This window comes from Phoca vitulina, unplaced genomic scaffold, assembly GCF_004348235.1.
Source record: "Phoca vitulina isolate PV1807 unplaced genomic scaffold, GSC_HSeal_1.0 scaffold33, whole genome shotgun sequence".
NCBI lineage: Eukaryota > Metazoa > Chordata > Mammalia > Carnivora > Phocidae > Phoca > Phoca vitulina.
Genome location: NW_022589736.1, coordinates 16,287,225 through 16,430,991, shown reverse-complemented (window position 1 = coordinate 16,430,991; position 143,767 = coordinate 16,287,225). Strand labels below are relative to the sequence as shown.

General features: G+C 43.5%; 3 protein-coding genes and 1 pseudogene across 8 annotated transcripts; 2 read left to right on the top strand and 2 right to left on the bottom strand.

The window, feature by feature from the left end:
- Positions 1–36,402: 36,402 nt before the first annotated feature.
- NMT2 (N-myristoyltransferase 2) lies at positions 36,403–99,809 on the top strand. 4 transcript variants are annotated; one of them, XM_032425612.1, is made up of 12 exons: positions 36,403–36,590; positions 68,676–68,811; positions 73,004–73,148; positions 76,321–76,439; positions 76,540–76,631; positions 76,752–76,868; positions 78,221–78,391; positions 79,555–79,663; positions 87,279–87,449; positions 98,012–98,179; positions 99,400–99,537; positions 99,718–99,809. In XM_032425612.1, the coding sequence occupies exons 1-12, from the start codon at positions 36,481–36,483 to the stop codon at positions 99,736–99,738; spliced, it is 1,497 nt and encodes a 498-aa protein (XP_032281503.1). In that variant the 5' UTR covers positions 36,403–36,480; the 3' UTR covers positions 99,739–99,809. The 4 variants fall into 4 exon arrangements, with proteins under 4 accessions (XP_032281503.1, XP_032281504.1, XP_032281505.1 ...); XM_032425613.1 differs by lacking the exon at positions 87,279–87,449; XM_032425614.1 differs by lacking the exon at positions 99,718–99,809 and having other exon boundaries at positions 98,067–98,179; positions 99,400–99,488.
- A 3,082-nt stretch (positions 99,810–102,891) lies between these two features.
- RPP38 (ribonuclease P/MRP subunit p38) lies at positions 102,892–107,426 on the bottom strand. 3 transcript variants are annotated; one of them, XM_032425617.1, is made up of 3 exons: positions 107,219–107,241; positions 104,935–105,040; positions 102,892–103,829 (listed from the first exon to the last, which is right to left on the bottom strand). In XM_032425617.1, the coding sequence occupies exon 3, from the start codon at positions 103,813–103,815 to the stop codon at positions 102,970–102,972; it is 846 nt and encodes a 281-aa protein (XP_032281508.1). In that variant the 5' UTR covers positions 103,816–103,829; positions 104,935–105,040; positions 107,219–107,241; the 3' UTR covers positions 102,892–102,969. The 3 variants fall into 3 exon arrangements, with proteins under 3 accessions (XP_032281508.1, XP_032281507.1, XP_032281509.1); XM_032425616.1 differs by lacking the exons at positions 104,935–105,040; positions 107,219–107,241 and adding an exon at positions 107,325–107,426; XM_032425618.1 differs by lacking the exon at positions 104,935–105,040 and having other exon boundaries at positions 107,219–107,251.
- Positions 107,427–115,303: 7,877 nt separating this feature from the next.
- Positions 115,304–126,022, top strand: ACBD7 (acyl-CoA binding domain containing 7). Its single transcript, XM_032425730.1, has 4 exons — positions 115,304–115,379; positions 124,121–124,238; positions 124,419–124,481; positions 124,567–126,022. The coding sequence occupies exons 1-4, from the start codon at positions 115,365–115,367 to the stop codon at positions 124,638–124,640; spliced, it is 270 nt and encodes an 89-aa protein (XP_032281621.1). The 5' UTR covers positions 115,304–115,364; the 3' UTR covers positions 124,641–126,022.
- LOC116645365 lies at positions 121,792–123,280 on the bottom strand (annotated as a pseudogene).
- Positions 126,023–143,767: the final 17,745 nt, after the last annotated feature.

The window sequence follows — 143,767 nt, the reverse complement described above, 5'->3', positions numbered from 1 at the left end:
GAGACATCAGAGCATAGAACACAGTAAGCTAACTATGTGTACAGGAACAACTTCATTACAAAATCTTTACTCACGAATTCCATGTGGACAGAAAACCAATTAAGTTGATTTTTATTACTTTAATTCTCAAAGGTTGATGTATTTTGCTTTTCAGGGGGAAAGCATTTGAGATTCCCCGACAGTGCTGGGGCATCTAAATGGATGGGAGTCTTTGGTTTAACAAGTAAGGGACTTTTGGGGGGTGAACATTCTCACCAATAGGTGGCAGGTGAGCCCATGTAGACTTCACTCACAAAGACTACTTGTCACTTCCCAAGAAAAAGTGGCCTCTCCCAAGAATACCCAGGGCCAGACATAGATGACTGGGAAAATGCTGGGAGACTCTGAGCCCTTTCTAGCCCTGCCGAAGTTTGCTGCCAATGCAATCATCTCCTTATTAAAGCATCGGTTTCCAGAAAAGCCTCATTTACAATGCATGTTACCTGTGAAAAGTAGGTACCACGTTGCCTGTCGAAACTGATTATGGGAGATTTGGTGGGAAGTTTGGAATAACAGGGGCTTTCCTGACCCCTCCTCATTAGACAGGACATACCTGGTTTGGGTACAGTTATGCCAAGTATGGAGCAGCTAGCAGTGGCCATGAGACATTGTGTGCCTAGGAAGACGAGGCAGTGGGTTTGCCGAAAGAAAACCGTTCTGCCAAAGGTGAAGCTTAACTCGTTTTACATTTGTCCAAAAAGAGGCTCAGGATTACATGTTTGCTCAGGGTGCCAACACCAATCACCAGACTAGAGCTGTCTAGACAGAGCACTGTGACTGTGGACTGTGACTGTGGACTTGACACATTTCATTTATTTTCTTTCTAGCCTGGTAAGGGTAAAATACCTCTCATTATTACGAATCAATTATATTGTCGGAAGAACGACAGCCATCAAAGGCGTGTTGCCCTGCCACCTAGTGGTGAGTTTTCACCAGCCTGCTACGGAGACAGATGGCTGGCTGGCCAGGGCCAGCTCCAGGAACACTGCGCAGGTGTGTGCACGGGGATGGCTCGGACACTGGTTCTGTCCTCCAGACAAGGTGAGCAAGGAGATGGGGCGGACGTTTGTTGAGTCACTACCCCAGCAACCGTATATCGGAAACCATCACGCATTCAATTCTCAAAAGCTTGTGAGGAAGTTATATGTTCATTCTTTGTTTTACCTCCAAATAAATGGAGGCTTGGGGGTTAAGTACTTGAGGCCACTCAGCTAGAATCAGTAGTACGTTGCATAAGCCACCAGCCCTTGGGAAATGAATGCATTTAAAGTCGTAAATGTTCCTGATAAAGGATGTATAGGACACGACTTGCAAATGGTCATAAAATACATAATTGTCAATTCCATTTGACACTTGATTCCCATAGAACGCTTTCATTGATTTTTGTCATAGCCAGCCTGTTGCAGTTGACAAAAGGATGTTCTGACATGCACATCTGTTGATTTTTTTTTTACATTAATGATTAACACAGAACTGAAACAAGGGAGACACATGTCAGAATTTCATTCACTCATCAATCACTGAGTGATTTCTTTGTTGAAGCAGATAAAAGTGTTTGAATACTAGAAAAGTATTTCCTCAATTTTTGTGCTATTCTCAACGTAATGGTTCCAGACATGGTACCCTTACAAGTTTAATCTGCATTATTAACATTTTCTCCATCTCTTTCTTAAATTCGGACAATCAGCAGGTCAAGCCTCTTTTTGGAGCATTTGCCGGTTTCTATGGTGTAAATGCTCCCATGTAGCCAATTTCAAACAATAGGGTGACATCACTGCACACAAGAGTTGGGAAGAGATGCACAGTAGTACGGGGTTATATTTCCACCAAAAAGATACAATAAAGGGAAATAACCCCAAAAGCATAGTCAGATGTACAGTTGATCTTCATCATTTGGGGATTCCATATTTGCAAACATGCCCACTTGCTAAAATTTATTTGTAACCCCGAAATCAAGCCACACTGTGCTCTCATGGTCACTCACAGACATGCAGAGCGATGAGAAGTTTGAGAATACATGTATTAGATGAGTGTTGTTCACGCATGAGTCATAGGGCTGTTGGCTGTGAGTTCAACATTAATGTATCAATAATATGTATTAAATAAGATGTCTCCAAAGAGAAACATACATCAAAGAAGATGATGTTTTGATCGGTGGATGAAAATGTGACCAGAGACTCAGGATCCTAACCCTGCTTTTGCCCTGATTACTATGGTTCTAACATTATACTCACAAATTCGGTGTTCAGGATAACTTTACAGAACCTGACTACCACTAATAATAGGAATGGACTGTAGTAAATAATTAGGACATGATACGCTTTAAGTAATTAGTACCTTTGTTTTTTTATATCATTTTTCATTATTTTATATTTTTTAAATTAAATTATTTGTAAATTGAGTATAGTTTTTAAGAATGGCTTTATCTAGGGATGCCTGGGTGGCTCAGTGGGTTAGGCATCTGCCTTTGGCTCAGGTCATGATCCCGGGGTCCTGGGATCGAGCCCCATGTCAGGCTCTTGGTCAGCGGGGAGTCTGCTTCTCCCTCTGCCTGGTGCTCCCCCTGCTTGTGCTCTCTCTCTCTCTTTCTCTGACAAATAAAATCTTAAAAAAAAAAAAAAAAAAGAATGGCTTTGTCTAACAACTGGCTTGCAAAATTCCTGACATTTCAAGTTCTCTCTGGAAAGTGTGCCCCAGCATGCCACTAGCTAGAAGGTGGCACATATGAACAAAGTCTGTCTGACTCCATCACCTAGTCTCTTGCTTTTTCAAAGCTCACATGGAAACCCCTACTTAGGATTAAAAAAAAAAAAAATAGGTGCATTGCTTTCCAGGCTTTAGTCTAATTTAATGCAAGATGGGTAGCATTCACTGGGAAAAGGACCACATTCCTTGTCCTGGGGCAGGTCCCTGCAGGACTTGGGAGGAATTTATGAAAGAGTGTGCTCTAATCCATGCCAGGAGATACACAACACCATTTAAATAACACCCCTGTGCCTTTGGAACCTTACTTAGTATAAACTAGCACAGATAAACGCTAAAACCGTGAGGCAAAGCACCCAAAAAATACACCAGAACCAGAAAGGAAATAGACCACAAAACCTAAAAATAATCAGGCCAACAAGTCTGATTATATGATTTCTTGTGTTTATCTTATTTAAAAAAAAAAAAAGATTTATTTATTTGAGAGAGAGAGAGCAGGGGGTGGGGCAGAGTGAGAGGGAGAGAGAGAATCCCAAGCAGACTACCTGCTGAGCATGCTGGATCCCACGACCCTGAGATCATGACCTGAGCCGAAATCAAGAGTGGGAGGCTTAACTGACTGAGCCATCCAGGCGCCCCTATCCTCTTTTAAATTTAGGTCTTGCTGACCTCTGTATTTGGAGGATGAGGGGATTAAAAATGAGTATAGCTATAGATAGAAATGTGTGATGAGTTTTCAACTATTTTGAAATTGCACAATTTCTTTTTAGATTTTTTTTTTTTTGAGGTATAACTGACATAGAACATTAGGTGCACAGCATGATTCAGTATTTGTATCTGTTGTGAAATGATCACATTAATCTAGTTAACATCCATCACCACACATAGTTACAGAATATTTTTTCTTGTGATGAGAACTTTTAAGATCTACTCTCTTAGCGACTTTCAGATACACTGTACGGTATTAGCTGTCCTCACCATGCTGTACATTACATCCCCAGGACTTACTTAATTTTTTCACTGGAAGTTTGTGTCTTTTCTGTGACTTCTTGTTGGCTATTTTGACACTGTAATTGAAGCAAGTTGCAGTTATGTTTTGGGACTCTTGACATCACGGAGAACCCGTTGAAGTAGGCATGATGGTTTTCAGGATCCATGGAATTGGAGAAGGTAAGCAGTGGAGAGGAAGCAGTTGGCATAACAGACGTGGGAGAGATCCAGCTAAGCTCTTTAGGTGAAGTAGAAATCGCAAGCCTTTTTTTACGCCCCTGAAAACTGTATTTTCAATGCTGTGGGTATAAGTACCCAAATCCCTGGTTAATGTTTTTGTCATTCTTCACAGTGATTGTGACGTGTTTGACGCTGATGTTCTGGTACCCGCTAGCTGGCTCCTAATTCCTGTAAGACCTTTTACACTTCGGCAGAATGAACAGGAATGAGGGCACCGGAGGACGTGGAACATGAAAGAGGCTTGATAATCTCACACGGGAGGAATTGGAGCCCAACGTGTTGAGATGGTCGCTCCACACAGTGAGTGACCACATGGCGCGTCTCAGTCCATTCGCGTTGCTATCATAAAATGCCATAGACTGGGGGGCTTATAAACAGCCATCATTTCTTTCCTGCAGTTTGGAGGCCAGAAGTCTGCGATCAGGGCACCAGCAGGGTCAGGTGAGGGCCCTTTTCCTGGCTCACAGCTGACACCTGTTGTGCTCACGTTGTGAAGGGGGTAGGGAGCCCCATGGGGCCCCTTTTATAAAGGAACTAACCCCATTCATGAGGGCTCTACTCTCATGACCTAAGCACCTCCCGAGGCTCCACCTCCTGATGCCACCACCTTGGACATGAGGATTCCAGCCTATGACTTTGGAGAGGACACAAACACTCAGGCCAGAGCAGAGGACAGGCTCCCATCTCCAGATCCCGGGCCCTGAGTGCCTCCACCCCCTCGGCCACTTCTCCATCCCCTGCTCTTTCTGGCTAGCTCTCCCACACTCTCTGCTATCTGTTCACATTCCGTGTACAATATATATTTAATTATCACAGTAAAAGGCATTGTAAGCCATGATAATTATTAAAATTTTAGGGCTGTGGGAGAAACCCTGACTTGGACTCAGTGCCCCTGGGCATCAGACCTGACCCTGAGACCAGACAGGTGACTGACTTCTATGGCTGTAGAAGGGGGACAGTGTCATCTGCTCTGCTTACCTCTCAGGGTGGGTTGTGTTCAAATGAGACAATAAATATTAAAATTCCTTGTAAACTGTAAATTGCGGTAAAATAGAAGTTGTTACTCTTCTTTTTTTTTTAAAGTAGAACGTGGGGCTTGAACTCACAACCCTGAGATCAAGACCTGAGCTAAGATCCAGAGTTGGCTGCTTCACCGACTGAGCCACCCTGCCACCCCAGAAGTTGTTGTTCCTCTTAATCATTCTTTGAATCTTCTAGTTCCCTAATCCTGTTGTTATCGTGTAACAGTGACCATTTTTTTGTCATACCAGCTTCTTCTCAGTTGCTTTTTAGGAAAATGGTAGACAAACCAGCAAAATCTCTTCTTTCCCATGCTGACCACTTTCTGCAAGGTTCAGCTGAGTGATCTCTCCCTTTGTGCAAGTAGGATGATTTTCCAGGTATCTGACGTTAACCAGGGGGCTCAGTGAAGGTGCCACCTCCTTACGTATTGGTCTGGAAATATGTATGAGCACACTGCTTACAAGGCAGTAAGGTTGAGACAGATGCCCCATAACCATGATTTATTTTCTACATGCCACAAAGATAAATTCCCTTGTAATACAGGGCAGTAGCCTCTCTGGTCCTTAATTAAGTGGCTCTTGTAGGAAGATCATGTGCTTGTAACTCCAGGACGCTGGTACTCGAATCTAGAGACACAGTAGCATCACCTACGAGCCGGAAAAACTGACGTAGTCAGGCCCCGCCCCAGACCTATCAGACTCAGAATCTCTGCAGGGAAAACCTGGTACTGGAGTTGCTTTAAACACACTTGCCCCAGCTAATGCTGACAACATAGGCTTGTAAACCATTGCTTTGGCAATTCTGAAGATACTTCACAGTTTGCTAGCAGCTTCCGTTAGGTACCCTGGGGAATGATGGATTTTCCCTTCATTTCTAGGGTAGGTTAGCTGCACCGCCCCAGATTTGCAGCTGGGGTGGGCACACATGTTCAATAACAGCCCCCACGCTGAGCAGCATGTGCCCAACAGATGTGGCCAGTGTGCACACTGCTTGTTGAAACCCGGATGTTGACCAACCCTGGGTTCTGTCCTCCATCCTGCACGCATACTACACGTTGCCCTTGCAATCAGACCCACAGCCATCTCACAGCACTGCCTATGAAGGAACCCCACCACCGTATCTGCAGCCCAGATCTGCTGTTGAAATTCAGCCCAGCTGCTGGCCAGGCATCTCCATCCACATGACCCTCAAGCATCTCAGACTCAACTTGCCCCATGATGGAGTCATAGGTTCACCCCATGAACCTCCCTGCCTAGCCCCAAAACAGCCTCGTTCTCCTCATTTCCTCCATATCTGCTACCCCAGTAAAGAGCTTCCCCATACAGCTTCCCAAGCCAGAAACGTCAGGGTCAACCTCACCACCCAAATTCAGGCACCAAGTCCTATCAATTCCACCTGCTACTGGAAACAATGTGAATATTTCATGTTTCCAGCTGGCCAGGGCTTTCTGAGCAAAATTTACTGGCATCCTAGGTTTCAAGATGAGTGAATTACTTCAGAGAGATTTACAGGTTTATCTCCCCTCGAGCCATTCATTTATCTTCATTTACATGTGTTGTAATACATAGGGACCTTCTTCCCCTTCTCTCCCCAGAGAGGATTTGTTTCCTTTAAGAAGTTAGTTTCACTCCCTCTCTCAACAGGAGGGAGCAGCTATGCAGTAGATCCCATAAAGCACCAAAATTTATAATTTGTGGGTTCCTCTCCTATAGTACGGATCCCCTTTAAAGATTGATTGATTTATTCTTGGGGGCAGAGGGAGAGGAAGAGAGAGAATCTCAAGCAGACTCCCTGATGAGTGCGGAGCCCAAAGTGGGGCTCAATTCCATAACCCTAAGATCATGACCTGAGCTGAAATCAAGAGTCGGACGCCCAACTGACTGAGCCACCCAGGCATCCCCAGATCCCCTTTATATGTGCAAAGTGACACATGTCCTACTGCACTGGGGTAAAATGGGGCAGAGGGTACAGATATTTTTTAAGTAAACAGTCAGTCTGCCTCTGATCCAGAAACCTTCTTTCTGCTGTCAGGATGAAATAAATAATATGTCTATGAAAGCTTGTATGTTAAGTATCTCCCAGACCTGTTCTTGTGGTTGCAAATGACAGAAACCAAACTCAAACTAGCACAAATTAAATGAGGAACTTCATCATTAAGGGAGATTTGGGAGCCAGATGACGGGGTGTGATATTGTGATTTAAAGCAAGAGATATATATTTGGTCTTTGTCCTTCTTCCTGGTAGAGCTCCTAAAACCCTTGTTATTTCTTAAGAGATAAGAGCGATAAAGGTTGTCTTGTTATTCATAACAAATCCTTCCAACCACACCTAAGTGTGTTCTAGAGGTGACTTTTAGGCTGCACGTAAGGATGGGGCCTGGTTTCCAGGAAAACCAACCATGTGACTCAAGAGGGTAGGAACTTTCAGTCCCATGCCCTTGACCTCGGAGGAAGGGAGAGGGGCTGGAAGTTGAATTGTTTGCCGTTAGTCAATGATTTAATTAATCCTGCCTATGTAATGAAGGCTCTGTAAAAACCCAAAAGGATGGGGTTCAGAGAGCTTCTGGGTAGGGAAATGTGGAGATTCGGGGAGAGCGGTACGCTCAGAGAGCATGGAAGGCCCGCACCCTTCCCTGCCCCTATTCTTTGCACTCCACATCTCTTCCATCTGGCACTTCTGAGTTATATCCTTTTATAGTAAACCAGTGATCTAGTAAGTAAAATGTTTCTCTGAGATCTGTGAACCACTCTAGCAAATTCATGGAATGTGAGGTAGGGGTCATGGAAACTTCTAATTTATAGCCAGTGGATCAGAAGCCCAGGGAACAACCCGGTCTTGTGATTGGCATCCGACATGGGGGCAGCGGAGGGGGTGTGGGGGGACAACAGTCATGTGGGACTGAGCCCTTCACGACGCCATCTCCCGATAGATAGTGTCAGAATCGAGTCAACTGTAGGACCCCCAGCTGGTGTTGGAGAATTTCTTGGTGGTAATGGAAAACCCACGCACATCAGAATCGGTGTCAGAATTGTACGAGGGAACCAAATCACAGAAGACGAGGAGTAATAATAAGGGCTTCGTGTTTATAGACTACTTTCGTAATGCATTATCTTGTTTTCTCTCACAACTCCCCTGTCGTACAGCTAGAGAAGGTGATGTTAATCCACTTCTGTATCCAAAGATACTGAAATTAAGTGTGTGATTTGAACAGAAACCCAGAGGGTTTGCCCAGAAGCCCAGTATTCTCCCCATGGCACCCAGCTGCCTCACAGAGATTAATTCCTCGGATAGTAACAGCACTAACACTGAGTACTTCCTATGTTCCCAGCAGGTTCCAAGCCCCCTTCTGTGGATCAGCTCACTTAATCCTAACCACCATAGCCTGTGAGATCAGGACTTCTGTTGTGTCACAGACAAGGAAACTAGAGAAGCAGAGTAACTTGCCTTATGGACCTATGCTCTCTGCCATTCTGGGATGCTTATGAAAAAGGGTTACTTTCTTATGGAAAGTTAAGCATTATGTTTCCCAGCACGCTAACAATTTGATAAAGAGTTAAAACAACTATAAATTCTTTCAAGGATCGTGGTGGTGGTTACTGAGGTCCTAAGTGATCCCGTGTACTCCTTAGAAAGATAACTTGATCCCTATTCCCCAAGATGGGAAATTTTGGAGTCCTGTGATGATAGTCACTCCTTAAAGGCCAGGCGAGGTAGGAAAGTCGGTGAAGCGAGATCAAGTGCCCTGGGGTAGAAAATTTCATGTTTGATATCAGAAGACACACAAAAGGGACAGAAGGATGACAAATATATATATTTTAAAAAACCACTTGGAATTAGAGAATAGCTCAAATTGCATTGGAAATCAGTTACATTTTTCCTTATAAGAGGCCAGAAAAATAGATTTTCCTTTTCCTGAGTGAGAGAGGAGGGATGTACACTGTTTCTAGGGGAGGAGGTTGGCCTTTTTCTGGGTTGGAGGGTGAAAGAAAGCTGGAGAGGGGCATCTTCAGAGAAGCACCACAGAGCAGAGAGCATTTTTGGCCAGAGACACTTGCAGAGTCTCGCATGAAAGATGGTTGTTTCTTTAAGAGGTTGTTATTCTATAATACTGAAGCTAGCTCCTTTTGAATCAGTATTGGAATGGGACAGTATCAACCAATAAATAGGTGAGAGTGTCATCTTGAACTGCAATAAAAGATTTTTTGTTTGTTTTCGAGAGAGAGAGTACATGAAAGGCAGGGAGGGGCAGAGGGAGAGGGAGAGAGAGAATCTTAAGCAGGCTCCACGCCCAGTGCAGAGCCCGATGGAAGGCTCGATCCCAAGACCCTGAGATCATGACCTGAGCCGAGGGCAGACACTTACCCAACTAAGCCACCCAGGCGCCTCTGCAGTGAAATGTTTTATGTGAGCATCTGCTGTTCCTTTAATGTGGTGAGAGCTATTGTTGTTCCTTGTACTCTATTAAGAATACAGTACACTGTTTAAACTTAACTTTTTTTTTTAAGATTATATTTATTTATTTGACACAGAGAGAGCGAGAGAGGGAACACAAGCAAGGGGAGTGGGAGAGGGAGAAGCAGGCTTCCCGCGGAGCAGGGAGCCCGATGCGGGGCTCGATCCCAGGACCCTGGGATCATGAGCTGAGCCGAAGGCAGACGCTTAACGACTGAGCTACCCAGGCACCCCTAAACTTAACTTTTTCACTGGGCCAATAGAATAACACTTGGACCTTCAGGAAAACCTTATGGTGGGAAAAAACAAGTGTACATGCAGAGACACACATAACTGCATTAACAATATGGGCTGTTCAACTAGAATTTTCACACACTGAAAGTGGACATCAAGAGGGAAAGAGGAAACATAATTGCTTCTCAGAACAGAAACCTCATCTTTTATTTTGTGTCCTGAGATTTGCACAGTGGTGTGTGTGAGTGTGTGTGAGAGTGTGAAGGAGAAGAGAAGCAGTGTATGTAAGAGCTGAGAAGAAACACTAGCCACCAGAAGAATTTACTTAAAAATTATAAAAACAATGTTACTAGGGATGCCTGGGTGGCCCAATGTGTTAAGCATCTGCCTTTGGCTCAGGTCATGATCCGGGAGTCCCAGGCTCCACATCCGGCTCCCTGCTCAGTGGGGAGTCTGCTTCTCGCTCTCCTTCTGTCCCTGCTTGTGCTCTCTCTCTCTTTCTCTCAAAAAAATTAATTAATTAATTAGTTAATTAATTAAATTTAAGAAAACAAAAAACAATGTTACTGAACCATGTAGTGACTTTTGGTGTTTCCTGTCTTTATAAAACAAGTTATTACGTAGATGGAAAGTTGTTTGCTAAGTTTTCGCAATATCCTTTTTCCTTTACATTCTTAGACATAGAAACCAATGACATTTCTTCTCATGTGTTTAGAGGTATTTTCTATGCCTCTTTCTGGCTAATAATTCCTTCTTCTCTGGAAATGATGCCCAATAGACAGGCTGGAACCCAACGCCCTCCCTCTACTATGGGAGTATAGTGATTGGTCCACATCCACAGTGATTGATCGAGATAGGGGCCAATCAGAATTCTTCTCTGTGCCCTTTTTTTTTTTTTTTTAAACTAGAGCTACGAAAGGTGGGGCTAGTGGTAGAGCTACATATATGAATCCCAAAAGTTGTTAATGGTTATATTCCTTTAACTCTCTGAGTAGGGAGCCCGATGTGGGGCTCGATCCCAGGACCCTAGGATCATGACCTGAGCTGAAGGCAGACGCCCAACGACTGAGCCACCCAAGTGGCCCTGAAATCAATTTCATTCCTTTAATTTTATTATTCGTCCCCCTCCTTCCCTTATTTAAAATATTCCAATACTCTTCCAATAAATTCCCCTTTGTTTTCAGCTAGCTCAAGTTTGTTTGTCACAAGTATCTAACACAGCCCAGAAATAAAACATCCTACTAGCCAGACCTAATCAAACAGGAGTCCCACTGCTGTGTAAAACCTATGTGTGATTTTTTTTTCAGCTCCAACCAAAGGCATTTACAAAGTTTTGCCTGACCGCTGCCTTCCCACAAAAGACTTGCTGTGAGCCCAGTGCACCTGCAATCTCTGAGGGGCCTTGCAGCCAAGGACTCAGGCACCACCTGCCCTGGCCCTCGTGAAATGGCAGGAGCTTATGGTTCAGGCCCCCTCTGCAGTAAGATGACCCCCTCTCCTGCTGATCCACTGACCCTCGGCTGGCACTCTCCTGTGGGGAAAGAAGCACTGGGGGAGCAGACGCCTTCTCGTGTTTAAGCTCTTGCTTATACTATCACAGTAAGTAAGTAAAGACTTGACTGCTACTATCACTTTGGCAAACACACTACAACTTAGAAATTAGAAGACATGCTTGTGCTTGAGAAGATCAATAAGCTGGAATATATACTTCTGGAATTCTTTAACCTGGCTTCTATGAAAGTACAGTTGACGCTTGAACAACACAGGTTAGGGGCACTAAGCTCCAGACAGTGGAAAATCCGCATTTAACTTTTGACTCCGCACAAATGAACTACTAATAGCCTACTGTTGACCGAAAGTCTTACCAATAAGATAAACAGTTGGTTAACATGTATTTTATATGTTACATGTATTGTATGCTATCTTCTTACAATAAAGTAAGCTAGAGAAAAAAAATAATGAAGAGAAAATACATTTACAGTCCTGGGTTTATCAAAAAAAAAGAGATGCATATAAGTGGACCCACGCATTTCAAACCTATGTTGCCCAAAGGTCAACTGTGTATGAAAATTCTTATCATAAAATCCTAGATAACTCCCACCACCCAATCACTGGACTCATAAGTCACCACGATAGGAATTATAAGTCGCCATGACAAAACAACAAATTCTCATTTTGTTGCGTTTTAGATGCTCTTCATTCTTTCAATGAGAACTACAGCATTCTTAATTCTCCCTGCCTCTGCATTATAGAATCTTCCCATTAGAGATATGAAGGTAGGTAAGAATCATGACTTTTGTGAATGGTAATCAAAATCATTCTGTTGGCAGTCTCTGCCTTTGATCTTAAGGAAGGAGTGAGAGCAAAGATTGTCATCAGAGCTGAGATTCAGAAATTGTCTGACAGAGAATGGATTTTTAAATAGACTTGTCTTTTAAATCCCATTTTTGTGTTGATATAACTGTTTTTAATTCATTTAAAAAATCTTCTCTACCTCCTTTTTTTTTTTGGACTAACTCAGCATCTTTCTTTTAAGCCCTACATCAAACCTTCCACCACCTAGGCAGGCACAAGGACAAATCACCTTGAGATTGACCTTATGATTGTGTTGTCTTAACACGCACCCGTTCTATAAGCCCAGAGCGCATGAAATAAACACATGCCCAACTCACCTGAGGCTCTTACGTCAGATGTCAACTTAGAAATAGATGCGTGTTCTGCTGAGACAAGCCCAGAATGACAACCAAAATTCAAAGGTAAAATAGGTAAGTGTTAAGAGGATACAGAGAGCCTGGAGGGCTAGCCTGGCAAGGTCCAAGGAGGAGGCAAGACTTGCACTCAGTTTAGAGAGTCAAGTGAAAGAGTCTTTCAAGAAAGGAGGAGAGGAGGCAGCAGGAACCAAGGGTAGGGGGAGGTCGGCTTACAATCTTATTTACCAGGACTCGGCTCTCCAGCTCCCAAGTTGCATTTCTCTGCATGTTTATTCTTTGTGCCGAAATAGTCATACCCAGAAGATGTAGAGCTGAACTGACTACCCATAACATCTTGATTTTTCTCAACTGTAGCTCAATTATTTATTTTAATTGAATAAAAAAATGTTTTTAATCCTGCCATTTGCGGCATACAGATGGACCTTGAGGGCATTATGCTAAGTGAAGTACCCAGGCAGAGACAAATGCCGCGTGGCATCACTTATATGTGGAATCTAATTTTTAAGAAAGTCAAACTAATAAAAACAGAGTAAAACAGTGGTTGGAACCCTGGGGTGGAGGGTGTGGGGGGATATGGGAGAGGGTGGTAAAAGGGTACAAGCTGTCAGCTGTAAGATGAATAAGGTCTGAGGACCTTAGTTACCACAGGGTGAGTATAGTTGATAACACTATGTTATATAATCGAAATTTGCTAACAGAGTAGAACCTAAATGTTCTCATACACAGAGATAAACATGCGAGTTGATGGATGTGTTAATTAAGCAAGTGGTAGGAATTCTTTCACAAAAATATTTCTTTATCTTTATCCTTGGGGACATTAGCTGTCAGATGATGGCATCTATTGTGAGTCAGAATCTATCGGTTTTCTGGAATACCATAGTAACAATGTTCTTTATTTTTTTTTCCATTTGAGAATAACCTTCGGGATAATTAGAAAAATGCCTTCGTATGACTCAATATTTTTTCTCCCTGTTTCCTCTGAGGCCTGTAACACCGACCTGCCCTAGGAATTCTGGATTCCGGAAACCCTTGGTGAATGAAGTCAGCACATGGTTGATGAGATGACTCACTAGTGTGATTATCCATTATCTGTTTCCTTTAAGAAAGTCACTCTCAATTGTTTCAACGCGTGGGTCTACTGATAAAACCATTACGCTTCTGTCATCTGCGTTCATAGCCTAGTGTGCTGATCGCCGGGATAACAGAGTGGCACCTCTACCTGACTCACTCCTTCCAAGTGTCAGCAGCCCCAGGGTAAACACTTTTAGACTGTTTAAAATGGGCACGAACGGGAAATGCACATTTTTGCTTCAGGCTGTGGAACTCCTGAGCCGTCCGAGGCCCCCAAGCCCCATCGCCTCAGTGGTTGCTTCCAGAGGAGAAGGGGCTCCAGCCACTTTATCTGTGAGACTGCCATCATCCCAGAGGAGGAGGTCCTTCCCCGCGGAGTGGGGGGCTGTCACCCTTGCTTCTCCTCATAAACTTAGGATTTTGCCGAGGAAACAAATACACATACTTGAGAAATTAACAGTGCAAGTAGACAGGATTTAAGACTTCGACGTCTACTTATGAAACTCTCCCACCGGAGAATGGCTGAGTTAGGCTAATTCACCCAGGAAAACGGGAAAGGGCAAGAATTATATGTGTTCCCCGCAGGACGGAGGCCCTGGAGCCCTAGAAGATCATGGGAATAGTTCATAGGTTAATAGGTATAGTCACCAGTCACATGCCTCTCCCTTAAAACTGTTGGGGATGTTAAAGTTGCGATCAGAGCCAGCATCTTTTTTTTTCTTTTTTAAGATTTTATTTATTTATTTGGGAGAGAGAGCGCACACAAGCAGGGGGAGCAGCAGAGGAGGGGGAGAAGCAGGCAACCCACTGAGCAAGGAGCCCGATACGGGACTCGATCCCAGGATTCTGGGATCATGACCTGAGCTGAAGGCAGACGTTTAACCTACTGAGCCACCCAGGCGCCCCTTTCAGCATCTTTGAAAGACAAATTCTGACAGGGAAATGAAGCCGTGGAATTATTTGAAGAGGAACATGAGCTGCCCCATGTGGAAGTGACCACACAGCAGAGTAGGGACCCCTTTAGCTACATAGTGTAGCCACACATGGCCGAGTGCAGACTTCAGGGAGGTCAGGCACGATTACGCCACAGGGGCGCCGGGGTGGCTCAGTTGTTAGGCGTCCGCCTTTGGCTCGGGTCATGGTCCCAGGCTCCTGGGACGAGCCCCACATCGGGCTCCCCACTCGGCAGGGAGTCTGCTTCTCCCTCTGCTTCTGTCTCATGCTCCCCCCCATTGTGCTCTCTCTCTCTGTCAAATAAATAAATAAAATCTTAAAAAAACAAAAAACAATTACACCACAAAGTCCAGCCTTCCTTATAAGAATGAGTTCCTCTTGCAAAGAATGCATTGAGCGCATCAGTAAGAGAAAGGACTTCGCCAGAAGTTGCGGCTAGGGTAGCAGAGAGTCACGGGCAGAACTTAAAAAGGAAATGTCTGGGAACTGGTCCCACGACACTTAGCCCACTTACAACAGGGTCAGAGAGAGAGAGTGGGAGCATTTGGGAAAATTTCTTTAGACAGAACAGTGCTGTGAACTCCAGACACAGGGCCAGACCCCGGGGAGGGGGCAGAAACTTCTGTGGGCAAAGAGGCTAGAGTCACAGAAGGAGGGGCGCTGACCACAAGCTGCCTCTCTTCCCTGGCCACGTGTTCTGCGTTACGGCCAGCCCCATTGGGGCAGAAAAGACAAGACCGAATGCCAAAACAAGCAGAGGTTTTGCTTATTTACAGGACTGAGCATTCTGATGAATAAATCGAGGCACATTTCATCACCCAGTGGTCTGTAAGACTGTTGTTCCTCGAGAGTGACCAGAAATGTCACCAACTTGACACGTTTTTTTTAAGATTTTATTTATTTATTTGAGAGAGAGGGAACACAAGCAGGGAGAGTGGGAGAGGGGGAAGCAGGCTCCCCGCCGAGCAGGGAGCCCGATGCGGGACTCGATCCCAGGACCCCGGGATCATGACCTGAGCCAAAGGCAGACACTTAACCGACTGAGCCACCCAGGTGCCCCTCAACTTGACAGTTTTTTAATGGACAGAAGAAACTTCCCCCTGCTCCCATCAAAGGGCAGTGGGACAGAAAACCAGGTTTAAGTTGTGTTTGATTATGTAACAAGTTTAAGGAACTTAAACCTGGTTTTCTCCTATAATTTCTCCTCCATTCTCCTCTAAGCATGTAGCAGAATCTATTCCATTTCTTTAGAGCACCCGGCTTCATATCTTGTGTAAAGGCATCAGCTAATTTAAAGAGATTGTGTTAAGGGGCCCCTGGGTGGCTCAGTTGATTGATTTTGGCTCAGGTCCTGATCTCAGGGTCACGGGATTGACCCCCACATTGGGCTCCACACTCAGCCCCGAGTCTGCTTGAGGATTCCTGCTCTCTCCCTCTCCCCCTTCCCCCGCTAAATAATAAATAAATCTTTAAGGAGATTGTGTTAAGAGTGCTTTTGGCAGTTATAAGGAGGAACAATTATATTTTTAGGGACTCAAAGATCGACAGTAGAGAGAAGGGCTGAAAGAAGCTGAAAATGCCTAGTGAGACAGGGATGGCTGATGGGATGTGGAAGGATGCTGGGCCCTGGGCACCAAGTAGCCAGTCTTGCCCAAGATGCCGCTATCCTGACAAGACTTAGGGGCAGTAGAACTGCTGGACAGAGAGGAGCCATATAGACCTGGATCACAGCTGTCCAGCAGAAGCCACAAGGAAAGACACGTCCAAGTTCACTGGGGCCAGTAAGACCCATGGGCATCTTTGTACAACCTTGAGGGAGAGGCAGTGGTCCAAAAATGCTGAAGATTGAATTTCCCACTGATCCAGGTGCCTGAGGTCTCAGACTCAGATCTCAAAAATAAAGAAATGGATGTTCCTTCTATAAGTTTGTAGCCTGAGATCCACACCCATCACAATAGAAAGGAAATAGTTGGCATTAAGATGTGATGAGCAACCGAAGAAATAATCAGCTGTCAGGCAACAGACTGACATTTTCACCAACTTAGGATTTCCCAAATTCCAAGATTTAGTTTTTTACACTATTTAACAAATTTTTTCTTCCCAGAAAGTATTTTTCTGCAGTAATAAGTACTTAAGTGAATTGGCAGACAAGGCATTTTAAGGTGTGCTTTAGGAAAAGAGGGAGAATTGTGGGGTTTTTTCTTGGTGTAGTGGACACCCCTGGGTTTGCCTGCCAGGCCCCCATCTCTGAAACTGCCCTTCCATTCCACCCTGTATTAGTGGGCTACTGGCAGACATGTTTCCCGGAGTTGATTAATTCACAGGTTCTCCAAAGGGTATGGTGCCCATGGCTGGTGGCCTTTGAGCTCCCATTCCTCCCCGATACTATCACATAGTCATCACATAGCAGCCGCGCAGCTTCGGTGGACTTGACTGTGGACATGAGCCCTAATTTGGCCAAAGAGGGTGAGCATAAACACATCCTCCTTGCCCAGTGATTGGTTGAGGAATGAGCACATGGTCTAAGTCTAATTAAAGTGAAATTGAAGACTCTCTTGTTCACCCATTGGAGGAAAAAGAAATACTCTCTGTACAGTGAAAGCTGAAACTGCTAGAGTCATTCTGCTATCAGGAAGTCAGGGGATGCAACTGATAGAAAGCAGGAAAGCAAGCCAAAAGAATCACAGAGAAACTGAACGGGAGCTCTGATCAAACCAAACCTGAAGCTTGCCAATGCCATTGGGCGTTTGAAATGTGATTTAATAAATTCACTTCATCATTTAAGTCTGTTTGAATTGTGTTTTCTGTTGCATCCTGATATGTAAAATTTGTTTCCATCAAGAGGGGAATTACAAGTAACAGACCCTAAAATGTGAAATTGACTAAGTGAAGTATGTGGAAAATAGTGAGACAACTCTATTTTATGTAGTGGCAATGATAAATTGGGATTCAGAAGATGTGCCTACCACGATCTTAACACGAGATTTGGTAGAAACATTCAAGATACTGGAGTGTATTGATTGCTTATTGCAGCTTTCCAGAAGATTCCATAAGAAAGAGCTTAGGCTTTAGAGAGAGAAGACATTATTTTGCACATGTCTTAGTAAAGCCTGTGATTCAAGACATCTGAGGGTATCAAAATCTGGAGTCTGATATGGTTGAAAAAGCCAGACTCTTTACTTCAAGTCAGCAGAAGAAGATCTTGCAGGGGAGACGAGCAGGGTTCGAGGGAGGCATCATTCTCTCTGCCAAACATAGAGACAATGACTCTAGTTGCACAGATGGGTTGCACCACAGTGGCAGGGGACAGAGTAACTGTCCCTCTCCATCCTAAGTTGTTATTCTGAATTTTCCTGGGGCAGAAAGAAGCCTAGACAGAGCAGGGTCATTAACCAAAGGCTAAGAACGGGTAAAGTAGAGCTAGCAAAGACAGTTCCAGATCTAAAGGCTATTACAAACCCATGACGTTGACTATATTCTTGTTATACTTTAATAGAGTTTCCCTAACTGCAACCTCGTTCTATGATGTTGAAAATTTCCTGTTCATCGTTCTTTTAATTGGCTGTAGTTCTGGTAAAGAGACAGTTCTGTGTGACTCACAGTCTTTGGCTTCCTGCTCCCAATATATTTTTTTCTTTATTTGGTTGACCTGGGTCATAATGCCTCCTAATATGAATGGGAAAATGAATGATCCCCCAAAAAAGCTCTCTTAAAAGTTGGCCTAATTTGGTCTTATTTCTCTTTGCTGTACATTTGTAACAGCTAAGGAAGCAGGTGGAATGTTTTTACTGATGCTTATTTTTTTCCCATAATTTTGGTCTCTTCAGTATTCCAAGCAGTTGCGTTTTTTTTTTTTTACTTTAGTAGATTTTATTTATTATTTCATACAGTGATGCTAAGAGAATTTCTATTTTTTTTTATTTAAAATATTTTTTATTGGGACACCTGGGTGGCTCAGTCGGTTAAGCGTCTGCCTTCAGCTCAGGTCATGATCCCAGGGTCCTGGGATGGAGCCCCGCATCGGGCTCCCTGCTCAGCAGGAAGCCTGCTTCTCCCTCTGCATGCCACTCCCCCTGCTTGTGCTTTTTCTCTCTCTCTGAAAACAAATATATAAAGTCTTTTAAAAAATAAATACATAAATAAAATATTTTTATTTAAATTCAATTAGCTAAGATATAGTGTATTATTAGTTTCAGATGTAGAGTTCAGTAACTCATAAGTTGCATATAACACCCAGTTCTTAATACATGACATCCCCTCCTTAATGCCCCATCACCCAGTTACCCCATCCCCCTACTCACCTCCCCACCAGCAACCCTCAGTTTGTTCCCTAGAGTTAAGAGTCTCTTATGGTTTGTCTCCCTCTCTGATTTTGTCTTGTGTTATTTTTCCCTCCCTCCCCTATGATCCTCTGTTTTGTTTCTTAAATTCCACATATGAGTGAAATCATATGGTAATTGTCTTTCTCTGATTGGCTTATTTCACTTAGCACAATATCCTCCCGTTCCATCCATGTCGTTGCAAATGGCAAGAGTTCATTTTATTGATGGCTGAGTAATATTCCATTGTGTGTATAAATACCACATCTTCTTTATCCATTCATTGGTCGATGGACATCTGGGCTTTTTCCATAGTTTGGCTATTGTGGACAGTGTTGCTATAAACATTGGGGTGCAGATGCCCGTTCGGATCACTATGTTTGTATCCTTTGGGTAAATACCCAGTAGTGCAACTGGGGGGTCATACTTTTTGAGGAACTCAGACTTTTTGAGGAACCTCCATACTGTTTTCCATACTGTGGCTGTACCAGCTTGCATTCCCACCAACAGTGTAGGAGGGTTCCCCTTTCTCCCTAAGCAATTGGTTTTTAGATTATTCTAAAGTGTACCAGGGACACATGAGGTAGGAAGCCTAGACAGGCTCTTCCAGTCTTTGCTGATTTATATATTATGGGTCTAGTGTAATTACTTTTTCTACACTTGATCTTAGCTGAAAGGCCGAGAAGCTATGTAATTACTTTTTCTAAGATGATTTCACTTTTATTTTAAGATTTTATTTATTTATTTTTGCAAGCGAGAGAGAGAGATTGTGGGGGGGAGAGGCAGAGGGAGAAGCAGACTCCCCGCTGAGCAAGGATGCTGGGTGGGGGACTGGATCCCAGGACCCTGGGATCATGACCTGAGCCGAAGGCAGACGCTTAACTGACTGTGAGCCTCTCAGGTGCCCGAAGATGATTTCACTTAAAAAAAAAAAAAATAATAATAATGTTTGAGAACTGTTGTCCCAGGCACTGGCCACAAAGATCTGTTCTTAGCTAGTCGTTGTGCTGTTATGCTTTAAAAATACATAAATAAATAACAGAAGGAGAGAAATGGGTGGAAGGAGGAAATGGGGGCGTCAAAACAGAGGAGGGTGTATCCCTGCATGTAGAGGGGGGCTCACACCCAGAAGAAAAGTAAACTTCGTGGACTCCGCATCTTCTGGGGTAGCAGCAAGATGTCTACACTGGCTCTCAAGGTAAGGATTAGGGAGAGCAGAGGTGGTAAAATTGAGCCCATTTAAGAGATTTAAAAGATTAACCTCACAACTGACCTCAATGCTGTAACTCAGAGGAATAGGAGAAAAACATGCAGAGAGAGAGGGTCGCCGCTTCCGGAGCTCGTCAGATGGTTTGATGTCATCACGGAACAAGGAGCAGAAGTCCCTCAGAGGTCCCCTGGAGGTCACGTGGTCCAGTCTCCTCATTGGCAGATTTCATGAAAGACTGGACTGAGGGAGGTTTCAATGTCCATGCACAGGTGACCTGCAGCTGTAAAAGGCGGTGGTGGCCATACGGCCCTTTACACATGGCTCTCCCTATTCTAAAGAGCGAATTATTTGAGGACCTTCAAAGACAACACATCAGGAACTTGATATAACTGGTGCGTTTCTTCCCGTGCTCTCCGCCCTGCATGTGGGTTCCTGGGCACCACCTAGCCGAAGCACTCAGCAGCACAGATATTTGGGGGAGTGATGGCTGAAAAATATCTAGGCACAAATTACCCGTTGCTATTTTTAAAGTGAATTTGCATTAACTACTCCCCGTTCCCTGCTTTATTGGAGAAGGTGGGTGAATTCCATTAAGCCATACCTTCCTGTTGGGTCAGAGTTAGATAGAGTCGTCTTTATCTTTCCAGCTTTTCTAATGATTCCTCTTGCCTAGACCCACATCCTTAAAGGCTACAGTTTTGGAGGAGAGACTCTCTAATAATTGTGTATCGTGGTTCAGTTCACATGCTGTCCTTCAATATTTAGCGTCATTTCTCAAGTACCAGCTATGCCACGGGCACTAAACAAAGTCCTATGGAAACAGAATCATTGCAACAGGGTTCCATCCGCAAAGTTTGCTCACACCAGTGGTCATAGTGGCAAAGCGTAACGGGTTGTTTGGGAGTTCTGTCTGTGATCAGCTCACCTCTGCAGAACCATGAGAGGTGAAGCAACTTTCCTGTGGGTTGGGGCTTTCCCTGCTGTACCCGTCACAGCCATGCTGACGTTCAGGGCTCGGAAACAGATGTTTTAAGGCATTCCATGGAGTAGACTGGTCAGCCTAAGACGTCCAGAGAAATGGATTGGGGTATGGTATCCCTCGGGATTGTGCTCCTACGTAAAAATCATCGGGGCAATCAAAGACAAGCCATCCCGGTCTGCTGTAACAGCCTTGGGGATGGAGGACCGAAGGGATGCTCCGAAGGACCTGGGCTGAGGGCAGAGGCCTGTAAGAGGGCTGAGCCCACGCAGGGGCTGCTACGGGGATGTCTGGCTTACTCAGATGAAATCTTGACCTTCCGTAAGAACAAAAAATGCCACTGAGTGGGGGCCCAGGGCCAGCCAGATCCTGGCTGAAGAATCACTGGTGTATTTGCATCCCCATCTCGCCAAATCTCTCTTGAGGGAAAATGTCCAGCCTTTGAGGACACCTTGGTGGGACCAAGGGTTATGAAATTAGAATCGGGCCCATGTTTTCATTTGCAATCTTTATCTTGTCCTTTTGTTCATATGTGCATCAACAGGGTTTTTCTGTTTCTAAAGCCTGGTGCCGAAGGACGCTTCATTTGATTCGGTCGCTTGGTGTACGAAGGAGGACTGAAATTGGATGTCTGTCAGTGATTCACGTGAGGCGCCAGAAGTCACCCCCCGATGCGTCGCGAATCTGAGAGATGCCACAGCAGAGGCACAGAACGAGGAGCAGAACGGGCTGTGCTGTGGGTCACACCATCGCAGGGGCTGAGCCAGAAGCTGGGCTGGGGTTGAAGCTAGCAGTCCAACAGGTAATTCAGGACATTTTGATGAAAGTAGACCTCCTTCCCTCATCTCTAACCACTGCACAAAGGATTTATCCTCAGAGGCAGACCTGAGGATGACTCTCTAGCTCGTAAAAGAGAGAGGAATTGAAAATAAGATGTAGGAATATAGAGCTCATGGACGCTAGAGATGGGACTGACAGCCCTTGCCTGGTAATTGGCAGAAGGAAAGGCATCATCTATCCCCGGATGTTGCTGGAGGAGGAACCTGCCACTTACATGTCCTACTTACTTGCAATGAGTCAAGGTAGAGACCCGGCTAGATGTTTGTTTGGGTTTGTTTTAAGATTTTATTTATTTGAGAGGGAGAGAGAGCGTGCACAAGCAGGGACAGAGGCAGAGGGAGAAGCAGACTCCCGGCTGAGCAGGGAGCCCGATGCGGAGCTCCATCCCAGGACCCCGGGATCACGACCTGAGCCAAAGGCAGACGCTTAACGACTGAGCCACCCAGGCGCCCCCAGCTAGATGTTTTTAATTCTTAGAAGAATCATTTAAGTTGCATCAGTGTAAGGCAAGCAGCATCCACTGACTTGGGAAAAAGGTCTAGTAGGACCTTACATCTTTGGCTTGGCGACATTGTCTCCCTGGGGAATGGTCCCGTGTACTTAAGGTGTTAAGGCTGTTTGGGAGTGAAGACTCACATCCCTTCGCAGTATTTAAAGTTAGGGAAACCGGCAGAGGGCTCTGTTAGCTATGGGGGGAGAAAAACACATAGCAATAAAGGTCTAGGAGATCTCTGAAATAAAATGACCGTGGAGATTGGAAGAAACAAGACCAGTGAGTAGGACACTGCTTTGAGTCAGGAGAGGGGACATCAAGGCAGGAGTGGTTCTGTCCGTGAGGAGGCAGAACCTCTTGTGGGGGCAGGCTGACCTTCCAGGGGAGTGGTTGACTGAGAGAATCCCAGGTGTAGACCCTTCCTGTCCTCAGCAGCAGCGAGAGCAGAGAAGCACGTTCTAAAGTAACCAACTTCCGGGAGGGGTTGGAACCTTCTCCAGCTCCATCTTTGAACATCCCTGAGGCATGATGGGGTTGGGCAGGCAAGTCAGGCCCTGACATTCCCAGCTACAATGAATCATAGAAGGGCCTAGAGGGCAGGACAGGTTAAACTTTGTCCTGCTTTTCATGTCACGTGGGGGTGGAGATGGACCGTGGGGACTCCAGGCAGCGGGAGGGCATTATTTTGTAAATCTGAGCTGAAATAAACAGCTTCTGGGACTCTTGAGATTTGGCGGGGTGCGGGGGTTGGTATACTGTCTCTAATGGAACCCAAAGATGGAAATCTAGGATGCCAAGGGTGGGAAGGGGCCAAGGCAAGCTCAAGGGGGTCCCTTCTTCACATAAATGTAAGACCAGAGGGCACAAGCAAGGAGAACCATTGTTTACAATGCTTGATGCCAACCTGAGAGCAGAAAGACGGCCTTCACAGCTGATGCCACCAGGCAAGCTGCGGGCATCCTACCACCTCCTTGACACTTGCCCTCTGTCCGGGCTTCTGCAGATAATGATGGGCCTTTAAATCCCCACCAAGATGGGGCGCCTAGCTGCCTTAGTCGGTGGAGCATGCATCTCTTGATCTCGGGGTTGTAATTTCGAGCCCCACATTGAGTGTAGAGATTACTTAAAATCTTTAAAATGTAATAACTAACTAAGTTAATTGATTAAATATAATATAATATAATAAAAATTAAATAAATCCCCACCGAGGGCGCATTTGAGACCTTGTACATACAGCCTGTGACCAAGCACAGCCACTCGTGGGGTAACTCACCCAGAGGACCCAAGGAGACTGGCATCTAAGAGTCGAACTGCATTTGCTTGGACATGTCCCAGAGCTGGTTGCACAGCAAGCTGAGAACCCCGCCATGTTCCCCAGCCCCATCCTGTGAGAAACCAGCGTGGACAATGCAGAACAGCACGGGGGGCTACATCTAGGCGAGAAGAGCAGAAACAAGGAAGTAGGGTCAGGTTCTGAAATCCAGGATCAAAGCCAGATGCAAGACGCCTGGCAAGGATACACTAAGAAGCCAGCTGTTCAGAGCCAGGAATTAAATGCACTTGACTTACCAGTCCGGATGCAAGGTGTCGTCGAGTCAGAGGCAGGCCCGGGGGAGGAAGCTAGAGCTCAGGCAGGACTCAGGGGTCCCACGGGAGCCACTACTTTCATCTGCCCTCCCCTGCTCAAGCTCCTTACACTTACTTACCCAAGAATGAAGGATGGGGTAACCGGAAGTTCGAAAGGGAACTAGAAATTCTGCTCTCCTGAAACCCACACAGGCTCTGCTTCGTCCCTTCCACCGGGCGAGTCTGTGCTGAAAGCAGCAGAAGGACTTGGAAGTACCAGCCTGTTCCTCCTCTGCTAAAAGTCGGAGCCACCCCAGGCTCCAGGCCACAGCTGGAGAACCCACAGCAGAGCCAAACAAAAGGCTGAGCTTCACCACAGTCAACTTGACCTTTACTTTCTCTTATACCGCCTTTGCCCTCCAGGGAGGTCTGGTTCCTGAAAAATCTCCAACAAGTAGAATGACACCTGTCATCTTTTCTTTTTAACGTTGCCCAAGGAGGAGGCTAAGGGCGGAAGGTGGCAGGGCAACCAGATGCTGATTTGCAGAAGAGCGAAAGCCAGAAAGGGCTTGATGTGAAATAGTGGGCTGTAGAACATTCGATCCAAAATTGACTGTTAAACTTAACATTGAGGGGGAGGGAACTTGACTCTTATGGTCTCAATAGTTATTCTCCTAAGCCCCAAATAGGCTCACACAAAGTTGGGGTGATGTGTGCATTCAAATGTTGAAAGAATAAATAGAAGAACGAAGGTACCAACCAATTCACGAAATATGGAAGTTGTGTGACATCATCCAAAGGGATGATCTTAAAGCAACGTAAAATTAAAAAGCTGACTTCTCTTAATACCACTGAAAAGAGTCACAGACATACACATACCCGTATAGGAAGGAGCTTTCTCAAATGACCACACTTCCCAAAAGCTTTCGGCTTCCTTAAATTTGTATTAAAGACTCTAAATGTCTCCGCGATCATTTTCAAACGTCACTGTCCACATAGACCGACCCAAGGAGGGGTGTCTGGGGACAGATATGATGACACATTGTAGATAGTGGAGGATGGGAGTGTTGTGGCCTTCAAGCTGTGAATGTCTTATCATTTAGAGAACCGTTCATTTTATCACACTATCTGAATATTTTCCCAAGAGTTGGTGTGGAGTTGCATGCGGCTGAACTGCCACGGAGTTGCATGCGGTTGAACATGAACCTGGCATGTTGTTCTGTTTTGAAAAATAGAGAATATTTAGAGTTTTCTTCCGAAAACTCTGAAAAATAAATATACGAAAATTCTGGAGTTGGGCTTGATCTCCAAAATATTTCCGTGAGTTCACTTGTACCAGACAATAAATAATTTTAGAAAAACAAAGGACGAGTTAAAGCATGAAGTATGACTTGCAGGTGTTATACAATCTGATATACTAGTTGAAAAAAATATATGAAAAGATATACTTAGTTGTATAAAGAGTTCACTTAAAATTTCATCATGAATATTGGATGCACTTCTAACTTTAAAACGGTATGTTCTGCACAACCACGTCAATAATCCATATGGTAGGGGCGCCTGGGTGGCTCAGTCGTTAAGCGTCTGCCTTCAGCTCAGGTCGTGATCCCAGGGTCCTGGGATCGAGCCCCGCATCGGGCTCCCTGCTTGGCAGGAAGCCTGCTTCTCCCTCTCCTGCCCCCCCTGCTTCTGTTCCCTCTCTCGCTGTGTCTCTCTCTATCAAATAAATAAATAAAATCTTTAAAAAAAAAAACTAATCCATATGGTAAAATATATTTTCTAAACTATTCACTGTTAATTATCATAGCCATAAAATAATTCTTTTTGCTGAGGAAAGGGTTACATTTTCCAGTAACTTATTTTTTTAAAGATTTTATTTTTAGATAATCTCTACACCTAATGTGGGGCTCAAACTCACAACCCTGAGATCAAGAGTCATGGGCTCTATTAACTGAGCCAGCCAGGGACCCCTTTCTAGTAACTTTCAAATGCTTGGTTAAAATGTCAGAACTAATGTTCTAAGTGGAGTGGTTACTTTAGACTTTGAGATGTCATCCTCTCATTCAGAATCTTCCATCATCCTGTTTTCTGGTCTCCCCTGCACTTCTATTCAAACCCAACTGGTCTCCTCACTGCATCCTGGACCATCCTGCTGACTCTCAGGCCAAGATTTTCTGGCTGGAGAGCCCTTCCTTTCCCTGCCCTCTACTCCCCAAAGTCCCAAAGCAGACCAGCCTCTTAGGACAACTCGTGTTCCTCCCCTTCTGGAGCCCCTTCCCTTCCCAACCAGCCCACCCACCATGACATGGTGCTCTACCATATCATTTATTTAAGTTGTATGGCTTGCCACCATGACAAGATCAAGCTCCCAGAGGGCCAGCCAAGTCTTATTTTTCCTTTAACGCCTATGGATGTCCAGCTGTGAAGCCCAGCATTTGATTTGGTGCTGAGAAGGCCTGAGTTGAAATCCCATCCCTGTCATCTCATTCATGACTCCCCTGAACTAGCAATTACTGACCCTGTGCTATGTCAGCACTGTGTTCTGCTGGGGGACAAAAAGCTGAATCAGGCATGGCTACCACTTTCAAGGCCCTCAGGACTGAGATGTGTCCTCCCCCACCCCCACCACCAAATTCATATACTGAAGGCTTTATGTCCCATAGGGCAATATATGGAGCTCTAAGGAAGTAATCAAGGTTAAATGAGGTCTTCAGGGTGGGGTGAGGAAAGGGCATGGTCCTGTTACTGGAGGGGAAGGCCAAGGCTGCTCTGAGTTCCCTGAATCCCTGGCCTGGGGTGGTATGGACCTCAGCATCAAGCGGATCTCAGGGGTTTTCCTAGAATCCAACGTCTGCTTTCCTAAACTCTTCAATGCTTAGGGAGCAAATAGCAGAGCTAACCTATGTAAACAGTACTCTTAGCATAGGCTCCCATAGCCTCCTCCCCGCTCAACCAATTCTCCCCAGAAACTAAAACTGAAATGGAGAACAGAGGATGATTAAGCAGTAGGGTTCAGCTGAGGCAGGCCTGAGGCCTCAAGCTGATTCCATAGAGCATGGAGCCAACAAGGACAGCTGGCCCGCCATGACCTCTCACCTCCGGCTACCCTCCCCTCTACTAGGCACCGGGAATTTATGGACGGGTATTCGCCAGACTATACTGCCCCGCCTTGATGTGACTCAGCTTTTCTCTTAGCCTCCAGGGTTTTTTTCCTTGTCTTGTCTTGTCTTGTCTTGTCTTTTCTTTTCTTTTTTCTTTTCTTTTCCTTTTCTTTTCTTTTCTTTCTTTCTTTCTTTTTCTTTCTTTCTTTCTTTCTTTCTTTCTTTCTTTCTTTCTTTCTTTCTTTCTTTCTTTCTTTCTTCTTTTTCTTTCTTTCTCTTTCTTTCTTTCTTTCTTTTTTTCTTAAAAATTTTCCACCCTCTGCTAAATGAAAAACCATCTTCCTAAATCTCCAGTTCAAATTCCCAAAAGAGAGAATCTAATTTGATTTTCAAACCCCCTTTTGAAGGATGCTTTAATACAGGGTGTCTTGATGGTCCTGCCTACTGTCTCATCTCCCTGGCCGTGACCTGTGGGCGGGGCCCTCTCCCACAAAGCGGGTGGTGAGCATCCAGGCATATGGGGGCGAGCCTGCCCTGCCTATATGGGTTGGGATGCTCTCAGCTGCGAGTCACAGAATATCCAAATACAAGGAACCTAAATACTAAGAGATTATTTTTCTCCCCTAACAAGAAGCCTTCGGGTGGTGGTCCTAGAGCTCAGAGGCTCGCTGACCGCATGGACGACCAGGCTCTTCCCATCTTTCCCCTCTGCGAGGTGGCTGGACAGTAGTTGAATCAGTTCAATGAATACAGGAGACGTGAAGATGCCCCAGGGGCCCCCAGGGGGCATCTTGCGCCACCTCTAGCTTCGAGACAGGCAGCAAGAGTGAGCATCTGTCATTTACCGTGTCGTCCGCAGGGGCCAGTGGATGCCGATGACACATAGAGGGCGGCACATTGCGTAGGCAAGTATCTGCTCTCACAAGCAAACAGGCAACTGCGACAGGGCTGTAAGTGCGAGAAGAATTTGCTAAGACACTATTTTGGATGAGTTACATAACCTCTTTGAGGCTCGGATTCCTAAATGGAAAACGAGAATAATATCTACAGCACAGAGCTGTTGTAGAGATTAATGGGAAATAAGTCACATTATTGTCATGTGTAAGAGCGTCCCTGCCTCTATCCCTGGCATGCAGCAAATCCACATTTGCTTCATCTTCTCCCGTCACCGACAGAGGAAATACTCCGTAAATACTTGTTAACCAGATACAGCACCGCTTACCTGGAATGTTATCCTCTTGAATTTTGTTCGCTATTTGTTGTAAAAAAAAAAAAAAAATCAATTTGACATGCAAAGTAAAAGTAAACATCAAAAAATGCAAAGACTGGCATGCTAGGAATTAATTTAAAATGCAATCATGCCTCATTGTATTTACCAGAAAGCTCAGTAACTCCATTTAAGCATCTAACACATTTCCCCTAGATCATCTGATTATCCATTGTCACTCTCCCTCCCTCAGGCACAGAACCTCTGAATAATCTTCCATTCCTTCCCGCAGTTGGCTCATGGCTGAGGTGTTGGGGGATTTTTGTTGTTGTTGTTGTTTTAAAATTTTGTGTATGTTTAGTGTGGGGTTTTTTTTTCTTTCTAGTGTAGAGTCTACGGGACAGACTGGGGTTGTTTCTCATCTGAAATAAATCAAAGTAACTGGCAGTTTTGCCTCCAGATGCTGTTCCTTATAAGAGGTTCAAGACACTGTGGTTAAATCCATTTCTCCCACCTGTACCTTTGACAACATAATCGGTGGATGCTTCTGCAGGGGATTCAATTTATTCACATTTGATTTCAAGACTCTTTATCAAATTATCCTAATTATATCACTTCCCAGATCCTTTCCCTGCCAATTATGCAAAAGGCATGTGGTTTCCTTCTTTCCCTTTCAACATGTCATCAGAGGCTCCTGCTGTCTACCCAAGATTCAAGCATTCTTCCTTTTATTCAAAATTCATCTCGGGGCGCCTGGGTGGTGCAGTCGGTTAAGCATCCGACTCTTGATTTCGGCTCAGGTCACGGTCTCAAGGGCGTGAGATCGAGCCCCGAGTCAGGGTCCACACTCAGCGGGGACTCTGCTTCCTCTCTCTCTCCCTTTGCCCACCCCCACCCCTGCCCAAAACATCACCTTAAAGCCCATCTCCTCCGGGACACTCATACCTGCTAAGTGTGATGTCGTATTTGTTTCTTAGGGATGCTGTAACAAATGACTACAAACATCCTTGGTAGCTTAGAACAACACAAGTTTATTCTCTCACAGTGCTAGAAGGCAGCAATCCCAAATCAAGGTGTCATCAGAGCAAGACTCCTTCTGAAGGCTTGAGGGGAGAATCCTTCCTAGCCTCTTCCAGCTTCTGGTGTTTCCATGCCATGGCATTCGTCTGCGTGGGAATGTGTAATCCCAGTCTCTGCCCCCGTCTTCCCTCTGGTGCGCCCGTCTCCTCCTCTTCTGTCGAATCTCCCTCTGCTTCGCCCTCAGAAGGACCTGCCACTGGACTTAGGGCCCACCTGGGTAATCCGGGGTGATCTCACCTTGAGATCCGTAAATTAATTACATCTGCAAAGACCCTTTTTCCAAATAAGGGTACAGTCACAGGTTCGGGGCAAATTTTATCTCATGTACATTTTACCACAGTTACAATTTTTTAATAAAAAAAATAGAAAGACAACTGGTTCCCTAAGGTCGAGCTTCATCGCCTGAGAAGTATACTCCTGAGAGTGTAGCCATTCGCTTGCATCACCCCTGTGGGACTCAGGGTCAAGGGGGACTGACACAAATACACTCCTCTCCTGCTTCTTACCATGCTGTGAGACAAAATCCTTTGTCTCTGAACGAGGAAGCTCATGTCTTCTAGTAGCAATAAAACTGTAACAAGCACACTTGTTAGCTTGCAAGCCAGGGAATATCACAGACTGCTCGCAGTTCTAGACACATACTGTTGCACATCACTGTTACCAAGTGGACACAAAACCAAGTGTGCTGAGCCACAGAGCCCATGCTCCAGCTCTGGAACATTCTGCTCCCTAGTCCTTGCACACAGCTCTCAGAAAATTGTGCCCATGATTCCTGGGGAAGACCACAGTGGAGGAAGGAAGCTAAAGTTAAATTCAACTCAACAAAATTTCATTATGTGCCTGCTGTCTGCCAGGCCCCCTATAAGACTGATAACGGATCTCATTCTCAAGGAGCCTGTTATCCAGGGGAGATGCAGACGTGTGTCAATAATAAAGTACAATAATCACCACATAGACCAAGTGCAGAGGCAGCATGGTAGAGAGCGACAGGTCTGGGCCAGAATCGACCGCAGACTCGTGCTCTCCGTCATTACCTTATATACGTTTCCTGAGAAAGGCATTGTCTATTTTGACATATGATTTCTAAAATATGAACACAAAAATGTATCATCTTTATTACTAAAAGAAAAATGAACTTTGGCCGTACACGATCCAGTGATGCCCTGGTGGACAAAAGCTTGGATATATTCAAGGAATGTGGCAAGCAGCATGGTTTCAAGAGAGTTCAGGCACCCTGCATCTCGGGCTTTAGCACCATCTCGGCAGCCTCTGGCACTGTCATTGCCCTCAAGTCCCACCTCGTCCTCCAGGGGCAAGACGGACTCACCAGCCGTGACGTTCCATAAGGCAGCCGGTCTGCCGATTCTCTGCGGTTCGGCCCCACTGGCTTGAGCAAGGCTGAAGTCTTTGCAGCAGAACACTAAGCCGCTCGAGTGTGCGATGTTCACACTCAGAATGCCCATCAGAAGTGCTTCTCAAATGCAGTTTCCAGAGGTACAGCACATTCATAGGTTCCTACACGATTAGTAATGGAGTCACTTAAAAAAAAAAAAAAAAGATGAAGCCCAACAGGAGCCTGAAGCCGACCAGCTATCAGGAACAGAGGGTACAATGCAGACGTACCGGGCAGGGCTTGGGGCGCATAGAGTGGAAAGTGTTAAACTACGGATCTGGCAAGAGTCTTTTTCAAACATAACCTGATATACAGACAGTAACCACAACTGATTAGAAGAAATGAGTCAGTCTTTAAGATTGCAAGTCCTGGGGGCGCCTGGGTGGCTCAGTTGGTTAAGCGTCTGCCTTCCGCTCAGGTCATGATCCAGGGGTCCTGGGATTGAGCCCCATGTTGGGCTCCCTGCTCAGCGGGGAGTCTGCTTCTCCCTCTCTCTCTGCCCCTCCCCCCCCACTTGTGCACTCTCTCTCTCTCTCTCTGTCTCAAATAAGTAAAATCTTTAAAAAAAAAAGATTGCAAGTTTTCGTCCCTGTATATTCCTTCCAATTCTGCTTGCAAATGGGCCGCTTCTTTCCTTAGCTCATCTCTTTCTTGCTGAACCCCATCACATGCAGTTAGGAGTAACCGACAGTTTGAATATTCTGCCTTGAAATGATCTTTCTTGAGTCTAAGGTATATTAGATATATTTTCTCTCTCATAAGTTGCTAAGGACAAGAATTTTACCCAAATGTTTGGATACTGAGTAACATGGGACACCATATTTTTTTAGCCTTTTATGGTTTCATTACCACTTTGCCAATCTCTGCCTGCTGCCTAATTGTAAACCTAATAGCACACATAGATTGTGGCCACATCCCGTGTTTACATTCCAATTTCTGAATCAGTTACCAATTGTCGCATAACAGAACACCACAAAATTTAGCATCTGGAAACAACATCACTTATTATTTCTCACAAATCTACAGGTCTGCTGGGTGATTCTGCTCATCTATGCTGAGCTCAGCTGATCTTTGCTGGGATCATGAGTGTATCTACAGTCAGAGGGCAGGTGAGCTGGAGGTTGGCTGGTCCTAGGACGGCCTTGTCTGGAAGACCCCTAATCAGTAGAGTCTCTTATCCTTCTAGGAGGCTGTGTAGGCTTGTCTTTGTTGCAGTAGCAGGATTCTGGGGGAAAGACTGAGAGAGAGAGAGGGGAATCACACAAAGCGTTTTGAGGCTGGTCTTGGATCTGACACACCATCTCTTCCATCACATTCAAATGGCCAAAGCAGGTCAAGCCAACCTAAATTCGAGGGCTCTTGCTGGAAAGAGATGCAAAGTCAGTTGCAAAGAATATGAATACAGGGAGAGGTCAAGAATTGGGTCTACTTTCTTTCTTTCTTTTTTCTTTTAAGATTTATTTATTTATTTGAGACAGAGAGAGAGGGCACAGGGGGAGGGGCAGAGGGAGAGGGAGAGAGAAACCCAAGCCAACTCCCTGCTGAGCATGGAACCGGACACAGGGCTTAATCCCATGACCCTGAGATCATGACCTGAGTCAAAACCAAGAGTCAGACACTTAACCGACTGTGCCATCCAGCCACCCCTTGGGTCCATTTTCTTAACCAATCTAACACAATGTGCTTACATTAAAAAATCTTGCCAGTAACTGGGTATACATAAATCCAAAGGCTCATGTTTTTCTTTAATCATGGAAAATACACTTCCATTACCTCCTCAAATATCGTGTTCCCCATTATCTCCCTCTGGAGCTCATCCTTTCCTCCTGGAACTTTTGTCAGATGAATGCTAAACCTTTTTGTTCTATCACCTATGTTTCTTAACTTCTCTAAATTTTTCATCTTTTTATTTCTCTGAACTGCTTTTTGGGTTATTTCTCAGGTCTATATTCCCATTCATTAAATCTCTTTTCAGCTGTATCAATAATTTACTATCCTCTGAAGAAATGGAAAACAGTAGGGTGGGTCTTCCATGTACTATCCTTCCAAAATGAACCTTTAGATTTCAAGTATAAAAATTTATTTTTTATTTTAGAGAGAGAGTGAGCAAGAGAGTAGGGGGAGGGGCAAAAGGACAGAGCTCTTTGAACCTGCAGAACTGAAACTGTACCCATTAAAAAACTTCCCATTTCTGGGGCAGAGAGAGAATCTCAAGCAGACTCCATGCTAAGTACAGAACCCAAATCGGAGCTTGATCTCACAACCCTGAGATCATGACCTGACCTGAAATCAAGAGTCGGATGCTTAACCAACTGAACCACCCAGGTGCCCCTAGATTTTGAGTATAAATAACATGAGCTTCTTGGACTTTTCCTTTAAAATCCTATTGTCAAATTCTCTTAATTGCCTCTTTCTGTAATCTTATCATCCCCCTCCCCACTTCTTCACATTATAGTATTTAGAAATGAAAGTAAGAGACAATATTCAAATCAATCTTGAGGTTAAGTACTATGTAGTATTACTTCACAGCTAATGTGTAATACTCTTCCAACAATTGACTTATGTAAGAATTTTTTCATTGTAATTAAGGCATCTCTACGGTTGTCACCTCATGCTATGTAATGGACAACAATAACTACATGTCATCTATCCTTGTATTAGATGTGGCTTAAAATTTTTTTATTATTGTTTTGTACTTAAGAACTGTAGTTTAGCAGAAACACGGATTATATATAAGTCTCTGGTTATATCCAGAAGTTAAAGCACCTCACACCCATAGGATGGCTCACATCAAAAACCAGAAAATAGCAAGTGTTGGTGAGGACATAGAGAAATCCCAACCCTTGTGTGCTGTTGGTAGGAATGTAAAATGGCACAACTACTATGGAATATGCTATGACAGTTCCTCAAGAAAAATTAAAAATGGAATTACCATATGATTTGGTAATTCTACATTTGGGTATATTATCCAAAAGAATTGAAAGCAGAGATTCAAAATGATGTTTTTCATCCACATTCATAGCAGCATTATTCACAACAGCAAGAAGTGGAACCAACCTAAGTGTCTATGGAAGGATAAATGGATAAACAAAATGTTTATATCCATATAACGGGATATTATTCAGCCTTAAAAAGAAGGAAATTCTGACCCATGCTACAACATAGATGAACCCTGAGGACATTATGCTAAGTGAAGCCACTCTTGAAAAGACAAATACTGCACGACTCCATTTGTATGAGGTACCTGGAGTAGTCAAATTCATAGAGACATGGGCGCCTGGGTGGCTCAGTTGTTAAGCATTTGCCTTCGGCTCAGGTCATGGTCCCAGGGTCCTGGAATGGAGCCCTGCATCGGGCTCCCTGCTCAGCAGGAGGCCTGCTCTCCCTCTCCCTCTGTCCCTGCTGTGTTCCCTCTCTCACTGTCTTTCTTTCTGTCAAATAAATAAATAAAATCTTAAAGCAGACTCCCCACTGAGCGCAGAGCCCGCCTCGGGCTCCATCTCAGGACCCTGAGATCATGACTGGAGCCGAATCAAGAGTCGGATGCTTCACCCACTGAGCCACCCAGGTGCCCCAGAAATGGGGAGTTTTTTAATGGGTACAGTTTCAGTTCTGCAGGTTGAAAGAGCTCTGGAGATTGGTTGCACAACAATATGATTATACTTAACACTATGGAACTATAAACTTAGAAATGGCAAAAATGGTCTATTTTTTATTATGTGTATTTTACCACAATTTTTAAAAACGAAAAAGTTATAATAGTTCAAATAAAATAAAACCAATTATACAATTATGGTATTACACCTATAATAGGAGATGAGTTAGAAGGATAGAAAATTCTCCAGGGCCTCTTTTAACACACTGGTAGATACTCTATAGTACTCTCTTTCTCCACATCAGTCTTGGATCTGAGATTCTAGAAGATGCCACTTGGTTCCAATTCCTCAAACTCTAGGATTAAATCAGGGAAAGAAGCAAACATTTTTAAATAGTTTCTGTACATGACAATAGGGTTTAGGAATCTCCAGGGTCATCTGCAAACTTTGCCCTCCTTCAAATGATTAACAATAACAAACACTGTATTATATAAAACCTCAATCCTGTACTGAACAGACGTCTGGGCCAACTTCTTTCCATTCTGGGGAACAGATGTTCCCTGTTTGTCATTGTTTTCCAGTGTTAAACTGATTTTTGATGCCCTCATTTTATTTGTCCAGGATTATTTGTTTTCTTATTCTTTTTTGAGAGGTTTTTAGTCAAAGCTTCTTGCAAATTCAAATAAATAAGTTTCCTTTGCTTTGTATTTTTAAAATCTTTTCAAGAACCCTTCTGATCGGTGAGTGACTGAGCAGATAAACTTGCTCCTGATCATGATCCTGCTGGTTACCCAACTAGGTTACAGTCATCCGACTGTTCATGTTCACAGACAAGAGCTGCAGGAAGCTCTCTGATCTATATTTGCCTTTATTCTGAAGTTTGAAGCCAGAGGCCACAAGTGACTTTCTGCCTCAGAAATAGTTGCAATTGTGAAAGATAGTATTGTATTTCCTTCATGTTTTGGCCCCATTTTGCACTTCTTACAGAGCCTTAGCAGGCTCAACACCCTCAGTCATAAAAGGCTGATGAGCTTTGAAATCGCTCTGCAATTTTTGTCTTTATATACTCTACCTCATTGCATTTGAAGGGCATAGTCTTCCCTTGTGGGGGGGAAAAAAGGCACAAAATGCTCCCAATACTTCTGCAAAAAACGAACCTACACCAAACATTTCAGGTGGCTTTTTAAAGTCTCATTTTGCTCGTTGAGCAGTTCCTGGTAACTATCTTTCCACTGACTTTGTAAACCTTCCCGTGGTCCGGCAGGACTTTTGAACACCAACAGTTAACAGGAAAGCAAAGGAAGGGCTGCTGTGTACAGAATGCAACAGCAAATAAGAGCCTGAACTTGACCTGCCTTTTATTTGGCAATCCATGCAGCGGGTCCTTTCCCTCCTCGGGGCGACACAGAGGGTTTCAGCCAGAAAACCCTATAGTTTCGCTTGGAGGTGTAGGCTATGACTTTGACGGAGCAAAGCCGAAGTGTCCTACCTTGCACTGTCCAATCCCCCAGCGTCATGGACATTACCCCAATTCCCCCTAAGATGGTTCTGCTCTGAGCCGACTGCCTGTGATGTCCACGGAAAACAAGACAGCTCAGAATTTTTCTGTTAAGTTTTCGGGCTGCCAGTCTATTTGGAATGGGGATGTGGGGAGGTGGGAAGCCCTCTGTTTTGACTTTGATTTTATAGTGTATTGGAAAGACAGATACAAGAAATGGAATTTTTAAGGAGTGTATGTGTATGTGTGGGAGGCTTCTAGAAATCATGGGCCTTGGCACGCCTCCTCTTGAGTAAAAGATCCCTGCAATGGTTAAAAGCGCTTCCTAACCTGTAGAGGTGTAAAATCGCCTGGCCTGTGTTCCAAAATGAAGACTCAAGGATTTGGAGACTGTGGCCGCATTCAGAGACCAGCACGGGGCCGAGGCGCGGGGCAGGCTCGGGTGGCAGGGCTCGGCCCCAGCGCCCGCCCCACCGGCTCGCGACCACCCCGCCCCGCCCCTCCCCCTTCCCTCCCCTCCGCTCCCCTCCGCTCCGCTCCCCTCCCCTGCACGGCCCTTCCCCCCAGCCCCCAGGCGCCGCGAGGCGCGCCCACCCCTCCCCGCCCCCGCCCCAGCCGCGGTGGGCGGGCCCAGGCCGGGCGGGGCTGGCGGGCGCTGCGCCCGCGCTCCTGGCTCGGAGGAGACGGCGGGCGGCGCTAGGGGGAGCTGCTCGCGCCACCGCCGCGCTGGTCCCCCACGCCCGCGGCCCCGAGCGCCGCCTCCCCAGCCCGCGCCGCCGCGATGGCGGAGGACAGCGAGTCCGCGGCCAGCCAGCAGAGCCTGGAGCTGGATGACCAGGACACGTGCGGGATAGACGGGGACAATGAGGAGGAGACGGAGCACGCCAAAGGGTAGGCGCGCGGGCGGCACGGGGCGCGGGGACAGCGCGCGGCGCGGGTTGCGCTCGGACGCCGGGGCCGGGGTCGCGGGCGGGGCCGGGGCCGCTCTGAGGGGGCGGGCGGCCCCCAGACCTGCTGAGGTCCGGCTCCCGCGCGGCGCGGCGGAGGCGAGGCCCCTGGTGGGCGGGGAGGCGCGGGGCCCCGGTGCGGGGACCGGCGACGCCGCTGTCACCTGCCGCGCGACCGGCCGGCCCCTGCTCGTCCCCGCCTCCGTCTGCGCCCGGCCCCGGCCCGCGGGTGCGACGCGCCGTCCTGGCCCGCGTGCGACTCGGCGGGACCGAGGGGAGGCGCGGCCCCCGTCCCTTTGTGGCGGCCCCGTTTGTGGGAAGTCGTCCTCCTCGGCTCCTTGTCATCCTCTCCTTAAGTCCTTCCAGACCCTCCCACCCCTCCCCCAGCCGCCACCGCCTCCAGAAAAAAAAAAGAGGAGCTGATGGGGGGAGTGGTTTTAGATTTGCGCGGGGTCTTTTGCGCGCGGGTGGCGGGGAACTGCGGAAAGTTGTGCTTGCCGGCCGCGGCCCCCGGCCCGCCCCGCGCGGAGCGGGGCTGGGGGCGCCGGGGGTCCCGGACCCCGCCGCTCCCGGCGACGCGCGGATTTGCTACTGCCCCGCGTGCCTGCAGAGCTCTCTAAAGCAGGACCGGTCCGCTGGTTTGGGCTCAGGCTTAGGAGATCTGAACAGATCTTGCTTGCAAAACGGGTGTTTGATCTCCAAAGCCAGATGCACCAAGCGTTTTAGCATCTGATCAGGTTTCTTCTTATTCCTTTTCACTGGCTCCCTTTTCTCCCCCGGAGACTTGATTTGCTCTCCCTTTGGAGAAAAGATTGCTTCCGGTTAAGGGTATTGAAGTTCTGTTTTTAGAGTCTGGGAGGGGGCCGGTCATTTTAAATAAGACTGGTGTCCTTAAAGGTGGTGTTTGCACTCCCCTTTTACCCCGTTGGATTCAAACTATTTCGCTGGTCCAGAGCACTTATTGCTGCCCCTTAGATGTGAGATTTTTGCAAACCATGGTGATTGATGAAGAAGTGGGTCAGCTTGAAAACATGATAGGGAGGCCTTCGTCACAGATGGCTTATTTATTCAGTTCATGGAGAGGATTCTTTAAATGATTGATGATTTACAGTGTAAAGCATTTGCATTCTATTTAACGTCTGCTTGAAGATTTGTTTAAGAAAGGAACTTTTACTGAGCTTTCATGTGTTATAAAATATTAAAAGAGATCAAGAAAAGGAAAAGCTGACTAAATGTTTCTTCCATTTGCAAGTTGCTTTTTATATTTTTGCAGTGAATAATACTTTGGTGGCAGCTGCAAGTACCGAATGTTACAATTCAAGTCTAGAATTTTTTTTTTTTTAAGAGGAAAGGAAATTCGACAGAAATCTGAGCCTGAGTTCTGTCTATGCAGGGATAGAAATTTGCCCGTCATAGCCAGCTACATATAAATATGCTTTTGAGACAATCGCATTAGTGCTAGAATGGGCCCAGGTGAAATGTGATGGATTACCCAAATAACTTCCCAAATAACTGTCCATGATCTTTCTGGTGAGACCCTGGACTTCTGTCTTCTCCACTGTAATTTCTGTTTATTATTCATTCTTTTGAAGGCTTGGTTTATACCTCCTTGCTTACACAGTCCAGAACATTCATGCTACAGAGAAGTACTCATTTGTGTTTGCACTGATCTGGGGCCTGGCCCAGGAAGCCTTGCCACACATAGGCTGCTTAAAGTTTCCAGATCAGCACCCAGAGGCATCTCTGTGTCCTCTGCAGAGATTTTCAGTGTTAGACATCCACATATTGTATGTGAGCATGGTTACTCACCATTTAGAGATGCCCAGTGGACTGAAGTGTTTTAACCAAGAGCAGATAATATAACAACTAGTGGGAATAGAGTGATAGGATGGATTTCTTTGTAGTCTGTTAGGAGGAGATCAGTAAAACTTCGAGTTGCTGCTTTTTTGGATTTGAATTTAGATGGCATGTGCCAAGTTTGTGGGTAATTGTGTTTTGTTTTGGCTTGTGTACTGATGATATGGCTCAGTAGAAACCTAGATTTTTTTTCTTGTGTGGCTCCGGTTTGTAGATGTTAAAATTTGAAAGACTCCTCTTTTCTATGCACGGCCTTTTCATTCTCTACTGGTTTAAATTAAGTGACGAATAAAGAGCCTTTGGAGGAGTGCGTAGGTAAACACTTTACCTTTTAATGATGAATTACTGCTTTGAGGCTGCTTGGTATGGATCAGTGCACAAAGCAGTAATTTACTAAATAGTACCCTTGTGGCCTGAAGGAATTAATTTACCCCCACAATTGAGTATGCAGATGACCTTTGAGCAACACTGGCTTGAACTGCATGGGTCTAATTATATGTGACTTTTTTTTCCCATAAATAATGCAGCACAGTACTATAAATGTATTTTCCTTATGATTTTCTTAATATTTTCCTTTCTCTAGGTTACTTTATCCCAAGAATATGGTATATAATATGTATAACATACACAATATTTGTTAGTCAACTCTTTATGTTATTGGTAAGGCTTCTGGTCAACACTGTGCTATTAGTAGTTAAGCTTTGGGGAAATCACAAGTTATACAAAGATTTCTGACTCCATGGGCGGTCAGAGCCCCTAAAACCCACGCTGTTCAGGGGTTAACTGTCATGTATTTACCACTCATTTTAGACATACTAAGTTGCAACTAGAAACTCGGATAAAAGGAAGATACCAAATTAGATTATTTTGCCACCAAAATGTAAACATTATTGCGTAGTATGCTTTTCTTTCATTTTCATAGAATTTGCCTTATGGACTAATTCATTTTTGTGGATAATGCTTCAAGCCCATGAATGAAATATGTTTTACGCTCAGTGAAAAGACTAATAGACAATTACCTAGAAAGGTTGCTTAAACAACTCCCTTAAACACAGGATTTACAATTAGGGCAAGTAACTCGGTCCTTGTAAAGAGTTTGGAGGGAACTTGAAAACTTTCAAGCAAATTCAAAGTTTTAAGGTAATCACGTTTATACTATTATTTTCTTAGCAAGACTTTCTACGTAGATAAAAATGAACTTAAATCCAGCTTTCTGTGTGAATTATTAGAAATAGTCCAGATTGCTGAAGATTTCTGTTCTTTTGGGGGTGGCTCTGGTACTAAAGAGCTTACCTAGAGGGTGACATCCCCTGGAGTTTTCCCAGGTGGGTTCGAGGTTAGGTAAATACTCAAGGATCTTTAATACTTACCTCAGTTTGATGGTGGGTTTCTTTCTTCGAAATGGATTTGGGGAAACAACGAGGATGGGGCAAATTGTTGAAGGATATGCTAAGCTGACCATCTTCTCATTCTAGCCTCCTTTTTATACATCTTTTCTCCATTTGTAAAATACATTGGGTAGTGGTAATTACCTCGTATTCGGCCTACCACCCACATGAAGCATACTTACTGTCCAGTGTTGGAAGCAGGGTCACACTTTCGGCCCCAAATAAAATTAGTGTTCAGGTTGGCACAAAACCAAATCTCTTTCCTGGCTTTACCAACACTGACTTTCAGAATGCAAAAAAAAAAAAAAGAAAGAAAAAAATTTCCTAGGCAGATTGTTGTTTTTCATCTCTTTCCTGCTAAGAGCTTTTTCCTCAGTATTCACTGTGGTGGAATATAGAAGGCAGCTACCAAGAATATTTACTTAGGGGGTAAAGTAAGCATATATGAATATGCTGTTGTTGGCAGATAAATGACCAAATTATTCCCTGGGGTAGATATGAAATAGTTTTAGTATTTGAGGGTTATTGTGAGACATTAAAAAAAATTTTTTTTTCTTAGAAAAATTAAAGATCTGGTATTTGGTAAGGATTAAAATTTTGGAATTCTTTTAACAAAGAACATAACCTCTCTTCTCCCACACCCAGTAAGGGGGGGTGGGGCGCGGATTGAAGTTACTCTCCGTATAGTGTCTTGTTCTTTCTGGCTTTATCTGTGTATTGTTGAGACCGGTTGTGGGAATTTTTCCGGAGGATCATTCAGAGCTGCCCTTTCTGAAATTTGATGTTATCAACTGTGTAAATCTAAATGGAAAGGTGTGTTAACAGCTTATGCCCAAGGAACTCCCTCAATTCAAGAAATACAGTTTGAAATCATCAAATGTCTGCTCAGACTTGCATCTGAAATGTGGTATCACCCTTGGGCCCCAAACAGACTTTTTCCAGAAACTTAGCTAAACTCTGGAAAATTTCTAGGTGTGGGACACACTCTTTGTTGTGTTGAAGTTGTTTATTAACACAAGTGTCCACAGTAAATATGTATGAGTTAAAGTCAGTTGCTCAATTAACTCAGGGATTGGAACCAAATTCTGTACCGAGTAAGTTCAAGAAAATGGTTGGTCAATTGGTTTTTTTTGTTACTGTATTTGAAAATATGTTTCTGACTTTTACTTGTTTTAAGAGTAAAATATGCTTTATTAAAAATTCAAACAATAAAGTGTGTAAGGAGTGGAAGGTCCTGGTCCTGTTATTTGCTAGAGAAACCACTACTGACAGTTTAATCAACTAACATTTTAATATATATTAAAAAGTGCATATTTAATATTAATAAGATCAAACTTTACATGGACTTATTTGTTATCTTGTATTTTTCACTATTAGTGTTGTCTGCTAGAACCTTCTGCAGTGATGGAAATGTCCAATACACAGGTCACTAGCTACATGAAAAGTGGTTAGTGTCACTAAGGAACTGAATCTTAAATCTTATTTCATTTTAATTAATTTAAATGTAACTAGCCCTTTCTGGGTAGTGTGTATCAGATTGGACAGCTCAGATCATATACTGCTTTTGACTTTTAGAAGTTTTTGTGGTACTCAAAATACTTCTTTGTTCTTCTCTTGTCTTCGCAGAATATTTTTCATTTCTTCCCTCTTGCGGTTTAGAAGTTCTATACCCTATTTCTACCCTCTCCCTCCCCCCGCCTGGAATCATCTTTAAATTTTGAACAAGCATGTTTTTATCTGTACTTCTATCAATGTTAAAAATTAACCATTATTCAAAATATTCTACCATTGAACAAAACAAAACATGTAGGATATTTTAACTTCTCCTTCCTTTACGTGTCCTGGGTTTTGTTGGAATAGTCTGGAATTTTAATTCCATGTGGCTTCTTTTATTTTTGCCCTTGTATCCCATTAAAACTTTCTTCTTAACTATTACATTATATTCACAGCCATATTGTCAAAACCTTCTTAGACTCCCCTATTTTTGTTGCTTATCACTATTCCTTGTAAACCATACCTTCTTTTTTGAGTACTTTCTTGCTTAAATTTTTTTTTTTTAAGATTTTATTTATTTATTTGACAGAGAGAAACACAGGGAGAAAGGGAACACAAGCAGGGGGAGTGGGAGAGGGAGAAGCAGGCTTCCTGCCAAGCAGGGAGCCCAATGCGGGGCTCGGTCCCAGGACCCTGGGATCATGACCTGAGCCGAAGGCAGACGCTTAACTACTGAGCCACCCAGGCGCCCCTTGCTTAATTTTTTTTTTATTAGCATATGCAGGTGATCTGTTTTCTGAATTCTTGTATGTCTGAAGATGCCTTTCTTTTGTCCTCATGCATAAACCATAGTCTGGGCATGCGGGTAATTCTGTAATAATCATTTTTCTCCAAACTCCGCAAACGATTTATTATCATCTAGCATTTAGTGGCACAGATGCTCTGCCAATCTGCTTCTCTTTGTTATATAGGAAACCTCACTCACTCTTTTTCTGTGTTTTGACTTGTTTTTAGTCTAGAAGTTTCTAGGATTTTCTTCCTGTCTTTCTATAACCCGAGGGCTTCTGCATCCTTTTACGTTCTACAATCACACTTTTCTTTACTGTCTAACCAGAGTGGCTCAAGCTGAGACATAGGGATGGAGATTTTTTCGGGACTGAGGCTTTCACGGTCCCCCCGCTGCCCGTGTTCCCTCCAGCTTTCCCATGACTAGCTCCGAATGCTTTCAACTCCTTTACCCTTTCTCCTCAGACCTTTGACACCGAGTCGGTTAGTTGTCTGTCATCCCCTGCGCCCCGAGAGTCACTAATGTCAGGCTCCTGTGCACACCACCGACGGAGGGTTTTGTGGATGATGAGGGGAGAGGCTTGATTATTGCAGCTTCCAGCGCAACGTCAGACATTGCTGCCCACCGAAGGGATTTAGTTCGTGTCCGTGCCACTCCAGAGGCCATGGCTTCCCGCATGTTCTTGGGAGTCCACTCTCCCTCCCAGGGTGTTCTCCGAATCTTCCCACCCCTGCCCCTCCTCCAAATTCAAGGTTGGGCCCAAGTGTCCGTTTTTTCATGAAGACTTCCGCCCAAGGTGATCACCCCTGTGAAAGGCCCTATAGCCCTGGCCACCACAGGGGGCGCTGTGGTCCTGTTCAGGGACGGAGGTAGTAGACAAGACTGGCACCTCAAAACATGTCAGCAGGACACCAACGGGTGTCCCCCGTCTGCTTGCAGGCTCTGACCTTTGCCATGTCTGGTGCATGGAACATGGTAGTGGCTTAACAAAGATTTGTTGAATGGATTCCAGTGGCTCTGAATCTCCACTGACAAATTAATTTCTGATTTAGAAAGCTTTCCCCTATGTGCATGAGGAATATGTGAAGGATTTTTTTTTCCTAATTCTAATTGAAAGGACTTGGGCTTAGATTCGCACTTGGTTTCTATGCTGTCTAGACCCCAACGTGGTAAAATAATGGCTAATTTTCTGAACTTCTGGTAGGCTCTTCCTACTTCGTGTATACATTTTTCCTCTTGAACCTTTGCAGCCACAGATGAGGAGACGCGGGCTTTTCCAAGTTTAAAGAACCTGTTCAGGCCGCATCTCAGATTCACACTTAGGTCCTGGGCCTCTTGCCACCTGACTGTAAACTCTCACCCCCCGCACTAAACTGCATGAACCGTAAATCAATAAAGAGTAATTTGATAGTGTTTCAAGCTCCTTGCCCTTTAATGGCCGACTTGAGCACCTCTAGCATCAGAGTTCACCAGTGTAATGAGTACAGGAAATGTCAATGGATTTGAAAATAAATGAATACATTTCCTTGTTTAAAAAAATACTGCAACTTGATTAGAGAGAGCGCTCTTGAATTTCTCTTCGTTTCTGTTCAAGGACTAATTTTAATGATAGCATTGGTATTTTGCAGTGAGATCTTTTTTCTTCCATGCCTGTTTCATAGCAGTCTCGTCTCTGTTCTAGACCAAGTTCTGGAGCGGCCCCACTGTGGCCTCCTTCCCCTGGTGCCGTCCGCCTCCCAGCACTGCCTTCGGTCAAGTCTCCACAGCAGCTTTCCTATAGGAAGCAAAACGGGCTCGGGAATCGGGTGTTGAGCATTTCGGGAGGATAGCACTGCGGGAGGAGTCCACGTGAGCCCACTGGTTCCCCAGCTCCACCGCCCGGCCTGTTTGGCCCTTGAGTGGGTCGTGCTTTTGTGGGTGTTTTGAGTTCCCGTAACTCGCTCCCCAAGCCGCAGGAGAAAATCCAGGGCACAGATCAGCCGGTGGGGGTCCCAGGTGGAGTTGGGATTTGAACTTCACAGTTTCTCTTTTGTTAGCGCATTGCGTTTCTGTTACTGGCTTCAGAACACACACACGCACACACGGGAAATATGGGCTCCTTTATTCCCATGGCTGAGTTCATTCAGTGTTCAAGTTCATGTAGTACGTTCCCAAGAAAGATGGTGATTCACTTAATATAATTTTCCATAGTCTCTTCATTTGTTTGTTGTTTTTTGGGGGGGGGCTGTGGGGGATGGAGGGATACTTGTTCTTTACTATCCTCTGGGTGTTTATTAACATTTTATAGAAACTGAAGAAGGAACCAATGAAAGCAGAGTTCTTTTTTGTTTTTCCAAATGAGGTTTTTTAAAAAAAAATTCTTTTTTGCAAAAGCACATCATTTTTAATGTAGGATGTCAGAATGTAGCAACAAGCAATGCCTTGGTGTATTCATATATACATTTTCATATATATATGTATTTCATATATATAATTCATATGTACATGTGCACATGTTCCTATGCATATATATTTACAAAAATGCAAATATACTCTTCCCATTATCCTTGAAATTCCTGTCATTTGATGTGCCGTGAACATCCTGGCTCTCTCCGAGTCCATCCTACGGCTCTGTGGAGCCTCATCATCTATCTACTCAGTCTGCTGTTGGGCTCTTGTGCCGAGGCTGCAGGTGGGCCCCTTCTTCCAAAGCAATGCCTCTTTTCCTGCCACCTGGGGTGTTTCCATCCCCTCCCGATGGCCGGGGTGTGCACGTGGTATAAAGTTGCCTTGGACCAGCTAAACCCAGCAGACATCCTGGGGATGGCAGCGAACAAAGTAGAGGGAGCCTTCTTCTAGAACTTACCTATGGGGCAAGCTGAGATTCATGAGAGCGAAGGGAGCTCTTGTGTCGGATGCTCTGTTATTTGGGACGTTACCCCCCCCCCACAGCCCAACCTGTATGCTAACTAATATATCATCTGTATATTAGCTTTGGCTTTGTATCCACCTTAGTTTTTTAGATTAAGAAGTATTTTGAATAGGGGCGCCTGGGTGGCTCAGTCAGTTGAGCGTCTGCCTTCGGCTCAGGTCATGATCCCAGGGTCCTGGGATCAAGCCCCGCATCGGGGCTGCAGAAGCCTGCTTCTCCCTCTCTCATTCCCCCCTGCTTGTGTTCCTTCTCTCGCTGTGTCTCTCTCTGTCAAAAGATAAATAAAATCTTAAAAAAATAAATAAATATTTTGAATAGGTAGAATGAGCATATGGTTACAAAATTCACAAGGCGCCAAGGGGTATCCAGTGAGAAGTGACTCTTACTCTCCCAGCACGGAGTATCCCTCTTCAGGAGGAGCCGCTGTTGCCGGGTCGTGACCCGTCCTTCCCGTGGTGAAGGACATGGTGTGCGTGCATGTGCGTGCATGTGCGTGCACGCTTGTGTGTCCTTGTGCTGGTACTGAAATCAGTATGTATATCAGACCACATAGACCAACCTCTTTTTTTTTTAAAGATTTTATTTATTGGAGAGAGAGAGAGAGAGTGAAAGAGCATGAGAGGCAGGCAGAGGGAGAAGCAGGCTCCCCGCTGAGCAGGGAGCCCGATGCGGGGCTCGATCCCAGGACCCTGGGATCATGACCTGAGCCAAAGGCAGACGCTTAACGACTGAGCCACCCAGGTGCCCCAGACCAACCTCATTTTTTAAAAGACTGTGCGTTATGTCATTGACTGGGTGTACCATTATTTCTTTCACTTGTCCCCTGTGAATAGATCCTGAGGTGGTGTCCTGTCTTTTGTGCTAGTAAACAGTGCTGAAATTAGTATCCTTGTATGTATATCACTTCTCCAAAATATTCCTTAACAAATATTTTAGAATCTTTTTCTGCTTAAGTTTCAGGGAGGCCATGCGGTGTATTGAAATTAGTATTAAACCAGGGATCGAGAAACTTCTGTCACTAACCCTCAGTTTAATTTCTTTGAGCTCTAGGGTGTCTCTGTGCTTTTTAAAAAATTTCCTTATTTCTTTCCTCTACCATCCCAAAGTGGACTGTGTTTAGCTGCCTTCTGGGCTGGGGAGGTCCTATCCTTCTGTGTTTGAGAACTTCCAAGTTCACTTTTGGGATTCCAGGTGATGACTGATAACCTGTTGCTATGGCGGCCTCGTCACTCCTCCTATAATGACGTCGTTCCCCCCACACCATACAGATGTTGCCCCTCACTTCTTCATGGGATTTTTCTCAGGGGGGAAAAGCATACTGTTTTGCCACAGTCTGTAACCACAAGGATTTCCTGTACGTATGGAATGTTCCTGTAATGAGAGAGTTGAGGGGCACCTGGGTGGCTCAGCCGTTAAGCGTCTGCCTTCGGCTCAGGTCATGATCTCAGGGTCCTGGGATCGAGCCCCGCATCGGGCTCCCTGCTCGGTGGGAAGCCTGCTTCTCCCTCTCCCACTCCCCCTGCTTGTGTTCCCTCTCTCGCTGTGTCTCTCTCTGTCAAATAAATAAATAAAATCTTTAAAAAAAAAAAAAAGAGAGAGTTGAGTCGGTCCGTGATCAGCATTGGGATATAGAAAAGAGGAAGTAGAAAATGAAACTTTGATACATAAGGGCATTTAGAAATAGGAATATCATTTGAAAAGCATGTCGATGCTTTGCGGACACATTAATATTAAATATAATAATGCTAATCCATTATTGAAATGAATCTCAGCCAGGGAAATTATTTATTTTTGACTTGTTAACTATTTGCCTCTGAAAGGTCAGAAATGAGAAAAATCGTGTAAGTAGGAGCAGGTGTATATCAGTTCTGTCAGAAAAACATCATGGGCATGGGTGAGAGAAGACTATAGGAAACACATGATTTTTCACTAATTTGGACTATCTTGAAAGGTATACTCTGCCAGCTCCCTTAAGCCTTTAAAAAATGTTTTTCCCACTTGTTGTGTTCATCATTTCATCCTTAGGAACAGTTTTGCCTAAGAGGCAAAGAAGTAAGCCTCTAAGAAGTTTGTTTGTTGTATAGCTGAACAATTTGCACTTAGTCTTTTAATTATATATAATGAACTTAAAAATGCATTAAAAATTTTCATTTACATTTTAAATATTTTCTTCTGATCTTGGACTATCTGCCAAGACAAGTCTTAACTTCACAAACTAATTCACACTAGGCTAGTTTCTAGCCAATGCATATTGATAAAATTTTATTATAATTAACATTAACTCTTATCAGAATTGGATTTAATGGGAAGTAGGCCACCAAAATTGTTTGATAATACTGAAGTGATTGTGGAGAGAGAAGACTAAAGAGGTAGGACACATTTTCCCACATTGACTTTACAGTAAGAGTTGAAACAACTGAAAACTTACAAGCAACCAAGTATCTAAAAAAGGGGGATTGGTTAGCAAACTGTTGATCAGAAGCTAGCAGAGGGAGTCATCCAGGTTCTTCTGCTCAGCTAGGTCTGGGCTGAATCTAGGGCTTGCGGAAGCCACGGCCCAGAGCTAGTCACCCTCTGCTTCTGACACCTGTGTAAATATTGAAATTGTTGGCTGGTCCCACCGTGACCTCTACCCAACATTATGGTCTTAGTCACTGTAGCCACCAGCCTCCTTGGCTGGCCTTTATAATGATCTCTGACCTTCACTGGCCATAAACTTGGGGGCATCTTTGAGCTGCGAGCCTTTCACAGGCTTGTGCATGACTTAACTGCTTTGGTCAGAGATCATGTGGCTTTGGAGAACCCCGACCTAGATTTCCTGCGTCAGCCCCACGAGGAGAGGAATGTGCTGGGGAAGGGATGAAGCCACCGAACCGATGAGGTGGCAGAAATCTTACTTTAGGTCAGGCCATCACAAAGCCAGATGGTGACACCTGGGAAGGGTGGCTTCCTGCTCTGGACTGTGGGTTCCACCTGGGGAGAAAAAGGGTGAAGAAGTCATTACTGGAATTGCACTGATGAGCCACTGGCAACAGGCTGCCTCGCGAGCCTGAACTGTAGGTCAAGTCCATTATTGAACTGGGTGGCCGCGTGATCAGCTTACGAGCGATGGGTGCCCGGATCCAGCACGAGGAGAGTGTGCGGCCCACGCCCCCGGAGCACTTGCCTCTGCCGCGGCCGACTTCCCGCAGCTGCCTGTCCGCAGGGCACTGTGAAGCACCTTTGCGTCACCTTTACTGTTGTTCATAAACTGTATTAAAACCTGGGCACAGAGTTTGTCCCTCGTAGTGCCTTTCCGTCTCGTAAAGGGATGTGGCGTCCCAGCCGTAACACACACAGCGCTAAACATCTGTTATGACTCAGATAGGCTGCTAAAAGGTGTCCAAGGATCACGACTGGGCAGTTGACCAGAGAAGAGCTAAATGTTGCCAGCGTCTGTCTCAAAAGACGCCCAGCCCGTGGCGAGGCGCAGACGAGAGGCAGGCTGGTGCAGCAGCTGCTCGCGCTCTGGAGCCTGTCCGGCCGCGCTCGGCTCCTGGCTCGGCCACTCCTTGCCCCGCGACTCTCGGCAAGGGACGGAACCGCTCTGTATTTCCGTTTCCTCGTCCCTAAAACGACAAGAACCGTCACGATAGCACGGGCCTTACCAGCTGTGACCGCGTACAAGGCTGACGTGTGTGAGGGGCTTAGCGCAGCACCTGGCGGGGTCAGGCCACGACGGTGGCTCCTGCCAGATTGTTCTCCGTGTGAGGGTTCCTTTGCCTCGCATTCTTCTGATGTCATCAGACTTACAGATGTTGGACAAACCAGTCGACGAAGGGTAGACTCTGAGGTGGTTTTCTTTTCATATCCCTTCCTGCCGGTGAGGCGGCGCATCTTGCTTGTCACGACTCTTCTGGCTGTTAGAGATTCCGCTTCAAGCCGCGCTCATTCGCAGCCCGTTCTTCTGTCAGCCTTTTGTCTTTTTCTCATTGATTTTTTTTATTGATTTCACATTCACCCAGCAAATATTTATTGAGGACCTTTGGTATGGCAGACACTGTTTGAAATGCTAAGAATACAGAGGAAAATGCTGTTGCGTGGACCTGAGGCCCTGGCTAGAGGAAGAGGAATAAATATATAACTTAGCTACCAGTGGGTTATGAGAAAAGGTGACGCAGGGCAGTCGCATTCAGAGCTGACGTGGGTTGAGTGATTTCTGTGTGCCAGCCGTGCTCCAGGTTCTTACATGTAGTCACTGGCTTTGTCCTCGCGGTTTTTCTAATAGTGTCTGTTGGAAACTCTATCCTTTTACAGCTGTGGACGCTGACGCACAGACAGGTGAAGGTAATACATTCCAGGTCACACAGCTAGGAAGTAGTGGAGCCAGAATTCAGAACCAGACCCTGGGACGCCTGGGTGGCTCAGTTGGTTAAGCGACTGCCTTCGGCTCAGGTCATGATCCTGGAGTCCCGGGATCGAGTCCTGCATCGCGCTCCCTGCTCGGCAGGGAGTCTGCTTCTCCCTCTGACCCTCCTCCCTCTCATGCTCTCTGTCTCTCATTCTCTCTCTCTCAAATAAATAAATAAAAATCTTAAAAAAAAAAAAAAAACAGACCCTGGCTAATGCCTGCATTCCTGGCCGGGATGGTAGGTTATCTCTCTATCCTGTGCTGGAGATACAATGTAAAGGGGGAAAGAGCTTTTTGTGTATTCTGGCTATTAATAGTATTTTATCAGGTGTTTTATGAATATCTTGCCTCAGTCTGTAGCTTAAAATTTTTATAATCGGTTTGCCACAAAATATTTAACTTTGATGGAGTCAGGTTATTGCCTTTTATTTGTGGTTTGTGCTTTTGAGATCACCCCTATTTATTCCTTTTTTTTTTTAAATTGAAGAATAGTTCACATACAACATAATGATTCAGTATTTAATATATATTACAAAATGGTCACTGCGGGACGCCTAAGTGACTCAGTCGGCTAAGCGTCTGCCTTCAGCTCAGGTCCTAATCCCGGGGTCCTGGGATCGAGTCCCGCATCGGGCTCCTTGCTCAGGAGGGTGCCTGCTTCTCCCTCTGCCTGCCATTCCCCCTGCTTGTGCTCATGCTCTCTTGCTTGCTCTCTCTCTCACAAATAAATAAATAAAATCTTTTATTTTTTTATTTTTTTTATTTTTTAAAGATTTTTATTTATTTGTCGAGAGAGCACAAGCAGGGGGAGCAGCAGAGGGAAAGGGAGAAGCAGGCTCCCCACTGAGCAAGGAGCCCGATGTGGGACTCGATCACAGGACCCTGGGATCATGATCTGAGCTGAAGGCAGACGCTTAATGACTGAGCCACCCTGGCGTCCCAATAAATAAAATCTTTTAAAAACAACAACAACCACCACAAAAACCCAAAATGGTCACTGCGATAAATCTAGTTACCATCTATCACCGTACAAAATTGTTATGATGTAATTGACTATGTTCCCTGTGCTAGACATTATATCCCCGTGCCTTATTTATAACTGGAAGATTGTCCATCCTCCCCCCACCCACCCACCTCCTCTCTGGTAACCATTAGTTTATTCTCTGTATCTATAAGTCTGTTTCAGTTTTGTTTTGTTTGTTTTGTTTTTTATGTTCCACATATAAAGCTTACAGTATTTGTCTTTCTCTGATTAATTTCACTTAACATATACCCTCCGGGTCTATCCAGGTTGTCACAAATGGCAAGATTTCATTCTTTTTTATGGCTGAGTAATATTCCATTGAGAAAGCTTAAGATACCTAGGAATAAATTTAACCAAGAAGGTGAAAGATCTGTACTCTGAAAACTGTAAGACATTAATGAAAAAGGTGGAAGAGGACACAAATAAATAAAAAGATATACCATGCTCGTGGATTGGAAGACTTAATATTGTTAAAATGTCCATACTGCCCAAAGCAATCTACAGATTCAACGTAATCCCTATCAAAATACCAATGGCATTTTTACCCTCCAGGGGCATTTTTCACAGAACTAGAACAAATAATCCTAAAATTTGTATGGACCACAAAAGACCCCAGATATTCAAAGCAATCTTGAGCAAAAACAAAGCTGGAAGTTTCACACCCCTGGAAGAATGGGTATTCTGCTGTTTTTGGATGGAATGTTCTGTATATATCCATTAAGTCCATCTGGTCTAACGTGTGGTTTAAGACCACTGTCCTTATTAGTTTTCTGTCTGGATGATCTAAGTGGAATGTTAAAGTTCCCTACTATTATTGTATTACTGGGGCAGTTTCCCCCTTTGTGTCTGTTAATACTTCCTTTGTGTATTTAGGTGCTCCAGTATTGGGTGCATAGGTATTTACAAGTGTTGTATCTTTTTGTTGGATTGATCCTTTGATCATTATGTAATGCCCTTCTTTGTCTCGTGTTACAGACTTTGATTTAAAGTATATTTTGTCTGATATCGGTGTTGCTAGCCCAGCTTTATTTTCATTTCTGTTTGCATGGACTATCTTTTCCCATCCCTTCACTTTCAGTCTGTGTGTGCCTTTAGGTCTGAAGTGAGTCGCTCATAGGCAGCATACAGATGGGTCTATTTTTTATCCATTCAGTCACCCTGTGTCTTTTTTCCTGGAGCATTTAGTCCATTTATATCTTAAGTAGTTATCAATAGGTATGAATTTATTGCTGTTTTGTTTACTGTTTTTTTGTTGTTTTTGTAGTTCTTGTTTGTTTCTTCTCTTGCTCTCTTCTTTGTGATTTTTCTTTAGTGTTGTGGTTGGATTCCTTTCTCTTTATTTTTTGCACTTTTATTAGATAGGTTTTTGGTTTGTGGTTACTGTGAGGTTCATATATAACAACCTATGTACATAGCAGTCTATCTTAAGTTGGTGTTTAAGTTTAGATGCAGTCTACCTTTTAACTCCCATGCCACCCACATTTTATGTTTTTGATGCCATATTTTGCATCTTTTAATTTTGTGAATTCCTTAACTAATCATTGTAGATATACTTAATTTTACTGCTTTTGTCTTTTAATCTTCAGACTAGCTTTGTAAGTGATTGATCCACTACCTTTTGGGTTCTGTATACCACTATATGCATGTCTTTACTATGAGATTTTTTTTTTTCATATATTTTTCTATTTCTAGTTTTGGCTTTTTCTTTTTTACTTTAAGAAGTCCCTTTAATATTTCTTATAAAGCTGTTTAGTGGTGATGAACTCCTTTAGCTTTTCCTTCTCTGGGAAACCCTTTATCTTCCCTTTAATTCTGAATGATGATCTTGCTGGGTAGAGTATTCTTGGTTGTAAATTTTTTCCTTTCAGCCCTTTGAATATATTGTGCCACTCCCTCTGACGTGCAAAGTTTATGTCAAAAAATCACCTTATGGTCTTATGGGGGCTTCCTTCTATGTAACTGTTGACTTGCTCCTTCTGCTTTTAAGATTCTCTCTTTAATTTTTGATGTGTTAAATATAATGTGTCTTATTGTAGATCTCCTTGGGATTACCTTTTTTTGGAACTCTCTGTGCTTCCTGGACCTGGATGTCTGTTTCCGTTGCCAGGTTAGGGAAGTTTTCAGCTGTTACTTTTCAAATAAGTATCTTGCCCCTTTCCCTCTGCCTTCTTCTGGGACCTCTATAATGTGAACGTTAGTATGCCTGATGTTGTCCTAGAGGTCCCTTAAACTATCTTCCTTCTTTAAAATTCTTTTTTCTTTTTGCTGTTCAGTTTGGGTGTTTCCACTACCCTGTCTTCCAGTTCGGAGATCTGTTCTGCATCCTCTCATCTGCTGTTGATTCCCTCTAGTGTGTTTTTCTTTTCAGTTAACTGTATTCTTCAGCTCTGACTGTTGTTTTTTTATTTTGTTTTATAGCTCTTTGTTGAAGTTCTTACTGTGTTCACCCATTGTTTCTCAGGTTCATTGGGCATTGCCCCTGTGTTGTGGCTGGGCTTCCACTGGTGGGGGCTTGCTGCTGGGCAGGGCTGGCCCCCAGCCTGGTGGGCTGTGAGGCCCTGCCCCGACTGCTGTGGGTGTGCTACTGGGCAGGGTTATCAGCCTGTCTGCTGTGGGGTTCAAGGAGGAACAGGGTTGTGCAGGGCTCTTCGCAGAACATGCCTCCTGGCTTTAGCAGTCTAGAGGAACAATTCCAAAATGGTGCCCACTAGTGCCAGGATCAGCATGGCTGAATGAGACAGCAAAAGTGACTGACACCGGTGTCTCGGTCCTTGGGGAGAGGCCCAGCTGCCTCCTGCCTGTCTGAGAGGCACTCCAGATTAGTAAATGGGTCTCCTTTACCTATAATCTATGTACTTTTATATCTGGAGCTTTTGCACTCATTTCCTGATTCAATGAGTCTGTGCACAAGCCCTTTAAGAGTGGGTTTTTCTTTCCCTACAGGTCTGTAATTTTCCTGAAGGGACTCCCTGTTGGTTTTCAAAGGATCTAAGTGTTGGCATGCCTGGTTTGGAGCTCAAATCTCTTGCTCCTTAGGGGAAATTTTCTTATAGCTAGGGCCCCTCCTGACTGGAACTCCATGGCTGGGGTGTGGTACGTTTTTTTTCCTCAGTGAGACCATATCTCTACCTCTTCTGTCCACTCTGGTGCCGTCCCTGTTGTGGTGCCTCTGTTCATCCAGTTTCTAGGTCCCTTTCTGTATATAGATGTAGATGTGTTGTGTCTGTGGAAGGAAGTGAGCTCAGTATCTTTTTATGCCGCCATCTTGAAACCTCTTCCAGAGTCTTTGTTCTTGACCATTTTAGACATCGTAATTATTATAGACACTTTAGAAAAATGCATGAAAATATAACAAAGCTTATCTATAATCCCATCGTTTTCTATGCAGAAATAGTAAATCAAGGGGAAAAATTTATAAAACAATTAAAACATCAAACTATTAGTGATTTTTGCAGGGAGGAACTAAATGATCTCTGGTGGAATCCTGTGAAATCTAAAATTGTTATTTTGGGGATTCACATACCCTAAATTGAATTCTTTTGATGTCACCCTTAATATTAATATATTAGTTATGATAGGCTAAACTGCTATATCAAGTAGACTCTAATGTGTAATTTGCTCAACGCAATGAAAATTTCCTTCATATGACACCTGTGGGAAGGCGTTCAGATGGGTGGCAAGAAGACTTCCTTCATTCTGTCAATCAGAGCCTAGCGTTCTCCCATCGTGTGGCTCTCCCGTTCTCTGTTGTCTCATCCTACGCCTGCATCCCATCAGCACATGGGAAGGAGTGGGGAGAACACCCAGGAGGGTCTCTGGGCCAGCAGGGAGTGGCAGACCTCACTCCTACTCCCATCCCACTGGCTAGAACTTAGTCACATGGCCATACCTGACGGTGATTGAGCTGGAAAACGTGGTCTAGTTGTGAGGCTAGAAAGAAAGGGAAGATGGATTTTGTAGTCAGCTAGCAATCTATGCCCCACTTGTTTATCCTGGAGCATCTGCAGAATGTTTGCATGGCTGTATTCCTTTGTTCATTCCATTAAGTCCTGTCTATAGAATCCTTGAATATTTCTTTGAAGAGATTTGCCGGATATACATATTAAATATTTGCCATTTCCATGGCTGAGAAGTTTATTGGTTAACCTTTTAAGGATAAATGGGGTTTGAATATGCCAAAGATTCTCTGTAGGCACAGACAGAAGTACCTGTCCTTCCTGGGGTAGGAAAACTGAGAGGCTTTCCGCTATGAATCTTTCATATGAATTCTTGGGGAAGTAGGAAGTGCAACTTCTGTTCTTAAAGAACCAAGAGATCTTTATAAAAGGGCTGTGTGATTTCCATGACTAAACTGTGGTTCAGGATTTAGTTTTGAGCCCCGAGAGTCTGACTCAGTTTTTCCTCATTGGATTTCCAAGAAGAGTCTTCATGAGCAGGGATTTTTCTTTATTATCCTGAGGGCCCAGCAGCATCTCTCCTACCCGGGAGGCCGTGACATCTCTGTGTGTCGCACACTCCTCCTGGTCTGCAGGAGGCCGGCTGTAGTTAGGCCGCCATCCCCAGCTCTTGGTCTGCAAAGGCCTTGACATCATCCTACCAGCTCCAGGGACAGGAGTTGCACCTGCCAGTGTTTTAACAGCTTGGTTGACCTACAGTTCACATACCCGACAATTCACCCATTTAAAGTGTACAATTCTGTGGCATGTAGTATTTTCATGGAGTTGTACAAACATCCCCACAGTCAATTTTAGGACATTTTCATCGCCCCAAAAAGAAACCCTGGGTCCCTTAGCTGTCACTCCCCAGTGCTCTTCATCCTCCCAGCGCCTAACAACCACTAGTCTATTTTCTGTCTCCATAGATTTGCCTGCTCTGGATATTTTGTGTAAATGGAATCCTGTAATATGTGGTCTTTAGTGATTGGGTTCTTTTATTTAGCCTGATGGTTTCAGGGTTCATCCATGTTGTAGTGTGGGTCAGGACTTCGTCTTTTGTTGCTGAGTCATATGCCGTGGTATGGATATAACACATCTTCTTTATTCGTGTATCCGTTGGTGGGCATTTGGGTGGCTTCTCTGCTTTTTGGCTATTATAAATGATGCCTCTAGGAACCTATGTGTGCAGGCTTCTGGGTGGATGTATGTGTTCACTTCTCTTGGGTATATAGCTCGGAGTGGAATTGCTGAGTGGCGTGGTAACTCTCCATGGTTAGCATTTCGAGGAGCTGCCCAACTGTTTTCCAAAGGACCTGCACCATTTTGCATTTCTGCCAGCAGTATACGAGGGGTCTGATTTTTCTACACGCTTGCCAACCCTTGTTATTACCTTTTGTGATTACGGTTATCCCTCCGAGTGTGAAGTGGTATGCCTGCCAATTCTCATTTCCAAGTTGTACTCCGTTGGAGGCTTCTGGAAAATGGAAACGTAGTTTGTCCTCACTCAGGGGTGGGGGATTTCTGCTTCTTTCCACTGTGGAAATACTATCAGATGTGTCTGGGAGTTTGGAGGAGGGGATGGTTAATTTAGTGCCCAGGAGAAAAAAGGGGCAAAAAACAAAAACAAAAAAAGCTTGAGCATTAGAGTTAACAAAAATGATTCCAGTTTCTCCATCATAACAAGATAAGATGGTATAATTTTAACAAGACAGTGTTGGGAGGTGGGGGAGTTGGGGTGTGTAATACCAGACCCCAAAATACAACTTAATGGAAGACTTCATTGTACAAATGTCCTAGAAGTTACAGAATCGGTGATGTAAACATATTTAAGGACATTTTGGTGATATAATCTTGTATTTTTATTTATTTTTTTGTCTCTGTATCAACTCCAGTTTCCATGAATTTATCTTTTTTAGAAAAAAATTGATTGACAGACACAGGACCAAAATATCTGGATTCTTCGTTGGTCCTGATTCTTCATTTCTGTCCATTGGGTAGGCATCCATGCCAGTCATAACTTCTCAGCTTGTATCCCTCTAGGTGAAAAAATCTTGGAAATTTGGAGATATTTTAAACTAGGTGTATTGGACAGAAGAGCTGTAAGGTCCTGGGCTCCCAGTGGTTTCTAGAAAAGCCATAACCAGCAGCAGTAAAAGAATTGAGGCAGGACGGGGGTAATTCCTTGGGTTATGAAGCCAAGGGCATGTCCTTGATGACTTTAGTTACCACCACTCCCCTCCCCCAACCCACCCCTGCGCCCAGCACACTATTGAGCACTTGGTAGATGCACAATAAAGACGTGATAATAGGCTGCCTGACAGTAGGTGATTGGAGTCATCTCAAGAGCCAGAATTATTCACTCGTTCATTCAACAAGCGTCTGTCATAAAAAATTTACTAGTGTCAGGCAATAAAGCATTACAGACCTTGGGGGTGCAAATGGGAATAGCTTTTGTCTGCCGCCACACAGTTCAGCAAGCTCACTATTTTACAGTGAGCTCCCAGCCATGGGAGCATTGAGGGAGGAAAGCCTGAAATACTCGGACTCCCAAATCAGAGAATTTACAAAACCATACTTATCCCCGGCATATTTCCAGCTCTGCTGTGTGGCTCTGATGTGTTTGTTTAAGCCCAGTTGCTAGTCAGATATTTATGGTTGTCTTTAGCCACCAGATGATTTTAAATGTAAACATCACAATAGTACAAATTTGATTCTACTCAGATTTGATGAAAATAAACCACTCATTTTGGGGTGGGAATGCATTACTGTTTTTAGACCACTAGGGTACCATTTGGCAGGGTCTTCATGTGTGTCCAAAAATGTGCACTACTTTCTATTTTAGGACCAGGAATAGGCAACTATGAATCTCTATCTCAAGCGCTGTTCTTCAGCAGTTTTTCTCACTATGGAAGACACCTTTCATATTTTGACTTTACAGAGGAGTGAATTATCCATTTTAAAATTGCAAAGTTTATGATTTTAGTACATACTAACCAACAGAAAGAGGAGTCCCTTTATGACCTTGCTGTTGGGTGAGAGGCTAATGCTTTGTATCAGGTAATAGACTTTAAGTGATCATGCGCTGAAAACAAACAAACAGCCTCACAGTTCTGTTGTGTAATTCACCAAAGATCTGTCTCCCATGCACATTGTGTGCATGCAGGCAAGAGCCTCCACTCCTTAGAGGTACCTGGGGACCTAGCTAGGCAGGAGGCTCCATCCCCTCCTGATGGCCATCATCTTGACTCAGGGCTGCAGGGCTTGGCTGGAAGGAGAGGGCAGCAAAGAGGAAGGTATAATGGCTCTCCAGTTTCCACCTGGGAATGACACCTGTCACGTGTCCTGGTCTCCCACTGGCTAAGCAAACTGCCTGCCTGCGCCTCACTTCAAGGGGGCGGGGGATGTATATGCATCATATTTTCTAGCGCCCACAGGAGAGGAGATTCAGAAATATTGGTGAGCATGGATAATGTTTACCACACATCTGAGTAGGAAAAACCCAGCTCTCCCACTGTGTTTCTCCTTTGCCTTCATGCTACTGCCCCATCACAGCACTGGGACACCAGCTGGGTGCCCTACGCATTAACCCGGTTCCCATACTGTCTTCCTGGAGGTAGTCCCATGTGACTGCCTCCTCCCCCCCTGCCCAGATGCCAGTCCTGAGCGCACGTAATCACCCCTGCTTCTGACCGACTACTTATACATTGGGAGGTTGCCATGACCACCTCCTTAGGTTCAATTAATTTGAATTCCCCAAACTCAGGAAAACAGGTGACTTGCTGTTTACCAGTTTATTATTTAAAAATGCGATAAAGGACACAGATGCACATTCAGATGGAAGAGATGCATAGAGCAAGGTATGTGGGAAGAGGCATGGCGCTCCCATGCCCCCCCTCTCCAGGTGCACCACCCTCCCAGCACCCCCGCGTACTCATCAGCCTGGAAGCTCTCTGAATCCTAGACATTTGGGATTTTTATGAAGGCTTTATGAGTAGGCATGATCGATCATGATCAATCATTAACTGCGTTTCCAGCCCCTCTCTGCTCTCTCAAAAATGGGGGGTTGGGGCCAAAAATTCCAAACTTCTAATCATGGCTTGATCTTCCTGATGATTAGAGACCGATATATATTTTTCTACTATTTCATACATTTTATAGAGAAATGAGAGACATTCTGTTCCTAAGGAGCTTACACTGTAGTGAGAAAAGTAGATAAGAACACCAAGTTAGAGTGTGCTGCATAGAACAATGCTCAGATGGCAGGGGAGTCTTTGAGTTAGGGGCACCTGATTCAGATTGGGGGGTGGGGGGAGCAAGAAGCTTTCTCAGAGGAGGTGATTCTTTTTTTTTTTTTTTTTTTAAAGATTTTATTTATTTATTTGAGAGAGAGAATGAGATAGAGAGAGAGCATGAGAAGGGGGAGGGTCAGAGGGAGAAGCAGACTCCCCGACGAGCAGGGAGTCCGATGCGGGACTCGATCCCGGGACTCCAGGATCATGACCTGAGCCGAAGGCAGTCGCTTAACCGACTGAGCCACCCAGGCGCCCTCAGAGGAGGTGATTCTTGGCCTGAATCTTGAGTGACAAGCAATTTGCTGGGCGGTGAAGGAGGGAAGGGTGTCCCGGCAAGGGAAACAACATGCTTAACTATATACTCATAACAGTACCTACTATTTACTGACTGGCTTTCTTTGTGTAAGCCACTAGGCTACACACTTACAGACCCTGTCTCATTTAATTTCCCACGGGTCTCCCATTTGTGTATTATCCATTACATTAGAAATATATGTCTCATAAAACAAGACTTTGCTTTGTTTGTTGTTATATCTTTACATTCCAGTAACTGTTACTCTGTAACAAACAGCAACCATTTTATTAGATCCTGTGGGTTAGGAATTTGGAAAGGGCCCAGTTGGAGGAGCTTCTCACTGGGGGTCTCTCGGCCGGTCACATTTCAGCTGGGACAGCTGTAAGCCGAAGGCTCCACTTGACTCCCCAGGTGGCTCACTCATGTGGCTGGCCGTTAGTGGGAGCTCAGCTTGCTTCTCCCTCGGGGTGCCTACCCATGGCCTCACCAGAAGGACAGGTCTCAACATTGTCCGATGGAGAGTTCCGCAAGAAGTGGGTGGGGGCTGCTTGCTTTTCTCACTAGACTTGGCAGTCACATATGGACACATTTGTTGTGAATGTTGGTTGTAATGAGTCACAAGACTATAAGGGCATACATCCAGGGGGAGGGAACTGTAACCAGGGCCCAGGGTGCAAGAGCACCTGGCTTCAGGGATCCCAAACAGCCCAGGGTCATCCGCTCATCACTGACAGAATCCAAAGGTAGAGAGATGAATGATGGTGGAACAGGAAAGGAATTTACTTCCGTGAGGCCAACACCGGGAAGTCAGCGGACTAGTGTCTCAAAAAACTCTTTCCGAAGTGCTGAAAATACTCTCAGGTTTATATAAGGAACATGTGGACAAAGGTCAGTGGGTACAGGATGGGGGCAGTAAAGGTCAGGTCGATCCTTGCCTTGGACGTCTTGCTGGTGTCTAGGTGGTCCCTATTGCTTGAGGAGGTAGTTTTGGTTCCTGGCATGGGATGGTTTGCCTGGAGGGTCTTTTGCCTGAGTTAAGAGATAAGCTGGAAAGAACTTAATCAGTTAGAAAGTACAGACTGAGGTCAAAATGGAGGTAGTTGGAGCCCTCTTACAAATCCCTGCTGTCAAAACACCATTCCATTTCTATGCAAGGAGAAGGGACGGTGGCCATTTCTTCTGTAGCTACTTCCTGCTGACCAGGGATGATGGAGGGATTTGGGAATGGAAGACTTTGACAGGGTAGGAGAACTTCGTTTCTCTAGTCCCTCCTGAAATACACAGTAAAGGCATCTCCGAGCCTGTGCGAATTAGCACAGGCTCCCGTTTGACAAATACAAAAAGGCAAACAACAACCAAAAAGAACAAGAAATATAGCAGTGCTTAGCAGGGCATATTTCTGTTTAGAAGGAATCGAATTTAGATCATGCTAAAAGGATCTAGAGCTAGAGCATTTATAGCAGTGATGTGTTTGTTTAAATCTTCCGTGGCTTCAGCTACATTTTTTTGAGTAATTCGGAATATAGACACAACATTCTGTTTAACTGAGAGCATAGGTTCCTCTTTGGGCTGCAGTCAAAATATCTTCAAGGGCCATCCAGTGTTGAAGGACTGCTTTTCAAATATATGTGGTTTTAAGGAGGGTGAGTGGGTGCCGGGTTTAATTAAAGACGGCCGCTGTGGGCTTAGCTAAAGCCTCTGCTTGTAATTCTACATCGATAGAGGCAGCTCCTGGAGCCTGCCTAAGATTCTCTCTCCCTCTCCCTCTGCTCCCCACCACTGACACAAGCTCTCTCTCTCTCTCTCAAACAAAACACATCTTACTTTCCCTGCATACAGAGTTGCTTTCCTTGTCATTTCTTAGAAACATCAATTACATTTATCAGAATTTTTCTTTTAGAAACCTTAGTCTCCATTGAAAACTATAAGTAGTAACCACTTGTGAACTGTCTATCACACCATCTTTCATCTTTCTTAAAAATGTTGAGGATAGGGGCGCCTGGGTGGCTCAGTTGTTAAGCATCTGCCTTTGGCTCGGGTCATGATCCCGGCGTCCTGGGATCGAGCCCCGCATCGGGCTCCCTGCTCGGCGGGAAGCCTGCTTCTCCCTCTCCCGCTCCCCTTGCTTGTGTTCCCTCTCTCTCTCTGTCAAATAAATAAATAAAATCTTTTTTAAAAAAAATGTTGAGGATGGGGCGCCTGGGTGGCTCAGTCGTTAAGCGTCTTTTCGGCTCAGGTCATGATCCCAGAGTCCTGGGATCGAGCCCCGCATCGAGCTCCCTGCTCGGTGGGAAGCCTGCTTCTCCCTCTCCCTTTGCCCCTGCTTGTGTTCCCTCTCTCACTGTGTCTCTCTCTGTCAAATAAATAAAATCTTTAAAAAAAAAATGTTGAGGATATGTTGAAAACTACCACAGTCTGTCTTCTGGCCAAAAACTATTTACATTCTCCCACGTGGAGAATACATTTACCCTCCCTAAGACTCTTCCCAAAATCATGTCGTGTTTTGGCTTAGTTATTAGGCTCAGGCTTGAAGTCTGGGATCTCATGTAAACTAAGTTTAGGTGTGACTGAGGGCTCTCGGGGTCAACTGAATGAATACCATGAACTGAGCAGGTACCTTGGCTGCTTCCCCCATACCCCTCATGGGATGGTGGGCAGGTGTAGGAGAGCCCCAAAGGGGGGAAGTAGAGCACAAACCACAGTCAGTGGTCTGTCGCAGTTCTGAAATCCAATCAGGAACGTGTTTCGAGCTCGTTCAGTCCTTCTGGCTTTGCATTCAGTCCTTCTCCTTGGTAGCTGTCCTCTGCGGCTCTGGGCTCTGTCCCTGGGGCTCTTGGTTCTGGCCCTCCAGTCGTCCTTCCAAAGAAAACTGACTTTGCACCTCAGTGAGTAACCTTCTTTGTCTGTTGCCTGCCTATAAAAGACTGAGGGTCCAAAGGCCTCTGTTCACTTTGTTCTGCTCCCTTTCAAGCTGGTGTGATGCTCATAGAAATGTCATGGGCTTTCCTACGTGTCCATTTATAATCCACTCTGTTTGACAAAAGCTACCCTGAAATCTCTTCTGTCAAATAAACTTTTCCCTCTGTTGGGCTCCTGGTGAGAGTGTGGTGGGACAAAGATTCTTAGAAGCTCTGTTGTTTACAGAGGATAGATGAGGCCCATCCTTCAGAAACTTAGAAGGCCTTTTGTCTGTTTGGAATGGTCCAGAGGCACCACCTTAGATCTTCGCAACATCCTAACAAAGGGTCTTACTACTCCACCCTTGCTTTGACTTTCTGTTCTTAGGCCATTTCTTTTTTCTTTTTTCTTTTAAGATTTATTTTATTTACTATTTGAGAGAAAGAGAGAGAAGGGCGGCAGAGGGAGAGAGAGGGAGAGAGAGAGAATCTCAAGCAGACTCCCCCCTGAGCTAGGAGCCTGATGCAGGCTCGATCCCACGACCGTTGAGATCACAACCTGAGCCTGAGCTGAAGGTGCCCCTGAGGCCATTTCTCAATATGCAAACCCTTTGCCTTCTAGAGATGCTGGGATGAGAAACACTTATTTTTTTAACCTGCAAAATACTGGCTGAGTATATATATTCTCTAATTTCTACTCAGAAACTAACTAGCTGATTCTTGAGTTGATCTCTCTCTTGTCTCATTATAGACAGCGGGGCGAAGCAGCACCTTCAACCCTCTGCCCAGCGATCTTCTTAGTTGGAGCATCATCAGCTCATTAGGTACATTTTCTGGCTTCCACATCATCGCTGGCAACAGCTCTTTATAAACGTTCTTCCTCTAGTATGTAGCATGGGTCTCCCTTCCTCATTCAGGTTCCTAGTTGAAAATGAAGCACTCACTGAAATAATCATTATGTGAAACATTGTGTCTATTTTTCTTGGAGCCCCCACCACCCCTACTGGCCTTTTCACCTGGCCTTGGAGCGGTGGCTTGTGTTTTAGGGTTTTATTAGAGTGGCCCTCCATTTTCAGGCACCCAATTTCTGATCCAGTTTTTAGTGCTCTGTAACAAGTCATCACAGAGCTTGTGACCTAAAACAGTGGTCACTTTGTTAACGCTTGCAGATTCTGTGGGTAGGAAGTTGGAAAGGCAGGTACTCCCTTAGGGCCTCTTGTGCAGGTGCAGGCTCCACGGGGCTGGTCGTCCACCCGGGCTGCCTCCCACGGCCCTACCTGGTGCTGCTGTGGAGTTAGGTGCGCCGTCTGCTGGCCCGGAGGTCTCAGGGCACTCAGGCCTCGTCCGTGGCTCCTGGCTGCCCCCAGAATGAGCACCCTGAGGAAGCCAGGTTGGAAACTGCATGGCCTTTTGTGTCCGAGCCTCCCGAATCACATGGGGTCACTTCTGCTGCGCAAAGAGCAGGTGACAAGCCTGCCCAGATTCAAGCGGAGGGGAATAGACCTCACCTCTTGTTGAGAGAAGTATCAAAGAATTTTCAGGGGCGCCTGGGTGGCTCAGTCGTTAAGTGTCTGCCTTCAGCTCAGGTCATGATCCCAGGGTCCTGGGATGGAGCCCCGCATCAGGCTCCCTGCTCAGGGCGAGCCTGCTTCTCCCTCTGCCTGTAGTTCCCCTTGCTTGTGCTCTCTCTCTGTCAAATAAATAAATAAAATCTTTTAAAAAAGAGAGAATTTTCAGATGTGTTTTGATACTGCTTGCACCTGGAACGGTATCCGGCAGCAAGAGAACCTCACTGTGATTGCATCCAGTTAGTAGGCAGATCGGGCTCTCTTACAAAATTTGCTTATCAGTCTTTGAGTGCTACAGTGTGGCCCCAGTCATAACAGGTGATGTTACTTCTTGGATTTAGTAGTATTTTTGAAAAGTAGAGGCATGGGCACTTCACATTGTACACCTCTTATTCCAAGTGAATTAGAAAGCGAAATATTATTTTCCAAAAGTCACACAGTAGAGGAGAAACCTAGAAGGATGTTAATGTAGTTTTACAGTAGGGAAGGTCTTTCTAAGCAAGATTTAAAAGCCCAGAAGCCACCGGGAAAATTTCTTAGACTCCACCAAGATTTTAAATGTCTATATAGGAAAAGATACTGTAAAAAAATAAACCAGGTAAAGTATTTGCAATCTAAGTAATACACAACAGCCTAGGCAACGTACTACAGACATGGAGTAGTATGTCGTAGAGATGTTGCAAGATTGAATGAAATGAAAGTACCCAAAGTAAAAGTACTTAACAACTGGTAAGTTCCATCCATGCTTGTGTAAAGGCCACCGACAAATCAAATTTTTTTAAGAGATGGGTAACAGAAAAAGATATGAATGAGCAATTCATAGAAAAATATAAATGGTCAGTAAACATATGGAAAGATGTATAGCCTTGCTCCTGATTAAATAAAGAAAAATTAAATTTGATGGGGTGCCTGGGTGGCTCAGTCGTTAAGTGTCTGCCTTCGGCTCAGGTCATGGTCCCAGCCTGGGATCGAGCCCCGCGTCGGGCTCCCTGCTCGGTGGGGAGTCTGCTTCTCCCTCTCCCACTCCCCCTGCTTGTGTTCCCTCTCTCACTGTGTCTCTCTCTGTCAAATAAATAAAATCTTTTTAAAAAAAAAGAAAAATTAAATTTGCAATAAGACTTTTCTACCTATAAATGTGTCAAAGATGAAGGGCGCCTGGGTGGCTCAGTCGTTAAGCATCTGCCTTCGGCTCAGGTCATGATCCCAGGGTCCTGGGATCGAGCCCCGCATCGGATTCCCTGCTCCGCAGGAAGCCTGCTTCTCCCTCTTCCACTCCCCCTGCTTGCGTTCCCTCTCTCGCTGTATCTCTCTCTGTCAAATAAATACAATCTTTAAAAAAAATAATAAAAAAATAAAAATTAAAAAAAAGACTGTCCAAGATGAAAAAGAATGTTAATATTTCAGTATTGGCAGAGAAGTTGGGAAATTGACATTCTCGACTTACTGTTCTTTGTTCCTTTATAGGAGAAGCATATTTTGCTTCTGGCTTCTTTCAGGATTTTCTTTTTAATCTTTGGTTTTCTGTAGTTTGAAAAGGATATGCCAATACCGAGGCGTAGTGTTTCTTGGGATGTATCCTGCTTGGTGTTCTCTGAGATTCCTGGATCTGTGGTTTGGTGCCTCACATTCATTGGGGGAAATTCTCGGTTGTGATCATTTCAAATATTTGTTAGGTTCCTCCTTTGCCTTCTGGTATTCCCATTACGCATGTGTTACACCTTTTGTGGGTGTCCCACGGCCTTTGGGTATCCTAATCTGTTTCATCAGTCATTGTTCTCTTAGCTTTTCACTTTCGGAGATTTCTTTTGTTGCTGTTGTATTTTTGTTTTTGTTTTTGAGAGAGTGTGTGCTTGCATACGAGAGTGGGGTTGGGGGCAGCCCAGCGCGGAGCTTGATCCCACAACTCTGAGATCATGACCTGAACCTGAAATCAAGAGACGGACGCTTAGCTGACTGAGCCACCCAGGAACCCCACTTTTGGACGTTTCTGTTAAGGTTTCTGTTGCAACATCTTCAAGCTCAGAGATTCTTTCCTCAGCTCTGTCCAGTCTACTAATAAGCCCATCAAAGGTACTCTTCATTTCTCTTACAGTGTCTTTTATTTCTATCATTTCTTTCTGGTTCTTTCTTAGGTTTTCTGTCTCTCTGTTAATGTTGTCTGTCCTTTCATGCTGTCTGCTTGGTTCCTTTGAGACCTTAGCATATTAATCATAGCTGTTTTGAATTCTTGGTCTGATAATTCCAGCATCCCTGCCCTGTCCGATTCTGGTGCTTGGTCTTTTTTCCAACTGTGTTTTTGGCCTCTCAGTACACCTTACAACTTTTTCTGGATAGCCAGACGTGAGGTACCAGGTAAGAGGGACTGCTATAGGCTGGCCTTCAGTAGCACGGTGGCAAGAGGTGAGGGCGTGGGGGTTCTGCCGTCCTGCACTTGGGCCCCTCCCAGCCCTTGGTGAGCCTGTGCCTCTGGGCTCTGAACTTGCTCCTGTTTCCTCTGTTTTCTTTTCCCCCCTCATGTGGGACAGGATGCTACCGTGGGCTGGGTTTGGCTGTTTCCCCATGTCAGTTAGGCTCTGGTCGACGACTAATTTCTTCTGGGGGCAGGCCTTGTTGAGAACAGAGTGCTCTGGCTCATTTCAGAAGGGTCCCTCTTCCCCTCCCACTGCCGGAAGCATGGGGGGATTTTTGTCTGCTGTTTGTTCTGGGAACCTGACTGCTCCTGGAGGTAAAACTCACCAACGTGTGGGATTCCCCTCGGATTGGACCCCCCCTGGTCCACATATAGGCCCCAGCATTGGGCAGTCATGACTCTGGTTTTCTTACCTGAGCACCGCTGCCGTGGAGGTTTGCATTCCTGAGCCTTTTCTCCAGGAAGCCCTGTATTCACCTGTCTGGCCAGTCTTGGGGCCAGTCTTAGTTTGTCCTGGGTCCTTGCCTTTCCCATGAATCTGAGAGGAATTGTTGACCAGAATTGCTGACCAGAAACTGATTTACTGTTGGTGGAGTGGATATTGGTACAGTATTTAGTGCAGTAATCTTAATTATCTACTAAAAGTAAAAACGTTCGTGCCCTTTGATCTGGCATTTGCACCTTTGGACATACTGGCATGAATGCATAAAGATGTAAGCATTTTTTAAAAAAGATTTTATTTATTTGAGAGAGAGAGTATGAGCGGGGGGTGGGATGGGAGAGAAGCAGACTCCCCACTGAGCAGGGAGCTGGACGTGAGACTCGATCCCAGCACCCCAGGATCGTCACCTGAGCCGAAGGCAGATGCTTAACCGGAAGGCACCCAGGTGCCCCTGCAGCAGCATTTTTTAATATAGGGATGGTTAAATAGGATATATTTACACAATGGAATGCTCTCTAGCTGCTAAAAAGAAATGAGGTAGCTCACTATATCCTGACATGGGAAGAAGTCTAAGACACATTGTTAAGTAAGTGGAAGGAGAAAAAAAGCAAGTTGGCAAATGGTATGTTTAAGATACAGTTTTTGTTTAAAACTTACAGTGAAAATGAAGGCGTGCTTAGAGAAGAAAGAGAATTTTGGAAGAATATGTACCAGAAAAACCACTGGTTGCCTCTGAGGGACAATGTTATGAGGCTGTTAATATATATATATGTTATGTATCAGTGACATTTGTGTCTTGTCTGATGCATACATATCTGATAACTAGGCAGAGAAAGTAGGTAGCAGCAGATACAGTTCATTGAGGGCAATAGAATGGAACTGATTGTTTCCATCACTTTTCCCTACATCCAGGCGGTAATGCAGTAACAGTCTCTGAATTTTAACTTCCCTTCTGGGAATACTGTGGTAGTGTAGACCCAAGTAACTGGAAATTGCAAATCTCCTGGCGTCTCTTTCGCTCTTTCAGGGGGTGACAGCCATAAGATGACAGGAGTTCCAGACAAATGTTTTACCAGTGAACATTTTTTTTCCACGTAGAATTTTTTATTGTTAATTCTTCTTGTTAAATGATTTACCAAGGAAAATTTCCCCTTCTGCAGAGAAGCGGTTTCTTTGGTTCTGTTGTGTTGAGATTTGTGGTTTGTTGTACCCAAGAGATGTTTATAATGGAATTTTTTACAACACGCATCTCTCCCTTAAAAGGCTGCCTAAAAAGTAGGTTAGCGGAGCCGTGGTTAAGGGTGAAAGCTACTTGACTTCCATTATAAAATATGGTTTCTAGCTCTAGTTTTCCTGCTCGAATGCTGTCTAAGCACCTGCAGTGTGACGTCGTGTAGACTAGTCAGTCTTCCGAGTTCCTTGTCCTATTAACTTCTCATCTCACTTTCATTTCCCGCTTTACATGCCATTTTGAGTTTCTGGATCTAATCTCATCATGTGCGTGTGGAGGGCGGGCTTCCCACGCGACACCAGCAGAATTCTCATTTAACTCCATTCTGCTACCGTCCTCCCGGAGGTAGCATCAGATTGCCCGGGGCAGGGGTTCGGTCCTACAGGACTGCTCCCCACCCCACGCCGCCCGCCACTTGAGACACCAGTCGCAAACCCAAGCTGTCCCCTGTACTACTGACCAGCCAGGTGTGTATCAGAGGTTCCCAAGACCCCTTGCTCAGATTCGATTGATTTGCTGGAACAGCTCACAGAAGTACTAGAAACATTTTCTTTACTAGATGACTGGTTTATCATAAAAGGATAGGACTGGGGAACGGCCAGGTGGAAGAGATGCCCAGGGCCAGGTGCTGGGAAAGGGCGTGGAGCATCCATGCTCCACTCTCCCCGAATCTGTACAAGGAAAACTCTGTTTTTCGAGGGTTTTATAGAGGCTTCATTACATAGGCACGACTGATCAAATCACTGGCCATCCTGCTGCCCTCCCCTCCTCCCTGGAAGCTGGGGGCTGGGAATATAAGTTCCAGCCCTCTGGTCACAGGGTTGGCACTACTGGCAACCAACCCCCATCCTTAGGCACTTTCCAGAAGTCACCTCATTAACACAACAGACATTTTTAAGCTCTTGTCACTTAGGAAATATGTATGAGAGCTATATATTAGGTCGTCTGAATGATCACATCTATACGTTTCTTATAAATCACAGTATCAGGCATCCTAACCTAGTTCTTTTTTTTTTCTTCCTGGGTATAATTTGCGTTCTTCTCAATGATTAATTTTATATAATGATTTTTTTTGTTCTTGTTTTACCCTCTGTGAATTTCCTAACAGAAGTCCTGGAGGGGATTTGGGTGCCAAAAAGAAAAAGAAGAAACAGAAGAGAAAAAAGGAGAAACCGAACTCCGGAGGCACCAAGTCAGACTCGGCCTCTGATTCGCAGGAGATTAAAATCCAGCAGCCTTCCAAAGTGAGACCCCTGTTTTATTTTAGCCTCTGTGGTTCCTCCTGCATGTGGGAGCCGGACTGTAGGGCTCAGCGCCCCCGGGGGAGCAGAGGTGTACTTAGGGCTTTGCCGGGACCGTGTGCTGGAAGGCGCTCGTCCCCGGCGGGCATTTACAGCCTTCCTGACGCTGATGTTCGTACCTAAATAACCAAGAGGTGCAGACCGCATTTTTGTGTGTATGTGGATACGACCTGCATTTTTCCTTTTTCTCAAAGAGCGCATTTGTATGTAGATTGTAGTGATAGAAGTCAGTCTCCGCGTGAGCTTGTTAGGTGTGTGTTGTTGTTGTTTTGAAGTTACGCTTAATATTTCATTACTTTTGGTTCAGAAGATATTCACATTTTAATTTTTCTGGGTATCTGTCTAATTACCTGAATAGCACCACATGATCTGGGAGCAGATTCCCACGGGAGCAGCCATGGGTAAGTCTTATGACTTTGAATCCGACCATTCTTACATCCCATTGCCGAGGGTGGGCCGTAGCTCCTGACGTTCCCGCCGGAGAAACAGCCCTCTGAGACCCAGCCAGCAGACGTGGTGGGCGGATGGCCGGCCGCGCGGGGTTCTGGTGGTGCTGATGGCAGCCCACCCCCCCAGCCTTCCGGGGGGCCGACCCCGGTCACCCTGGCGGGGAACACAGGCCTTGTGTGCGGGCCACGGGGGACCACAGGGCCCTCTCCGCGCAGGAAACTCACAGGGCAAAGGGGGTGGCGTTAGAAGTATGACGAAGCCCGGATGATCCTGATGGTTGCAGCTCCACGTCAGTTGTCCCGGGGGTCGTGGTGTGGCCGAGGGGCTCGGTCCCGGCCCTGGCCCCGGCCCACGAGCTGTGTGGGTGCCGCACTCTGCGAGCCTGTTTGCTGTTAGATCCTGTCTGTTAAGTGGTCTTTATAGTCTAAAGCACTGTATATATGGCAAGTTTCGCGGGGTTGAAATTCTTTTTCTTGCACACAGTTGACACTGTATCGTGGGAAGTGGGTCTTGCAGGCAGATTTTGGTGGTGTTACTGTTTTACACGTAAGACCAGGGGTCACTGAGAGGATACTTACTTTGCCCAATTCTCCCTGACTGCCTATGTGGGGTGAGAAGAAAATGGGATGTTCCCCCCTTGCTTTTCAGCTCGTCTCTCAGGTAATAAATACTCTATCCACTGTACCTACTTCCTGAGGTCACTCATATAAGGTACACCATCTACTCGCAAGACGTTTTTCCCATTTCTCAATGTCGCTTCATTGGATAAATGCGGTGCCACTTATATGCGGTTCTGACCCTCCGTATTGCTTCTACCATCACCATCAGCTTGTACCCCTCGCCGCACACCCCAGTGACTTTGAGCCCTTCCCTTACTTCTGGTCACTTATGAGAAACTAGAGCTAGCCAAGGCAGGAGGAATGGCTAGCATGTACGTAGAGAAGTTGTTTTCTTTTTTAATTGAGAATAAATAAGAATTGTGTTAATGTGGGCCTTTGTCCATTGCATTTTTTTAAACTGGAGCTTCTTTCCCTTACACAAGATGCTAGCTCTAAATAACACTGTAAATTACAGTGGCTTGTGTGTAGAAAATATTATTTTCTGCCCTCAGGAACCAGAATAAGATGACATTTGTCTGGATTCTTTAGACTTCTTAGTGGTGGAGGACTTGGACATCTTTCCAAGATACTAAATTTAGAAAGTAAAGGGTAAAGTTACATACAGTTGGAGCTTAGTAGTCCACGGAGGAAAAGAGGTGCGCCTGACTTAGGGATATGGTAGTGGGAAGCTAACATGGGGTTGATCCGCGTTCTCACCTTCCCTAACACTAATTCATTTCTCCCCAGGCGGTGTTGCTGTGGAAAGTAAATGGATAGGTTTAAGAATGTATCATAGCTGAATTTTCCTTGCTGCTTTGTCACCATGGATTTGAAAATTGTGCTTGCTTCTCTCTACTTTAAGAAAGCACTTAAAATAGTGATCATTCAGATATAAATATTTCATGAATGGTCGTTTTATGTAAAGACTGCTAGTCAACCTGATGAGGCTAGTTAGGTAGGGTTGAAACCACTCTGAGGTCTGTCTTCACGGAGTTGGGATATCCTTGGCTCCTTTGGAACAAAGATGCTGATTCATGTTTGCTGCAAACTAGCTAGAGTTTGGTATATTTGTGATCAAGAATTTAACTCCAGAATTAGGAAAGAAAAATTCCCATGACAAATTCAGTGCAGGCTTTGTGGGTTCAAATTTGCCTTTTTAAGGATAAATGGGTACATGTTCAAGCATTATTAAGTTGAAATATGCTATGCTCCGATTTCTCTTTAAGTTGTAGGTCTTCTAGTAGATTGCCTTGTTTAGGGGTTCAAATGGATGTAAATTTCATTTTGCTGGAAATCAGTTACTCTATGTTGGAGGTTCAGAGCAAGAATCTTAAGCAAACACAGGGAGGCCTATATTAAATGAACTCTGTTTTGTAGTGTGTCACATGGGTAAAGCTTCCCAGGTTAAAGGATTGGCTTCAGACCACAGACGTTAGATTCAACGTTGACCAGAAGTCCAGAGCTACTATTAATAAACCAGCGAAGGTCGATAGTAGCTTTTCTTTGCGCCCCCGGTTTGTTGGCACACAGGAAAACCAAAGGGCTCCGAAATTCTTGTTCACCACTTCTGAACTACAGTGAAGAGCATTGTTTGTGTGGCATCAAAATTCTATTTTTTTTTTTTTTTTTAAAGATTTTATTTATTTATTTGACAGAGAGAGACACAGCGAGAGAGGGAACACAAGCAGGGGGAGTGGCAGAGGGAGAAGCAGGCTTCCCGCGGAGCGGGGAGCCCGATGCGGGGCTCGATCCCAGGACGCTGGGATCATGACCTGAGCCGAAGGCAGACGCTTAACGACTGAGCCACCCAGGCGCCCCTGTGTGGCATCAAAATTCTAAAACTAATAATTCTGCGTACTGAAAAAAACTCCGTGATTTTCCTGTTCAGCCCTAAGTGGAAAATAGAGGCTCGCTTTCCATGTGGGATTACATTATCTGAGGGACTTTCCAAAAAAAGAGCTGGGGAATCTTCAGAGATAAGAGGATATTGGCTTCGAGGAAGGAACTTGAGATTGGAAAGGTATTGTCAATTTTCCAGACTGAGAATATGTTTTACTTAAAAAGGTTAGTTTCCAACACTTGGGTTGGGGAAAACAGGCTGTGGTTGCCAAAGATCTAAACTCACAGAAGAAACTGTTCTCGTTGGAAGGTTTGTCTCTGGAGGAACATCAGAGCTGGGAGAGGGCAGGGTGTGGTCCTGGTGGAGGGCATTCTTAGAGATTCCCTTTCTTTTTTTTTTTAAAGATTTTATTTATTTATTTGAGAGAGAGAATGAGATAGAGCATGAGACGGGGGAGGGTCAGAGGGAGAAGCAGACTCCCTGCCGAGCAGGGAGCCCGATGTGGGACTCGATCCTGGGACTCCAGGATCATGACCTGAGCCGAAGGCAGTCGCTTAACCAACTGAGCCACCCAGGCGCCCTAGAGATTCCCTTTCTTGATTAACTTCCTTCCCAGCTCAGCACTCAATTCTCTTTCCTTTTCCTTTTCTTTCCCTTTCCCCTTTCCTTTTTCCTTTTCCTTTCCTGCCCTTCCTTCCTTCCTTCCTTCCTTCCTTCCTTCCTTCCTTCCTTCCTTCCTCTTTCTTCTTCTTTTTTCTTAATGGACTGAAATTTCCCTCATCTGCCCGGTTTCCATTCTAGCAGTTACTTCCTTTGGCCCCACATTGCTACTGCAGGGCATAAACCCCAGCAGTGAACCCGAGGGTATGCCTGACGGGCTGCCGCGTGGTGGTAACGCATTGGCGCGTGTCCCTCCTCTCTGCCGCTCTGCCCAGATGAGTGCGGGTGAGGACCCTCTGCAGATAGGGGGCACCCTGAAGCCAGGGGTGGTCGGCTTTACTTCAGATTTCCCAAAACTATCAAAGCCCCGTTAAAACTACCGAGCTATCGTTACCTTTAACATAATGTGTTTGCTTCTATTTTAATACCTTAGCATCCTTGAGCCCGATCCCTGACCAGGCTTAGAGGAAGCTGGTTGGTTTTTTGGTGTCGTAGGCTCCAAGGCAGATGGCACGTGTGTCTGCTCCAGGTTTGGGAGCGGTGGCCGCTGCCTCATTTTTGTGTGTGTGTGTCTTTGCTGTTCTAGAATCCCAGCATTCCAATGCAGAAGTTGCAGGATATCCAGAGAGCAATGGAGCTGTTGTCCGCGTGCCAGGGCCCCGCCAGGAGCATCGATGAGGCTGCCAAACACAGATACCAGTTTTGGGACACACAGCCGGTACCCAAATTAAGTAAGCTCTTCTGCCTTTCTTTCTCCCCCCCGCCCCCCACACAAAAACAGCTGGGTTAACAACAAACAAAAGAAACTTCCATAATTTCCATAATTTGTTTTTTTATCACAGATTAGCAGTATACACAAAAGTCCTGTTTTTCTTCTTAAAATAGAAATATTGGGTAGTGACACTGGCTTTCAGTAGACACAATTTTAGAGTTTAATTCCTCTTCCTATAGAAAAAATCCAACTTCTCCCACTTGAAACCTTAGTGTATGAAAAACATATATAAAAGACAGAGTCTCAGGACCTTTTTTGGTCCTGAGCTTCATGGAATCGTTTTTCCTCTACATAAATTTTTAGCAGTCTCACATCTCACTTACTCCAGAAGACACAGGATATTTGCCCTACTAGATCTTCTTGAAATGGAAGGTTTTGTGCTGCTCAGCAGTAGGGTCCCTCACACTCACTGCCGGCGTGAGTTACTAGCAGCCGAGAACACCACGGCGCAGTAAGGGGCTCGGGCCCCTTGGGCGCGCTCCGGGGGACACCTGGGGCGCATGGGCATCTCGGCAGCAGGCCTCTCCCCTCAGCGCTGGGCCTGCTCCCTCACGTGCCACTCAGACTGTTCGCCTCATAAGTTTCCATAAACATCATTTAACTCTTCCCCTTTCCACAGTAGAAAAGGTGATGATATAAATGCACTAAAAATGATTATGACTGCATTAAAAGCTAAGCCTGCTGCTTTCTCTTATCCTCCTATGCAAATAGATTATAATTACTTTCTCTGTTCTTCTTTCTTGATTGTTCGAGTTCCAGAATCTGTGTAAGATAAAGGATTGTCATCCAGATCTCTTTGTAGTCCAGTTATGTACAAATTATCCGTTTTATCGCATAAAAATCTGGGAACAGTCCTTGTCTTTGCCCTCAAATAATGTTTTTCAACCTTTTTGAAGTTCCTGCTCCTCTCCCCGCCGTATCCACCCCACGTACCTGGAAAAAGAACGGGCTTGGGAGTGGGAAAGATCGAGGAAAGCGATTCTCCTCACTTGTTTTTTAATTCAGGCTCTAGAAATACACGTGTTTGGTCGTGGAGGAAGACTCCCTAGAGTGAACTTAAAGGATTTTAAATGCCGTTGAATTGAGTGGCCATTAGAGAAAGGGATGTGGGTCTGTTGATCCAGATGTATTGGGTTTAGCTGAATGCTGCTTGGCAAGCTGTTGGTGGCTTTCAGGTCACAGCCCAGGGTCAAGCAAGCCGCCTTGGGCCGCCTCCTAACACCACCACACATCTTTGGGAAGATAGCCGGGGTGCGCCACATTTCCCTGCTGAGCAGAGAGCCTGCTTCTCCCTTTCCCTCTGCCTGCCGCTCTGCCTACTTGTGCTATCTCTCTGTCAAATAAATTTTTAAAAAAATCTTTAAAAAAAAAAGTGATTAAAAAAAATAAATAAATAAAAATAAATAAATAAAAAGGTGAGGCCAAAACCTGTACCTGAGGGTCATTTATTCAGCAAATACCTGTTTTTTTTAAATTCTGCTTCTGTTTATTTATTTATTTCTTCTTTGAGGTGTAACTGACATACAGCACTATATTAGTTTCAGGTGTCGAACATAACGATAGGATGTTTGTGTACCTTGTTAGATGACCCCCACGGTAGGTCTAGTTATCACTCCTCACCACACCGACTTACAGAATTTTTTTTTCTTTTTTTTTCTTAAAGATTTTATTTATTCATTATTCATTTGAGAGAGAGAGAGAGAGAGAGCGCACAAGTGGAGAGGAGAGGCAGAGGGAAAGGGAGAAGCAGACTCCCCACTGAGCAGGGAGCCCGATGCGGGACTCGATCCCAGGACCTGGAGATCATGACCTGAGCCGAAGGCAGACACTTAACCGACTGAGCCACCCAGGCGTCCCCAGAATTTTTTTCTTGTAATAAGGACTTTTAAGATCTGCTGTCTTAGCAACTTGCAAATACGCAATGCAGTATTATTAACTATAATCACCATGCGGTGTGTTATATCCCCAGAGTTTACTTGCTTTATAACTGGAAGTTTGTGCCTTTTGACCCCCTTCACCCATTTCACACTCCCACCCCTGCCAACCACCAGACTGTTCTCTGTGTCTAGGAATTCAGAATTTTTGTTTTTTTTAGATGCCACAAATAAGTGAAATCATACAGTATTTGTCTTTCTCTCTCTGACATGACTCACTTCACATAATGCCTTCAAGGTCACCAACGGCAAGATTTCATTCTTTTTTATGGCTGAGTAATAGATCAATGGTGAATGTGTATTGCTCAGTGCCAGGCGCTGGGGAACATGGCGGGGAAAAAGTGAAGGGAAAGTAGGATACAAATGGTGGCCAGGTGGGGATGGAGGGAGGGCATCCTCCAGGTAGGAAACAGCTTTAGTCAGGGAAAGATGCTGTGGGAAAGTGATGTGTAAGCTTATGTCTGCAAACACGCAAGCAGCTCGCCTACGGAGAGCAGGGGAAGGGCTGTGAGAGCAGAGGGAAACCCCAGACGCCGTGAGCTGGGGCCGGCCTGAGGGAGGTCAGTGTGGATGAAGCTGGAGAGAAAGGCCAGGTGGGCGGCCAGGTGGGCATCAGCCACACGCAGGGGACTGGGTTCTATCCCAGTCACACTGGGAAGCTGTGGAGAAGGAACTGGAAAAGGGCACCTTTGTGGAGATCACTGGAGACGTGGATGACTTCAGCTGCATTGTCAGCAGTCTGGAAATTACTTGTAGGTGTTGCTGGGAGGGGTCAGAGGTCACCGTAGCCCTCCCCCCACCCCCCAGTCCAGGTTTTTGAAATGCAGAATAAGAAGAGACTTCCCCAGGCTGTCATCGGACCTAAGCTGTCCACTGTGGTGTAGTGCAGTGGATCTGTCAAGTAGGGGCTGAGGCTGAGAAGTCACTGTCATGTCCTAATACACACCTTGTCATTGCATGAGAAAGGATTGCTCCTTCTATTTAATTGGTGAGATAGCAGCTCTTCTCCGCCACTTAGCTACCTTGTCTCCCTCCAGAAGTAGCTGAAACGTAGCATATTTTCAAAGATGATATGAAACCCAAGTCCCCTAGAAATGATTTCGTTTTCTGTGACGGACCATTTTGGATCATCAGAATGCTTTGTCCTTGAATATTCTGTCTTTTTGTCTGTCTTTTTTCTCCTCTGCTCCTCCCCAGATGAAGTCATAACCTCTCACGGGGCCATTGAAGCGGATAAAGACAACGTGCGTCAGGAGCCCTATTCCCTGCCGCAGGGTTTTATGTGGGACACCCTGGACTTGGGTAACGCCGATGTGGTGAGTAACACTCTGGGGTTCAACACGTGCCTTCGCACACATTGCTTCTGGGGGGCGGGGTTTGGAGCACCATAGACCGGACACTTGCTTGGTCTTGTAGCTCAAGGAGCTGTACACGCTGTTAAATGAGAATTATGTGGAAGATGAGGAAAGCGTGTTCCGTTTCGACTACTCGCCTGAATTCTTGCTGTGGTGAGTCTGGCCGGCTGCTGGGGGTGCCCCGGGCGTGGGCAGTCGGGGCGGCATGCCTCGGTCTCCCTGGGTTCCTGGACACTAACCGCCGCCTGTTTTCCTTGCCTGCATCCACTTCAGGGCGCTGCGTCCCCCGGGCTGGCTCCTTCAGTGGCACTGTGGGGTCCGAGTGTCTTCGAACAAAAAGCTAGTAGGGTTCATAAGTGCCATCCCAGCAAACATTCGGATTTATGACAGGTACCTATTACAGCTTGTCCATGCTGGCTTTGATGTGTTGTTTTTCCAAGAACTGCAGTTACAATGGGCTTTGAAAAATCACTGATGCAGATTGTTGATCTTAGGGGAGGTTGTGGGTGGGTGGGGGCGGGGGTTTGCAGGAAGGAACTCTACTTTCTGCTCGGTTTTGCTAAATCTAAAACTCTTAAAAATAAAGTTGATTCAGAAACACGGACCAGTGGAAAACTAAAGTTGATTTAATAAAAAAAAAAATTGGACTGCAAACAGCAAAAAAAGGACAGATCTCTCTCAATCTCATCAGTGCACACACACAAATACGACGTATACATGTATATATGTATGTATCAGAATAAAAAAGCTATAAATGGTTATTTCAGATTTATTTCTGGAGAAAAAAATTATCGTAAAAGATCTTGGAGAGATTTTTAAAAAATCTTTTTATCCGTAGGATAACTATGTTGCATTTTTGCTCTGGGTCTCTAGCCCAGAATTTTAGAGATCTTGTGCAGAGTGGGACTGTGTACTTCCCAGTGTATTGGTTAGTTTCTTTGCTACTAAAAGGCATTTGATGTCAGGGAGTCTCTGTGCCACATGGGATGCCTGCATATGTAGAACCGGAGTGGGGAACAGGCTTTGCAGCTCTGGAAGGTTTACTGTAGCTCAGAAGAACACCAGCTCTCGTCTGGTCAAGGCACCTCTCAGGATCCTAGGAATTGCATTATACTCCAAAGCGACATCTTACCAGATTGTGCAGCTGGGTGACCCACTTATTGTCCTAATTGCGTACATGACAGAAAAAAACAGATGTAGAAACTTTGAGGCACATCTTACCCGTTTTTATTTCTTTTATTTTTTTTTAATGATTTTATCTATTTTATTTGAGAGAGAGAGACAGAGATATCGAGAGAGAGCATGAGTGGGGAGGAGAGGGAGAGGCAGACTCCCCACTGAGCAGGGAGCCCGATGCGGGACTCGATCCCAGGACCCTGGGATCATGACCTGAGCCGAAGGCAGAAGCTTAACCGACTGAGCCACCCAGGCTCCCCGTCTTACCCGTTTTCTAAAGTGAAAACTTACTTTAAAAAAAAAGTCTTAAATTTATTTAGGACAAGGGGCTTTGAGTCTCCATGGCCTAGAGTTATGATCATTTTAGCAGGGGATTTGGAGACCAGCATATCCATCTGAACTTGTGAAATGTCTAAATGATGGTCATTTGTTCTTAAATATTGTGTTGAAGGAGGGGGGGATCTTTCGGTTTCATATTCTTTGAAATGTCATGGGTGTTGTCTTTTTTTTTTTAAATGTTTTCGTCTTACGTTCCCTCCGATTTTTGACCTCTTTCTCTTTCTTAGTGTGAAAAAGATGGTAGAAATCAACTTTCTTTGTGTTCATAAGAAATTGAGATCAAAACGGGTAGCTCCAGTGTTAATTCGAGAAATAACCAGAAGAGTGAACCTGGAAGGGATTTTTCAGGCCGTCTATACCGCTGGAGTGGTTCTTCCTAAGCCGGTAGCCACTTGCAGGTAACAACACCACACGCTCACCTCTTGCCCCCTTGCTCTGTTGCTACCAGTTATTCTCACGTGTAACTCAGGGATTTGGGTTTACCTGTTATTACATAGTTTGGTGGCAGAGGGGGGAGACCAGACCCAGGAACCACTGTGTCCAGTGTTCTTTCCAGTTTGCCATAGAACCACTTCGTGATTAAAAAAAAAGCCGGGGGGTGGGGGGACTCTGCTTTTTAACATTTACCTGCTAATGATGCTGGTTCTGTATTCCTGTGTCCTTTCCGTTGGAGAGACCAGCACTGCCTCTCCCTTGGGGAATTCGGGGCATTGTGATCTTGAAACATCCAGCCTGCTAGCATTTTCTTTCCTTCCGAACACTCAGGTTTATACCAGGCCCTGCCCTGGCTGTCAGGGAACTGTCCCAAATGCCTGATAAACACCAGTTGAGAAGCCCAAACAAACCTGTTTGCTGAGAGTAAGAAAAGGCTTAAGCTCTGTTTTTTATGACTTCATCTGTTCTTACCAAGCTTTCAAAGGTTAATCCAGGGCAGATTTGTGCCTGGACTAACCTGTTGTAAAGCCTCAGGGTTTATCTCTCTTGACTATTTTTGCCTCAAATAAGACGAAAACTTATGAAAGGTAAACTGCAAAACGACTCTTTCCGATTAAATTATTCATAAATAACCTGAACAAATAAGACTTCGCAGGTATGTTTTAATACAAATCATCCTAGTACCTAAACTGGAATCACTGAAGAAATTCAAGATAGTTTCTCAAAAAGTTGTTTTCTTTGGTGTGCATTATATAAAAGCGACAGCTACTAATTTAGGGGGGATGTTTTCATGTTTTTAAACTTTTTGGTTTGCTTCCTGTAGAATTAGCAGTGGTCATTAAATACTTGCAGACTGGGCATTTTTTAACTTTATTTACAATTTTGATTGCTCTTTACTAAAAGAGATGAAATGTCACAGACTACAAAGGAACATAAGGAAAGTAAGGATGTATTTTAGATGTAAAAACCAGCTGATAAAATAATTATGCAAGAAGAGGGCTAGCATCCAGCCCTGCACCGGGGGCATCACTAGTGTTCGTTAAATGCTTCTATAACTGGGACAAAGAGTAAAAAAACTGGTAGGGTTAGAAACCAATCAGGTTTTAAAACCTTTATTATATTCCAGATACTGGCATCGATCACTAAATCCCAGAAAACTGGTAGAAGTGAAATTTTCTCACTTGAGTAGAAATATGACTTTACAGAGAACAATGAAGCTCTACAGACTTCCGGATGTAAGTAAGAATGTTCTGCAGTTTTTCAAAGCTGTGACCTTAACTAAAGCTTTTAATGTAGAAAAGAGTTATTTGCAAGAGTCTTAAAAAACCAGCTCATGTGTTTGAGAATGTGAATATGTAGCTTTTTGGAACTCTGGGCTAGGAAAAATAGGGGAGCTCATTTGGAAACACCAGGTTTTTTTTGTTTTTTGTTTTTTAAGACTTTTAAGTCTTTAGTTTATGGTTGGATGGGATTGAACTCAAGATATGTAAGTTTTGAAATTTCGAGTATTTACCATTTGTTACATAAGAAGGAAGAAAACTTGGGGCTTCTGATGCTATTTTAACACAGAGGATCTAAGGAATAAGGCTTACAGTGAGAGACCAAGGAGAGGAAATAATGTTTCATTAAATTACCATCTTTTTAGGGTCGCCTGGGTGGCTCAGTTGGTTAAGCATCTGACTCTTGGTTTCAGCTCAGGTCGTGATCGCAGGGTTGTGGGATCAAGCCCTGCGTTGGGCTCTGTGCTCAGTGGGGAGTCTGCTTGAAAGATTCTTCCTAAGCCTCCCCACCCCCTCTCTTAAATAAATAAATAAATCTTAAAAATATATATATTTTTGAAAGATTTTTATTTATTTATTAGATTGAGAGAGAAAGCATGAGCAGAGGGGAGGGGCAGAGAGAGAGTGCAAAGCAGGCTCCCTGCTGAGCAGGGACCCCCCCCCCCCGCCCCGCCCCTGACGCAGGGCTCCATCCCAGGACCCTGAGATCACGACCAGGGCCAAAGGCAGACACTTAACTGACTGAGCCACCCAGGTGCCCCCTCAAAAAAATATCTTTTTAAGCTAGTAAATTCCCAACATGACAAGTTGTCTCTTAATAGAGGAAAAGTTACATGTGCTTACCATTGTTGCCTTTATTTGAGGCTTGAATGGTGTGTTAGTTGTCTCTTGCTGTTGTGATAGATTCCCACAAATTTAGCAGTTTAAAACACACATTTGTTTTCTCCCAGGTTCTGTGGTTCAGGAATCAAAGCCCAGCTTGCCTGGGGCCTCTGCCCCAGGGTCTCTCATGAAGTTGCCATCAAGGTATCCACTGGGGCTGGGTCTCATCTGAACACTTGACTGGGGGTGGGTCCACCTCACATGGCTGTTAGCAGGCCTGAGTTTTTGCTGGCAGTTGGACCGAGAGTTTTAATTCCTTGCTGGCCATCAGCCTGAGGCCTCCCTCAGGTCTTCGCCAGGTGAGATTCCCCATAGGGTAGCAGCTGTGACAACATGGAGCTTGCTTCATCAAAGCCAGTGAGGGAGTGAGTCTACAGAGAGAGCCGGCTAGCAAGGTGGAAGTTAGAACCTTATGTCATCAGTGCTTGGAGGTGACATCCAGTCACCATCGCTGTGAATGTCACTGGTTAGAAGCAAGTCCCAGGTTCCACATTCAGGAGGAGCGCAAGGCTGTGAGCACCAGGAGGTGGCATCACCGGGGGCCATCTTAGAATCCGTCTGCCACAGATGGGATCTTTCGTTTGAAGTTTTGATTTCACCAGAGCTATTCTTTCTCTTGGGTTGTTAGAAAGTAGTTTCGTGACTATTTTAACTTGATTGAGGGATTCCCGTGGAATGTCACCATGTTCGTCTTGAACACGGGGAGGGCTTCACCTGCAGTGGCCTTTCTCGGTGCAGTGGACTCCACTACCTCCTTTCGTCTTTTGGCCAGTTGTGTGTTTACCAAGTACATGTGAGTAGCTACATCAACGGATGTATTTTTTTCCAGTGATAGACAGGAATCAACTGATTTCTGACCTTAGGCAGAATTTCATGAGGAGAAAAGTGGAGGCGAGGGAAACCAGATGTGCGAGAGATCAGGACCATCATTCTGGAGCTTTGTAACCTGGCAGAAGGATCGGAAGGCCTCGGCTTCCCTTCGGTCTTAACTGTTGTTGCAGATGGTGGGGCTCAGACTAATGAACCCACCTCCTCTGAGGCCAAGGAAGGAGGGGAAATGTGGACCAGAAGAGAAGAAAATAAACACCGCAGACAGCATGAGAGAGTAGGGTCCACAGGACCTGGGGAGGGGGCGCCAGCCCCTCATGCTGGAGTGGCAGAAGGGAAGGTAGGTGTGTGGAGATGTGTGCACGGAAGACGTTCAGAGAAGTCACACTAGCAACGTGACACTGAATACTGACTGGCCAGGGCTTTTTTGATGCTAGGGGCCAAGACCCAGAGTGACCCGAGAGGGACAGGCACGTAGAGGCACAGGACACGGCTACGGCGAAACACGCCCCCTGCAGGCCTGTCCGTTCTCAGCGGCCTCCTTGCGGTTGGAGACTTGGCCATCCAGGAGCGGAAATTTAAAAACTTCAGGCGTGCCCACTTTTTTCACTAGGGGCTAACACTCTTCTGTGGTCTCCCCGAATTTCAGTTTCTTGAGCCTGAAGCCATCCAGCTTGTGTGTAAGGAAGGCGCCCACTTCCATGTAGGTTTCCTAAAATGGGATGAAGGAGGAGTTTTAGTACCTGTCATGGGTTTATTCAGGGTGATCAAACTTTGAGCTAAGAGTATTTTTGACTTTTGTCCCTCATCCTTTGTTTTTACACAAAAATCGATCAACTCAGGTAACAGTGTTAACAAGTTGGTAATAAATCCCTGGTCCGGCACTGGGAGTTTCTTTCCCCCAATAAAGTGAAGTTTACAAAGTGCTCTCACATGTGTATATATATTCATGTTACTCTCATGACAACCTTTCAAAGCTGGTGTGGCCTGTCTGCATTTTTCAGATGAAGAGATCAGGGCTTACGCAGTTTGACACTTAGACACGGGCCTGTCACTAATAAGTGGGGGACTCGGGATGCACGCCCCGAACATCCACGTTCCGCCTGTTAGATCCCTTTGCTCCTGCCATCACCTCTCACACACCCCCAGGGGGCAGCGTGGCCCGGTCCCACCGGATGTCGTGCCACACGGTCACTAGAGCGGAGGTGAACGCAGGAAAGCATAATCGCCAAGGGCCGAATAGCGCTCGTTGGCATGTTCCAGTCTGCCTCCCTGCTTTTAAGTCCTGGGGAAGGAGAGAATAATGAAGAGTAAAACAATGAGGAAAAAGAGAGGGTAGAAGAGATGAGAATACAGATATTAGAAAATCTGGAAGGCACCCACCGAGCCACCTGGGAGTGTACCGTTTGAGTTAGAAGCTGGACGGTTCAGGGGCGCCTGGCCGGCTCAGTCAGTAGAGTGTGCGACTCTTCATGCGACTCTTGATCTCAGGGTTGTGAGTTTGAGCCTCGTGGTGGGTGTAGAGATTACTTAAAAATAAAGTCTTAAAGGGCGCCTGGGTGGCTCAGTCGTTAAGCGTCTGCCTTCGGCTCAGGTCATGATCCCGGGGTCCTGGGATCGAGGCCCGCATCGGGCTCCCTGCTCCGCGGGAAGCCTGCTTCTCCCTCTCCCACTCCCCCGGCTTGTGTTCCCTCTCTCGCTCTCTCTCTCTCTGTCAAATAAATAAATTTAAAAAAAAAAAAAAAATAAAGTCTTAAAAAAAAAAAAAAAAGAAGCTGGACAACGTAGCATGTGCTAGACAATGGCCTGCCTGCATAGGGGCCCAGTCGTGTGATTTAAGAACATTTTTGTACCCTTAAGTGTAAAGAACTTTATTGCGTACAACTTTTGCTCTCTGGATCAGTCTCATCTTCTGATCCATCATTACTGTGTCTGCGTACCGTGCCTGCTGTGGGCCTTGTTTGTGGACTTCTGAATATAAAGCGTTAACATTATTATGGCCAGCGTTGTGCTAGACACCGAACATCCATAGTCTCAACTATTATTCAGAACCGTCCTAGGAGGGCAGGGCATTCTCCCCGTTTTATGGAAGAGAGCAGTGAAATTGCTCTGCCCAGATCGTCATCTTCTTGTTAGGAGAGAACCACCCAGGGCCCACACCCCCAGCCTCTGCTCTCTGCAATGCTGAGGTCTCCCCAAGAGTCATGCCCTCCCCTACCTTGTAAACATTGGTTTGTTTTAGCTTGCTGTTGAGCATTTTCTTTTTCTTTTTTTTCTTTTGAAGATTTTATTAGAGAAAGAGAATGAACAGGGAGGGGAGGGCAGAGGCAGAGGGAGAAGCAGACTCCCCGCTGAGCAGAGAGCCCCACACGGGACTCGATCCCAGGACCTTGGAGATCATGACCTGAGCCGAAGGCAGATGCTTAACCGACTGAGCCACCCAGGCGCCCCACTTTTGAGCATTTTCAAACAAAGTTGGAATTTTTTTTTTTTTTGGTCAGTGCTCTTAAAGGTGAAGGAATTTAAAGTTGGCAAAAAACTGGAGTCAGGTTCATCTCCTGGGGTCCTTCCACAGTGTTGCAGGAAGGACGTGCTTGTGAAGACGTGCAACATTTAGTTGCAGTAGATGCTTTTTTTTAATGATTAGTGTCCTGCGGCTGCTTTTTAAATCAAATCCCCATAATCATTGCTTACATCTCTACTCTGGAATCTTGGCTCTAAGACAGTTTATGCCACATAGTTTGACAGAGAACAAAACGGCTTCTGTTTTTTAATAGATCTCTGAGCCTTTTCCCCATATGCATTGATAAGCAGATTTTACACATATTTCAATGTACAGAGAGTCCCAACGAGTCACGCCTGCTAGCTGGACCCTGGGAAAGTGAGTCTGGCTGAGATAATAGAGTTTGCATATGAAATGTAAGGCTGTCTCAGTCACTGGAAATGTCTTTTTGTTTTTTTGGAATTCTCTGGAAGCCACCTTTCTTTTTTGGGTTATGCCAAAACTTACCATTTTTTAAATCTAGGCTTAACATTTCCCCACCTCTTTTGAAGACCGCAGCTGTAATTGGAGGGTGTATTTTATATTTTAAAATGTATTTTGTGCTTCTGTTAATTTTTTTTTTTTTTTTGGAGAGTGTGAAACTTCATGATACTAGAAAGAAGCACGTTTAGGCCCTGAGACACACATTGTGAGTCAGCAAAAGTAAACATTCTCCTCCTGTTTTCTGGGATCTTGCATTTTTTTTTATAGCTGATATAGTCTGATGTTCTCTTTAAAAAAAAAAGCTTCTGTAAAAAAGCACTTCTAGGGCTTATAAATTGCCCAGTGCGTATACTTTCTGCCTGTTCACCCAAACGTACTGTTCCATGGAGTTTTCCGTCTCCCACTTCGACTACCCGTTATTCTGACTTTTGGAGACCTGACACAGCAGTTCTCAAAGTTGGTCCTGGGACCCCTGAGAAGTCCTGGAGTCAAGCCCGTTTCGGGGGACCGGGGTCTGTGACATCAACACTATTTTTATAATAACAGTGAGACATAAAATGCATTTTTCGCTTTAATTACCCTACAGATGAACTGTGACGTCTACGAGAGGCCTTCTGGAATGTGTGCTCCTGCATTTTTTTTTTTGTTTTAAGATTTTCTCGGTTTTAATTTCTAATACGATACGTGCGGGTGGATATAACCCACCTTTGCAGAACTCGCTGGGAATACTCCGTGTTTAAGAGGGGAAAGGTGTCTTAGACAAAAATATTCAGGAACTGCTGCTTTAAGGGTGTCTGCTGGGCAAAAGATGTTGATTTTAGTGATTTTGCAGGATAAATACTCACTGAGGGAGAATATTGCTGCAGAGGAGTGTTTTGGTCTAGAAAGAAGTTGGCAGGCTTGTTCTTCCTTTCTGAATGTCCGCCTAACACATGCACTATCCTATTGCTTGCACTAATGAATCTAATTGCTTGATATCATTGTTCCTGAACCAGCAACAAAAGAAAAAGCAGTTTACTATTGAGCAAGGCTACTTAAGACTTTATCGAGGTCATCTGCATAGCAGAAAACCATCTTTGTAAATGACTTTTTAAATACGTTCTTTCTGTATATGTAGTTTGGTTTTTCCTGTTAGCATTTAGAAATGTATGTTTGTTACCTTTTCCTGTATTTGGAAATCACCTACGTTCCATCTTGCCATGAATTTGCAGTATAGAAATGCTACCAAACACTAAACTTGGGTCAGGGGAAAGGAAAAAAGAATTTTTGCCTGGCTTACATAAAAGTGCCAGGCCCAAGAAGTGTCATCTTTGAAGAACTCACCCCGACTTTTTTCCCTGTCTGCAGCCTTCACCGTACCTTACTGTGTAAATGTGGTTCAAAACATAGGCATTCATTCATTCATTCATTTCATTTCATTCATTCGCACATATTTGGGCTGTTATTACCCTTCTTGCTTGAAGGGTTAAGCCTTGGATGGAAGCCAGGGCCTGGAGATTTCTCGTGCTTTGGCTTTGTGATCCACAGAAAGGCTAGAAGTACGAGTTCTCTATTAAATGTTCAGGGCTTATCTTCTCTCGATGTGTACTAGTAAACTGTATTTTAGCTGAATTACTACATCTTTATAGATTACATAAGTCATAACAGAAAGGACATTGGGTCTGTAAATACAAAGAACAGATCTCTCAACCCCCCTCCTAGCCCCCACCAGTCAGTGATCAGTCAGCATTCTTTGTCACGGACCCCAAGAGACCTCGGCACAGCCGCTAAGATGGATCAGAGCCAGCACTTAGCATGAAACCTATTTTCCACCTTAGGCTTATCTGCTATGCTCCGAGTCTGGGGGCATGCGGGAGTTGTCATGATCTATTTTTAAAGGCAGTATTTAATTTTAAAGCATTTAAAAATAACTTAGAAAAGGTAGAATAGAACTATTTATATACAGGTTACTTATTGCTTAAAATGTATCCACTATTTCTAGGAAAAAGGAAAAAAATCAAGCTAACTGGAAAGATGAAGTTGTCTTGCTAAGTTTTTAGTATTTTGTACAAACAAGCACTTGTGGTGGGTTTTCTCACTTCTCGGCTCAAGTGTTCTGGTGTTTGGGCAGTTCCCAGGGAGCTAAGTGATGTCTGGAGCTCTTCTGAGGTCACAGTGGAACAAATCCAAATAGGGACCTGTCCTGACCGTTAGGTTAATTCTGTTCCTAATAGAATACCATAGAAATTGTGATGCTCTGGAATGATGAATCCAAATGCCTGTTCTAATCACCTTTTTTAATCAAAAGAGAGCAGGGGAAGCCAGGCCTGGTACTTGGCAGCTAGCCATGCACCTTTAGAAAATACTTGGCTGGTCAAATGCTTGCCCTTCCCCTTCTAACCAATATGATCTACTTTTATTTCATTTTTGTTGCTCACAAGAACAGAAGAGCTACAGCCTCTTCACGAGCCATTCAATAAAATCAGTTTCTGAGCTGTCTTCACCTCAACATGTCAGACAGGGCAGTCTCTAAAGCACATCCTTCCAGAACACATGCTCAGATTGCTCTGCCCCGGGGTGGAGGCTGTTAACATGCTTGGCTTTGGCACGTAGATTGGTGTCCCCTCTGGCTTCGTTGGGGCATCACTGACCCCAGACTGGGCCCACGGATAGAAGGTACAACACATTGTCTAACATACTTTTACGTCGGTGCTTTTCAAGCTTTTGTGTGTAGACCGATCACTGGGGAGTCTTGGTAAACGGCAGATTCCGTAGGGCTGAGGGGGAGCCACGATTCGGCAGCTCTGACGGGCTCCCAGGTGACGCTGACGTACCCGGCCTTCCGTTCCTCTTACAGTTCAACTTCCCACTTTGTTTTGTGTTCACTGCAACAAGGCTACCAAGACGTCAGGCCTGAGACCGATGGAACCGAGAGATATCCGGGCCGTTCGAGACTTGACCAACACTTACCTGAAGCAGTTTCATCTCGCCCCGGTGATGGATGAAGAGGAAGTAGCTCACTGGTTCCTCCCCCAGGAGCACATTATTGATACGTTTGTAGTGGAGGTAAACATAAGGGGGTTAAGACACTACAGACAAGTATGAAAACACCACACAGCTGAGTCTGTTTTCCGGAGGGATCAAAGAGTGCCGCTCTCTCTCCTCTTTCTCCATGACTCACTGCTTCCAAACCAGATTTCTGCTCCCCCCGATAGAACCAGAATTTATTCTTACAGTTTCCGTTCCTAGAGAAGAGCATATTTTTGCTAGTGATTAATAGGAAATCAGGATACGTTTCTGTTGGTACCTGTGTGATTAATTGCTTTATTCAGTTTTGAAAAAGTCGATTTGGATGGCGTTATCTGAGGTACTTTCCAAAGTTTAATATCTTTGGGTTCTGCAAACCTGGTTTGACCTGAACTGCTTTCCGTTGAGATGGCATAACTCAGCCACTTAACCCTTGTTCAAGGGAAGGAAGGAAAAGTAACAGATTTTCTGATTATTGATTGGATGAATTTAACATAGTGCTTTTTAAACCTTTTTTTAGAAAAAAAAAACAAAAAGCTTGGAATTTGTTGTTCAGATGATGTTTTGCATAGAAGCTCTTTCGGTTGAAGTGGGATTGGGTTCAAAAGTTGAGATTTAAGCTGGTAAGTACCTGGAGGAGAGAAAGAATAAGGAGGCCAGGTAGAAGTTCCGACAACAGTCCATTCACCATTCAGGTGTGAGCACTGAGCTGGAATTGTCTTTTCAACATTGTCAGGCATCCGTCTGGATGTAGGATGACAGCCAAGGCAGCGTAGAAATGGTAGAAACAGACAGAGTGAATTCAAAGGACATTTCTGGAGAACAACCGAGCAGTCTTTGTTTTTAAGCTCTTATTTCTAGAACAATGCTAGAGTGCACATCTTTAAGCAGAAATCTTTTTAAATTTAAATTCAGTTAATTAACATATAGTGTATTATCAGTTTCAGAGGTAGAGTTCAGTGATTCATCAGTTGCATATAACACCCAGTGCTCAATACATCATGTGCCCTCCATTTTAATGTCCATCATCTAGTTACCCCATTCCCCCACCCACCTCCCCTCCAGCAACCCTCAGTTTGTTTCCTATGATTAAGAGTCTCTTATGGTTTGTTTCCTTCTCTGATTTCGTCTTGTTTTATTTTTCCCTCCCTTCGCCCTGTGATCCTGTTTTGTTTCTTAAATTCCACATATGAGTGAGATCATATGGTATTTGTCTTTCTCCGACTGTCTTATTTCACTTAGCATAATACCCTGTAGTTCCATCCATGTCATTGCAAATGGCAACATTTCAAATTTTTGATGGCTGAGTAATATTCCCTTGTATATATGAACCACGTCTTCTTTATCCATTCATCTGTCAATGGACATCTTGGCTCGTTCCATAGTTTGGCTATTGTGGACATTGCTGCTATAAACATTGGGGTGCAGGTGCCCCTTTGGATCACTACATTTGTATCTTTGGGGTAAATCCCTCGTAGTGCAGTTGTGGGTCATAGGGTGGCTCTATTTTCAGCTTTTTGAGGAACCTCCATACTGTTTTCCAGAGTGGCTGCACCAGCTTAGACTCCCACCAACAGTGTAAGAGGGTTCCCCTTTCTCCGCATCCTCGCCAACATCTGTCATTTCCTGACTTGCTAATTTTAGCCATTCTGACCCATGTCAGGTAGTATCTCATTGAGGTTTTGATTTGTATTTCCCTGATGCTGAGTGATGTTGAGCACTTTTTCATGTGTCTGTTGGCCATTTGGATGTTTTCTTTGCAGAAAAGTCTTTTCGTGTCTTCTGCCCATTTCTTGATTGGATTATTTGTTCTTTGGGTGTTGAGTTTGATAAGTTCTTTATAGATTTTAGATACTAGCCCTTTATCTGTTATGTCATTTGCAAATATCCTCTCCGATTCTGTCGGTTGTTTTTTGGTTTTCTCGACTATTTCCTTTACTATGCAAAAGTTTAAGCACAAATCTTTATGCATTTGTGGTTAGTTTCTCCAGGACAGCAGTTCTCAAAGTTTTTGATCTCAGGACTCATTCACTCTGAAGAATTATTGAGGACCCCAAAGAGCTTTTATTTTTGTGGATTATATTTACAGGTACTTACTACATTGAAAATTGAAGCAAAAATTTTTAATATTATTATTTTATAAATCAGAGAAAGCCAAATGCTGTATGATCTCACTTATATGTAGAATAAAAAAAAAAAAACAATCCAAAATTCACAGATGGAGAAAACAGGATTGGTGGTTGCCAGACGTAGAGGGTGGGCGAAATGGTTGAAGAGGGTCAAAAGGTACAAGTTTCCAGTTATAAAATAAATAAGTCATGAGGATGTAATGTACAGCATGGTGACTATAGTTAAGACTGTGTCGCATATTTGAAAGTTGCTAAGGGAGCAGACCTTAAAAGTTCTTATCACAAGAAAAAAAGTTGTTACTACATGCGGTGGTAGATTTTAACTAAACTTACTGTGGTGATCATTTTGCAATGTATACAAATATCGAATCATTATCTTGTACACTTGAAAGTAATATAATATTATATGTCAATTATATCTTAGTTTTGAAAGAGAATAAATAATTGAAAAAATATATATTTCATTTAATAACAATAATAAACACGTTACCTAAATAACATATTTTTTATGAAAAATAACTGTTTCCCAAAGCAACAAAATTAAGAATGGTATGTTTTATATTTTTGCATATCTCTTTAATGTCTGATTTACTAGACGACAGCTGGGCTCTCATATCTACTTCTGCATTCTGTCTATTGTGATAAATTATTTTGGCCGACGTGTGTGAAAAAAAATCCTTCACATGAAGTATTGACGATATGGAAAAGAATGAATATTTTAGTAGCCTATTCAGATTGTTTTGAATATTCTCTACCTGAAAGCATATTAATGAACTTTGCATACTCTGTTTGATTAAAATCCATTGGTCTGTCTTGTCCTTTGATCATTCCTTTACCAGTGTACGAGTTTGTAACATCATATATTGATCATTTGGAAAATACCGATTCACTGAGTTAAAAAGATCTTCTAGATGCTAACAGTTCATTATATAATATCAAAAAGTCTCATTCATTGATATCCCCACCATTGTCATCAGAAAAGTATATAATACAGTTCATGGTGGAGGATACAGGTTTTTCCAGACAAAGTTGTACTCTGAAAGCTCAAATTTTATCACTGGCAACAAATCCCACCAGTATTTTCCTTGAAGTGATAGGATCGCATCATTGATTTCCAAGATGTGCCAAATACCCAAGTTTCAATGACCGGAGTTTGTTAGTCCTCTTTTTGAGTGGTGTTCCATGAAAAAAGTGGCTAGTTCAGCTCACACCTCTGTCGCCTACAGGCTTCTCTTTGAGACAGCAAACTCAAGGAAAATGAGAGTTTTCCTAGAAAAATAAAAAGACTGCCCTTTCAGTAGGCAACAGAACTGCTTTGTGTGCTTCATCCCATGCCATCACACAGGATGGGAAAGGATGAGTTGTTAAGTGTCGGGAGTTAATACTGTTAAGAATTCTTATTCAAGGACGTGCTTAAGTGAAACCTTTTTTTTTTTTTTTTTAAACCGTGAGTGTGTGGTGGTGAAGAGTAAGAAGACCACCGGCACGGTTTGGTGCCGAGGCCCGGATGGTGGTGGCACCATCGCTCCTGCATTCTTGGTGCAGATGTCCACACAGTGAACAAGGCAGATAACTTCGTAGTGCTGTTAGGAAAATCGTTTTGATTCCTCGGACTCCTGGAAGGGTCTCAGATACCCACAGGGGTTCACAGACCACATTTTGAGAACTGCTGCCCTCGGGTATATACTCAGAGGTCGAGCTATGTTGTCATACAGCTCATCAGAGTATCTCCTAGCAGTGTTGGGGAGGTCCTGTTTCCACAGATCCTCGCGCACATTTGGTTATTACCAGACTTTAAATTTAGGCCAGTCTGATGGGTATCAAGTGATATCTTGTTTTTAATTTGTATGTTCTTATTACTAATGAATTTGAACATCATCTCATAAATCTGCTAGCCATTTTTATGCCGGGCATATACTTTGCCTCTTTTTACCTGTAATCTTCTTGGTTTCTAAAGGTTTTTCCATATGTTGAATGCTAATATTTGTATTGGGCTCTATTTCTGGGTTCTCTCTTCTGTTCCATTGATCTCTGGTGTCTGTCCCCCCACCAACACCACACTCTCTTGATTACTATAGTTCTGTATAAGTCTTGATAGGTAGAGTGATTCGTCCCACTTCATTCTTTCTGTCAAGATTGTTTTAATCTATTTCTTTCACCCTTCCATATAAATTTCAGAATAAGCTTGTTTTTGTCTATGAAGTACCTTGCTGGGATTTTGATAAGAATGACATTAAATCTTTAGATTAATTTGGGGAGAATTCATGAGTCTTCCAGTCCATGAACACGATATGTCTCTATATTTATTTAGAACTTTTGAATTTTATCAGCATTTAATGATATTCAGCATCCAGATCCTGTATATGTTTTCTTAAGTGTATACCTTACATATTTGATTTTCCTTAGAGCAATTATAAATAGTATTATGTCTTTAATTTTGGTTTCTGCATGTTCATTGTCAGTGCATAGAGTGCAGTTGCTTCTTCTGTGTTGATCTTGTATCCTGCATCCTTGCTGAAATCACTTAATAGGTCCAGGAGTTTATGTGTAGATTTCTTGGGATTTCTACATAGACAGTCATGTCACCTGCAAATAGGGACAATTACATTTCTTCCCTTCCCATCTATTTGTTCTTCTTGCCTTATTGCAGGGGGTAGATCTCCCAGTACTTTGTTGAATAAGAGTGGTAAAGGTCGACATCCTTGTTACTGGTATTAGTGGAAAAGCATTCAGTCTTCTGCCATGAGGCGTGGCATTAGCTGGAGGATTTTTGTAGATGCTTCTTACCAATTTGAGAGAATTTCCCTGATTCCTAACTTGCTGAGTTCTTATCATGAATGGGTGTTGGATTTTGTCCATTGCTATTTCTGCTTCAATTGATATGATCATGTGATTTTTCTTCTTTAGTCTGTTGATGTGGTATATTACAGTGGTTGATTTTCACATGTTTGACTACTCTTGGCATTCCTAGAAAAAACCCATTTGGTTATGGTGTATAAATTTTTTTATACATTGTTGGATTTGGATTGCTAACATTTTGAGTATTTGTTGAGTTCAACAGAGATACTGGTCTGCAGTTTCTCCTTTTTTTTTTAATACTGCTTTTGTCTGGTTTTGGTATCAGGGTAATTCCGGCCTCATAAAATGAGTTGGGAAGTGTTCCCTCCCTTTTCTTCTAGAAGAGATTGTATAGAATTGGTGATAATACTTTAAATATTTGCTAGAATTCTCCACTTGACACCGTCTGACCTTAGAGAATTCTTTTTTGTTAAAGTAAGTTCCATTTCTGTAATGGTATAGGACTATTCAAGTGATCTATTTCATCTTGATTGCATTTTAATAGGCTGTGGTTCTTGAGGAATTGGTCCATTTCTTCTAGATTGTCAAATTTATAAGAGTAAAGTTGCTTAATTATTCTTTTGTCCTTTTACTGGCCAAAGGATTTTTTTTTAATTTTTTTATTAACATGTAATGTATTATTTGTTTCAGGGGTACAGGTCTGTGATTCATCAGTCTTACACAATTCACAGCGCTCACCATAGCACATACCCTCCCCAATGTCCATCACCCACCCACCGCATCTCTCCCACCCCCTCCACTCCAGCAACCCTCAGTTTGTTTCCTGAGATTAAGAGTCTCTTATGGTTTGTCTCCCTCTCTGGTTTGGTCTTGTTTCATTTTTCCCTCCCTTCCCCTATGATCCTCTGTCTTGTTTCTCAAAATCCTCATATCAGTGAGATCATATGATACTTATCTTTCTCTGATTGACTTATTTCACTTAGCATAATACCCTCTAGTTCCATCCACATTGTTGCAAATGGAAAGATTTTATTTTTCGATGGCTGCATAATATTCCATTGTAAATATATACCACATCTTCTTTATCTACTCATCTGTTGATGGATATCTGGGCTCTTTCCATAGTTTGGCTATTCTGGACATTGCTGCTATAAACATTGGAGTGCAGGTGCCCCTTTGGATTACTACATTTGTATCTTTGGGGTAAATACACAGTAGTGCAATTGCTGGGTCGTAGGGTAGTTCTATTTTCAACTTTTTGAGGAACCTCCATACTGTTTTTGAGAGTGGCTGCACCAGCTTGCATTCCCACCAACAGTGTAGGAGGGTTCCTCTTTCTCCACATCCTCACCAACATCTGTCGCTTCCTGACTTGTTAATTTTAGCCATTCTGACTGGTGTGAGGTGGTATCTCATTGAGGTTTTGATTTGGATTTCCCTGATGCTGAGTGATGTTGAGCACTTCTTCATGTGTCTGTTTGGCCAAAGGATTTATAGTGATAATGTTTATTTCATTCCTGATATTGACGATTTGTATCTTTTCTCTTTTTATGTTTGTTGGTCTTGTTAGTGTTATATCAAATCAATTTTGATTCCCCCCCAAAGAACAAGGCTTTTGTTTTATTGATTTTCTGTTTTCCTGTTTTCAGTGTCATTGATTTCTGATCTTATGTTTATTATTTCCTTCCTTCTGCTTGCTTTGGGCTTCTTTTGCTCTTCCTTTTCTTGTCCCTTGAGGGAGGGATTTAGATCATTGAGACCTTTCCCTGTTATAGTGTAAGCATGTAGTTCTATAAATGTCCCTCCCTGCACTGCTCTAGCTTCATCCTACATATTTTGGTATGTCATATTTTCATTTTCATTTGGTTCTATGTATATATGTATTTGTTTATTTTTAAAGATTTTATTTATTTGAGAGACAGACAGAGAGTGCACACGAGCAGGGGGGTGAGGGGCAGAGAGAGAGGGAGAAGCAGGCTTCCCGTGGAGCAGGGAGCCCGATGTAGGGCTCCATCCCAGGACCCTGAGATCATGACCTGAGCCGAAGGCAGATGCTTAACCAAATGGGCCACCCAGGTGCCCCTGTATTTTTTTAAATTTATTTTGAAACTTCCTCTTTGAGCCTTGGATTATTTAGAATTCTGTTGTTCAACTTTGACTTCTGAGAGATTTCCTATTGATTTCTAGTTTCATTCCATTATGTTGGAGAAGACACTCTGTATGATTTCAGCTCTGTTAAGGTTCTTGAGGCTTATTTTAGGCCCAAATGGTCTATCTTGGTGAATGTGTGTGAAGTGTATATTCTACTCTTTTTAGGTGGAGTGTTCTATGTATGTCATTTAGATCCTATTATATTATTCAGATTTTCTACCTCCTTGATGATTTTCTTTCTAGCAGCTCTGTCAGTTGATGAGAGGGTGTGCAAGTCCCCAGCTATATCTTTGGACTTGTCTATTTCTCCTTCCACGTCTATCAGGGTTTTTTTTTTTATGTATTCTGAGGGTCCTGTTTAGTACTTAATACATATAGGACCTTTATGTCTTCTCAGGGGATCAATCTTTTTATCAGAATGTAATACCCCTCTTTGTCTCTAGTAATTTTCTTTGTGTGAACTCTACTTTATTGGATATAAATATAGTCACTCCTACTGTTTTAAAGATTTATTTGAGAGAGAGAGCATGCATGGTGGGGAGGGGCAGAGGGAGAGGGAGAATGAAACTTAAGCAGACTCGGCCCTGAGCGTGGTGCCCAACATGGGGCTGTCTCACAACCCCGAGGTCACAACCTGAGCCAAAATCAAGAGTCGGAGATGCTTAACCAGCTGCGCCACCCAGGCACCCCATCATTCCTACTACTTTAAGATTAAAGTAGTGCATGGTATATCTCTTACAGCCCTTTTACTTTCAGCTTATCTACGTCATTGAACTGAAAGTTTCTTACAAACAGCATGTGGTTGAACCGTGTTTGTTTATCCACTCTGCCAGTCTTTCTTTTGATTGTTATATTTAGACCCTTTATATTTGATAATTACTGATAGGCTAGAGCTTAAGTCTGCCATTTTATTATTTGTTTTCTGTTTGTTTCCTCTGATTCTTATTCCTCTTGTTTCTTTTTCCTTGCCTTCTTAGGGGTTACTTGAATATTTTTTTAGGATTCTGTCTTGATGTATTTATGGTGCGTTTGAGCGTATTTGTGTAGTTTGTATGATGGTTACTCTGAGTATTCCTATATATAGGAATATGGTGACTTATCACAGTTGATTGGTGTCAACATTTTATCACGTCAAGTGACCTTACTTCCATCAGATCCCTTTATCTTCTTGACTTTTTAAATATTGTCTTTGAGTATCAGATGGTGTTACAACTTGTGTTTCAGTCGTCAAGTAGATTTAGAAAACTCATGAGGAGAAGCATAGTTTACAGCATATAACAAGAGTTCTGCTCTGTTGTTCCTTCTTCCTGACACTCTAAGATTTCTTCTGTTATTATTGCATTTCTGTATGGAGAATGTTCTTTGGCCGGTCTTAAAGGTATGTCTGCTAGCAACAAAGTCTTTTAGTTTTCATTTGTCTGAGAATGTCCTTATTTCTTCTTCATTCCTGAAGAATAGTTTCACCAGATGCAGAATTCATGGCTGATCATTCGTTTCTTTCAGCCCTTAAAAATGTTGTGCCACTGGAGGGTGCCTGGGGGGCACAGTCAGTCAAGGTTCAGTTCAGGTCATGATCTCTCAGGGTTGTGAGATTGAGCCCTACATGGGGCTCCACACTCAGCGTGGAGTATGCTCAAGATTCTCTCGCTCTCCCTCTGTTCCTCCACGGACTCGTGTGTGCTTGCGCATGCTCCCTCTCAAATAAATAAATTTTTTAAAAATGTGCCACTGGGGTGCCTGGGTGGCTCAGTCAGTTTATGTGTCCAATTCGATCTCAGCTGGGGTCTTAATCTCAGGATCCTGAGTTCAAGCCCCGCACAGGGCTCCACACTGGGCATGCAGCCTACTTAAAAAAACAAACAAAAAAATGTTCCACTTCCTTCTGGCCTCTGTGGTTTCATATGAGAAATCTGCTGTCATATAAAGTGGTATTCTCTTGTAGGTAATGCCTTTTCTCTGTGACTACTTTCAAGGCTTTTGTCTTTAGTTTTCAGAAATTTAATTAGGATGCATCCTGGAGTAGATTTCTTTGGGTTTTTCCTGTTAAGGTTCACTCAGCTTCTTGATTCTGTTGTGTGTGTTTTGCCAAATCTGGGAAGCTTTCACCCATTTTTTTCACAGCCCCCACATTTTTCTTTCTCTTCTGGGACTCCAGTGATAGGAATGTCGGATCTTTGTTACTGTCCCACGATCCCCAAGACTTAATTCATTTTTTTTTTTCCAGTCTGTTTTCTCTCTCGTGTTCAGACTGGGTAAATTCTACTGAATTCTTCAAGTGCAGTGATTTCTGTCCTCTGTCATCTCTACTCCACTACTGAGCCCATCCAGTGAGTTTTGGTTTTCAGTTTCAATTTTTTGAGCCGAAAATCCTTATTGAAGCTGAAAGTTTAGGTCTTCAATTCATCACGAATACTGAGCTGCTAATACAGAGCAGTAGAGAATTACTTTAGCGAGATGTCTTTAATTTCTTAGTGACTGAAAAACGGTTTCATAAATCAGAAGCATTCAAAAGCCAAATAATGCATCCATATGGAATTTTCTTTTCGGGTGAAAGAAATACTAGCAAGAGCATACATGTGGTATAGCCTGTTCAGCTGTGTAATTCAGGCATAGCATAGTTTGAGTTGTATGCCAACTGTGTAGGCCACCACAGCTAATTAAAGCAATGCAAACAGTACTGGCTCATTTCTTGTATTAACAGGTATCCCAGTGATGATGAAACCAAGACCATCGTTTGCGTCCCTTTTGATTTTTGGTGGCTTCAGATTCACAGGTGCATGTTCGGGTGTGGTACTGATGCCTTTCACAAGTTTCTCAAAACAGCTTCCAGACTCTCTCCACCTTCACTTTACGCTGATACAATTCTTGCTTTGTGCCAAGAAGATGTTAGTATGATACGGTATCTTTGAGTTGGAAAAGGCAGCCTTCCAATCCCTAGAGCTTTTGTTTCTACAAAAACAGTGAATCTACTTTCATCCCTGTTCCCTAGGTCTAGGGAGACTCCGGAGTTGAGCTAGAGGAAACTTTCCTTTTAGAACGTTCTCCTTCTGGGGCGCCTGGGTGGCACAGTCGTTACATGTCTGCCTTCGGCTCAGGTCATGGTCCCAGGGTCCTGGGATCGAGTCCCACATGGGGCTCCCTGCTCCGTGGGAAGCCTGCTTCTCCCTCTCCCGCTCCCCCTGCTTGTGTTCCGTCTCTCACTGTGTCTCTCTCTGTCATATAAATAAATAAAATCTTTAAAAAAATAAATAAAAATAAAAGAACATTCTGCTTCTTAAGAATGTTATGCAGACAGCCAGCTACCAGTAGGCTAAGAAAGGTACAACACCGTGCTCTTCTCAGGTTCTACCCAGCCCACCCTCGGGGCCCCCAAACAGACTGCTGAGAGAGAGGTAGTAGGAGTTGTTGCTTTTTGTTCTAACAGCAAGTTACGGTACACGTCAAAAATCAAAAAGTGAGCTTAAATGCGTGGATGCAGCATGTTCAAGGAGGTATTTACCTGACGTTACCTTTGTCCTTTAGAACTCCAGTGGTAAACTAACTGACTTCCTGAGCTTCTACACACTCCCCTCCACAGTCATGCACCACCCTGCGCACAAGAGCCTCAAGGCCGCCTACTCCTTCTACAACATTCACACGGAGACGCCCCTGCTGGACCTCATGAGTGATGCGCTCATTATAGCCAAATTGGTAAGCGGCCCCCTCCCTTTTTGTCCTGGGTGTTTCTCCAAATATGTGTGCCAAAGTATATAAAACCTCTTACTAGAGCTCCTTCTGCACGGGTGCAATTCATTTGAGATATTTGTTACTGTTGACCGTCCGTCAAAGGGAGAATTTTGATAAGAGTTTTCTTTTAAAACTTCAGAGGCTGTTTGTATCGTTGATTCTATTGCAGCTTAGCCAAAAAGGTATTTTGTGCAAATTAGAAACTCTTAACCCTTATAGAAGAATGCATAAAACCCATAATACAAGGAATATAGGAAAAATACATGGTACCTTGATAAAAGGAATATACATGTTCGTGTTGCAGTGCATAATTAGCAACAGGAGACTTTTTTGAACTTCAACTTAAATAGTCTCTGAATTTTAAAATTAAAGGAATTTTATTTTTAAAATTAAGGAGTTTAGTATTAAAAAGAAAGGCATTTAAAATGAATTAAATTCAAAATGTGCTCTACTATATTTGCAATATTTTTCTATTTCCTTAGTGTGGTAGTTAGGATAATTGTTAAATTCTTGCTACAAATAAACCTTTTTTTTTTAAAGAAGTTGAAATTAGCTGACAGTTATTTCAGTGTAATTACTGGACATGAGAAAATATTATTCATGAGAAATTGAGAACATGTCAAAAGTGTCTTCTTTGATAAACTGAAAACATTTTTTTAACATAGTACTCTTCCATCTCCAAATCAACATTATCCTATGATTCTTTGATCCTGTTGCTCTTTTTCAACTACTTCCCCCCAAAAAAGGCCAATAATAAATGATTTAAGGTAAAACCCCTGAGAAATAGAAATCTATACCACATTTTGCATAGTATTTTTACCTAACATTTTCAAGAAATACAATTTTTACTACTAAAATTTTACTAAATTTATTTCCCAGCATCAGCCCAAGACCAAGTACACATTTAAAGTCTTTAAAGCTTTAGCTCAGTCAGAACTTCAAAAGGCCCATAACTAACAGCTCTGGAGATGGAGCCCCCTGGGCAAATGTTCCTTCTGAAAATATCCTAAGACAGTTTTGAACTGAGTTCTTAACCTATACATAGAATGTAGACATTAAACCTTGTTAAAAATGCATATTCGAGCTATTAGTAGAGGAATAAAACGGTACACTGCAGTACATAATAATAGAAAACACTCTAGTCCTTTGATGTTTAAAATTTGAAATCCTTTTTACATTGGCAGAAAGGATTTGATGTATTCAATGCACTAGATTTGATGGAAAATAAGACCTTCTTGGAAAAACTCAAATTTGGCATAGGAGATGGCAATTTGCAGTATTACTTGTACAACTGGAGATGTCCAGGAACAGATTCTGAAAAGGTACGTGCAATAGCTACACCCTTTATAAACCTAATAAATGTCCCTAGGAAATCCCATACTTGCTGCCCTTAGGATTAAGGCGTTTTTTTAGTAGCTTTTAAAAAATACAGAGCTATTGTACTATAATTTATTTTTTCTCGCTTACCTGTTCTTACCATTCTGTTTCTTCCCTCCCTTTAGGTTGGACTAGTATTACAATAGATGGATATTTCTATTTCTAGAACTCTGACATCATCATTTGTTAATATTCTATTTAATGATTCCTGGAACTGCCATTCCAAAGAAGAATAAAAGCACAACTTAAGTGAAATCGATGTAGTCGGTAACAATCAGAAAAGATGAAAAAAAAACCACCCATATGTGACCAATAGTACATATTTCTAGCTAGAATGTTAACATTCTTTTTTCTCACTGTTTACCCATTTGTAGGAGGGATGAAAGGGTACAGAGAGCACATTCCTCTAATCTTCAGACTTTGGGCTGTCTCTTGATGAAGAGAAGGTATTTTTCCACTAAGTAGAAAAGGGACTGTTTTTCTGTGGACTGAAGGGAAGTCACAGAACTGTGTAAGAAAATCTTTGCTATTGTGTGGAGATAAACTGCTGCATTTCTCTTTATTAAGTGTTGGTCTGTCTGTCCGTGTAACAGAACAAAGGATCCATGTGGAAAATGTGTGCTCCCGTCACCTTACACGGAATCCCTGGGAGCATTTAGGGAATCAGCACCTTCCATAACTCGGTGACGGAGTAGGTGGGTGTTCAAGTATAGAGGGAGATAAAAATGTACTGGGGACTGGGAAGTACATTTATTCCTCCAGAAGCAGAGTTGCCAAATAAACACACAGATGTGTACTTTGATCTCCAGCAGTCAGTGGATTGGTTCAAAAGCAAAGTTTTGTGCAAACACGTGCTGAGAGTACACCCGTGAGTGACTAGACTTCGCTGCTGCCGCACAAACTCATGTCTTCTCAGCAGCAGCAGAGATGTCAGGCAAAGAAAATAAAAGCTCTAAAGTCACAAGAAATGCTCAGTGGAATTTATTAGTGCTATCAGGACATCGATAGTTTGAATGTTTTTTATTACTTATGCAAAATTGCACATATTCCTTTATGCTGAGTTTAATTTATCATGAAAGCTGTCATGCTAATGGAAAATATCTTATATGTAAATAAGTATTCATAATTTTGTTACTGATGGTGTTTTTATCTAGAATTTGAAAACCCCGTTTTCGCAGTGTACATATATATGTATATATCGCCGGTAGTCCAAGGAGGGGCAGGAATATGCCGAACGAAGCCACAGAGCACTGGCTTTGACTCCGATACCACAGAGTAGATCCTTCTTCCCGCCTTTACTGTGCCAGTGCCTAGGCTCTTTGTCCAGAAAAATTTAATTTTAGACAACATGACAGCCTTTCCTTTATGTTCTAAGTGGTCAAATGAAAGCAGTCATCTCTTAGATCAGGTAGGAGCCAGCAACCTCTGGCCCATGAGCTAGATCCAGCCTGTCACCTGTTTCTGTACAGCCTATGAGCTAAGAATGGTTTTCACATCTTTGAATGGTTGCTGGGATGGGGCGGAGAGCGGGGGGGATACGGGAAGGGGGGAATCAAAGGAATAACATTTTGTGACATGTGAAAATTGTAGGACACTCAAATCTCAGCATCCATAAAGTTTTATTGGGACACAGCCACACTCGTTGGCTTACGTATCACCTGTGGCTGCTTCACGCTACAGAGGCAGAGTTGAGTTATTCTGACAGAACTGTATGGCCCAAAAGGCCTCAAATATTTACCAGGGGGGAAAAAAAAAAAATTGTCGTCCCTGACTTACTAGAGCTGAAAGCCACTCTGCACCATCGTCCTAGAGACAAACCCACAGCTGCGACTACCACTAGAGGGGGCTCGGGGACTGCACAGTAGTGCACAGTCAGGCCGGCGGGGTTTACCTCTTTGGAGCCTTAGAGAAGACTTCTCATATAGGACGATTCCGACTCCACTGCATTACCATTCTTTCTTAACAGAAGGAGAGTGGCTTCGGAAGCAAAACTGAACCAGTCCACCAAAACACCAAGAATGAAGTAAATGGGATTTTAATCTGGAGTCAAGTCTCTCATTGGGAATTGTGTTCCATTCATTTTTAAGGCACAGCCTTATATGATGTAGGTTTTCAGGTGATTGCAGACTTGCCAGTCAGTAATTTTATCACAAGCTCACGTCGTGATAAAACTGGCACTTTTCCTTTGTTTACATAATTCCAGTTGTTATAGAATTCAGATGCTTTTAATACAGTAATTAATAAATAGCATATTTTCCTCTTTAAAAGGCCTCTTTATAATTTAGATTACCAATGAACATTTCAAAATTGAAAACTGATAAAACTAGTGTTTATAAAGTAGTTACTAGAATTAAATTTCACTGCATTACACAGTGTCTTAGAGATTCAAAAAAACATTGTCCTTCATCTTTGTCAACAATGGAAATGCTCTATTCCATGAGGTGTCTTTCCCTCCCCATCCCCTCCTTTTTTTTGCCAAGATGGCATTTAGTGAAATTTAAAAGAACAGAGGTGGCATAATCCAAGAGTCAACCAGAATTTAGGCTGAAAATACACTTTAGCAATCCAGTACCTTCCCCCTAAATTACAAAAGGACCTTTTCCAAACACATACTGCAAATGGCAGACACTTTAACACAGACAAAGAGGATTGATTATGCTCCATTTTCTAACATGAAGAACCCCAGTAATTGCACAAACCCATCTCTGAGACCTCAAGCTCCTCACTTTATTTAATTCTCTTCCTGCCTCATTTGACCTAATTATCAGCATACTTTTTACCCATGTTAATTTTCCAAGGAAATAAGCTAACCACGTAAAGGGGTGAATTTCAACCATTCAAAATACCGCATCTGGCTTTTTCCTATAAGCTCATGCATATGCCTACTACAAAGAAAGTCAGATCAACAGGAAGTAAAAAAATAATTTTTTCCTGATATGTTTCTGAAGACAATGTTATTGCTTGGTGTTTAGTATCTTTCTTTTAAAACTGATTGATCTCCAATCCAGTTTCATCTGCATTACTAACTAGAACCTGTTTACTGTGGCACATTTTCCAAGTTTGATAGAAAGATGTCAAGTGTTGTAGGATACAGAATTTCTTGCTTACAAGCACTGTACCAGGCTTTTAAAAAATGAATTTATACAAGTATGGAAATTAGTTTCAATAAACTTTTGTTTTGATATTCATACTTTTGAATATTTTCTGCACTTAAGTGTTTTTAAGTGTCAGCCTATTTATATAGTCTCAAACCTATGAAAGGAATGTTACTAAAAGTACCCCAAGAATATATGTAAAAATAACACATTTTATTAGTTTCAAGGCTTCTTTACGAAGTGTTGTTTTACAACTATACAAAATGACAAGTTTATAGAAGATTACTTTGAAGTCGTTTTTTTACCTTTGGGTGGTTTCCTTATCTTATTGGGGTTTGGAATCACTTTCTTTATTTTAAGGGGCTGTAACACAACAGCCTGCTGACCTTCAACAAGCTTCCTTTTATGTTTAGAGAGGTCTTCAAAGGAAGTTTCCAAAATCTCTTTGTCTTGGCTTTCCAAAGATTCAGTGTCTGATTTTTCCCTGGAGTCTTCCAGTCTGCCTTGAAGCCATGGTACGTGTAAACTGGGTACTCGGGGAATTATGGCTTTGACTTCATCAACAAAGGCAGTGGTGTCCTTTCTGAACCCCAAGGCCAGGATACATTTTAAGCCAATGACAGGTGCGAGTGTCTCGCTGAGACGGGGAACCTGACAAGCAGGAACGGATCTGCTCAAACTTAACTGAATCAGGTGTGAGGTGATGAGCGCAGGCTTGGCTGACTTACACACTAGGACCAGCAGCAGCCCATTCCTTTCCAGAGCTCTGGTAACCTCATTAACGCCAATGGTCAGCTGCTTCCTGATGTGGACAGGAGTCCACCCTGACCCTTGCTCATTATCTCCTGGTTGTTTCTCCTTCTGATCCTCACTCGTATCAACCTCTGTGCTACATTTGTCTGGGCTTTGTTTTTTTAAAAACGGTTTTTTCTTTTTCTTCTTATCCTCAGTCTTCTGAAGCCCAAGCGATTTAAATCTGTCTTCAAGGGTGTGTAATATAAAGTGCATGTCTTCTCTCTCTAGTGCACTCCAGCAGATAGCATATGGGTTGTTCAGCGCTGTCTTTACCGTTAAAGGTCTTGTCTTCCGAACAGAGCCCCTCCCCGGTGCTTGAGGGGCTGCAGCCATTCTGAAAATCTTTCCTAAGAAGCAGACGACAAAGTAAATTCGTGTTATGAGCAGTGCATGTCAGAAGAATATCTTGTTTGTACTCTTTCTGATTCCTGATAGGCTATAGCAAGCCTGACTATACAGAACCAATGACATGACCATACACTAAACCTCTTTTAAGATTAAGGAATTTATGTTCCCCATTTTTTCATGACTTTGTCTTTATTCTTATACAGGTAATATATAAATGTTTTGCATTACTGCAATCACAGTGAAATCCTATTTCATTTATTAAAAATGTTCCATGTTTCTACCTGTTCATGATTATCTTTTTTAATGACTGTGTGGTATTAATCTTACAAATCTGTTACCATTTTCTGAGTTGCTCTCCAGTTAGGCCTCCATCCCACAAAGACTCCCTGAGCACCCCCTGTGTGCAGGCAGCGAACAAGTCCACCTGCACGGAGCCCCCAAGCTGTGTGGGCCCAGAAGCCTCTGCTGTTTATAATCAACCAGGTGTGGGTTTTTAAGAACCAGCATAGTAATCTATGTACACGATTACAAATTCAAATGATACTTTCATTCTATGCCCTTTTGTAAGTCTCCCTCCCTCCCTGAACTCTAGGCTTCTTGTATATCCTTCCTTAAACATCTCCCACATACACAGGTATATATTCCCGCTTCTGGACAGTTATTCCAAGCTGACTGCTTCTGCAGCTGGCAACTTGAGGAAAACTAGGGAAATTTTGTGATGAAACTCAAAAATACGAATCCGTTAAAGAAAAATAAGAAGGATCCTTCCTGGGAAAATGTTATAAACCACTGATGTAGGGAGCATATCTTGGCTCTCCTTCCCAGAGCAAGTGCATTTGTCTTCCCTCAGTTTTATTCCTTGCTTCTTCCTGGTGCTCAGCTAAGAACCGTAGTGACCTACATGGCAAAACTGAAGGAAGTTAAATGAGCCAGCCCGCGAGAAGTCTGGCATCTGGAACTGTCCCTATTTTCAGATGACCAGATTTTCTCCCTCCAGACAGTCCCTCATTCCAGGTGCTCATTTATCCCACTGAGGCTTGCCTTGCCCAAAATGCCCCATGCACAATTAAGAATTAAGTCCTCTCCAATTGAACTTCCACTCACCAGGCTACTGATGGCAAAGAGCAGGTGTCTTTGTGGAGTGTGTCAGAACCTAGAAGGCATTTTCTCCATCTATTACTTGATTGTCACAAAATTCCTATAGAATTGCCTAACGTGTGGGTGAAGAAACAGTCGGGTTAAATGCCTTGCCCAAAGTCACAATTGTTTTTCCAAACCCGAACTTTATGCTTTTTCAATCCTGGCTGCACCTCAAAAATAACCTGTTGCCTTTTAAAACATACAAATGGTTGGTCCTTATCCTGGATGTACTGAATTGGAATCCCTGGGAATAGGACCAGGGCCCCTGTATTTGTAAAAAAAAATAAACTGTCCAGGTGAGTCTGATCCAGAACAGGGTTAGAACAGCTGGAGTAGGACAGGCTCCCTCTTGACCCTGGACAGCCATGAGAAACGGCTTTCTGACCTCCACTGGTCTCCATCCAGTGCACCTGCTAAGTCAACTTCTAACAGAAATCTAAAATTCAGCTCCTCCGGGCAGGGTCAGACTTCGTTCAGGCCAGTGCTGCCAGAGCCTTGGTACCTGCTGCACAGCCCTCCTCATCCCCCATTTTCTCATTGTTCCCCTCCAGCTCGGGGAGTCAGGAAGTAGCTCAGCCAAATCCTTGGTAGAGGACCGGCATCAGGTTGAAGGTGGTCAGGAAGACAAGACAAATAGGACCTAACAGAGCTCTTGCCAAACTGCAAGTCAGCTCATGGGCCTCAGCACTCAAACAGCACAGAATGCGGAAATCCTTAAGTAAATACTTAAGAGTTGTATGCTCTGGAGGGAGAGTAAGCTAGGCACGAACTCCCATCTTCAGAATCTAGCGCGGGGAGACAAGAGCCAAGTAGTTCAGATACGCAGACTCTTACACCATATAATCCAAAAACAAAGTACTGATTGATGAGAAGCCGCAATGGTTTTGGAGGAGAAAAATAGGAAGGCTTTGCTGAGGTGCCTTTTGAGCTAGGTCTTGGAGGCATTCACTACATACAGGATCAAGGGCAAACCCTTTAAGGTGACCTACAAGGCCCTCCACACTCTGGCCCTCATCATCCACCAGCCTCTTCCACCATGCACGATTACACCCCGCCACTGAACCACTTACTGTTGAACGAGGCCACCAGTTTCTAACCACATCCTCATACACATTAGTCCCTTCCACCTTCAGCCCCCACAACCACCTTTCTTCAGCAAGTATTTCTGGATCATCCACAACACACCAAGCCATAAAGTATTAAAGTAAAAACAGTTACTAGCCTCACCGTGCTTAGAATCCATGAAAAAGACATATCAGCAGGTAATAACATACTAAGATGTGCACATTCAAGTCCGGGAACTACAGAATACTAAGGAAACAGCAGAAGCTAACTTAGCTTAAGGAGTCAGAAAAGAGGTCCTGGAGAAATTGACCTTTTAACCTACATCTGAAGAATGCCTGCCAAAGGGAGTATGAAATAAGAGTATCCCAGGGAACATTAAGGATACGAATTAAGTTCAACGTCGCTGAGGCAGAGATGCTAGAGAGGGTGAGGTATTAGGGAAAGGAAGCAAGGACGAGAGGGTGAAGGTCCTTGCAAACCTTATAAATGGGAAGCAACTGTAACGTTTAAACAGAAGAGTGCCATGATTTGAAAGGCACTGCAAAAAGATCTTTGCGGATTCCCGGCCTGGAAGCGTCCTTCGCCAAGAGTGGAAGGAGCAAAGAGGTTCCCAGAGTAGGCACGACGGTGGCCTGCACTAGAGTCGCCGCAGAGGGGATGGGACAGAAATACATAGAGTTGAAATAGTTAAGAGGTAGAATCTACCAGGCTTGGTGCTATCACCCGGGAGTAACGCAGAGGAAGGACTCCGGTCTCTAGATCCGGTAGCGGAGGGGAGGACAGCCCCAGTCCCCGCTGGCTGCATTCCTGTCCCAGAGTCCCTCCCCGTGCATGCTGCCCTGTATCTAGTGCCCTCATTCTTCACTATTTAGATTCGCAAACTCTAGTTATTTTGTGGTCCGTCCCCGGTTCTAGGCTGTGGAGCACTGAAGGACCAGGGTGGGCTTTATCTTACTATTTCCCGTACCCTACAGATGCTCAGCTCCAGACAGAGGAGAGTAAACCAAGGCCCAGGAAAGTACGCCCGTTCACGCGGGGCGGCCCGAGAGACAGCAGTCTCGGGGAAGACCTCGGGACCTCGCGTGCCCGCCGCCCTCCGCACTCTGCCGCCTCCCAGGCCGGATCCCACCCGGGGCGCGCCCCTCCGGTCCCCTTACGTCCCCCGCACCCCGCTCCCACTCACGATGGCAACCGCACCACCTCCACGTGCGACGCGCGTGCGCAGAGCCCTCGCCCTCCCTGGCCCCGCCTTCCAAATGCTCAGAGAGCTTCGCATCTCATCATCTCACCTTGTCACTCACAATCGAGAGTCGGCCCACAGTTTCGCGAAGACCGAACTATAAAAGCCCTGAGTCTGGGAATGTGGCTGGGAGGCTCAGGACGCAGTCCTACGGCGGCAGTGCGCAGGCGCAACGCCGGTCTCGCGAGACCTCACGGTTGCCGTGGTAACCCGCGGCTCACTGGCTGCACAGCTTGGTCTGGGGGCTGTTATAACGCCGGTAGCCGCCGGAAGGCTGGTTCTCTCCTGTGTCCCCCTCTCCCTTCTAATCCAGTTTCTCCCTTTCAGCGCCTGGCAGTCTTGGCTCTCTCTTCTCGCTCTTCTGTATTTGGCTTGCCTAAGGGGACGCAAAACCCTAGTTCCCGTCCAGTGTCCCCATCTCCGTCGACTCTCCGGCATCAGGAAGATAAACGGGGGGATCAGGGGTGGTTTGAGGTAAAAAAAAAAAAAAAAAAAAAGTGCCTACAGGCAACAGTGTAGGCAATCTTGAGCCCCCTGAAAGGAGAGTAAAGGCTTCTTTGCGTTCTGCGACAGCAGCTCTGAAAACTCCAAATGTCTGCTGTAGCTACTCCGACCAGTGGAAACTAAAGGTACGAATGGAGTCGCTGGGAAGTTATGGACAACTGTAATAAAACAGCTGAAGGACATTTGCAAGGTCGGGCATCTGAATCTTGTTTTACCCGTGGCGAGAACTTAGAAGAAAGTACGTTGCTTCTGACCTAAAGAGCCTCCTCCCTCATCACCCCATTCCTTTCTCTTTTCCAGCCTAACTTAGCGCCCCTTACTTTTCCTCTCTCCATTTTTCTCAGAACTTTTCCCTTCGCAATCTGGTTTTCCATTTTTTAATCTGTTTTCTCCATTTTCAGTTCTTATCACCTACGTAGTACCTAACTGGCCATAACAGAAAACAAAACAAAAAACCGTGTTCCTTTTGGTCAAAGATTTCTGCAGGTTACACAGGGTTAAAGTACAATGTGATTTTTTAAAAATCACAATCAAAAAGAATGAAGTTACAACGAGTTTGAGGCTTTTGTTTCGTAAAATGAATCTTACTGATTCATTATGATAAACTGTCTTAGATCTAGCTTAAGCAGTCTTAGATCTAGCTTTCAAGCTGTAAGAGAAACGCTGACACACATATCTAATTGAAATGCTAGAATGATGGGAAGGAATTGTGCACAAGTGTTTGTCCCCCTAAGGTTCCAGAGTGTAGAGTTAGATTTATAGCATCATCTAAGTTGACATTCGCTCTATGAAGATTACCTACCATTACATCCCACAGCTCTGGAGCCAGTTTGCCTACTTGAAATCCTAACTTCATCTCTGGCTGGGCATGTGACCCCTAAGCAAGCTAATTAACTCTTGAAGTGATAAAAATAGTACCTGTTGTGCTTATTAGAAGAAATAATCTATGTAAGATGATTAGCACAGTCCCTGGCATGCAGAAAGTGCTTGATAATTCTGTGATGAATCTGGTGACAACCTGAATGAGGAGTTAATAAAAATTAACAGTAGCCTCTATGACTTTAGTGCTTGTGTTTTATTTTGAGACCACCAATATAATTTCCCCAAGAATTTTGCTAACATGACTACATTTTAAAGGTAACTTCTCTCATTTGGATCATACAAACTTTACAAGAAAAAAAGTAAACGATCCTCCCATGACCCAGATTGCCTCAAAACATATTTCCTTTCTGTGTTCCCTTGTAATTTGTTTCATATTTATACACGCAATTAAATTGTGAAATAATAACACAGATTAAAATTTGTGTTCTGATTTTCTTCCCATATAACACTTTTGTATGTTTCTCACAGTCTTCAAGTTATCACTTTAACTCATATATGTGTTGTATGTGTATATATACATATACATAATATATACATAATATATATACATATACATAATATATATACATATACATAATATATATACATATACATATATATAATGTTTAATGACAGATATTTCAATTATTTTACCCTGTAAAACCTCAATTTTGTTTTTGAATAATCAAGTTTTTTTTTATATTAACTCTAGAATTGGACTATTGTTAGATTTATATGCTTGTCATGATGTAAGAGTGGCTTAAGGGACCTAGTGATAAATCATGTCATTAGAGGCAATGTAAATGTGAGGCATTTCAAGCAGTTAAGGGATCTCTAAGTAACAGCTGGTGGCAGTGCCACACATCTGTAGATAAGGTCAGTAAGGAGAAAAAGATTCTAATTGGATTTAGACCATTTATTATACTTAAAAGACAGCAAAAGCAAGATCAGCAGGATCTTACGCCCATGGGACGATATCCCTAGTCCCAGAGATCAATAACCATAGGTGTCATGAGTGATGCGTCACTCTGCATTAACAAATCAACTTGACACTTCAGCTGAGCAGTTTCATAGACTTACACAGAAGCCCACAGCTGTACCCTAAGGTGGCGAGGTGATGGGGGGAAGGGGAGGGCAACATGAAAAGCATTAGTCTCCACTAAAACTAGAGAAATGGAAGAGAAACATCCTTGGAGTTTCCCACAAGATAGGGACCTAGGGACGCTTGGGTGGCTCCGTCAGTTAGGCATCCAACTCTTGATTTTGGCTCAGGTCATGATCTCAGGGTCGTGAGATTCTCTCTCCCTACCCCCTCACCCCCCTGCACCACTCCCTCTCTCTCTCTCTCTCTAAAACAAACAAACAGAAAAGATTGCGACCTTGCTCCAGGAAGAATCCCAGGCATTCTGCCAAGACTCAGACTGCAGTCAAGCCTTGCCTACATGACTACATGCAAGGTTGTCAGGGGTCTTGGCAGAGAGCTGTCTTTCTATTATAAAGGAGAGATTTGAAAAACCTTACATCAAATGGTCACAAAGCTGGGATTTTTTTTTTAAGATTTTATTTATTCATTTGAGACAGACAGCACAAGCAGGGGAAGAGGCAGAGGGAGAGGGAGAAGCAGACTCCCCACTGAGCAGGGAGCCCGATGTGGGACTCGATCCCAGGACCCTGGGATCATGACCTGAGCCGAAGGCAGACGCTTAACCATCTAAGCCACCCAGGCGCCCCTGCTCCTTTTTTTAAAGTAGACTATTTATTAGAGTTTTGTTTTATTTTTACAGGCAAAAGCCTAATGTGGTATGATGCTAGGCTTTAGATTTTCCATAGGTCCTAAAGAGCCAGCAACAGTAATTTTGGAAATAAGTGTCTATATGATATAAAGTCAGCTGCAGATAACTATTCAAAATATGCCATACATATACATAAACATAAACCTATAATTTTAGAATTATTTAAAGTATAGAAATTTATATGAATTAAATTATCACAGAATTCTTTCTGAAGCAATATGAGAACGAATGATTGAGAAGCACTTTTAATGTAGAAATATGTATATATGTCTATAACTATGTATTAGGTGAAAAATATAAATAGCATTTTACTTTATTCACCGGTTTTTATTGAGCATCTTTTATGTCAAGCAATGTGCCAGATGCTAGATACATAAGAATGTTTCCTTCCTTCCTTTTGTCAACAGATAACAGTATTTATTGAATTCTAAGTTAGGGATAAAGCAGTGAACCAAAGTTCTAATGGAGGAGATGGACAGTAAAACAAAGAAAGTAAAATATATAGTATATTAGGTGATGAAAAGCACTGTGGGAAAAAAGATTCAATGCAATCCCTATTAAAATCCCAATGGCTGTTTTTGTTGAATTAGAAAAACCCACCCTAAAATTCATACTGGATCTCAAGGAACCTCTGAATAGCCAAAACAATCTTGGAAATGGAGAACAAAATTGAAGGACTCACACTTCCTGATATTAAAAACTTACTACAAATCTACAATAATCAAAACAGTGTGGTATTGGCATAAAGACAGACAGTGGAATAGAGAGCCCAGAAATAAACTCTCACATATATGGTCAATTAATTTTTGACAAGGAGACCAAGACAATTTAATGGGGAAGGAGGTTTTTTTCCAAAAAACGGTGCTGGGAAAACTGGATATCCACATGCATATGAATGAAGTTGAACCCTTATTTATATCCCATTCAAAAATTAACTCAAAGTGGGGCACTTGGGTGGCAGTCAGTTAAGCATCCAACTCTCAGTTTTGGCTTAAGTCGTGATCTCAGGGTCATGATCTCAGGGTTGTGAGATCACACCCTGCATCAGGCTCTGTGCTCAGCACAGAATCTGCTTAAGATTCTCTCTCTCCTTCTGCCCCTCCTGCTTTCGTGCTTGCTCTCTCTCTCCAAAATAAATAAATCAATCTTAAAAAAAATTAACTCGAAGTGGATCAAAGATTTAAGCTTAAGGGCTAAAACTGAAACTCTTAAAACGTAGGGGAAAGTCTTCATGACATTGCATTTGGTAATGATATCTTGGACATGACAACAAAAGCACAGACAGCAAGAGAAAAAATAGATAAATTGGATCTGCATCAAAATTAAAACTTTTTGGGGTACCTGGATGGCTCAGTTGGTTGAGCGCCTGGCTCTTGATCTCAGCTCAGGTCTTGATCTCACGGTGGTGAGTTCAAGCCCCATGTTGGGCTCCATGTTGGACATAGAGCCTACTTAAAAAAATTATAAAATAAAATCTTGTGTACATCAAAGGACACTATCAAAAGAGTGAAAAGAAAACCCACAGAATGAGAGAAAATATTTGCAAATCATATCTGATAAGGGATTAATATTCAGAGTATATAAAAACTACAACTCAACAACAAAAAGCAAAAATAAACAAAAAGCCCATGGGGCACCTGGCTGGATCAGTCCATAGAGCATGCAACTCTTGATCTTGGTGTTGTGAGTTTGAACCCCCCAAAAAACAATTCAAGGGGTGCCTGGGTGGCTCATCAGTTGGGTGTCTGCCTTCAGCTCAGGTTGTAGTCCCAGGATCCTGGGATCGAGCCCCGTGTCAGGCTCCCTGCTCAGCAGGGAGTCTGCTTCTCCCTCTCCCTCTATCCACCCCCCACTCATGTTTTCTCTTGCTCATGCTCTCTCTCTCTCTCTCAATTAAATAAATAAAATCTAAAAAAATTAAAATACAAGATTAAAGACACATGTGATCATCCCAATAGATGTTTAAAAAAAGCTTTTGATGAAATTCTACATCCATTCGTGAAAACAAATTTTGCCAAACTACAAATAGGAAGAAACATACTAAACATATATATCCACTGAAATAAGCGAGCTGCAGTGAACATACCACATTTGATGGTGAAACTCTGGAAGCATTACCTTTAAGGAATCATATACTACTTGTCCTATTCATTATTATACTTAGTTCCTGGCTACCGCAGAAAAGCAAAGAAAAGAAAGATCTGAGGATTGGAAAGGACAAAATGAAACTGTCATTACTCATAGACTATTGTTTGCTAAATAGGAAACCCAAAATAATTTACTGAAAAACAAAAGATTTATCAAGACTGCTGGATAAAGAGTCAACATACAAAAATCAATTCCCTTTCTCTGTACCAGTTACAAAAGGACAAACAATGAAATTTTTAAAAACATTTAATCTAACATAATAAAAAATTATAAAGTTCCTTAGAAATAAATCCACATGGGGCGCCTGGGTGGCTCAGTCGTTAAGCGTCTGCCTTCAGCTCAGGTCATGATCCTGGGGTCCTGGGATCGAGCCCCGCATCAAACCCCACATCGGGCTCCCTGCTCACGGGAAGCCTGCTTCTCCCTCTCCCACTCCCCCTGCTTGTGTTCCCTCTCTCGCTGTGTCTCTCTCTGTCAAATAAATAAATACAATCTTAAAAAAAAAAAAAAATAACATTACCTCCTTTTAATAGACTATATAATCTGCTTATTATATGTGTTATTGTCTGTGACCCCCTACCAGAATGTAATGCAAGGATAAGGATCTTGTTTGTTCTGTTGACTAATGTTTTTCAAGAACCTAGAACAGTGCCTTGCTCATATTAGGCCCTCAATAACTATTTGAATGAATGAAAGAATGAATAAGGAGGATAGGATGGAATGGAATCAGGAGAGTCACAAAGGTAAAGGTAATGTTCTATTTCTTAAACTGGTGGTAGGTTCATAAATGTGCCCATTATTTTTAGAATTTTAAATATATGGATGTATGTATATTGGTTTGTAATCAATACTTAATAAATAGTAAAAAAAAAAAAAAAAAAAAAGGGAACTTGATTGTCCAAATTGACTCACTCCCAAAGGAAAGCTGAGTTTTTACTGTACCTGGTATATTATTATCACTGGGCAGAAGACATCAGTATTTCAATTGTCTTTTCTCTCTTTTCGTTCCGCGGAACAAGACACCATGGCTCTAGCCTCTGTTTATGGGAGGGCAACTCAAGAGAAGAACATGCTTTGAAAAGAGTTCTTAGAAGAATATTCTAGACTTAGAGAATAAAACAGAGCACAGCGTACCTTCCCTTTCCCCTTTTCCTGATTTCTTATAATGACTGTAATGCCCAAATGTCTCAGCTCTAAATACACCTCAATGATGGAGTTTGTCCCCAGTATTTCCCTACTGAAACACTGTTAGGGCTTCCTCAGCAGAGAAAGCACTCACTGTTCTGAAGTTGCCATTTGCCTTTGTACCCCACAGTGTATTTCCCATCACCTGCAAATTTGAAAACTAAAAAATCCTGGCCAGTAGATTTTGCTAACATTTGCTTTTTGTCTTTTACTTAAAAATTCATTGATTATACCATGAAAGTATTTTTGAGATTTAAAAACCAAGGGATTTACATGAAAAGGTAAAGCAAATTTTTTTTTTTAAGATTTTATTTATTTATTTGATAGAGACAGACAGAGAGGGAACACAAGCAGGGGGAGTGGGAGAGGGAGAAGCAGGCTTCCCGCTGAGCGGGGCTGGATTCCAGGTTCCTGGGATCATGACCTGAGCCGAAGGCAGACGCTTAACGACTGAGCCACCCAGGCGCCCCGGTAAAGCAAATTTTTTTAAAGATTTTATTTATTTGAGAGAGAGAGACAGAGAGAACACAAGCGGGGGGGAGAGAGAGAGAGGGAGAAACAGACTCCCTGCTGAGCAGGGATTTTCCCCCCTGCCCTCTACGTGGGGCTCCATCCCAGGACCCCGGGATCATGACCTGAGCTGAAGGCAGATGCTTAGCCCACTGAGCCACCCAGGCGCCCCAAGCAAATATTTTTTAAATGTAGTTTTATGCAAAAACAGGCTAAAATGTTTTGGGTCCTTTCATCACCACTTGCATTGTTATGTTAGACGTTTCAGATCGATAACTCTCTAAACCCTGAATTTGTCAGTTCTTCCAGTCATTCCGCTCCACGAAGGTTTCTTCTTAAAAGAGTCGGAAATGAACTCCTCCTATGACCAAGAAATGCTGTTCCAGTTCTTTGAAAACTTAATCAAATGTGAATCACAACCCCATTCTGTGTGTCTGCAGACTTGCAGTGACATTGGATTTGTTGCCCTGGAGAATGGGGTCAAACTGAATGGGTGCGTGCTTCTGTGCCTTTACAATAACCGAGAGCTAGTTAGGGGGGTTGCAGCACGTGTTCAGAATGCGTTTTTGCTTTTTAAAGAGAAGACGCCTTTTTCATTCCTGATGAAGTGTGCCTAGAGATATGAGAGGAGGCTTGAGAGTTCTCAAAAAACTGCCATCCAGGTTTCTAGGAAGTACGAGAGGGCAGAGGGAGATATATACCAAAAGGAATCCCCACTGAGGTCCGTGCCCTAGGGAGATTTCCCGATGTCCTGCAAACAACCTCTTGAGAAAGAATTGGGGAGGGAGCCAAGAGCGGAGAGGAACTCATTTAAATTCCCTGCTCCTCGCCTTTCCAGTTGCAGCCGCGCTGGCGGCTCACAACCCTGACGCGCCGCTTGGGACGCGGCCGGGCGCCGAGGTCAGGGCAGGTGCCACTCACTGCTAGGCCCCGCCCCCTAGTACTGGTGGCCAATGGGAACCGGCCGGGCCCACAGCGCAGCCAATGGGAGCCGGCGGGTGGAGGCGCGCCTCCATTTAAGGAGGCCCGCCGCCCGGGCTCTAGGGACCGGCGCCTCGGGAGTGCGGCAGTAGCTGAGTGCTGTCACCATGTCTTCTTTGCAGGTGAGTCGAAGGGTGCAGAGGCCGCCCAAGAGGGCTTCCTCCTCAGAGGGAAGCGCTCGAGTGGGGCTTGGGGCAGGCGTGACGCCCCTGGGTGGCGGGCGACTCGGAACTGGAGTCTGGGACAGCTGTCGCCCGCAGTCCTCGCGCCCCCAGTCCCACCCCCCCGGAGTTGTCCGGAGTGACCCCGCAGACCCTCCCACCCCCATCGCGAGCACCCGCTTATTGCAGTGGGGACCGCACCGGTGCCATCTGTTGACCGCGAGCCGGGGCTCCCTATGGCAACACTTGTGAACCCCGGGGATTGGTTACTCGCAAAGTAAGCGCTGGCCCGGGGGAGGGCGGACACCGGGCGGCCCTGCTCCGCGCGCTCTTTCCATCTGGGAGACGGAGGCGAGGGCGGCTGGGGTCCCACCCGCGCCCCCTCGCTCCTTGGTAAGGCAAGTGTTTCTCTGAACAGCAGAGATCTGTAAAACTACAAAATAGTAGTTTTGCTGATATGCGGAAAAATATATGTTCAGGGTGGGAACTTTGGGGAAAGAGAACAGATATAAAGTAAGTAAAAACCACTAGGAATTCCTTCACCCAGGTGATAACCACTGCTAACATGAGGGATTACATTCTTGTATGTGTGAAAAATGTGTGTGTATATATGTGCCTGTGTGTGCTTGCACATGCATGTGCATGCATATGTACATGCATGGGCATATGTGTGTATATACACACACTGATTCGATTATACTCTTTTTTTTTTAAGATTTATTTATTTGAGAGAGAGAGAGAGAGCAAGAGCAGGAACACAAGCAGGGGGAGTGGGAGAGGGAGAAGCAGGCTTCCCGCCGAGCAGGGAGCCCGATGTGGGACTCGATCCCAGGACGCTGGGATCATGACCTGAGCCAAAGGCAGATGCTTAACGACTGAGCCACCCAGGCGCCCCTGATTCGATTATACTCTTAAGTATATACAGTTTTGTTCCTGTACCTATCACTATATTAGGAGCATTTTTCATCGTTAAATATTCTTCTAAAATAAAATTTGAAAAAATACCTGCATACAATTTCACAGAATGAGCATGGCTCACTTCTTTAAGGATTCTTTTTTTTTTTTTTTAGATTTATTTTTATTTTGGAGGGAGGGAGGGAGGGAGGGGCAGAGAGAGAATCCTCAAGCAGGCTCTACGCCCAGCGCAGAGCCCCAGGTGGGGCTGGATCCCAGGACCCTGAGATCACTACCTGAGCCAAAATCAAGAGTTGGGCGTCTTAACCCACTGAGCCACCCAGGTGCCCCCCCGTAAGGATTCTTTAAGCAGTATGTTATGGTGACTAAAGGCACATACTCCAGAGTCGGCCAGGTTCAGATCCAAACCTCACCCCTTCTTAGCCTGTGATGTGGTTGCTTAACCTCTCTGTGCCTGTTTTCTCATCCAAAAATGGAGGAGAGGGACTGTCAAGATTAAATGAGCTACATGCATAAAGCAAGTAAAACAGTGCCTGGCATGTAGTAAGTACCCAATAAGGAAAGTGTGTCCTTGCACATTTAGATATTTTTCGCTTATGTAGGACAAATAATTCATATTGAGCTTTCCTCAAAATAATCAAACCTTTCAATATCAAAACTGTATTCCTTTTTAGCTTAGTATTTTCTTTTATTTGGCAAACAAATGGGATTTCTAATTCAGCTATAACCTCCAAACTTTATTTTAAACTTACAATATGTTTACTTCAGTAGCAAAACTTTTAGCAAAGCTGAGAGCCAGGTAAACTAGATGTATTTCTTTTTTAGAAGATGATGCTCAAAGGTGGACTGCTTCTTCAAGAAGCTACATCTTTTTGAGTCTTGGGGATTCACGATTTTACAATGGGCAAATAATTAACCCCTTTCCCTCCATGCATGTTTGTATGACTTAAGAACCATGCAGTGTGAGAATTTATGATCTTCCTAATTCAGCTCCTCAATGGGAAATGATTGCTCAAAAAGGCTTTGTCAGGGCACCTGGGTGGCTCAGTTGGTTGAGCGTCCGACTCTTGGTTTCAGCTCAGGTCATGATCTCAGGGTTGTGAGATCAAGCCTCACATTGGGCTCCGCGCTCACCGTGGAGTCTGCTTGAGATTCTCTCTCTCCCTCTCCTTCTACCCCTCACCCCACTTACACACACTCTCTCTCTAAAATAAATAAATAAATCTTTAAAAAACAAAAAAGGTTTTGTCAACGTCGTATTGTGGGATGACCATGTTCTTTGGCTGCAGAAAGTAAAACTAGATTAGGTGAGAGTCACCTTCAGAGGCTATTTTCAGCTGTGATGAAATTGGAAAGCAAATTTACCCAGAGGCTAGGGTGGTCAGTACTCCTAGGTGGTAAGAGGGTTGAGCGTTCCAGCTCCAGGAAAGCAGGATGCACCCCCTGTGAGTGTTGGTGGGGACACTGGGGTCACTGCTACACCAGGTGTGGTCAGAGGGCCTTATGAAAACATGAACAGGAGAGAGTCTGGGGAGAGGCCTTCTGAGGGAGATGATGTACACATGCATGCAAGCAGGACCCCGAGGCCCCAGTGCTAGAAGAATGAGCTAGCAAAGGCTGAAATTCCTCACCAAAAGCAATGAGCCCAGCTCCACAGTGGCACAGGGATATTACTAAACTCCCCCTTTGACTCAGAATGCTTTGAAATTAAATGTAAACAACTGTACATTTAAAGCTGTTTCTCATCTCTGATAGTTTTCAGACCTGCCTAATATTCACTCACTCATTGATTTATTCACCAAGGACTCAGAGGGGCTGGTACTGCCTACCAGTGCTCTCTGTAAGGCATGAATACTTACGCCTGCCTCTGTTATGCATATATGGGGAACAAATCCAGTCCCACCTGGCTTTCCTGTTGAGCCCTAATACATGCTGTCCGTGCCACCTGGAACACCCTTCCATGCTCCTGTCCATCCAACAGGTGCTGTCCCCTCGGGCTTAGCTAAGCGCCATCTCCGCTGGGAAAGCTGCTTCCCCACCTGCTGACACCCCTGCCTCTGCGTCCCCAGAGGGCCCACAGCTCCTCCACTGGAGCAAGTCTCTCACGATCATTGTTGACCTGCTCGTCTCCCCCCAGAGCTGAGCTCCTTGAGCGCCGGCTGCCCTGTTCATCCCTGTCTGCCTAGCAAAGGCCTGTGCACCACAGGTGTTCAGTACATCTGTTAAGTAGCGTAAGCCGAGTGATGAGCTCTGGGTGGGCAGAGTCACCAGAACGAAATCAAGAATATATCTGTTCTTAGTGGGATTTAATCTTAACACCTTCTCACTGAAGTTGATAGTATCATTTTTTTGCCTGAGGCTGAATCTCAAAGGAGTTTTGTTGCTTGCATAAAATCCCATGGCATTGTGTCTCAAAGCTAGAATTCAAACCCAAGATCCTGATGTGAGGCCAGTGTTCTTTCCCCTAGAGCTCATCGTGGTTGAACTGGGAAAGGCCCCATAGAGGAGGGTACATTGGAACCACATCATGGAGCAGGAATGTATCAAGTTGTGGCACCACAAAAGGGCAGGCTGGATGGAAAGAACGATCTTGGCCCCTGCTCTGGAACAGGCTTCTACCCTGGAAGGGAGAAAGAAGAGGGATCCCTGAAGTTGTGTGTGAAACCCCGTCAGGGCCTGACCTCTTGTGGAGAGTGTCCAAGACTTTTATTAGGTTGTCACACGGTTCCATGCCCCACCCCGTATATGAAGAACAATTTCCCAGAAATTCCTTCTGGAAGGCAGGGACCTAGTATGGTTGTTGAGAAGCCTTAGAATTCTCCTCGAGGCTTGGCTTGCCAAGAGGAATTGAGTTGCTGTCACTGGAGAAGGGTGCAAGACCTCACAGCAAGCAGACGACCTGAGACGCTGATAAATCTGAAGGGGAAGATCCCTACACCTCTCTGAAGAGCCCTGCCCTGAGGAAGCCCTGGGCACTTATGGAGCATTTTCATTTTATCCTTACTTCAGGCACAATATGTGCACACTATAGAACATTTGGAGAGTACAGAAAGCATGAAAAACCCAGAGAACTTACCAATAATCAGAGGCAATTATTATTTTCATATTTTAGTATATTTCTTGCTAGTCTTTATTTTTTCTACGTAACTTACAAAGCTGAGTGTATAAAAACAATTCTGTATTTGTTAAGTCAAAGTGTTTTTTGTGTCATTATGAGTACTTTTTTTTTCAGTTTTTTTCTAGAATTAGTTTTTTTTTTCCCAAAAAGACTTAAAATAATAATGGTAACCTTTATTAAACATTCACCATGTCCCAGGCACTATTTTAAATATTTTACACGTGTTAACCTATTTAAATCTTCTTTACAACCTGGCGGATAGATGGTATTATTGTCCTATATTCTGGCCGAGAAAACAGACACAAGTTAAATAACTTGCCCAAGGATACACAGCTCTTAAGTGATGAAGCTGAGATTCTAATCAAGGCAGTCTGGCTCTAGAGCCTGCGTTCTTTTTTTATTTATTTTTTCTCTTTTTTTTAAATTTAAAGAGAGTGCACGCACATGAGCAGAGGGAAAGGCAGAGGGAGAGAGAGAGAATCTCAAGCAGACTCCGTGCTGCGCCTGATGTGGGGCTCCATCTCACGCCCCTGAGATCAGGACCTGAGGCAAAATCAAGAATGGGATGCTCAACTGACTGAGCCACCCAGGCGCCCCTAGAACCTGTGTTCTTAACCCTGACATTGTTTGAAGCAGGTGACAACTTCCTAGAAAGACACTCAGAAAGGTGAGGCATGGTGTGTGACCCTTGTCACATGCACCCATGCTTCTTAGACCCCTGGGCCTTTTTCAAGGTTATTTAGGTTGGAGAACCAGGTCTCTGATTTACAAGTGATGTCTGTTCATCACCAGACAACTGCTATAGCTGTGCCACTGTCCTGTCTCTGGCGCTGGATGGAAACTTGATCCAGCAACTCTGCTGAGATTCCTGGGGTTCTGACGTGACAGCGGGGCTATCCACTTTCTCTACTAGGACTTTGGATCTTTGGATCAAAGGGAGCTATGCATTGGAGAGAGACAATGGAAGATGGGGGTAGAATGCCTCCTTGAGCTTCTCTTGTTTGATACCCAGGCTGGTGACGTTTCCTGCTTATCCCTGATTTAAATAACACAAGGTAAAATACAGTGTATTTTTAAAAAAAGAATAGAAAAATTATATTAAGGAAGTAGTCACCAAAGCCCTTTTTAGGTAAACAAAGAGGTTAAAAGAGAAGGGATAAAGCTAGGAGCACACAGGGGGCTGGCTTAGTGGAGCATACAACTCTTGATCTCAGGATTCTGCGTTTGAACCCCACGTTGGGGGTAGAGATAACTCAAAGAAATAAAAAATAAAATCTTAAAGTACTGGGAGCACATAGACATTCCTTTGTGTGGAATATTCCAATTTGTGGAATTTATATGCTTTTAACTTATAAAAAGAAATGTGTAGGGGCACCTGGATGGCTCAGTCAGTTGAGCATCTGACTTTTAGTTTCTGCTCAGGTTGTGATCTCCAGGTTGTGGGTTCCAGCCCCTTGTCGGGCTCCATGCTCAGCAGGGAGTCTGCTTGGGATTCTCTCCCTCTCTCTCTCTTCCCCTCTGCCCCCCGCCTCAAATAAATCAATAAATCTTTAAAAAAAAATAAAAAGAAATATGTATTAAAATTTCTCTTGATAGATTTTTTCCCCCACCTTTTGACCACATTCAACCATTTCCCCCACCCTTCACCCCCCTCTGGCAACTGCCAATCTATCCTCTGTTTTTCTAAGTTTAGTTATTTTAGATTCCGCATGTAAGTGAGGTCCTACAGTATTTGTCTGTCTCTGTGTGACTTACTTCACCTCACATAATGCTCTCAAGGTCCATCCACGTTGCTGCAAATGGCAGGATCTCCTTCCTTTTTATGGCTGAACAATATTCCATTATGTGTGTGCATGTCTATATATACCATATTTTCTTTATCCATCCATCATCGGGCACTTAGGTTGTAATTTCCATGTCTTAACTGTTGTAAAGAATGATGCAGTGAACATGGGGGTGCCAGCATCACTGTGAGGTAGGGACTTTGCTTCCTTTGGATATATACCCAGAGGTGGAATTGCTGAATCACATGGCATTTGTATGTCTTTATTTATTTATTTATTTTTAAAGACGGGAATAAGAGAGAGAGCATGAGAGCAGGGAGGGTCAGAGGGAGAAGCAGACTCCCTGCTGAGCAGGGAGCCCCATGCGGGACTCGATCCCGGGACTCCAGATCATGACCTGAGCCGAAGGCAGTCGCTCAACCAACTGAGCCACCCAGGCACCCTCTTTATTTATTTTAATTTATAAATGATTTATTGGATTTTTTCAGAAAAAACTAATTCTTTAAACTGAATAAGCTCTATACATACAAGTTCTCATTTTTCATTTAGCTTTGATTTACTGCTTAGAATTTTTCATGTTTCTGACCAGCCACTGTCTTTTAAACCTCTTGGCATTTTGTTTTTTTCTGAGCTCCCCAAGCATTATTCAGAAACTGGGTGGTGGCCCTTTTCCCTGGTAACCTCTTATTTTCAAGACATAGGAACTTATTTACAGTAGTTCTGTTGATTCTGGAACCATATAAAGAATTCTCTCTAAAGGCTTTCGCTGCTTATTGCCTTGAATCTCTCAGATCTTGATCTTCTAGCCTTAGAGCCAAGTGGCTTTTATTCTGGCCCATAGACTGTACTTTTTGTACCTTTTTCCAGCTTTCTTGGAATCACTTCCTTTTTCACATTCTTCATTTTTCTTCTGCAAATGAGTTTCTTTCAACTTTTCTGATGATGTCATTATGTTAGTCTGTCCAACTGTAGTTAACTTCTCCGGAATGTAATCTGGAAGGAGTTTTCTTTGTTGGATGGACAGCTCGTCTTCTTCAAGAGTGCTTTATCCCCAACCTGCTGCTCCCCTTTGTGCTTCTTCCTGGGTGCTGGTCAGTCAGCTCCTCCCTGACAGGCATTGCTGGGCTGCCGGACCAATAGGTGGTGCTCTGCCTTCTCCTCCCCACCCGCTGAACCCCACCCAGGCAAGACCTCTCCCTCCTCCCCTCCCCCAGGCATGCTGGCCCTCCTCCACCATCACTGATGCAGGGCTGTGGGAGGTACAAGGCTGGAGCTGCACAGGCAGGCATCAAACCGCCTCCATTGGTATGTCTTTGGGAAAATGTCTATTTAGTTCCTTTGCCCATTTTTTAATGGATTTTTTCTTTCTTTTTGCTCCTGAGTGGTATAAGTTCTTTATATATTTTGGATATTAACCACTTTTTATTTTTTATTTTTTATTTTTTTTTTAAAGATTTTATTTATTTATTTGAGAGAGAGAGAATGAGAGACAGAGAGCATGAGAGGGAGGAGGGTCAGAGGCAGAAGCAGACTCCCTGCCGAGCAGGGAGCCCGATGCGGGACTCGATCCCGGGACTCCAGGATCATGACCTGAGCCGAAGGCAGTTGCTTAACCAACTGAGCCACCCAGGCGCCCCGGATATTAACCACTTTTTAAAGATAAATGATTTGCAAATATTTTCTCCCATTCCATAGGTTTCCTTTTCATTTTGTTGATGGTTTTCTTTACTGTGCAGAAGCTTTCTAGTTCAATGGAGTCTCACTTCTTTATTTTTGTTTGTGTAGCCTTTGCTCTTGGTGTCAGATCCAAACAGTCATAGCTGAGACCAGTGTCCAGGAGCTTATCCCCTCTGTTTTCTATTGAGGAGTTTTGTGGTCTTAAGTCTTACATTCAAGATCTAAACAAAAGGTCTTACTTAACCTTACATTAAATCCTTTGAGCTGGTTTTAGTGCGTAGTGTCAGCTTGTGGTCCAGTTTCGGTCTTTTGTCTGTAGCTGTCAGGTTGTCCCAGCACCATTTGTTTAATGACTCACCTTTCCCCATTCTACATTCTTGGCTCCTTTGTCATTAATTAATCGACCATATATGCATGCTTTTATTTCTGGGCTCTCTATTCCGTTTCATTGATCTGTTTGTTTTTAGGCCAATACCATACCGTTTTGATTAGTATAACTTTGTAATATAGTTGGAAATCAGGACACAGCATGACTCCAGCTTTGTTATTCTTTCTCAAGATTGTTTTGGCTGTTCAGGGTCTTTTGTGGCTCTATACAAACTTAAAGGTTGTTTTTTCTACTTCTGTAAAATATGCCATTAGAATGTTGATAAGGATTGATTGCAATGAATCTGTAGATAGCTTTAGGTAGTATGGACATTTAAACAATAATATTTCTTCCAATTCATGAGCATAGAATATCTTTCATTTATTTATGTCTTTTTCAGTTTTTAAAATTTTTTAAAATTTTAAAAGTTTTTAAATTTTCAGTATTGAGAAATTTCAGTATTAGGGTGCCTGGGTGGCTCAGTCAGTTAAGCATCCGACTCTTGATCTCAGCCCAGGTCTTAATCTCAGGGTCGTGGGTTCAAGCCCTACATTGGGCTCCATGTGAGCCTACTAAAAAAAAAAAAAAAGGAATTTTCACTTATAACAGTTTTATGTAGTTCTCCATATGTTGTCTGAATATCAGGTAAGTACCAGGAGAGGTATCCATAAATTAAAATAAATTAGGATAATTCTGGTAGAATCAGACCAGTAATAGTTCTGTTTGAAACCTTCCTCTTTCTTTTTGCGTTCCCACCGTTTGGTGGTAAATACCCCTAAATTAGATGAGCCTGTTGAAAGTTAGTGAATGCTCCGTTTGCCTTTTCTTCCTTTTGTTCTAGGCTGATTTTGATAGGATTGCAGAAGATGTGAGGAAGCTGAAAACAAGACCAGATGATGAAGAACTGAAAGAACTCTATGGGCTCTACAAACAATCTGTAGTTGGAGACATTAATATTGGTATTGTGTGTGTGTGTGTGTGTGTGTGTATATGTGTATATATATATTAAAATGCAATATATATTAATATATTAATATTTTTAAAATCATATTTTAAAAAATACATTTCATCTGAACAATGTTTATAAAAGCATCTAGTAAAAAGTAAACTTGAAAATATATCTATCCTTCTTTTGGCAGAGTGTCCAGGAATGTTAGATTTAAAAGGCAAGGCTAAATGGGAAGCATGGAACCTCCAAAAAGGTTGTTAATTCTTAAATAAGTGAAATAAACTTTCTTAATTTCCCAATACATCAGTCAGTGAGATAATCTGTTTGTGTCTTTCTAGGGCGGTTGAAGGAAGATGCCATGAGTGCCTATATTTCTAAAGCAAAAAAGCTGATAGAAAAATATGGAATTTAAAGCTCATCTATGAGAAAGTTTTTCTTTTGAAGCCTTCATAACGGTATCATTTCTTAACATCTAAGGAAGAAATGCACTGTTAACTCTTTTCATGTCATGAGTATGTTTGCTGTTAACATGAATTATAATCCTTAATTAGAGGTATGCTGAAACTATGTATTTAATGAAATTTTACTTGCTAAAACCAGAGGATTTTTAAAAAAGTATTGCTCTGGTAGTATGTCACAAAACATTTACAATTTTTTTTTGGCTTATCTGTTTTTCTACAGTGAGTTAGTATTATTGGTATATGATCAAAACAGTTTGTTAAGAACCAATAACAAGGTTCTTCCTTTGTTGCACTATGTAACTTTGGGATTCTCACTGGCTTGGGGCCTTGGAAATCATAAGCATACCTGGTTCCAGTCCATACTCTGTAATTCTTTAGTAGGTGACGTGAGACAAATTACTTAACCTTGCTAAGCCTCATCTATAGAGTAGAGGGGAAAAATCAGTCTCACAGCGTTGTAAGAATTGAATGATTCTTCAGATAATTGAGAATTGATAATTGAGGTAACTAATTATCCTACCTTCAATTTAAAGCATACATTATATAAAACCTAACAACAAATAAACTAAAATTTTTAAAAATAAACTTACAAGTCCACGACTATTCAAAGAAAGAAAAAAGCCATCTTTCAATTATTTTTCTTTAAATTTTTACATTTAAGACAGAAAAATTAAATGTAGTATCTAGTGATAATAAAACGTACAACTACTGTGCTCTTACATTCATTTTTATTGGAGTGAAAATGCAGAGTCTGGAATATCATAGTGGCCTAATCCTCAGTCTTTCTTGCCGCACACAGGTTCCCTGGAAAGAAGATAGTCTTGTTTTAGCACTTCTAAAATCTGTTTGAGATTGTATAGGATAAATATCTCAAAAAACAGTGTAGTTCTATTCCCTGGATAAGGGTTTGGGTTTGGTATACTATGACCAAGGAGGGATAGATTGATTTCATGTGACTTTAAAAAAAAAAAAGTCTAGATAGACTAGATGAATTTCCAGGGAATTATTCTGAGTGAAAAAAAGCCAGTCCCAAAACGTTACACAGGGTATGATTCCATTTATGTAACTTTCTTGGAATGGGAAAGTTACAGACATAGAGAACAGAATAGTGACTGCCACAGAGGACAGAAGAGGGAGGTAGGTGTGGCTTGAAAGAGCAGCAGGAGGGATTCTGTGTGGATGGAATGTTCTGTCCCTTGGCTGTATCACTGTGAACGGCTGGCTGTAACATTACACTGGAGTTTTGCACGTGTTACCATTTGGGGGAACTGGGTAGTTCTGTATTATGTGAATCTACAGTTATCTCCAAATAAAAAGTTTCATGAAAAACGAATCTAGCTTGATTCCTATTCTGGAAAATTTTAGAACGTAAAGATGGTTCTCATCTCTACTAAGTCTTACCTGAAGATTGTCGGGAGTCTGCCATGATGAAGTCAAAGTCCAAATGCAAGAAAAGGGAGACGTCAGCAACGACAGGGCTGCTTCTTCCAATGGAGAGCTTGGAAGCTCTCAGAGCTCTTCCCACGTGGCCTTCAACTCTACCAGGTGGAGAGGCAGGTGAGAAGGCCCACCCCAAAAGTCTGGCATTGGCTACACCATGTGATTCCCGTTGTGGACCATATTAACTAAAAACTTTTCAAATGAATAATCACAAATCAAATTACTTTTGTGCCCATGCTTCCATAAAGGGAGCCCTGGAAATGGTGTCACACCAAAGGGTAAAGCACAGCAGGTACTAAACATGTATCATAATTTGCTTCAGCCTATTTTTAGCCCAAGTTGATTGCATGAATTCTAACTCCTCCCACGATGAATTTTTAATATGATTTGCCCTTTGTTAGAAAGGAATGATAAATTCTGTAAAACGTGTCCTGTATGCATTTTGCTCAATCAAAGATTCTATGTATAGGATTTTAAAATCTTAACACAAACATGAACCCATCTTATGTGATCATAAACAAATAGATGCTTTAAAATTTAACCTTAATATATATTGCTGTGTTAAGTACTTTAAGCCTTAAGGAAGAGACCTCAGTGACACCAAGTAGTGGAGTTTATTGTGAAGACCCCACGGGACATAGGAAATCAGCGCCAGCATTCCAAGAGCCAAACACAGTTTGGGACTCACCAGAGACTGCAGGAGCCATGCAGCTCCAAGGGGGCGGTGCCCCTTCATTCCACCCGCGACTGTGAATCCCATTTGTAGTGTTCTGCCTTATTTGGACTCAGCGAATTTTCCCGACTTCTGCTTTTTCCCCTTTTAGCTCCTGTTTTTCCCAACTGTTCTGCTTTCTCCTTATGTCAACCGCAAACTGTCACAGAGCAAGGCTGAGGCATCCTGTCGGGCATGGCATTTGTGCTGGGCCCCTCCACACACCAGGGGCCAGACACCAGACTGGCTGTCCATGGGAGGACTCCAGTTGGCCCTAGTCAGTCACTGCCAGGGTCGGGGGACAGGAGCAGCACCCACAGAGCCACCAGGCCCTGTGTTGGAGAAGCCCGTGAGGAGGGGCCCAGGCTTACGGGCATTCTGAGGACTTGCCCACTCAGTCGAGGCACCAATGATGGCTCAGGACTATCTTATTTTAATAAAGCAGTAGGTTACATTTTCTCATTAAATGGGATGACCCTAATTTCAAAAGATTGGATCAAGCTTTGCACCACCGTGTGCTGATGGAACAATTTGTTTTCTAGCATCTTCCCTGGTCCTCATTTCCACTGTTAAAATAATTAAGGGAAAAAATGGATAATTTACCAAGCAGAAGTTTTGTTGACAAACTTCCCACAGATAAGACTCAAATGAGATTCTGATAGGAAGATAAAGGACCCTGTCGGAAGTATTCTTTACTCCTTTGTCGTCTTCTGTCTCTGGATCCATAAGCGCTCTGTGAAGAAATACATTTATGTGTCACACATCAGCCCGGTAGTAGCAAAAGAATAATTTCACAACCTCTGAAAAAAACTAATGAACTACTAAAAAATTAAAAAGAGTATCATATAATCACTTTGGACCCTCTTCAAACTGAAAGGAAAAATCTCTAAAAATAGGCAAGTATCAATAGTTCTAGACACTTGGTTATGTAGTTCTTGATGAAGGTCTCATCGGAAGTTTCCGTAAGATAAAAGTGATTTCCTGGGAGTGCATGAAAATCAAAACTTCCACCAGTTACATCTTTCCAGGCTAAAAATAAACAGAATTACATTTAACAACAAATGCTTACCACCACCAACAAAAAGATTTACTTCCAGATACTGCTTTTCTAAAGCTGACACCGGTGGTAGAATTACTTCTAAGGTCTCATGTTCTGTACGTCTTGTATTTTTAATTTCTCCAAGACCCATCAGGACACAATGGTATTAGGTGCATTCTCTCACTTCCCACACGACTGACCTCTCTCCATTTACGCTAAATAAAACCTGGGCCAAATTTCCACTTGTTGCAGTAACAGCTAGTTGATATTAGCTGAAAATCATCAAACAAATCTCTCAAAATACCCCAAACCATCAAAACAATTTCACCTTTGCTACATTTTTAGATCCAACAAAACATGTTGAATCGCAAGAAGGAACAGCCAGATGGCATATCAAAGCAGGAAACTGAAAAGAGCCGGTGAGTAACTTTCCATACACAACATCTCGGAGCCTCTCCCGGTTAATAACTTCACTTAAAGGAAATGTGGTGCATCCTCACTGCTTTCCCTTTTGCTATTTCCAGCAATACAGACCTTTTTTTTTTTTTTACTAGTGGTACCTGCACCTGTCAGTACCTGTCTGAGACTTGCTGTGGGCCAGGCCATTTTCTGAGGTCATCTGACTTCTAGAACAATGCAGGTGGCAGCACAATGGCGCCTGGACACCCAATTCCAACTCTGGGTGAGGCCAGTACCAGCCAGTACCTTGCACTGTCATTCCCCAGAAACATCGCCCTATTTCCCAGCTCTCCATGGTCAGCAGACAGTTGTCACGGGCAGAGCAAAAGCAGGTTCACGCAAGCAGGGCCCTGGGTTGGTTCCACCCAGTTCTCAGTGGTCACAACAACAGCATTTAGCATTCACTGAGCTGGGTGCTGGGTGTTGGGTTCAACACTGGGGACATGCGGATAAATAAACAATCTCATTACTTCTGTAACTTAGGCATTTGGCTGGGAGGCGACTAGAGGCGCCAAGTGCTGCCAGGGTCAGGGTGATCTGTGAGCATGATGGCGGGGGTTGGGGGGCAAGCAAGGTCTCCCTGGGGAAATGGAGTGGACTCTGAGATCCAAATGAATAGGGACAAGGCTGGCAAAGGGAGAGAGGCAGCAGGGGAAGGGGGAATAGAACGAGCACAGGCTAACAGCTGCCGTTCGGAGAGCGAAGAGGGAATTGGGACAAATTAAAGTGGAGGGGGTAGGCAGGGGTCACGTGTAGGCCTCCTAAGGGATTCTGGCTGTCCTAAGAGGGACAGGAAGCCACCAAAAGGATTGAAGGCGAGATGTGTCATGACTTTTATCCCTCCGGGTAGTGTGGGGAATGGAGTGGAGGAGGACAGAGCGTGTAAGAGGGGATTCCTGCTTCTGCCTGGGATGGAGGAATGCTACTCAGTCCCTACCAATGAGAAAAAAAAAAGCCCGACAAACTACAAAATCCTAACTTTCCTTGAACTTAGCTGAATTTGCAAGGCAAACTGGAAACCAAATACCAAGGAGGGGCAGGTCCCTAAAGGGAGAAGTGGAATGTGTACGCAGGCTCATGGAGGCAAAGCACAGGAGGAAGGGGCGTGTGCTGCACACTCTAGAAGAAATCAGCTAAAATGTTCAAGTGCTGGAGATCAAGTGAGGGGCTATGTGTCAGATGGACTCACAGCAACTTGCAGCCTCCAGTAGGAGTTCATGAGAAAGACTGGGAGCGAGGTAGGGGGCCAGAAGGAGCCCCGTGTGGTCTGTGGAGGTGGCGGGCAGCAGGAAATGGGCTGTGACCTCGAGATGGGTGCTGACCCCGCCCCTGCCCAGGCCCTTCCCTCCCACAGGCAAAAGCCTCAACTTGCTGGAGGAGAGGCAGCCAACCTTTTCTCCCTGGGCGCAGGCAAAGACACACGGCTGCAGAGGGTGAAGCATTAATCTTCTACCCTCGAGGAAGGAGTGGAGAGAGGGCTTGGACCCACAAGGATACCAACACTACTTCTGGGAAGGGGCAGGGAACTTCCGCCCAAGACCAACCCCAGAAACGAGAAGGGGCAGGCACTGAGAAAGGCGCGCCCACAAGGCCCAGGCACGAAGGGCCTGCCTAGGATCAAAGCTCACCCCTGTCTGGGACATCCAAGAACTCCCCATGTTACCCCAGAGGCTAACACGGACACCGGTGACCAGCTGCCTGGCAGTGGGGCCTGTTCCATGAGGCACTAGAAAGACTGGACAATTGAGAAAATGCTCTAGCAGCCTGAACTCCATGCTGGGCGCACAGTGACACCAGGGACTTGGAAGCTGGTGTTGCCCTGGAGTACTCTTAGTGACCGCCCTGTCCAGTCTAGATGGGCTCAGCTCTGCACAGGGCCCAGCAGAAGAGATGCGCACAAACCCAGGGGTAAAATTATTTCCTTCCATCTCTGTTTTATGCGTGATACCTGGCTTTCAAAATAAAAAATTATCAGACCCACGGGAAAGCAGGAAATAATTCCATTGTTGAGAGCAAAGCAATAAACAGCATCAGACTCGGATGAGAGCCAAACGGTCAAATGGAAATTCTAGACACAAGCGGCACTAACAATGAGAAATCCCCGTAACATCAGGAGACCCAGCACAGCTGAGGACAAATTCCGTGAGCCTGAAGGTGCTCAATAGAAATGATCCCAACTGAAACACAAAGGAAAAAAAAAAAGACAGAACATCCAAGAGCCAGGGGACACTGTCACACGGCCTGATGTATGTAATGAGGGTCCCAGGAGAGGTGGGAACTTGTCCAGGCGGCCAGGGATGGGGGCAGCTTGAGTTGGGGGGGCGGACAGGCGGCTGTCTTTCCCAGCTGTGACACATTTCCATTTGGCCACCAGGCTCACGCCTTGCGGGTAGGTGGTGGGGAGGGGGAGGCCGGGAAGGGGCTTTACCAGCCTGATTGTGCTTTGGAAAAAGCTGAAAGCCTGCTGGGGACGGAGAAGGAGTGGAGGAGCAGAATCCAGGGAGCAGGGTCTGGGGCGTGTTAGTGATTTGCAGACAGGTGCATAGCTATGGTGATTGGATTCACTGGAGGGAGGGTGAGAATGTTAGGAAGGTTTTTTGTACTCTATGGGTGGAATATCCCAGAGAGCGGATTATCTTTTGTTTTTGGCTTTGGGGAGGTTTCTTTCTGAGAGCTGTGGAGGATTTAGCTAAGCCCCTCTATCATAGTGCCTCGGCATCCACACTGTGGGGTCAGCAGCCTGCAGCCCTTGAACAGACACCAGCCTCCCTGTGAGCGTGAGCGCGTGCCCTGGATGTCACAGGTGAGGGTAAGTTCCATGCGACCCCCCTACCAGCCTCCCGGAGCCTTCCCCTTGTGCGCCCCTTAGCTGAGACCCCCGTGAACCTTACCCAAACCCCGCTTTTTCGTTGTTTGAATTGACCAATCAGGCCTTAGCCTGGGACCGCCAACGCCCTCCCCCCGCTCGCCCTAACGGAGGCCTGTGCTGTCGGTTCTGCGGCTCGCTCTGCGTGCACGTGGCCTTGACCCCCGCGTGGCACCCCCAGGCGTGCTGTGGACCTCCTCCAGGACCCTCAAGTAGTAAACTGCTCCGTTTCAATTTCTCTGGTGTCTGTTGTTGAACCCCAGCTCACTACCCCACAGCTGGGGCTCTCCTTGAGAAATGTTAGTGTAACAAAACTCACAAGAGCCTTTGGTAGTGAATTCTCTGTGTGTGTGTTTTGTTTTTAAAACTTGCTTGTGGTTTTGTGCCAAACTGTCAGCTAAGCGTGGCCTCGTCTAATCCTCCCCACAACACCTGGGGTTCTCTGCTCCCTTCCCCTGACAGGCGAGACCCAGCTGGAGTCTCACAGTCCGAGGGCCCTAGGCAGAGGGTTTCCATCCTGCTAAGTGGAGTCTGCAGATGACGCCATGGACATTTGTGCAGGTCTTGAGTATTAAAGCCCAGCTCTGCATACATTATTGCATTGGATGTGCAGTGATTTGGATTACTTTTCCGTTTTTAGGGGGTGGTGTCGGGCTGGGGTTTCTTTGATTCTGACTCTGCTAAGCGAGCCACACACACCCCTGCCCCTGTGAGGATCACACTTGGGAGGAGGCGGTGGGCAGAAATGGAGAGAGATGGGTCCACCCAGGGAGCCCCCAAGAAGGTGGGTGGTGGCCTTTTCCGCCAATCGGAGGTGGGCAGTGAATGGAGGGACGTGAGGATGGGCAGAATTGTCCCTATTCTCAAGGTGCGGCAACTCTGGGCCACTTTGTCTGGGCCACTTCTTGTAGCTACTTGCTTAAACTTCTAGTCCCCAGCACTGGCCACAGTGATCCTACACCCAGTTCCAGGCTTTGTGGAGAAAATAAAAGAAGCATCTGTCAAGCATCTGCCTTCTAGAAACTTCACTGAAGGAAGGAAACCCAGGCGAGATAGGAGAAAAGCATGACAGAGTACAATGGTGACAATGGGCCAGATGCTGGCCCCTCAGTCACTGCCCTGGGAAGTTAGAACAGGAAGGCCAATTTGTAGGCTTGGATTATTGGGGAAGGCTTTTGCAGAATGTTCACACTCAGTCCTCTTGGAAGAATCAAGCGTCTGTATCCACATCTCCAGAGACAAAGGCATGGACCTGGGCCTCGGAGCTCAATGAGCTCTGGAACAAAATTCACAAGAAGGCAAACCACTCTGTCTCCTGGAACACCTCCACACTTCATAAGCAGGGACCTGCTTCTGCTGACCTGTCTAAGGAAGATGAGAATGATCCGGCATTAATTTATTCAACACATAATTGTTAAGTGATGAAACATGCATGTTGAACCATTTGTATATTTTACTGGCTTACAGTGGCTCCTGGGCACAGAAATTGTATCTATAAAAGCTTGAATAGAGCCTATTTTTATATAAAAAAATATTTTATAGGTACAATTTCTGGGCCCAGGCTGCACTGCAAGCCACTAAAAAGATCACAGGTGGCCCCAAAGAAGATGAAATCAAACTCTTAGAATGTTGTCTTCCTGCATCAGCAGCCTCAAGAACTGCCAATCTACAGTTTTTATAGATAATTATATATATATATTATATATATATATTATATATATTTAAAAAAAAAACCCACTTGTCTCACATGTAATTACTAACAGTGGGTCTATCTGCCATCGGTTTGGGAATACATTCTTGCAAAATTTGTTGTCAGCAAAATCCTTGGGAGAGCCTCCAAAATCCACAAGGAGACAGCCCATTTGTTCTTCCAACAATTCTTTATCTGAGGAATCTGAGGCCGGGCCTTTGACTTGAAACATGAACAGTGTAGGCCTGATACTTCCGCTAACACGCGTGTTCAGAAACTGAAAACTGCCCATGGAGGGGAAAAGTCTTTAGATCAAGGTTTGGCAGTGGATTTCTTCCTCTACAAGTTTCAGGGAGACCTATCTCTTTGTAAAAGTGGGGAGAAGAAAGTTGACCAGTAATTCCAGTGTCATCCTGCCACCAAAATGGCACTCCCAGCTCCGGATGGATCTCTGGGCAGTATGGGGAGAGCAGGAAAAGCAGTTCTCAAAGTATGATCTGGAGAACCCCCGGGAACTCCTGAGACCTTTTCAGGTAGTTAAAAAAGGCCATTTTCGGGAAAATACTAAAATATTATTTGCCTTTTTAACTCTCATTCGCCCATGTGTGCATAGTTGAGTTTTCCAGAGGCTACATGACCTGGGGCACTGTGACAGTTTGAATACAGAAGCAGAAATGAGAATCTAGCTGTCTCCTATGAAGACAGACATGAAACAGATTTATAAAACTGTAAAACAATGCCACTCTTCTCACTACTTTTTTGGGGGGGAAATATAGTCTTTTACATAAAAAGATACTATGTATGTCAACATATAATGGGTGAATTCATGTTACCAGAGGTTAAATATCTTTAAAATGTCTTCATTTTAATTTCTATATTGACAGATATATCGCGTGTAAACAAAAGCTCTTTGAGTTCCTCAATGCTTTTTAAAAGTATTAAAAGCTGTTTTCTAAAGAGAAAATGCCCAGAGGAGGCCTGGATCGATATACTCCTTAAAGAAAGATTTCAGTTACTCATACCACCTGGCAGACCATAACATGGTTATGGTCCCTCTTGTACAGTTTCTTGGGTCTGTTGCTGCTGGTCAGGAAAAGCCAACACACCTCATCATAAACAGAAATATTAGAAATGGGATACAGAGAGTATGAATTGGGACACCTACGTGGCTCAGTCAGTTGAGCATTTGCCTTCGGCTCAGGTCATGATCCCAGGGTCCTGGGATCGAGCCCCGCATCTGGCTCCCTGCTTAGTGGGGAGTCTGCTTCTCCCTCTCCCTCTGCCTGCCACTCCCCCTGCTTGTGCTCACTCACTCTCTCTCTCTGACAAATAAGTAAATAAAATCTTTAAAAAAACACCAAAAAGTATAAATCTAACTTTTTTTTTAAAGATTTTATTTATTTATTTGACAGAGAGAGAGACAGCAAGAGAGGGAACACAGGCAGGGGGAATGGGAGAGGGAGAAGCAGGCTTCTCACTGAGCAGGGAGCTCGATGTGGGGCTTGATCCCAGGACCCTGGGATCGTGACCTGAGCGGAAGGCAGACACTTAACGACTGAGCCACCCAGGCACCCCTAAATCTAAATTTTTGAGCTGATGAAAATGCTTCGTAAAAAAAACAAAGCATGAATGGATGCTGTACTTTGTCAGATTGCTTTTTCTGCATCTATTGAAAGGATCATATGGTTCTTATCCTTTCTTTTATTAATGTGGTATAGTATCATGTTAATCGATTTGTGAATATTGAATCCCTTGCAGTCCAGGAATAAGTCCCACTTGATTGTGGTGAATGATTTTTTTAATGTACTGTTGGATTCAGTTTGCTAGTATTTTATTTAGAATTTTTGCATTCATGTTCATCAGAGATACTGGCCTGTAGTTCTCTCTTTTAGTGGAGACTTTATCTGGGTTAGAGGAAACATACCTCAACATCATAAAGGCCATATACAAAAAACCCACAGCAAATATCATCGTCAATGGGGAAAAGCTGAGAGCTTTCCCCTAAATTCAGGAACAAGACAGGGGTGTCCATTCTCATCAATGTTGTTCAGCAGAGCACTGGAAGTCCTAGTCTCAGCAGTCAAACAACACAAAGAAACAAAAGGCATCCAAATCAGCAAGGAAGAAATCAAACGTTCACTATTTGAGGGTGACATGATACTCTATATAGAAAACCCAAAAGACTTCACTAAACTGTTAGAACTGATGCATGAATCCAGTAAAGTCAAGGATACAAAATCAACGTACAGAAATCCGTTGCATTTCTCTACACCAATAAAGAAGCAGCAGAAAGAGAAATCAAGGAATTGATCCCATTTACAATTGCACCAAAACCCACAAGATACCTAGGAATAAACCTAACCAAGGAGGTAAAAGATCTGTACTCTGAAAACTATAGAACATTGATGAAAGAAATTGAAGATGTCACAAAGAAATGGAAAGACATTCCATGCTCATGGAATGGAAGAACAAATATTGTTAAAAAGTCTATACTATCCAAAGCAATCTACACATTCAATGCAATCCTTACCAAAATACTACCAGCATTTTTCACAGAGCTAGAACAAATAATCCTAAAATTTGTATAGAACCACAAAAGACCTCGAATAGTCAAAGTAATCTTGAAAAAGAAAAGTAAACTTGGAGATATCACAATTCCAGACTTCAAGTTATATTACAAAGCTGTAGTGATCAAGACAGTATACTATTGGTACAAAATAGACACAGATCAATAGAAAAGAATAGAAAACCCAGAAATGAACCCACAACTCTATGGTCAATTAATCTTTGACAAACAGGAAAGAATATCCAATAGAAAAAAAGACAGTCTCTGCAACAAATGGTGTTGGGAAAAACTGGACCACTTTCTTACACCATACACAGAAATAAATTCAAAATAGATGAAAGACCTAAATGTGAGACAGGACACCATTAAAATTCCAAAGGGGGACACAGGCAGTAACCTCTTTGACATCAGCCATAGCAACATTTTTCTAGATATGTCTCCCGAGGCAAGGGAAACAAAAGCAAAAATAAACTATTGGGATTATATCAAAATAAAAAGGCTCTGCACAGTGAAGGAAACAATCCACAAAACTAAAAGCAACCTACAGAATGGGAGAAGATATTTTCAATGACTTACCTGAAAAAGGGTTAATATCCAGGGTGCCGGTGTGGCTCAGTTGGTTAAGCATCCGACTCGATCTCAGCTCAGGTCTTGATCTCAGGGTCAAGAGTTTGGGTCCCACATTGGTCTCCACATTGGGTGTGGAGCCTACTTAAAAAATAATTAAAAAAGGGTTAGTGTCCAAAATATATAAAGAACTTATAAAATTCAACACCCCTAAAACAAATAATCCAGTTAAAAAATGGGCAGAAGACATGAATAGACATTTTCCAAAAGGAAACATACAGATCGCTAACAGACACATAACAAGATGCTCAACGTTGCTCATCATGGAAATCCAAATCAAAACCACAATGAGATACCACCTCACACAAGTCAAAATGGCTAAAGTTAACAAGACAGGAAACAACAGGTGTTGGTGAGGATGCGGAGAAAGGGGAATCTTCTTGCACTGTTGGTGGGAATGCAAGCTGGTGCAGCCACTCTGGAAAACACTATGGAGGTTCCTCAAAAAGTTAAAAATAGAACTACCCTATAATCCAGTGGTTACACTGAAGGTATTTACCCAAGGGATATAAAAATACTAACTTGAAGGGATACATGCACTGAGATATGTATAGCAGCATTATCAACAATAGCTAAATTATGGAAAGAACTCAAATGTCCATTGACTGATGAATAGATAAAGAAGTTGTGGTATATATATATATATACAATGGAATATTACTCAGACATAAAAAAGAATGAAATCTTGCCATTTGCAACGACGTGGATGGAACTAGAGTATTATGCTAAGTGAAATAAGTCAGTCAGAAAAAGACAAATACCATATGATTTCACTCATATGTGGAATTTAAGAAACAAAACAAACGTACATGGGGTGGGGGGAAAGAGAGGCAAACCAAGAAACAGACTCTTAATCATAGAGAACAAATTGCAGGTTACCAGGGGGTGGTCAGTGGGGGGATGGGTGAAATAGGTGATTGGCATTAATGAGGGCACTTGTAATGAACACTAGGTTGAGTCGCTAAATTCTACACCTGAAACTAATACTACACTGTATATTAACTGGAATTTAAATAAAAACTTGGAAATAAAAAAATTTATTTAGGGGAAAAAAATAAAATGTAAAAAAAAAAGCAAAACAAACTACAAAGCAGAAGAAAACTTAATACAACACTCAAACATGAATTTAGTCAAATAAATTATAGAAATGCAAGAACGCTGTAACTTACAAATTTAAAATTCTGAATAGAAATAAACTGCTGTAAAAAGAGCTGACAGAATACCTGGAAAAGACTGAATACAAAGGGTACCCTTTTCTCCACATCCTCACCAACACTTGTTATTTCTTGTCTTTTGAGAATAACCATTCCAGCAGATGTAAAGTGACATCTTATTGTGGTTTTGATTTGTATTTCTCTGATGACGAGTGATGTTGAGCATCTTTCTATGTGTCTTTTGGGCATCTGGATGTCTGCTTTGAAAAAATGTCAGTTTAGGTCCTCCACCCAAGTTTAAATTAGATTTGTTTGTTTTTGCTTTTGCCTACCTTTTGAAATTGGATTTTTTTAATGTTCTTTGTTTTGCTTTTTTGCTATTTAGTTGTATGAGTTCCTTATATAGTTTGGATATTAACCCCTATTGGATGTGTGGTTTGCAAATATTTTATCCCATTCGGGATATTTTCATTTTGTTGATTTTTTCCTTTGTTGGGCAGAAGCTTTTTTGTTTGATAAAGTCCCATTTCTTCATTTTGCTTCTGTTGTTTGTGCTTTAGTTGTCATATAAAGAAAAAATCATCACCAAGACCAATGTCAAGAAGCTTTTTCTCTCTTTTCTTGTAGGATATTTATGATTGCAGGTCCTATATTTAAGAAGTCTTCAATCTATTTTGAGTTAATTTTTCTAAGTGCTATAAGATAGGGATCTACTTTGATTCTTTTGCATGTGGATATCCAGTTTTCCCAGCACCATTTATTTAAGAGACTGTCTTTTCCATTGAGTGTTCTGACTCCCTTGTCAAATATTAGTTGACCACATATACACAGGCTTAGTTCTGGCTCTTGATTATGTTCTATTGTTTTATATGTCTGGTTTTTTTTTTAAAGATTTTATTTATTTATTTGACACAAAGAGAGAGAGAGAGAGCACACAAGCAGGGGGAGTGGCAGAGGGAGAAGCAGGCTCCCCACCAAGCAAGGAGCCCGATGCGTGACTCCATCCCAGGACCCTGGGATCATGACCTGAGCTGAAGGCAGGTGCTTAACTGACTGAGCCACGCAGGTGTCCCTATGTGTCTGTTTTTATGCCAATACCATACTGTTTTGATTACTATAAATTTCTGGGGATGTAAGGTAAAGCAAGGTGACTACAGTTAATAATACTTTATGTATACTTGAAAGTTGCTAAGAGAGTAGATCTTAAAAATCATCACAGAAAAAAATTCTAACTATGTGAGGTGATGGATGTTAACTAAACATGTAATCATTTTGCACATATACATAAACCATTATGTTGTTCACCTTAAACTTACACAATGTTACATGTCAATTACATCTCAGTAAAACTAGATAAAAAATAAAATCAGAATAATTTCATGCACAGATTGGCAAAAAAAACCCATAAAAATTTGACAATATTGTCAAGGATATAGAGCAGTAAGAATTTTCATATACTGCTTTGACAGTGTAAACCCTTACTATTCCTTTGGAGAACAATTTGGCAATATTTTATATAGTTGAAGACGTTCACACCCTACCATCCAGAAGTTCCACTCCTAGATGTAGACCTTCTTATACACATATGTAAGAAGACATATATAAGACTGCTCCTAGAAACATTATTAACAATAGCAAAACAATGAAAATGACCTTAATGCCTATAAAAAGAAGAACTATAACACATAAATTGTGTTATAGTCACACGATGGAATACCATACAGGAGTTAAAAATCAATGAAGTAGAGATACATATATCGACATGATGAATCTCAAAAAAGTAAATTGAGAAAAACCAGTTTTAGAGAAATGTTTACAATGTGATACACATATATAAAGTTAGAGATACATGAAATGATACGACATCTTGCTTAGGTCAGTATTTGAGGCCAAAAGCAGGGAGAGAATAGATACAATTGGAGAGGGAGTACCTGCAGACTGCACTTACAATGTCTTACTCTTTAAGGGGGCCAGTGGGCATGGTTAAGTTTGTGGTATTATTCTTTATTCATTTGTGTATATTTCCTATTTAGAATGTGTTTAAAGGAGCAGCTTTTAATTGCCTATACTGAACCATCAGCTGTTGATGAAAAACCTCATATGAAAATACTTTCAATAATTAAAAAATATACATTAATAACAGGGCTCTCTTCCAGTTAATGGATTTTGTTGTTGTTTTTTGGTATCAGAGTCATGGCTGGTGAGTAAAAGAAATGGTCTTGGAGGACGTGAGGGAACAGAGAGGTTTAATGTTGGGAAGGCAGTGTTTCCAGGGGAGGGAAAGGCACCTTGGAAAGGGGATGGTTCTCTTGGAAGTCTGATGACAAAAATAAAGAAGGAAGGGGCTGAAGATAAGCAACGTGGTAATAGCAAAGAAGCAGAAGAACACAGAATCCCCAACCATTCAAACAAGGTGCCATTTATTTTTTTAAAACTCCCCAGAAAAGGGCACTCTTGAACAAAGAAACAAAGTAAGCAACTAAACACGTTGGTTTTGATAGGACGATCTGGATCTGTTATTGCTGGTCAGGAAAAGCCAACACACTGTATCATAAAACAGGAATAAACATAACAGCTAGAATACAGAAAGTATAAATCAAACTTTTTTAAAAAGATTTTATTTATTGGTCAGAGAGAGAGCACAAGCAGGGGGAGCATCAGGCAGAGGGAGAAGCAGACTCCCCACCAAGCAGGGAGCCCGATGCGGGGCTCGATCCCAGGACCCTGAGATCATGACCTGAGCCGAAGACAGCCGCTTAACCAACTGAGCCACCGAGGCGCCCCTATAAATCAAACTTTTCAGCTAATGAAAATGTTATTTAAACTCACAAAGCAGAAGGTGACTTAATACAACAGTCCAACATGAATTAAGTTTAATCCAACAAATTCTAGAAATGCAAGAACACTGTACCTCACAAATGTAAAATTCTGAATAGGAATAGACAGTTGCAAAAAGAGCTGGCAGAATACTGGAAAGAAATTGAATCAAAAGACACAAATTATTTCAAAAAAAAACGACTAAAAGTAAGTTGTCTCTGAGATAATAAATGCAAAGTATTTAAATGGATAGAAAGGACAGGAATGCAAGAGCTAAGAAAAGGAAAACAAAGAGGGAAAAGATCCCCAAAGAAAATAATCATTGTAAAAGGCAGAGAAAGCTCCAACACAGGGATAAATGGAGACCTTCAAGAAAGCTAAACAAAACAAAACACTCAAAAAGAACTATGACTTGAAATTATCTATGCAAATTTCACTGAAATAAAATACAAAACTATCGAAAGAATCTATCATATGACCCATATTATTAGAATTTGAAGATTAAAAAAATTTTAAACCCTCTGGACCTGCAGACAAATTAACAAGTCATCTGATTGGGAAAGCAAATCAGCATGGTATTAGACTTTTTGATAGCAAAATACAAAGCAAGAAAACAGTAAAGCAAAATTTTCAAGGAACTTAAGGAATATAGATACAAAAATAATTAAAATTTTTTTTAAGATTTTATTTATTTATTTGACAGAGAGAGACACACACAGCGAGAGCAGGAACACAAGCAGGGGGAGTGGGAAAGGGAGAAGCAGTCTTCCTGCCAAGCAGGGAGCCCGATGCGGGGCTCGATCCCAGGACCCTGGGACCATGACCTGAGCCGAAGACAGACGCTTAACAACTGAGCCACCCAGGTGCCCCAGATACAACAATAATTTATCTCCTGTATCAAAGTCCTACAGAGGCAAGAACTGACAAAATATGGTAATCATGAGCCTTGCCTAAGGAATTTATTAATCAGGAGCCAACAAACAATAGCCCACTGGTCAAACCGCTGCCACCTGTTTTTGTAAATAAAGTTTTATTGGAACACAGCCATCCTCAGCTTGCACGTCTTGTGTCTGACTGCTTGTGTGCGATAGCAGCAAAGTTGAATTGTTACAACAAGGACGTATGGCCCACAAAACTGCAAACATTTACTTTCTGGCCCTTCACAGGAGGTTTCCAGTTCCTGTCCTAGAAGCTGACTTCATCCAATCAAGAGATGATTGGGGAAAATTTGGCAAAAAGACTGGTAGGGAGCTTAGAATATTTTTAATTGTGATTCTAAGACTACAAAAAGGAAGGGGAGGAAGGTGGAAGATCGATATCTAAATGAATGTTCTGATAAAGTGGAAATAATACAACTTGTTTTTAAATGGGAAAAGGAAGAAAAGGGAAAATAGAACTAAGTTCATTGATTTCATACAGATAATAGGTGTATGTCTAAGGATATTAAACTTGACAAAGCAAAGAGTAGAAGCCTAATGAAGGAATAAGAAGGCCAAGGAAATTATATAAAGTATGAAGGTAACTGCAAAATTACAAATATTATTACAAAACAAAATTACAAATATTCTTAAATAACAAAAAGTATAAAAAATTTAAAGAGATAAAACAATTCTACCACATATAGTGAAAGACGCATGATAAATATGACATAGAATAATATGACCGAGCAGAGACCAAACATATTGTCTTAACAATAAATGTAAATGGGCTTAATTCACCCATTCAAAGAAAAAGATCTTTAGATTGCTGTGCAAAGCAAAATGAAACTCTATGCTATATACAAGAGACAGTAACAAAAGTCGGAAGGAGGAAATGGAAGTATGCTCCTGTAAGGTTCTTAAATTTTACCTGGAATTGAACAGCATGTTAAAAGGATCGTATAGTATGATCAAGGGGGATTTATCCCTGGTATGCAGTGGTGGTTCAATGTATGGAGATCAGTCAGTATGATACACCACATTAACAGAATGAAGGATAAATCAAGTGATCATTTCAATAGATGCGTAAAAAGCATTTGACACCTTTCATAATAAAGACTCTGAACACATTAGGTATAGAAGGGAGCATATCTCAACATAATAAAGTCCATATATGGGCACCTGGGTGACTCAGTCGGTTGGGCATCTGCCTTCTGCTTGGGTCATGATCCCGGAGTCCTGGGATAGAGCCCCATATCGGGCTCCATGCTCAGCGGGAAGTCTGTTCCTTCCTCTCCCTTTGCCCCTCACCCCCCTCTCATGCTCTCTCTCTCTCTCAAATAAATAAATAAAATCTTAAAAAAAAATATAAAGGCTCTATATGCCAAGCCCACAGCTAACATCGTACTTAACGGTGAAAAGCTGAAAGATTTTCCTCTAAGGTCAGGAACAAGACAAGAATGCCCACTCTTATAACTCTATTCAGCATAGTTCTAGGGTCCTAGCCAGAACTGCTAGGCAGGGAAAAGAGATAAAAGACATTTAAATTGGAAAGGAGGAAGTAAAAGTGTCTCTGTTTTCAGATGACACGATCTTATATACAGAAAACCCTAAAGACTCCACCAAAAAACTGGTGGAACTAATATATGAACTCAGAAAAGCTGCAGGACACAAAGTCAACATGTAAAAATCAGTTGTGTTTCTATATACTAGCAACATACTATCTGAAAAAGAAACTAAAAAAAACCCATTTACAATAGAATCAAAAACAATAAATTGCTCAGGAATAAATTTAGCCAAGAATAATATTTGAAGATAGACTGTAATAAGTTAAAAATGCATATCGTAAATTCTAAAGCATCCACTAAAACAATAAAACAAGAACATATGGCTGGGAGCGCCTGGGGGGCTCAGTCAGTTAAGCATCTGACTCTTGATCTCAGCTCGGGTCATGATCTCAGGGTTGTGGGATCAAGCCCCACATCAGGCTCTGTGCTGGGCATGGAGCCTGCTTAAGATTCTCTCTCTCCCTCTGCCCCTCCCCTCCCTCTCTAAAAACAAAACAAAAAACCCACATTTGGCTAATAAGGCAATAGTGGAGATACACAGGGTATTTTTTAACATAGTCTATTAATTCAAAAAGGAGAAAACAGGCAAAATGGAACAAATCACAGATGGGACAAATTGAAACAATTGTAAGATGGTAAATTCAATTTAAGGACATCAACCATTACATTAAAAACAAGTGGGGCGGGGTTAGAATGTCAACTCCTGAGAAGTCCTTCTAGCTCTAATGAAAATAACAAAAGAAAGGTAACAGAATTTCTTACTTTAGAAATATAAAAATCACTTATTGAAGAGCAATCTTGAATGCCTATTATTAATTAGCTATCAGTAAGGAAATTCTTTACATGCTTCAGATTCCTGTACACGTATGACATTTGGTCTTTTTTTTTTTTTAAGATTTTATTTATTTATTTGACAGAGAGACACAGCGCAGCGAGAGAGGGAACACAAGCAGGGGGAATGGGAGAGGGAGAGGCAGGCTTCCCACGGAGCAGGGAGCCCGATGCAGGGCTCGATCCCAGGACCCAGGGATCATGACCTGAGCGGAAGGCAGACACTTAATGACTGAGCCACCCAGGTGTCCCATGACATTTGGTCTTATAAATCATTTAGATGGTGATGAAAATTCCTAAGCACTTTATTGGAATACCTTCCAGTAAATCATGATTCTTTTGGCCCCATTTGGTAAAACAAAGGGAGCTACCTCCAGCCCAGGGAAAACAAA

Coding starts and splice junctions, on each gene's coding strand:
- NMT2 (XM_032425612.1), top strand. CDS start 36,481: ATGGCGGAGGACAGCGAGTCCGCGGCCAGCCAGCAGAGCCTGGAGCTG. Junction 36,591..68,675: donor GAGACGGAGCACGCCAAAGG/GTAGGCGCGCGG, acceptor ATTTCCTAACAG/AAGTCCTGGAGGGGATTTGG. Junction 76,632..76,751: donor TCGCCTGAATTCTTGCTGTG/GTGAGTCTGGCC, acceptor CATCCACTTCAG/GGCGCTGCGTCCCCCGGGCT.
- RPP38 (XM_032425616.1), bottom strand. CDS start 103,815: ATGGCTGCAGCCCCTCAAGCACCGGGGAGGGGCTCTGTTCGGAAGACA.
- ACBD7 (XM_032425730.1), top strand. Junction 124,239..124,418: donor AGTTGGAGACATTAATATTG/GTATTGTGTGTG, acceptor TTCTTTTGGCAG/AGTGTCCAGGAATGTTAGAT. Junction 124,482..124,566: donor AGCATGGAACCTCCAAAAAG/GTTGTTAATTCT, acceptor GTGTCTTTCTAG/GGCGGTTGAAGGAAGATGCC.